The sequence below is a fragment of the Pinus tabuliformis genome, chromosome Q, assembly GCF_031772625.1.
Source record: "Pinus tabuliformis cultivar Carrire ecotype Pingquan chromosome Q, CPIR1, whole genome shotgun sequence".
NCBI classification, from domain to species: Eukaryota; Viridiplantae; Streptophyta; class Pinopsida; order Pinales; family Pinaceae; genus Pinus; species Pinus tabuliformis.
In genome coordinates this window covers 193642760-193786938 of record NC_142296.1, presented here as the reverse complement: position 1 = coordinate 193786938, position 144179 = coordinate 193642760, and positions in this window count along the sequence as shown.

Below are 144179 nucleotides of genomic sequence, written 5' to 3'. Positions count from 1 at the left end.
AGATGGGTTCATTCTTGGAAATGATCCAAACCTTGTATGCAGATTGAAAAAGGCACTCTATGGGCTCAAACAAGCTCCAAGGGCTTGGTACTATCGGTTGGACAAATATCTTCACCAACAAGGCTTTTCAAAAGGATCAGCAGATAGCAATCTCTATATAAAAGTTGAAAATAACAAATTGCTAATTCTTGTTGTTTATGTAGATGATATTATTTTTGGCAGCAATGAAGAGACCATGAGTCAAAACTTTGCCTTGGTTATGCAGAAAGAATTCGAAATGTCACTTCTTGGAGAATTGACATATTTTCTTGGATTGCAAATCCAACAAAATGAAGGAGGTATCTTCTTGTCTCAAACCAAATACCTCAAGCAGATCTTGAAGAAGTATGGCATGGAAGAGTCAAAGCCAGTATGTACACCCATGGTTACAGGATGCAGCCTCAGTGCAAATGATGAATCAGCAGCAGTTCACCAACCCACTTATAGATCCATGATTGGGAGTTTGCTTTATTTGACAGGTACTCGACCAGATATTACACATGCAGTAGGAATGGTTGGAAGATTTCAAGCCAACCCAAAGGAAACTCATCTTCAGGCAGTCAAAAGAATCTTCAAATATCTTCAAGGGACCCAAAACTATGGCTTATGGTATCCTAGAAATACTGATCTCACTCTTCATGCTTACACAGATGCAGATTGGGCTGGAAGTGTGGATGATAGGAAAAGCACAAGTGGAGGTGCTTTCTTCATGGGTTCCAGATTAGTATCTTGGTTCAGCAAGAAACAAAGTTCGATTGCCTTATCTACAGCTGAAGCAGAATATGTGGCTGCAGCATCTTGTTGCACACAACTTCTTTGGATGATGCAGACCTTGCAGGACTTTCAAATCACTTGCACTCCACCTGTCTCTATCTTATGTGATAATACAAGTGCAATCAGCATTTCAAAGAATCCAGTCATGCACTCAAAGACCAAGCACATACCAATCAAGTACCATTTTCTTCGGGAACAAGTGCTTGAGCAGAAGGTCAAGTTGGAGTATGTTCCTTCTAAGGAGCAAGTTGCTGATATTCTCACAAAACCACTGCCCAGGGAAACTTTTGAATATCTCAGACAAAAGCTGGGAGTAGTTGATGCTTCATCCTGTTGTTGAAGTTTGTTTGTTCTACAGAAAAGTTGGTATACGCAGGTTACGGAAGGGATATGAGCGTATACACGCGGATTCATGCTGGGTAAGTCGCGTGTATGCTGGACGCTTGTTGCAGAAAGAATATCCGCGTACATACGCTGTTTTATACAGGATAAAACGCGTATATGAAGTTCTGAACAGCAAGGGAAAACTCTGAAGTTCTGAACAGCAATAGGAATGTCAGAATTCTTCAGGCACAGTTTCAGGGAGTGCAACAGGCACAGGTTCAGGGGGAGCAGCTCAAAAGTCTCATAAAGCATTGTTGGCATTCAGATGTTTTGGTTGTTGGTTTCAGGAGAAGGAGCTCAGAAAGAAATTCTGGTTGCTGATCTAACAAGATGTTTATCAGATGCTGCTGGTGTCTTTCCTAAGTCTTGGTCTAGATCTGTTGTCTCTATGTCATGTATCTCTCTTGTCATATCTCTTTTATGGTGTCAAGGTCATGTAACGGCCTTTGTTGGTTTCCCCACTATGCCTGGGATGAATGCTGTAATATAATTGGTTGTTTCTGTTATGTCCCCTCTTGGTAGGGAGTATGGATGTATGTATTGAGTCTTTTGGTGATAGGAAGGTCCCTTATGGTGTATAAGTCTTGGTTCTTGTTGAAGAACATCTTTTGCAGATCTGGCCTTCGGTCAGGGGGAGCACAAGTCAGCACAGCCAAACAGAGATATCAGCATGTCCTCAGGGGGAGCACAGCCCTTTGCCCTTGATGTCAAAGGGGGAGAGTGACTTGGTGTGGTGGTTGCCATCAAGTCCAAAGGGGGAGATTGTTGGCATTATGATTCAAGTGTTGTCCTTGATGGCAACTCACTCAGAGGATGGTACAGGTGCTCAGAGGTTGGTACAGGTGATGGCAACTTAATCAGAAGACAGATCTCAGTACAGCATACCAAGGAAGCTCATACACGCCGTTTCGTTAAGCCCAAGTCGCGTGTACACGCAAGTTCGATTCATAAAAAGCGCGTGTATGTGGAAAGGTTCCTTTGGTCCATGGTGGTTAGTCCTTGGAAGTTGTGCCTATGATTTCGGACCATTGTGTCTCGACGGGCGTGTCGATCCCTAGTTTTGAAGTTGATGGTATTGTGTTACTATGGTTTTGGCTCTTGGTATTGAGTTAGGCCTAAGACTATATAAGGAGAAGAAGATCATTAGGCAAGATCATCTTTCGACAAGGCTTGAATATCTAAGAGAGAAAGAGATCTGATATGCAGGTTCTGGGTTGCTTGATCTAAGCCAAGGAGAGATCACATCGGTTGATGGAAGACTAGATCTAAGGATAGATCGGGATCTAATGGTTTGAAATGCACTATCATGATATGGTTGATTATGCGTATTTCTAGATCTGCATATTGTCGCAATGTTACGTTTTGGATCTAACTAATGTCTGGTACAGCTGCAAATTGAGAAAGTTTATTTTTAGATCTGTACGCAGGTTGGCTTCGGTAAAAGAGCGTGTATACGCGGGTTTTGCTCATTGAAGTAGCGTATATCTTTTGAAGCTTGATTTTGGGTTTACAGTGGGGTCTGACTGTTATTGCAGAGTTCTGTAGTCTGCTCTGTGTTCTGGTAACTGGTGATTGACAGGGTTCAGTGGTTCAGTGATTTAAAGTTTGGTTGTTTTATGCTTCAATGATCTGTTGTGGAAATTGAATGATTTGTGGTCTTCAGATTGTAATGTTGTGCTTCAGGAATATCCAAGTCTGAAAATGTATGAAAAGTGATATCTGAAAGAAGGAAGATTGTAGGTCAGCACCTACGTACTAGTATCTTGGCTAGTACAAGAGCAAAGGGGGTTGGAGCTCCCTTCCAAGGAAGTTTGGAGAACGAGAGAAGGTTGAAGCCTTCTGCAGGTTGTAGCCTGCGTACTGGTATAAGGCTGCACCAGTACAAAAGATTGTAAACTGAAGTTTCATATTAAAGAAAGATAGAGACAACTTGCAGCAGGTGGTTTTCACCCACATTGGGTTTCCACCTTATATCTTGGTGTTCATGTGTGTGGCTTTTTATCTGTTCTGTTTTACTGCACATGTTTACTGTTAATGTGATGAATAATGTCCTGATGCACTTAATTGAAGAATAAGCTAACTAAATTGTGAGTTTTCTTCCTATACGCTGTTTTACTTCGTCACAGTAGCGTGTACACGCTGGTTCACTTAACTGAAGTAGCGTATATGTTTCTGAGCATTTAAAAAGTTTGATTAATCAGATAATACTGATTCACCCCCCCTCTCAGTATTATTTCCAACAGATGCAAGCTTTATCCCTGCCCACTATGCCAGCCAGACTCGATGATCCACATAAAACTGCTTACAATGCCCTAGAACAAGCCAAACTGACTAAGATTGACCATCAAGAGGATGAGTTTGATGACCTGTTCAGAGCTGCCGATTCAATAGGCCAAACCAAGCAGCTTGCCAAGATGAGATATAATGATGAGAGTTTAACTGAGTTCAATAAACTTAGAGAGCAGAGGTTGCAAACTCTGCCTCTAGATTTATTTTCATTAACCTCAGCGTCCTCCTCAAGCGAACCTAGTCAGAAGCATACAACCCAATCTCCTGTTGTAAATAAAGAACAAAATAAACAACAGGAGGAAAGACAAGAGAAGCAGCAGGCAGAGAAGCAGAAAAAGGAGCAAATGGCTAAGCAGCAGAAAGAGCAGAAGGAACAAGAGCAGAGAAAGCAGAAGCAGATAGAGGAATAGCGGAAGAAGGAAGAGGAAGAAAAATAAAGGAAAGAACTGGTAGATAGGCAGAAAAAGGAATTAGCAGATAAGCAAAGAAGAGAGCAAGAAGAGAAACAGAGAAAGGAGTTAGAAAAACAGCAGCAGAAAGAGTTGGAGGAGCAAAAGAGGTTGGAACAAGAAAAGGAGAAGAGTAAACAGAGACCTCCATAGATCCTGAATTGCTGAAACAATGGAATCAATTCAATTCCATTATCAGTGGAAAGGAAGGCTCCAAAGACGCACCAAACACCACTTCTTCTCAGGTTCTATGCGGAACCAGCGGCCCACCCATTTCAAAGGATCTCGAGGTAATCACCAAAGACCCTTCCGATCAGATTGTGCTCCAGGTGGAAGATATTCCTCCCCTGGACGTTTTCTACAGCTCGAGGCTCAAAGCAGTTGTTAAGCGCTCAAGGAAGAGACGAAGGCTTGATCAACCTTCCATCTTTCCTGAGCAGACAGTCACAGGGAATGTAGTCTGGAAGGAAGAATTGGGCCCCTCTGATGATCTTACCAAGCTATCGCAGTATGCGGGAGCTTATTCTGCAGCAACTATAGATAAAGCATCAGAGGTAAGTCTTTTGTTAAAGACTAAGGACCAAGAGATTTGTACATTGCAAGCAGAAGTAGCCGAAGCACGAAACAAGACAGCACAGGTAGAAGAGCAGTTGCTGGCGCAACAGCAAGAAAACAATGTATTAACCCAGCAACTGCAGATTGAAAAACAGAGGATTGATCAGAGTGCAATCCAGAAGCAGAAAGAATTAACGGAGGCATTGGCACAATTGAGAGAGGTAAACGAGCTAATGACGAAGTCAAAGGATGAGCAAATCGCTCAATTATTAGCACAGCTCGAAGATATCAAGGGCACTAAGAAAGTCGAGAATTTCAGAGCAGAGGCAGCTCAAATAAATAATGCATTAATCTCTCAGGTTAGACTCTTGTGCCAACAATTAACTGAGGCTGAGCCATTATGTGAAGTGTCTACAGCAGTATGTCAGTAGATTGAAAAAGCCAGAAATGAGCTAGATCAGACCGAAGAAACCATAACTTTATATCTTGATTGGCAAGATACTGATATGGGGAAAGAAGCAAAATTGCCTAGGATCTATGAGCCATTCAAAGACATACTCTTCACGAAATGGAACACTCAGATGATGAAAGCGGAAAGGGCAGCTTCAAGGTGTAAAATGATTGCCAACAATATGATTGATTTGGTCAACAATACACTCTATTGGGCCAACATGATCTCTCAGTGTACACCTGGAAGCATAACCACGGCGAACATAATTGAACAAACAAATTATCATGGACTGGAAGAAAGGAGAAAGTTAATCGCTGGAGTAAATACTTTAACCTCCGACGCATATTGGCACTTTCTAATCAAGCCGCACACTCAAAGGTCGGCTCTTAAGTGTTTAACAGATGCTCTCAAGTGCCTAATCCCCGACTTTCAAGATGCCACATATGATGCCCAGCTCACGTCGCGTCTCAACACTCCACCGGAAGTACAACCAATGCTTACGATATGTCAGTTGAGGTTTAAAGGCAAAGAGCCCACCGAATGAAGCATTGTTGCCAACTGCCAGATCACCAAGAAAGATGGAAAAACATTTATTGATGCCAATTTCATAGTTGTTCAGTTTTTCTTAGATATTTAGATTAGATTAGTATTTATAGACCCTTTCATTGTTTTGGAAAGGGTCGTAAAATTTTGTAATAGACTTAAAGGCTGAAGTTTGCACTACTGTGCCTCAGCATATATTCTTTTGTGAAACTCGACCAATAGTCCTTTATTTGACAAGAAGGTTGTTTTATGCATTTGTGCACTATTGTCTCTTGTCTGGAATGCTTTCTAGTTTGAAGAAAGGACTGCGACATAGCGATTTATATAATGGATTGTTGAGCAGCTTACATGATACTTTTATCTGCATCTGTCCTCTTTCTTTTCATATGAATTGCTGTGTTATTATCTTTTGCTATTGTTGAATACGTGTATGCGCTGTAACAGAAAATCTTCATTTCATTCCACTATTGGATGTTTTGTGATATGCCTTTCTTTTAATCATGCATGTAGCAATGATATGAATGACAATGTGTAGTAATTCGCTATTATCGCTCTGCATAACTAATTATGCAGAGCAATCTTAAATGGTTTAAACATCTATGCTTTAGTGTTAGAGTCATCTATATGCCTGCCTTAAAGCACAGATTATCAAACGCTACGCTTTGAAAGATTGATAAGTCCCGGGATTAGATTATAGTTAATATATATTTCGCTGATAGTTTTAGTTGTTTATTCATCACTATCATACCTCACAAGTTATTCATCCATCCCACTTTTATCTATTATTGGGAAACTGGTCCCATTATCCCCAGTCGGAGCCACTATCCCAAACGGAAAAGGAGTTGCTTTCAAGGTCCAGACCGGGTGGTTTCCCCTTTGTTGTGGCATCGATTTTCGAGGCCTCAACAATACCTTGACATACCAACTTGTTGAAAAGTAAAAACACAATGGAAAACTAGAATGTAAAATTGTGGGTCTAAGAAAGGATCTTCAGAAAATAAAATTTCTCAATCTTATATTTGCTAAAGGATCAAAAAATTTAAATTAAATTATCAAAGTTTAGCATTCTCCTTTGATAAAGATAGGTCTTGGATATACTGGAGAAGCATATCAATCACAGAAGTCGTCAACCTCCACCAAAAGCTATCTTGATGCAGCAAAGACCAATGAACAATATGACAATCGTCAGCAAAGGCATAAAGCTGATCACCAGGAAAATCATACTCAATTTACTCCAGGGATGAATAGAAGCTACAACCAACCTCAGGCAAATCATACTCAAGTTTCTCCAACAATGAATATCAATAGAAACTACAATCACCAAGTTAACAGATTCGATAATCGTGAGAATTTCTTTAATGGGCAATGTTTTTCATGTCATAATATTGGGCACAAAGCTACTCAATGCATTGATTACAAAACCATCATGACTAGAGAAGCACGAAATCAAAGGAATATAACTGGGATCAAGGGAAGTTCCTATAATAAGTTTTCTGCTCTTGAAAATGAAAGAGAATGCTCAATTTATAACAACTTTGGTCATGAAGAATCTGAATGCAGGAGAAAATTTCGGCAAACTTCTCAAAAGGAGAAAACACCGTTAAATACCAAGATATGGAGAAGGAAAGAATCACAAATAGAAATATGTGGTATAGCCTTGTATGCAGAAGGACAATAAAATCAGTGGTACATTGACAGTTGATGCTCCAAACACATGACAGGTGACAAAGAAAAACTTCACTCATATAATTCCTTGGAAAAGGAAAAGAATGTCTCACTTGGAAATGACACTCTTTCTGTCATAAGAGGTAAAGGTTCTGTTTTCTTGAGCGAAAAGTTTAAAGTAGGAAATGTTATGTATGTAGATGGTTCAAAGCATAACCTATTGAGTGTCAGTCAAATGTGTGATCAAGGAAATGAAGTGGTGTTTCGATCAAACGAATGTGATTTTCATGAGCTTGATATAGGAGAGATCATGATCAAAGGTACAAGAACTCCAAACAAATTATACATACTCAAGGGAGGACAAAAACAATGCTATCTACGTAAAAATGATGAAAACTGGTTGTGGCATAGAATATTGGGACATCTAAGCTTTTCTCAAATAAGAAAAGCATGCAGACTCAAGCTTGTTCATGATCTTCCAGATATCAGCATCCCAGAAAATACAATATGCAAACCATCTCCAATGGGTAAGCAAACTAGAGTTCACTTCATGGAAAAAGAAGGGTCAACTAGTAAGCCTCTTGAACTTGTTCATACTGATTTATGTGGATCATCAAGGAAAAAGTCACCTCGTGGAGAAGAATAATTTATTTTGTTCATTGATGATTTTTCCAAAATGTGTGGGATAGGTCTTCTAAAGAATAAAGATGAAGCATTTTAAAAGCTCCAAGCCTTCAAAGACTTGGTTGAAAATGAATTTGATCAAAAAATCAAATACCTCGGATCTGATCAAGGAGGGGAATTTACATCGGATGAATTATTTGACTTTTGTAAACAACATGGAATAAAAAGGCAATTCTCCACCTCAGGGACCCCTCAGCAAAATGGTGTGGTAGAAAGAAGGAATAGAATAGTTCAACAAATGGCTTGAGCTATGCTAGACGAATCTAGAACTCCTACAACCTTCTGGGGTGAAGCTACATTTGCTACTGTGACTATTCTCAACAAAGCAAATGTTTCAAGTAAATAGCACTCAAACTCCACATGAACTTTGGTATGGTAAAACTCCAACTATAAAATACTTTAAATTTTTTGGAAGCAAATGTTTTATCAAAAGGACTGATGAAAAGCTTGGTACTTTTGAACCCAGAGCAGATGAAGGTATTCTTCTTGGTTATTCTTCCAAAATTAAAGGATATAAATGTCATAATAAAAGACTTGAAAAAATTGTTGAAAGAATTGATGTTGTAGTTGATGAAGCATGCAAAAATCCAAAATAGATTAAAATAGAATACTATGACAATGAAGAAGATGGCGACTATTTTCCCACATCAAATCAAAATGATATTGAAGAAGAAACCAATGAAGCACCAGAAGAAGAGATAATGGTAGAAGAAAAGACTCCGTCGAGGTATGTTCAAAAAAATCATCCAAAAACTCAAATTTTAGGGGAAAACGAGGCAGGTGTACAGACATGAAGAACTATTACAGGTACCTCAAGCTATCTAGCATTATTATCCTCCACTGAACCTCAAAATGGAAATGAATCATGCAAAGATGAATGTTGGGTCAAGGCAATGGATGAAGAACTTGAGAAAATTAAAAAGAATGATACTTGGAAATTAGTTCCTAGACCTCATGATAAAGATATTATAGAAACTTAATGGATATTCAAAAACAAGCTGAATGAAAATGGAGAAGTCATTAGAAACAAGGCCAGACTTGTTTGTAAAGGTATGCTCAACAAGAAGGTATAGATTTTGAAGAAACTTTTGCACCTGTTGCGAGACTTGAAGCCATAAGGATGTTTCTTGCTCTTTCTAGCTTTCAGAAATTCAATGTATACCAAATGGATGTAAAATCAGCTTTCCTTAATGGAGATTTAGAATAAGAAGTTTATATTGAACAACCAGAAGTATTTTTTCTTGGAAATGATGCAAAACTTGTATGCAGACTCAAAAAGGCTCTCTATGGTCTGAAATAGCCTCCAAGGGCCTAGTATTACCACCTTTACAAATATCTACATCAACAAGGTTTTACAAAAGATTCACGCTCCTCTTAGTATTATTTCCAACACCATTGATTTCTATGAGCATGCTATGACCGGTATGATGGTCTTAAGGCAGGGATATGCCTTGGTTTTTCAATCTTCCATTTTTAGGAAGCCTTGCTTAAGGATGGTCTGCACAAGATGGGGGTGCCAACAGAACTTTGAAGGTGTGTGAAGGGATAGATTTTCTTTTTGTAATTATCATTTCCAAATGGAATCAAATGCACATTGGGAGTGCACCCTATAAGAATGAGTGGGTGACTGTTCATTAAGAGGACAAGTGGCACATGATTGTATCACTCGATATTGGATTCAACTTTGACTTTGACAATGGATTTTGAACACCAAGGACGGTTTCACCCCATGGGGGAGGGTTCTGTAACAACCCTGGTTAAAAACACTTGTAAAATATATATAAGACCATGGCCATGGGACACATATTCCAAGATGAATAGTGGGAAAGACATCCTAGTGGGGTGTCACTTCAGTTATTATGGCTAAAAGAAATTGGAAAAGGCGTTGGAAAGGCATGAGGCATTATTTGGAATTTTATTTATGAAAATAAAGAAATTAGGAGAAAATAAGGTGAAAGCTCATAGGTTGCATGTGAGGAGGACAATGAAGGAAAATAATGGAAATTGAAGAATATAGAGGCCTCACTAATAAAAATGTTTCTCATGATCAGTTGGCAAGGCTTGGTCAGTGTAAGCTTCGTCAGTTTATTTTTGGTGCTCTCTCTCTCTATTCTCTCTTTCTCATACTCTTGGACACTTATGTTTTTCTTGGAGCACTCTTGGAAAGTATGGCATGCTTAGATTTTTGAAGCAAGAAAGCAAAGTAAGAGTAGGAAAGTGCAAGAGGACATCAAGATCAACAACTGCATTGGGTTTTTCTTGCAACTAATGAGTTTCATTTATCTTTTCCTCACTAGTTTTAGCATGCATGGCACATGCACATTGTTTCTTGTTTATGATCTGTCATTGGCATGGAGGATTTCTTGGATTGACAATGGATTTTCCTAGCCTTTCAATTTCCTAGATAGACATGTTGTTGTGGGTTTATTTCTTTGTTTTTCTCATTGGTTCTCATGTTTCCTTAGCTTGGGTTTAGTTACTATTTCCTGGAATCCCTGGTTGGACAAATGTTTTGGAATCCCTATAACAACTTGGGTTGAGTTACTAGTCCCGGAACCCTTGGTAGGAAAATTTCTTTGGAAAACCTTGGTCGGTTGAGTTACTAGTCCTTGAAGCCCTGGTTGGAGAAGTGCTATGGAAGCCCAACAACATTGTGGGTTGAGTTACTAATCCTAAAAGCCTTGGTTTGAACAAACGCTTTGGAGCCCTAGACTCCTTGGGTAGAGACCAACCTGATGATGGTTTTCTAATTTTCAACCATGAGGTGGAGCCATTGTTTGACGGGTTGAGGTGGTTTGGACTTTGGAAGCCCTTTATGGTTTTGATTGATGTGTTTTATGAGATCCCACATTCATGCTTGGAATATGGCACAACGATGATTGGTTGAAGAGAAATTTGGCTCATCAATGTCTATGTTCGGGTGGAATGTGGTATTCCCATATCGAGTTGGCTTTGCATAAAATATATGAGGTTATTTCTCCTTATTATCTCATGAGTATTATACTCGTTTTTATGTGGATTATATGGCTATTGTTTCCTTAGTATTTTTGTTGTTATTATGGTGGTTATGAATATGTATTATGACAGTGCCTATGTGTGGATCTCATCATGTTTCTACCTATAAATGAATGAAAAATGTTTCAATGGCCTAACGGATGAAACTGTAGCTAATGTGTTCAGGCATTAATGCTTCTTAGCGATTCCTAGATAAGTATGAGACTCATATTCTTAGATCTATTGTTTACACCTGTAAATTACATATTTGTGATATGTTTGAAAAAATTCATGTCATGGCTATTAGGGGTCCAGTCAAGGGCTTGTTTAATTGGTTGTATTTGTATCATCCTTACCTGGTTACCTTTCTGTTATGAAGGTTTCATTCCATTTTGGGCAATGATATGGGCTCTGGGCTTGAAAACGTGGCTCAAATGTTGGGGATGTTGGCACAACACTGAGAAAAATAGTCCTTAGATGCTGCTAGGCCTTGTCATGAGAGCGTCAAGAGCCTCCTCGATGTTATCAAAAACATAGCATGGGAACGTGAAGAGGTCAAGTTGCCTGAAACCTCAATGGGACCTAGGGGCTAGCTAAGTGAGTGGTTGGGATGGTTATTAGGAGTCATTTTATTGATTTTGAAAGTTTGTATGGTGTGTTTCTTTTGATTCCACTTCCTTAACATGACTTAGGTGGTTCAATCCAATCATAGTAGCCTTTCTTCACATGTTTACCCTGGTTGGCCGATTACTTGTGTAGATGTGGGAGGAGGCTATTACATCTAGTGCAAGAAAACAAATAAGGTTAGAAATAGACATGAAAATAAACTTAATGCATCTAGTAAAAGAAATCAAATAAGATTAGAAATCAACAAATACAATGAAATCAATGCATACAGTTCACACAAGCGAATAGGATTAGAAGTAAACATCTACACTGAAATCAATTCTTATGGTGCAAGCAATCAAATAGGATTAGAAATCAACTACACTGAAATCAATGCATCGAATGCAATAAATCAAATAGAATAAGGAATCAACATCTGTACTAAAATCAATGTATCTTTTTCAATGAATAACGTTGTATCACCCCCTCCCTCTCACCCCAATCTCTCTATCTCTCGCGCTCCCTTTATCCACGATCTCTATTTTCCTCTCCCTCACTCTCTCTTTCTCTCTCCTTCCCTCTCTCTCCCTACCATCTATATCCATATCTCCCTCCATCTCTCTGTATTTGTATCTCTATCTCACCCCCCCAAACACGCATGCTCTCTCTAACAATATATATCTACCTCTCCCTCCCTCCTTTTATTTGTCTCTCTCTTCTTCCCCCTCTCCCTCCCTCCTTTTATTTGTCTCTCTCTTCTTCCCCCTCTCCCCCCTCAATCTATATATCTATGGCCCTCAATATCTCCTTCTTTGTCTCTCTATCTCAGCTCCAAAACATACACACACTCTCTCCATATATATCTATCTATCTCTCCCTACCTCATCCTCTCCTTCTTTCTCTTTTCCCTTTCTCTCTCTCTCCCCTCCCCTTCTCTCCCTCTCTCTCCCATTCTCTCTTTCTTCCCTCCTGCTCTCCTCTCTCACTGACTATCTCTCCATCTTCCCATTCTCTCTCTCTCTCTCTCCACCTTTCTCTCTATATGTTTTTCTTCATCCCTCCCTCTCTACATTGAAATCAATGCATCTATTTCAGTGAATAAAATTGCATCTCTCTCTCTCCCCCTGCCATCTATATCTATATCTCACTCCACCTCTCCTTCTTTGTGTCTCTATCTCACCCCCACAAACACACATGATCTCTCTCCATATCTATTTATTTATCCCTCCTTCCCTCTCTATCTCTCTCTTTTTCCTCTCTCCCCCATCTATCTATATCTCTTTCTCCCTTTGTCCATCCTTCACTTTCTCTCTGTCTCACCCCAAAAACATACACACACTCTCTCCATAATTCTCTCTCTCTTTCTCTCTCTCACCATCTCTCCATTTCCACATTGTCACTCCTTCTCTCTCTCTCCACCTTTATCTCTCTATGTATTTCTTCTTCTCTCCCTCACTCTCCTCTTCCAACTCTCTCTCTCTCTCTCTCTCTCTCTCTCACACACTGTCTCTCCATTTCTCCATTGTCACTCCTTCTCTCTCTCTATGTATTTCTTCTTCTCTCCCTCACTCTCCTCCTCCAACTCCATATCTCTCTCTCTCTCTCTCTCTCATGTGTTCCCATGCCCCCCCCCCCCACTATCTACATCTATGTCTCCCTACATCTCTCCTTTGTTTCTCTATCTCAACCCTCCATCCCTCCCTCCCTCTCTCTGTCTCTCTCTTCTTCCCTCTTTCCCACTGCATATATATCTCCATCTCCCTCTATCTCCCCTCTATCTCTCTATCTTGCATCCATTTGGAAAAGAGGACAATCACAAGGTTATAGTTTAGTACTTCTAATTATATATATATATATATATATATATATATATATATATATATATATATATATATATATATATATATATATATATATATATATATATATAGATATATATATATATATATATATATATATATATATATATATATATATATATATATATATATATATATATATATATATATATATATATATATATATATATATATATATATATTTTTTGTATCTACTAACACTAATGAGCCTAAATCTGTGAAAGAGAAAATTAAGATGGAAGATAAGAAGTATTAGAGATTGGTCATGGATGAGGAAATGGATGTACTTGGAAAGAATGATACATGCAAATTTGTTCCATTTCCTGATGGATGGGAAACCATTATATGTAAATGGGTGTTTAAAAATAAGATAAATTTAAATGGAAATGTTGAAAGCCACAAGGAAAGGTTAGTTGAAATTTAAGGATATTCCTAGGTTGAGCGGATTGATTTTGGTGATATCTCACCCCTAGTTTCTAAGTTAAAATATATTAGGTGTCTATTGTTTATAGCATCATCCTTTGACTTGGATATAGAATAGATGAATGTACAAATTGCATTCCTAAATGGTGACTTGAAGGAGGAGATGAAAATGATTCAACCAAAGCATTTTGTTAGAAAAGGTAAATAATTATTGGTTTTCAAGTTAAAAAAGTATTTATATGGTCTCAAACAATCTCCCAAAGTGTGGTACCAAAATTTTGATTAATTTGTTTTGAGATTGAGCTCCAAATTAGATCATTGTGTATTACAAACAAGGTAGTGATCATTTTCTTATTATCACTCTATAGGTAAATGATATGTTATTATTTGATAATATTAATTATGATGTGACTTTTAATTTAAAGTTTTTTCTTTTATTCCAATTTCATTTGGCGGACTTGGTGGGTGAAAAATATATCTTAAGAATGGATATAAGGAGATATAGAGCAAATAAAAGACTTTTCCTAGGCTAGGGTTCACAGGTGTAGGGAGGGATGTCCTTGGCCCTAGTGGAAAAGTGGAAATATCATATTCCTAGGGGATAGGACATTGTATAAAAAATGAGGATGAAGCATACAATTTTTTGTTGGCATCATGATTCTGGTATGGCTCTATGTTACAGGTGTTGTACTTGATGGCAACTCTCTTAAGTGGCAATGCTCTGTTCAGGCTCTCAAAATGTTGGAAAATAAGAGGTACGTAGGTACACCGTACAAAAGCTGCGGACCCGCAGGAATATCATAGATAAAGTGCGTATGTACCCGCAGGTTACCCGTTCATGAGGTGCAGACCCCCAGTTCACTCACTTCAAGGCAGAGAAGCGCGCTCACGTGGGGTTTCTTATGTTTGGCATGTGGTATTTAGCCCGCCGTCCTTAATTCTATGGTTTTGGCCCGTGGTATAGGATCTAATTTAGCCCCGCTTCGGATCCCTTATATTGGTTATTGATGGTTTTGTCCCATGGTGTGAATAAGGGCTTGACTATGAATAGGGAAGGAGATCACTTGGCTAAGGTGTCTTTTGCAAATTGAATATCTTAAGACCTGAAATATTGGGTTATCGGTTTAAAAGCTTGATCTATATAAAAGTGAAGTTGAAAGTGAATCTATGAAGTGTGATCTCTCAGGCGCATGATTAGATCTGGACATCTGACTATCTGTGGCACACTGGTGGACTGCCAATTTGGCTCTAATTAGAGGTTTGTAGGTAATTAACTGTGCAAGTGCGGGGGTACGCACAGCAGAAGAAGGCGTAGTGCGTGGGTACACACAGCAGAAGAAGGCGCAATGTGTGGGTACGCAGCGCGATAGAGGTTCAGGTGCGGAGGCACAGAGAAAGTATGCTGCGCTACAGAAGCCGCAGGTGCATAGGTACGCAACGCGATAGAGGTTCAGGTGTGGAGGCACAGTGAAAGTACGCGGCGCTACAGAAACCGCAGGTGCATAGATACGCGGCGCGATAGCATCTGAGGGTGCGTGGCTACAGTAGCAGTACGCAGCGTGATTGAAGAAAGAGTGCATGGGTACGTGGTGCAGTGGAAGGCTCTCTGCGGGGATACACAAAGACGCAGAAGGTGAAGTGCGAGGCCACGCAGTACAGATAAAGTAAAAATTGTGTATCTGTCCTAAAACATTTGTAGATCATCTTATATTTATTGCTGCAGAGTTCTGGGTTTATATTTCTGGTACTATCTTTCTGTTTGCAGCATTCTGAGAAGTTGGGTAATTCTTGGTTGATTGTATAAGGAGTTTGGGTAATTTGCATGTACTTGATGTTTATTTGATATTCTTGGATCCAGTTTGAAAATTTATGAAAATTGGTCCTTGAAAGAAAAGAAGTAGGGGGTTGTAGCTCCCTTCCAGGAGAGACTAGAAAACGATAGAGAGTTGTAGCTCTTTGCAGGTTGTAGCCTGCGTACTGGTAAAGGACTGCACCAGTACAAAATCATTATAAAAGAATTTTCTAATTGAAAGAAGATATAGACATATTGCAGCAGGTGGTTTTCACGCACATTGGGTTTCCACCTTATATCTGGTGTTCTTTGGTGTGACTATCTATTTTTCTTGTTCATGCTCGTTGTTTTATGGTACTGACATACAAGAATAATTCAAAGTATAAATAAGGAAGATTTATTAAAAAGAACTTGATAATACTGATTCACCCCCCCCCCCCCCCTCTCAGTATTATTTCCAACAATTGGTATCAGAGCAGGTCCTTCAAAGAAGCTTGATCGCTTGAAGGAAGATCATTCATCATGAGCAACTACGAGAGGGAAGCATCAATCAGGCCACCAATTTTTGATGGGACAAACTTCAATTATTGGAAGGTAAGAGTTACTGCCTATCTTCAATCTCTTGGTACAGAAGTTTGGGATATCATAGATATAGGCTACACTTTTCCTTCAGCTACTCCTACAGATCTGGCCGAGAAGAAGAAATATGAAACAAATGCTAAAGCAGTCAATACTCTGCTGGGATGCTTATCTCAAACAAAATTCGTGAAGGTTATGCAATATAAATACGCAAAGGAAATATGGGACAAGATTGTCTTGAGCTACGAAGGAGATGAACAGGTAAAGCGTGCTAAACTTCAAACCCTCAGGATTCAGTATGAGAATCTCAGAATGTATAATGATGAAAGTGTGGCTAACTATTTCCTTCGGGTAGACGAGATTGTTAATTGCATGAAAAACTTGGGTGAAGAAATAAAAGAGGCTATTGTGGTTGAAAATTTTTTAAGATCACTGTCCCCCAAGTTTGAATCTAAAGTGTCTACAATAGAAGAAAAGGAAAATCTACGAACTCTTACTATGTCTCAACTACACGGAATTCTAACTGCTTATGAAATGAGAAAAGGAGGTCCATCAGATAGGAGAGAAGCTGCTTTCAAGGCTTCAAGCAAAGGAGACTACTATGAAGCAAGTCACGCGCCAGAAGAAGAAGAAGAATCAAATTTTGTCAGAAATCTTCAACGGGGTACTGGAAGGTTCAGAGGTAAGTTACCTTTTAAATGTTTTTCTTGTGGAAGAGTAGGTCATTATGCTGCGAAATGTCCTCATAAGGATAAGATTGACAAAGGAAAGGAACCTGCTAGATGGAGCAAGAAACAGAATGCAAATAAGAAAAGCTACTACACTCATGAAGATAGTGATGGTCTATCAAATAGTGATGAAGATGAATGAGGTAATGACTATAAACTTTTAATGGCATTTGAAGATGATGATTACATGGATGCTATAGATGTGGATAGCTTTCATGAAGAAATTTCTAGACTCAAGACATGTATAGAAGAAAAGAATATGATCATTGATACTCTACAATTTCAAATTGATGAAAAAGAAAAATATCTTGAAAATTTAGAAGGTGAAATTGTTGGTCTTAGAAAAGAGATTGGGAAAACAAAGGCTATTAATCTTAAGTTTGTCAAAGGATCTGAAACTCTGGATGAGATCATCAATGTACAACGTTCTCCACTAAACAAGACAGGTCTGGGGTATAATGGAGAAACTTCTCAAGCATCCACCTCAAAGAGTTATCTTGATGCTGCAAGAAGGAATGAGCAAAAACACAATGGAGATCACCAGGTAAAGAAGGGACGAATTACATCAAGAATAAACAAAGACTATCAGGTAAACCAGGGGCAATCCGTCTTAAGGATGAACAAAAGCTACAACCAGCCACAGGTAAAATCCTCTCAATTTGCTTCAAGAATGGATGACAATAGAAATTACAATCATTTGGCCGGAAGATTTGATAACCGCAGAAGTTTCTTCAATGGACAATGCTTCTCTTGCCATAACTTTGGTCACAAAGAAGCTCAATGTGTTGCATATAAAACAATCATGACTAGAGAAGCTCAAAAACAAAGAAGTATGACCGGGATTACAAAAAGGACCTATAACATCTTTTCGGCTCTTGAAAATGAAGTTGAATGTTCTATTTGCAATAACTTTGGTCATCAAGATTCTGAATGCAGGAACAGGTTTTAGCAGAAAATGGAACAAGCCTCAAGCACCAAAACATGGAGAATAAAGGAACCACAAACAGAAAGATGTGGGATAGCATTTTATGCAAAGGGACAGGAAAATCTATGGTACATTGACAGTGGATGTTCGAAGCATATGATAGGTGATAAAGAAAAACTTGAATCATATTCTGATTTAGAAAAGGGAAAGAAAGTTTCTTTTGGAAATGATACTCCTGCAGCTATAAAAGGAAAAGGCACTGCTCAGTTGAAGGAAAAGGTCAAAGCTGGAAATGTTTTGTATGTTGATGGATTGAAGCATAATCTTCTGAGTGTCAGCCAAATGTGTGATCAAGGAACCGAGGTAATATTTAGATCAAATGAATGTCGTGTTCATGATCTTGATACAGGTGAAACAGTGATCAAAGGTAGAAGAACTCCAAATAATCTGTACATATTTGAAGAAGGACAACAACAATGCTACTTGAGCAAGGATGATGAACACTGGTTATGGCACCGGAGGCTGGGGCATCTAGGCTTTTCACAAATAAGGAAAGCATGCAAATATCAGGCAGTTCGTGGTCTTCCAGATATCAAAATTCCAGACAACACCATATGCAAATCATGTCAGTTTGGAAAGCAAACCAGAACTAACTTTCCGGAGAAGGAAGGATCAGCTAGCATGCCTCTTGAGCTAGTACATACAGATACACGTGGTCCATTCAGGAAAAGGACACCTCGAGGAGAATAATACTTGATATTATTCATTGACGATTTCTCCAGGTTTTTCTGGTTAGGACTTATGAAGCACAAAGATGAAGCATTCAAAAAATTCAAATCCTTTAAGGCCTTGGTTGAAAATGAATCACGATACAAAATTAAGTGCCTCAGGTCCGACAGAGGTGGGGAGTTCACCTCAAATGAATTTTTCGATTTCTATGAAGAGCATGGGATAAGAAGAGAATTTTCTACAGCTAGAACTCCTCAGCAAAATGGAGTGGTGGAAAGAATGAATAGAACAGTCCAACAAATGGCTCGTGCTATGCTTGATGAGTCTGGAACTCCCGCAACTTTCTAGGGTCAAGCTGCATATGTTGCGGTTGTTATTCTCAACAAAAAAAATGTCCAGGTGAACAGCACTCAAACCCCTCATGAGCTCTGGTATTGTGAGACTCCTTTGGTAAAGCACTTCAAAATCTTTGGGAGCAAATGCTATATTAAGAATACTGATGAGCAACTTGGCAAACTTGAACCTAGAGCAGATGACGGCATTCTTCTTGGTTATTCTCCACACAGCAAAGCATACAAGTGCTACAATAAAAGACTTGGAAGAATTGTTGACAGCATTGATGTAGTGGTCGATGACAAGGGATACATTCCTAGGCAAGTAAATCATGACGATATCGAAGAAGATGAAGACTACCCTCAAAGACAGAATGATGAAGAAGAAGAACCTCAAGAAGAACCAGAGGAACAGATAAGGATAGAAGAGAAGACTCCATCCAGGTATGTTCAGAAGAATCATCCAGAATCTCAGATTTTGGGGCAGAAAGAAGCAGGTGTACAAACAAGAAGAACAATTGCAGAAGCTTCAAGCTATTTGACATTACTCTCTTCCACTGAACCACAAAATGTGAAAGAGGCATGCAAAGATGAATGTTGGGTCAAAGCAATGGATGAAGAACTTGAGCAGATCGAAAAGAACAACACTTGGGAGTTGGTTCCTAGACCAAAGGATAAGAATGTTATAGGGACAAAATGGGTCTTCAAGAATAAATTGAATGAAAATGGAGAAGTAATTAGAAACAAGGCGAGACTTGTTTGTAAAGGGTATGCGCAGCAAGAAGGAATAGATTTTGAAGAAACTTTTGCTCCTGTTGCAAGACTTGAGGCCATCCGAATGTTCCTTGCTCTCTCAAGCTTTCAAAACTTCAAAGTATTTCAAATGGACGTGAAATCAACCTTTCTGAATGGAGACTTGGAAGAAGAAGTATACATTGAGCAGCCAGATGGTTTCATTCTTGGAAATGATCCAAATCTTGTATGCAGATTGAAAAAGGCTCTCTATGGTCTCAAACAAGCTGCAAGGGATTGGTACTATCATTTGGACAAATATCTTCATCAACAAGGTTTTTCAAAAGGATCAGCAGATAGCAATCTTTATATAAAAGTTGAAAACGACAAATTGCTAATACTTGTTGTGTATGTAGATGACATTATCTTTGGCATCAATGAAGAAGATATGAGTCAAAGCTTTGCCTTGGTAATGCAGAAAGAATTCGAAACGTCCTTGCTGGGAGAACTGACATATTTTCTTGGTTTGCAAATCCAACAAAAAGAAGGAGGGATCTTTTTGTCTCAAACCAAGTATCTCAAGCAGATTTTGAAGAAATATAGCATGGAAGATGCAAAACCAGTATGTACACCCATGGTCACAAGATATAGCCTCAGTGCAAATGATGAATCAGCAGCAGCGCATCAACCAACCTACAGATCTATGATTGGAAGTCTACTTTATTTGACAGGTACCCAACCAAACATAATGCATGCAGTAGGAATAGTTGGAAGATTTCAGGTAAATCCAAAGGAAACTCATCTTCAGGCAGTAAAGAGAATCTTCAAATATCTTCAAGGAACTCAAAACTATTGCTTATGGTATCATAGAGATACAGATCTCACACTTCATGCTTATACAGATGTAGATTGGGCCAGAAGAGTGGATGACAGGAAGAGAACAAGTGGTGGTGCATTATTTATGGGTTCTAGATTAGTATCTTGGTTCAGCAAGAAACGGAGTTCGATTGCCTTGTCTACAGCTGAAGCGGAATATGTTGCTGCTGCATCTTGCTGCACTCAACTCCTTTGGATGATGCAGACCTTGCAGGATTTTCAAATCACTTGTATACCACCCATCTCCATCTTATGTGATAATACAAGTGCAATCAGCATTTCAAAGAACCCAGTCATGCATTCAAATACCAAGCACATATCGATCAAGTATCATTTTCTCCGGGAACAAGTACTCGAACAAAAGGTCAAGTTGGAGTATGTTCCTTCTAAGGAAAAAGTTGCTAATATACTCACCAAAACATTTCCCAGGGAGACCTTTGAATACCTCAGGCAAAAGCTGGGGGTTGTTGATGCATCATCTTGTTGTTGAAACTCTTCTGATGGTTGGCTGTATGCAAGGCTCATCTGGGGTATATTCGTACATGTGCTGGGTTGCAGATTGATTGAAGATCGAATGGCACAGGTTCAGGGGGAGCATATAATGCATTGTTGGAATTATGGAGGAAGTACAGAAGGAGATCATGGATGCTGGTCTGAATATTGCTGCAATATGTCTCTATCTCTTTCATGGTCATTTATGGTGTTTGGTGGATTATGGTTCTTCTTTGCAGATCTGGTTTATAGTCAGGGGGAGCATGTTCTGAGGGGGAGCATAACCCTTTGGCCTTGATGTCAAAGGGGGAGAATGACGTTGAAGATCTTGAGGTTGCCATCAAGTCCAAAGGGGGAGATTGTTGGCATTATGATTCTGGTATGGCTCTATGTTACAGGTGTTGTACTTGATGGAAACTCTTTTAAGTGGCAATGCTCTGTTTAGGCTCTCAAAATGTTGGAAAATAAGAGGTACGCAGGTACACCGTACAAAAGCTGCGGACCCGTAGGAATATCATAGATAAAGTGCGTACATACCCGCAGGTTACCCGTTCATGAGGTGTAGACCCCCAGTTCACTCACTTCAAGGCAGAGAAGCGCACTCACATGGGGTTTCTTATGTTTGGCCCATGGTATTTAGCCCTCCGTCCTTAATTCTATGGTTTTGGCCCGTGGTATAGGATCTAATTTAGCCCCGGTTCAGATCCCTTATATTGGTTATTGATGGTTTTGTCCCATGGTGTGAATAAGGGCTTGACTATAAATAGGGAAGGAGATCACTTGGCTAAGGTATCTTTTCCAAATTGAATATCTTAAGATCTGAAATATTGGGTTATCGGTTTAAAAGCTTGATCTATATAAAAGTGAAGTTGAAAGTGAATTTATGAAGTTTGATCTCTCGGGCGCATGATCAGATCTGGGCATCTAACTATCTGTGGCACACTGGTGGACTGCCAATTTGGCCCTAATCAGAGGTTCGCAGGTAATTAACTGTGCAAGTGCGGGGGTACGCACAACAGAAGAAGGCGCAGTGCGTGGGTACGCAGCGCGATAGACATTTAGGGCGGAGGCACAGAGAAAGTACGCGGCACTACAGAAGCCGCAGGTGCGTAGGAACGCAGCGCGATAGAGGTTCAGGTGCGGAGGCACAGTGAAAGTACGCGGCGCTACAGAAGCCGTAGGTGCATAGATACGCGACGCGATAGCATCTGAGGGTGCGTGGCTACAGTAGCAGTACGCAGCATGATTGAAGAAACATTGCGTGGGTACGCGGTGTAGTGGAAGGCTCTCTGCGGGGATACGCAGAGACGCAGAAGGTGAAGTGCGAGGCCACGCAGTCCAAATAAAGGAAAAATTGTGTATCTGTCCTAAAACATTTGTATATCATCTTCTATTTATTGCTGCGGAGTTCTGGGTTTATATTTCTGGTACTATCTTTATGTTTACAACATTCTGAGAAGTTGGGTAATTCTTGGTTGATTGTATAAGGAGTTTGGGTAATTTGCATGTACTTGATGTTTATTTGATATTCTTGGATCCAGTTTGAAAATTTATGAAAAGTGGTCCTTGAAAGAAAAGAAGTAGGGGGTTGTAGCTCCCTTCCATGAGAGACTGGAAAATGAGAGAGAGTTGTAGCTCTCTGCAGGTTGTAGCCTGCGTACTGGTAAAGGACTGCACCAGTACAAAATCATAAAGAAGTTTCTAATTGAAAGAAGATAGAGACATATTGCAGCAGGTGGTTTTCACCCACATTGGGTTTCCACCTTATATCTGGTGTTCTTTGGTGTGACTATCTATTTTTCTTGTTCATGCTCATTGTTTTATGGTACTGACATACAAGAGTAATTCAAAGTATAAATAAGGAAGATTTATTAAAAAGAACTTGATAATACTGATTCACCCCCCCCCCCTCTCAGTATTATTTCCAACATTTTTTTTCAAGGATTAATTAGGGCCTATGCTAATGACATAAATAATTCAACAATTATTGAAGATTCCAAATATATAACTTGTCATTTAGTCCTTGGAACTTACCCTATGGATATGAAACTTCAAAGCATCCTTAAGAGAATTAAACCTTTCTTAAATAATATCAATTCTTCCTCTGTGTATCATGTTCTTTGTTAGAACCATAAAAAAGTGAACAAAATGGTCAATAAAAGGTCATTTTTGGCCCGTGTAACTTTATGGACTAATGAGAAAGAGGAGTATATCCCTATTCCCTATAGAGGTTGATTAAACCATTAAGTTATTTTATCTATTGTGAAGGATGGATATAGGTGGCTAATCCTTAAGAAAAATGGCATGTATGTGACAAATTAAACCTCCCTTAGTTGATTTTTGTAGGAGATGGAATTCTCCTATCTGTTCTCCTATGACGATGATGTTTGGGAAGAAGTATGAACTGGTTCAAGTCTCTTGAGATATGAGGTCATTCATCTCCTTCCCAGAGGATGAAAATAGAAGGAAGAAGTATAAGAGCATACTTCATTCAGTTAGTTATGGAATTTAGACACAATTGAGGTTAGAGGGCATCATAAGAGTATGAAGGAGAATGAAATTGGTGAATCACCTAGTAGAAGTGTGGGATCTTAGTGGTAAATGTAGGGAGGTGTTAGGAATGGTGGTTATAGCTCACATTATCATGATGAATTTAGATAAAGTGGTATAACTTTTTGTTTAGATAGTGGTCATCTTCTTGGGTAATTGAAATGGTGGGAATACACATTTATAAATACCAAATGAGTATGTATGATGAGTCAAGTGAAACAATTTATTTAAATTTAGTTTTTTATGGAACATATCATGCAAGTTTTATATTTATAGAATTTGTTTAGGAATGGAAAGATTTGTTTTTCTCCTCACTCATAGTTTGGATTTCTTTTTTATACCATAGTTTTTTGGTTTGGAAATGAAAATTTGATTGGTTTCCTCTATTTTATGTTGTGAATTATATTGTAGTTGTAGAGTTGTAATGGCAAAGGCACAGAGCTATGATGGCATAAACCTAGGAAAACTTAAGGAAAAACTATAAGAGTTGTAGACAAGAATTCTTGAATTGCAACTAGAATATAACTAGATTCTATCTATCCTTGGTACATCCATGGATATGTTAGTTGATCAAAGTATGCTCATGTAGTTAACATAGGGTGATATTTCTAACTTGCATCAGAAGTGAAAGGAAGTTAAATCATTATCGATCTAGAAACAACTTGGTTTTCCTCCCACTGGAAGCTTCATAAATCATTAAAATCCTACCATTCTTGATCTCAATGTATCGATGTTAATCCAAGAGAATGATAAAAGTCATGAAGTTCTAGACACCCCTACCTTTGAGTCATAATATTTTTACTAAAGCCTATAAATTTCTAGGTGTTTTTGGAAAAATTATAGAACTACATACTATATAAATCCAACAAAATTAGGTTGGCTCCTTTTTAATTCAAATAAATAGAAACTAGTGTTGACCAAATTCTATTATTTCCAATATTGTAAAATTTTGATGTAATGATCCACCCCAAGCATATATATTATTATGAATGAATATAATATTTTTGTTATATATTCTTTTACATGCAAAATTTTAGACCAACGAGTTCACTAATTTATGTCTGAACTAATGTCTTAGTTTAGTAATTCCCTGCAATGCTATACATTGTCAAGGTAGTGGGAGTCTTAAGTTGGTTCATAACTAATCTTAGGCATAAACATTGGATAGTAGTGAAGGTGGTATTCAAGTATTTGTAAGGTATCTTTGAATATTTCATTTACTATCATACTGATGTTTCATGGGACACATACCCATTGGATATAAAAGGTTTTGTTGGTTATAATTGGGTAGGGATTGTAGATAGAAGGAGATATATAAGTAGTTATGTCTTTTGGTTATTTAGTTGAGTAATGCAGTGGATGAGCAAGAAACAAGTTGTGGTTGATTTTTCCACCACAAAGATAGAGTATATGAAAACTACTCATGCTTATAAGATGGCCATATGGCTTATGCAATAATATTCAAATGTAGGGGTAAGTCACAAAGCTATCACAATTTAATGTTATAGTAGAAATATCATTTACTTAGATAATAACGCAACCTTTCATGTAAAGAAAAAGCATATACATATCTAATACAATTTCATTAGGAATATATTGATGCAGGTTTAGCACACCCTAGTCAACAAGGGAGAAACGACCTAGACCAGAGCTCTTTAAATAGCCACAGTTGCTTGGTGTGGTCATTCTCGACACATTTTAAGGCTTCTCTATCCTAAATATTCCTCTTCACACAAAGAAGAACACTAGCGGGATAAACTAATCCTAACCTATACTACCTATGTGAAACTAAAACTAATGTTAGATATACCTAAATCTACTCGTTAATAATAAAATACAATTTACAAGTTAATAACTATTAAAAGCACAGTAAATATAAACTACTAATTATACAAGAAAAAAATTAGGTACAAGAATATTATATAGAAATCAAATAATCATTAGAAAAGAATATATTAATATCTATACAAATAAATAAATGTAACCAGTACAAAAAGGAATTGAAATATAATTATCTGTAGAAACAGTAAAAAAAAAATCATAATTTTAATTTATATATGAAATTATAAATTAAAATTAAAACAAAAAAAGTAATCCTTGATGTGAAAGAAAATAAAGACAACTACTAAACTGCAAGTCTCTTATATTTTGAACTAATGCAGGTGGAACTGTAGTTGTTCTCATGATTAGCATCAAGAATCAATGAAAAAGAGTATAATCAATGCAATCTACTTTCTATTACTCGGTTGAGATATAAAGGGTTACTGTGACAATCTCATAGAAGGGATAATCATCCAATTACTTATTTATGAATCAAACCAATAAGAAAATAATTGCAATGAATATATAAACTCCAAAATCGTTAAACCATAAATATCAATTCAATTCACATGAGAAATGTGACATTATCTTAGTTATAAATTTCAAGAATAAAACCATGGGAACCTAGACTAGATATATGCCCAGATCGATTGTCGATCTCAAGAGACAAATCATTGGAGAGTGATATTGATCGTATAATAACTTTTACAAATCAGATCAATGTAAGACAAGAAAGAAATGCAATGAATTGCTAATTGTTTATGGAATAAAATCACACAAACAGTAACCATTATCTACTATATTTTGATATTTCAAATTACACATAAGCCAAAAGATGATCAATTCCAATGATTATGGAACGATTGAAGGCACAATAAGTAATTGAATAAATAAATCCAAGTCTTAAAACTCATAGTGTAATATGAAGATATTCCATAGTCACAGACAGTTAAACAAAAACATTTATTTCCTCCAAAATTCCCCTTTGTGTTACTGTAGGTACCTCCTTATATAGATCCATCCTCCCATACTATAGAAAATTCATAGTTTTTATATAGGTCAAGAGACCTCATGGTACCCAAAAACTATTCCTAAAAAGTATCAAATGATTATATTACAAAAATAATTAAAATTGTATGCTTGGCCTATTGATTTAATTTTAAAAATTAAAGGATGAAAATGCATGAATGTCAAGGCATCCATGCACAACTCGCAATAGGTACAGACCCATCAAGCATATCCTCCTTCATAAGATCTGTTGGGCCTTAGTTTTGATCTTATTTTGCTTTGAGAAAATTACCTAACCATCTATTTATCATCCATTTTCACTCCATTCATCCCATTTTAATGAATATTTGATGTCCAATCAGGTATTTAGCTTTAATTTGTCAATTTCTAAAGTTTTTATAAAAGTTTGATTTTAAGTGCAATTTTGGCAATTTCAGAAATTCCCGTAATCACTTCAGGATTGATATGGATGCAGGCCACTTCAGCACGAATGGGATACATGAATGGAAAGCTTGGGAACTAGGACCAAGCCACCTATGCTTGGTTCCAACAGAACGAGCTTTATTATGCCTATTTGGAGCTAGTCAATCATGACTAGTCATCCAGAAATCCCATCTAAATAGGGCAGTTTTGAGATTCCATGATATTAGTCATATTTCTTGGGATGAGGGTAGTGAATTCGACTTGGATAGGTGGATTAGAGTAGCTTGGTTTGTTAGAGTGAATGTAGATCAGTTTGTTTCATGAGACTCCTTATTTAAGAGCCACAACTTTGATGGCTCATACATTGACTTATGATACTTTTATGCTGTAATACTTTTGGTTTGAAGACTTAATTTGAAGACTTGTGCTATTCTCATTTTTCTGCTCAATGATATGGATGTGTGACTGATCTAGGCTTCTGAAATCATCTTTCAGAGTGTGCAAGGCAAGGGTGGAGGGCCCCCACTCCAAGCTAAGTACACTTCCATGTTAACCTAGTTTTATTTCATTGCAATTTGGTTGATTGTAGCCTTAGTTTTTCAAAGTCTTATTTCAGATTGCTTTATGGATATGCATAGTGATTGATTTCATTTGTTAATGGCTTATTCATCAATTTATTGAGTTGGAAAACAGATGTTCAAGTTGGGCATCCCTTCTACTAAATGATGGATCAAAACTAGTTTCTTTTGTTCACATGCAAGTAGTTTTATTTCCATTTAGATTTGGATATTGAGATGAATGAATTATGATGGAATATCTTATGTGTCTCTTAAGTTAAGAGCTTCTTTCATTTATAATTTATGCATCTTGAGTTTTGGTTTCAATCTCTAATTCATTAAGTACTAATTGAGGTGAAGGTGGACTTCTTGAGTTCAAGAACCCTTTCAATGTTTTTCTCTTTTGAGCTCATTGAATTAGAGTTATAAGATGTATTTTCTTTATCTTTTAATAATTTATCTTTCAAGGTTTGGTTATATTAGATCTTCACAAATAGTGAACTTGCCTCAAAGAATAAACAACCTGGATTGATAATAAATAATTGTGTTAGTTTAGGAACATAAATTAGCCCAAAATTTTGGCGCCGTTGCCGGGGAGGCAAATATCGGCATAGTCAATAGAGAGATAAATTCCAAAACAAACAAAAACATTAGTTACGTTTCATTTCTTTAATTATGTTTCTTTATGCCTAGATTTAGAGATCCTCAAGGTAGATTTATCAAAAACCCCCCACAAGTAGAGATAGGATCATCACATACACCTGTTACTGGTAATCCAATAATTGAAGAGTTGATAGAAAAGCAAAGAACTGGCCAAAGATTAACCTTGATTGAAAGGCAAACTTTGTTAGCTTGGGAAGCAAAGCAAAAATTCTCCACTTCCGGAAAACAAAAAGAGAAGGGAAAACAAATTGTTTTTCCATCCATCGATCCTCCTATCTTCCCACAACTTGAAAGTCCACCTGAAATTGAAACAACTCAAACAATGGCAGAAGAGGGACATGGATCCATTCATCTTAATCCTGAACAACAAAGAGTTGAAAATGAAAGACAACAAAGAGAAGGGAGAAGGAAGAGAGAGGAAGAGATGAAACAAGAAAATGATAGGAAGCTAGAAAACGACCGGAAAAGACAAGAAGATGGACTTGACCAAGAATCTACTTTCGGTTTTCCGATAATAGATACAAGTGCAATACTAGGAGAAGAAGTAAAAATGAAAAACATTCCACCTTCTGTGTTGCCAAACTTCTATGGAATGTCTACAGAAGATCCTGATTCATTCATGTTTGAATTTGATATCTTATGTAGAACATATGGCTATACTGATGATGTTCATAAGCTTCGTCTTTTTCCTGCAACATTAAAAGCAGCAGCTTTAAAATGGTTTATGGGTTTAGGAGAACAAACAATAGCCTCCTGGGATGATATGCGAACCGTCTTCCTTAAGAAATATCAACCTTATTGTAGATCTAGAGATTCAAAGGAAGATGTGTTTAGAATGACACAACAAGAAGATGAAAATCTAGAAGAATATTTAGAGAGATTCGCATATAATCTTCAGAAGTCTAAACAACATTCTCTAAATCAAGAAATTGTTCACACAATCTTTCTCAAAGGAATAAGAGATGAATACCTCGACATTTTGAATGTGATGGGTAAAGGAGATATTTCAAACCTTCCATTCGATGAAATAGTCGAGTTATGTCAGAAATATTCTAGAGGAAGATAAAAAACCGGAAGAAGGGAAGTAAGTTCCAAAGCAGCCAAGTCAGCTGCAGGAGGGATAACAAGAGCTGAAATAGGAAGTCTATTGGAAAATTTTAAAATAGATCTTTTGAGTACATTAGGGACACAAGTAGATGTGCTAAAGGCAAACAAGAAGAAAGAAGAACAAGAACAAGCCTTAGCAATATTTTGTTCAAAATGTAAAAAGAAACATCCTTTGAGAGACTGTCCTTTAAATAGCATTCAAGTGTGTGGTCTTTGTACAGGCAATCATTCCACAGAAAATTGTGTAACATTGAAAGACTTACAAATGAATTCAATGGAAGAAGTGTCAGGAATAGAAGGTTTCTATTATGTTGCACCAAGAAGACCATGGCCACCTAGAATGCCTCAACCGAATCAGCCACAATTCCCTCAGCAAAATTGAGCCATTTGAGTAGTGGGCACTTGACTTTGTTGGACCCATTAATCCGCCATCAAATGGAAAAAGGTACATTCTAGTATGCACGGACTATGTAACCAAATGGGTGGAAGCCAAGGCAGTGAGCAGAGCAACAGAAGACACAGTGGTCACCTTCCTGTTTGAAAAAATTTTTGTGAGATATGGAGTACCTAGACAAATTGTAACAGATCAAGGAACACAGTTTACATCAAAGTTAGTACGGGATCTGACAGAGAAATACAAGATTAAACATAGGAAGTCTACTCCATATCACCCTCAAGCAAATGGTCAGGTAGAATCCACAAATAAGGTCTTAGAAAATATCATGACTAAGACGGTGCAGCTGAATAGAAAAGATTGGTCTGAAAAGTTAAAGGATGCATTATGGGCCTACAGAATCACATGGAAAAACACAACTGGTTTTAGTCCATACCAGTTGGTTTATGGGAAAGAAGCCTTATTGCCTATTGAATTTCAGATACAAACATATAGACTAGCAGCAGAATTGGGCATGGACCTGACTGAAGCACAACAACAGAGGATCATGGAACTGAATCAACTGGATGAGCATCGTCAACAAGCTATAGAACATACTACATTGGTGCAACAACAAAGAATGAAATGGCACGACAGATACATCAAAACAAAAACATTTCACAAGGGAGACTGGGCCTTGCTTTTTGACTCCAAATTCAAAGACTTCAAAGCAAAGTTTACAACACACTGGCTAGGCCCATATGAAATTGAAGAACTCTTTGACAATGGAGCAGTAAAGATCAAGACAATTGACCAGGACCCCACCTCATTTGTTGTAAACGGACATAGGCTGAAAGATTATCATCAACCTATCAGTAAAGAGGCATTCATGAAACAACTGGTAGAAGAAACAGGACTGGAAATCATGGCTCCGCCATCCTCCAGTTTGGAAAAAGAATAAAAATATAAAATATAATAAAATAAAAAATAAAAAAAAAATAAAAAAATAAAAAATATATGAAAAAAAACAAAAAATATAATAATTTGTTTGCTGGTGAAAACCAGGCAACTGGCACCATGCAAACACGAATTCATAGGGGAAAACCAGGGTGACCTAGACTCTATGAATTCTATATTCTTGTTCTACTGTTCTCACACAATTTCAATGCAGGACCTTTCCACAATTGACTTGAGGACAAGTCAAACCTTCAGCAAGGGAGAGTCTTGTAAGCAAGCTTTTAGCTGGAATAGCTAAGGTATTGTATTGTCTATAGAGGGACCTGAAGCAAACTTGTTACAGCAGAACCAGATCAAAGCCAACACAACATTCCAGAAGCATTGCAGAGGGACCTGAGATGAAACATTATTACAGAGAGACCTGAAGCAAACTTGTTGCAGCAGAACTAGATCAAAACCAACACAACATTCCAGAAGCATTGCAGAGGGACCTGAGATGAAAACATTATTACAAAGGGACCTGAACAATTCAAGAAATGGAGCATGGTGAACAAGGAGCAGTAATAAAAGTCTACTTTTCATCCATCTACAACATTTTGGATTCCATTCCACCTGTACAAACAACATTCAAGGGAGTATATTCATAGCCATTTTGTGCTTGAAATTCAATTTTTTTTTAGGAACTTTTAGTTTTGATCTAATTGAAGTTAGTATCTGCGGATATTCATTAATATTCATTCCCAATATATATCCCAAATTCCCTATCCATATTCCATTTCATTCACATACATTCCCTATACATCTTCTTATAACCCTAGGTATTTTCTTTAAAAGCAAAAAGATCAAGCTAGGACAACTCTTTTCACCTGCACATAAACTCAGAGCATTAGAAATGATTATAATTTTAAAAATGACCCCAATGGTCATTTTAAAATTATAAAACTATGTTATAAAAAGTATGCGCTATATAAGTCAAAAAGCATTAAACATATATATCATAATTTTATAAGAGCGCTAAAGTTATTTCCCAAATACGCATAAGCTATATGGTATAAGGTATATAAACAAATCAAATGCGCATATCTAAAGGAATATAACATAGTTATAAAAGGCCGAGGGTTATCATAACAACATTTATGGGTTGCAATGAAATGATACATGGTGGAGGCCGTAAGCATTCAAACATGATAGCGGGAGAGAATGGTATTCAAACAAACATTATGGCAACCAACGATCATTACACCATAAGCGGAGAATGGTTATACGATGGGTATAATGGTAACGCAATTGCATTGAGTCAAAATGGTAAACACCCTACAGCACACAGGTACGACTGCACACGGTGTCATGGCGGAATATTATCCATTGGTCGAAATATTATGCAGGGATCATGCGTACAAAACCACGACTTGGCCAATCCTTATGACAGTCGGGCGACTGGTCAATAGGACGGCCATGTAACCCACGTAATTCAAAAACAACTCAATGGCAATAGAAGGGTCTGTACAGCCGAAACGGTCATAAACTGACTGAGCCATTGCACTGATTAAAACAATAATTCCACCATTGTTCAACACATAATCCTCATTGCCCATAAGCTCAGAGAAATCAGGTTTGAAGCCGCAGCACAGTAAAAGGAGAGAGGAACGAATTGAGAGAAATTTAAAGAAGAAATCCGCGTCTAATGTGCAGAAAGCCAAGTTTCGGGATCTAGCAAGGTAAGACTGGAGTTTATTTCGCTCGGCGACTGCGGATATGTATAATTCCTTGTCATTAAACTGATCAATTTACTGCTTTGCCATCAGTTTAACTGACCGAAGAAATAGGGATTTGAAGTGCTCGGTTACATTCCACGCGCCCAGTGACAGTCAGGTAACACTACAAAACCGGGATAACTCCAAGTTCACAGCACTTATGGATAGATTAACAGATTTTTATGCATAGTCAACCAGGCAGCATTTAAATTTTATATTGCATGCATAACACGATAGAAGATTTCGATATAAATATGGAATATGATGCAGTAAATACGGAGAGTTAGTTTGAACAGGAGAGGCAGAGAGCGCCAAGGGTTGTTTATATAAGCGCTGATTGTTTAAACTGATTGTTTCATATTCCCTTTTGATGCACGCTATTAGTTGTGAGACATTGGTGGTCTCTGTCATGTGTTTGTGCATGTTAATATATGGTTTGACCAGAACAGAGGAACGAATTGTCATATGTGTTATTGGCTGTCAAAAGAAGTTGGATTGTTGAATGTTGAAGCAAGGGAATGCTGTAGAATGCGTCGATTTAAAACAAATGACATGCATTCATGCCTTTACTGCGCGCTTGTGCATTGAGATTTTAATTTATTTGTGCCATTTACATCAGAGCAGAGGATTGAAATGCGTAGGGATTGGTTGCATACATGCTGTATTGACTGCAAAATTTAGTTGAATGCCAACAATTGGTATTGTTTTGTGTCTTGAGGCCGAGAGCCTTTTTCAAAATTTTGAAGCCAAGAACTGAGAATTGTATTCTGTGTTTTTTAAAAAAATTTCATTTGTTTAATAGCAGTGAGTATAATGAGGCTGAGCGCATGTGAATAGCCCTCTAAGCTCATAGCTCTGTTGATTAAGGCTGTGTGCAATATTTTGCCACATTACACAGTCAAAATTTTTTTGTTGAAAAACGACAAAATGGGATTAGACCGAGAGTATTTTTGAATATCTGTCATTGAGGCCGAGAGCCAAATTCTTTGAGTTTTTGTTGTAAATACACAGTAACTCATGTTTTTTTGAGCTGAGTAAACATGGTTATTGCTGCATGTGTGTTTAATTTTCGAAACAAACAGAGATCAGTATATTGACAGAAGATATTCAGGTGTTGTTTGCATTAAACAGGGGTTTAACACAGTGCTTGTGCAAAGGGAATATAACAGAGGTTAAAGAAGGCAGAGTCAAACAGAGTTGAGTTGAGTCAGAGGAGGAAGGTAAGCCTCGTTGCTTCCAGAATTTCATTTTAAAAAAACAATAGTCATAATTTTTGTTGTTAAAATGAAGTTAGTAACAGCAGAAGCCTACATTGATTGGTTTACAGAAATTATGACAAACCGAGTAGAACCAAGATTTCAGATAGAAAGCTGGGGAAAAGAGACTGTAGAAAAATTTTATCAGTCAGGGATGATAGGTTTTTTACAGAAGTTTAATGGCCATTCTGAGCAGATAACTAAAGATTTTATAAATAATTTCGAGTAGGAGAAATCATTGTCCCAGTAACCGAAGAATACTTATCCAAAGCTTTAGATTTGCCACTGATAGGGGAGAAGTATCATAAAGGTTTACACTTCAAGGAGAAAGCGTGGACTTTCTTCCTTGAGAAAAACCGAAAGGGGACATTTGATAGGACAAGAGGGATACCCAGGGAGTGGTTTAATCAACCATGGGGGGAATTGGTCTTGGTCATCCAAAAGTTCTTGACTTGTGATCGTGGATACAGTATTGCTCACTTATATCATGTTAGATTACTACAGCATATCAAAGGGGATGATAGGATTAATCTACCATATTTCCTATATAAGAGTCTTGTGAAAATGATTGAAACAGTAAAACGTGAGCATAGGCCTAAGGCAGCACAGATATACCATCAGGGGTTAATCAAAATCCTAGTAGAACACCAGGTGAGATCACAGGGCATAATGTGGAAAGAATTCATGAATAAAAATCATTTTACTGAACAGATTATTGAGGTACAGGACAAAGTAGAACAGGAAAACAGGAGCTTGATGACTTCTCCCTTATATCCAAGAACAAGAGCTAGAAATATGGCCATGCATGAGACTGAAATATCTATCATGTCTATTCCTAGGAATAAGAATTCTATTGACTTGGAAAAAGAAGTAGAGGCATATTCTCCCAGAAAACCAGAAGAACATGATATTGCACAAGAAGTCTTTGAAATGGATTCCACATATGATAATGATGCAGCAGCATCATTAATGAAAACAACCCAGGACTTTGAAAAGGAAATCAATTTGGCCAAAATCAAAGACTTAACTGATCAAATGGAAATAAGCAAAATCTTGGAAAAGCAATTAAAAAGAGAGAATAAGGCACATAAAAAGGACAATGCTAAGCTGATCAAAACAAATGAAAAGTTAAAAGAAGAAGTAGGCAGATTGAAAAGAAGAAATGAATTACTTTCCAAGCAAGCATTCAAATGGTTAAAGGAAAAAAATATGTGGCAGGCCAAATATGAGAAACAAAAGGTTAAAGCAGCAATGTTCAGGGCAAAGCATGAATCAAGATTTGATTGTTTGGACAGGGGAACAGCTACAGGTACAACATCCACTTCAGAAGGCAGAGGATCCAAAAGGAGCAAGCAAGCATGGGGACATGCTTGAGAATAAGCAAGGGAGAGATGTTGGGCCTTAGTTTTGATCTTATTTTGCTTTGAGAAACTTACCTAAGCATCTATTTATCATCCATTTTCACTCCATTCATCCCATTTTAATGAATATTTTATGTCCAATCAGGTATTTAGCTTTAATTTGTCAATTTCTAAAGTTTTTATAAAAGTTTGATTTTAAGTGCAATTTTGGCAATTTCAGAAATTCCCGTAATCACTTCATGATTGATATGGATGCAGGCCACTTCAACACGAATGGGATACATGAATGGAAAGCTTGGGAACTAGGACCAAGCCACCTATGCTTGGTTCCAACAGAACGAGCTTTATTATGCCTATTTGGAGCTAGTCAATCATGACTAGTCATCCAGAAATCCCATCTAAATAGGGCAGTTTTGAGATTCCATGATATTAGTCATATTTCCTGGGATGAGGGTATTGAATTCGACTTGGATAGGTAGATTAGATTAGCTTGGTTTTTTAGAGTGGATGTAGATCAGTTTTTTTCATGAGACTCCTTTTTAAGAGCCACAACTGTGATGGCTCATACATTGACTTATGATACTTTTATGCTGTAATACTTTTGGTTTGAAGACTTAATTTCAAGACTTGTGCTATTCTCATTTTTCTTCTCAATGCTATGGATGTGTGACTGATCTAAGCTTTTGAAATCATCTTTCAAAGTGTGCAAGGCAAGGGTGGACGGCCCCCACTCCAAGCTAAGTACACTTCCATGTTAACCTAGTTTTATTTCATTGCAATTTGGTTGATTGTAGCCTTAGTTTTTCAAAGTCTTATTTCAGATTGCTTTATGGATATGCATAGTGATTGATTTCATTTGTTAATGGCTTATTCATCACTTTATTGAGTTGGAAAACAGATGTTCAAGTTGGGCATCCCTTCTACTAAATGATGGATCAAAACTAGTTTCTTTTGTTCACATGCAAGTAGTTTTATTTCCATTTAGATTTGGATATTGAGATGAATGAATTATGATGGAATATCTTACGTGTCTCTTAAGTTAAGAGCTTCTTTCATTTATAATTTATGCATCTTGAGTTTTGGTTTCAATCTCTAATTCATTAAGTACTAATTGAGGTGAAGGTGGACTTCTTGAGTTCAAGAACCCTTTCAATGTTTTTCTCTTTTGAGTTGATTGAATTAGAGTTATAAGATGTATTTTCTTTAGCTTTTAATCATTTATCTTTCAAGGTTTGGTTATATTAGATCTTCACAAATAGTGAACTTGCCTCAAAGAATAAACAATTTGGATTGGTAATAAATAATTGTGTTAGTTTAGGGACATAAATTAGCTCAACAAGATCCAAATGAAAAATTCCCCAAACACAAAGGACCTATTGCAATAAACAAACCACAATTAAACATTATGTCAACAACAAGATAAGGTTGCTTCGGAATCAAGGATTTTGTAGCAACCTTTTTTTAATTTAGTAAAAAAAAACAAATATACACATACCTCAAAAAATTCAAAAATACTTACCATAGATAATAACAAAATCATTACTTATGAGTACCAAAGTCATCTATATAATAAGATATAACTACTCTGACCTATGACTACTTGATGATAATGTGTGTACCTTTAGCCTGTGATTTATTTTCAATGTTGGAAGATTTTTGTTCACTATGTGTTTCCCCATCTTGACATGAAGCCCTGAGTTATTCATTCTGTTGCAGTAGTTGATTAAATCAACCATTCAACTATGGTATAGTAAATAAGAACTATTGAAGCTAGTATAGATCCAATATAGTAGGTTAGAATTAAAAAGATTGTGAGAATCTTAAGAGTAATGTTGTTGACATAACTCTCAAACCTATTGTGATCTATAGAATCGTCAACCTGAGGTTTTCTTTTCTTTGGTGAAGGAACGAGAAAAGCTTCTAGATCAACAAATACATCCTTTACAGGAGCATTCGTATGACTGTTTCTTCTTGTCGGATGATTTTGCTATGAATTTTTTGATTTTAACCTTAGATTGAGGAATTTGTTGTGCTTGACAGATCTCTTCTTCATGTGCAGGCTTTGTAGGTACATGTTCAGCTTGAAGACTGACTTTAGAGGGTTTCACCTACCTTTTACCTTTAAATTCATATTTTAATTCCGTATGATGGACAATGGTACCCTTGGCCATGCTTATGGTTAAACGAACAGTAGCAAGTTTGAGGGTTTCAACCCTACTATCATCTGAAATGCAAGGGTATGCTTCATCAAATGATTATTCATAATAATTTTGTAGCAATGATGATATAGTGATCAATCGAGACTATCCAAGGGAGGATTAGCTACAAAGAGACCTAGGGCTTCAAAGTCTTCAGGAATTTGGGTTTTATGAAAACTATTTTGATTTAGGAAATGGCCCCAATCATCCCATACCTTTAACCATTGGTGTCTAACTAGAATGCTAACAAGAGGGTGATGAAATATTGACTTTTCAAAGTTCTTGTGGCATGAATGGAATGTGCAAGACATTTTAGTTAAACTTTTATATAGATAAAAGGGAAAATTGGGTTGATGGCCAAAAAATCCCATTAACAAACTTATGTGATAGAGGAAAAAGATATTGTAATGCCCTTCACAAGTAACATACCTACGCAGAAATAGCACTAAATTAGGCCATTTAGGTTTCAAAAAGGAAATTGGCATACCTTTTACATGATATACACAATCTTTACTGATAAGAATTTTCTTCCATGGAATGTCACACACTTCACATATTTTGGACCATTTCTCTCCCTCGAAGGGTAGATGGGTAGCTTTTGTAATGAAATCAATGTCGACAAAAAAATCTATATCACACAGTTGGGTTGTCTTCAGATCAAAAGATGAGGAAAAATATTTGAAAACCCTATTACTGTAACCTTGAAACAATTGAATGAAATCCCACCAACAGACTTGGCGAAACAATTATACATATTCATCATATTCCTCTACCATTTTTGACCCAATGGCTTCCGACCAGATAAGGATATCCATGGCTAAATCAAAGAGGTTTTCAGCTGAGAGTCAAGTTGAAATAGAAACGGTGAACACAACAAGTGGGTGATCAAACCTTAGATCATAGACGAGTCTTAGAAAGATGAGGGAAACAATGAAACAACCAAGGGTTGGTGTCCTCAAAACCCTAAGATATTAACTCAGACATCAAAAAGTGGGAGGATAGTAGAAAGAGAATAAGGGTCACAAGGTACGAGCAAATGTGAGTGGTGAATTAGAAACAACTAGCACAAATTGAGATTAACATCCTTGACAAAAATGCCAAATGACCTAAAAAATACTTGATACAATTCTCCAAGAAATAACCCTTCGTCTGAGAACATCATTTCTCATAATTTCAGATATAGAACTTTCGAAATATCACCATATACATGAATGCAAGCTCATAATAATAAGTCGATCATCTAGCCAAAACATTAAACCAAGTCTCATATGTTCAAAGTCATGGTATAGTGCATATAAACATTAAACCATTTGTAATAACAATCGAGCACAAATTTAATACAAAGTTTATAATCCATAAAATGATAATCATTCATTAACCTAAACAGAATGTATATATTGATGCATAATATACATAATTCAACCAAAACATATGAAATGAAGTGTTAGAAAAATATTGTATTGCAAATTGAAATAAGGTAGGGTTGTTATAGAATCAGGATTTTGTAACAACCCTACCTCACTCTAACATTCATAAGAAATATAGAGTGATAAGCCTTCAATAACACATTGGAATAGTGCAAAGAGATAAGGTTTTGATATTAGTATTGATTGAATACCATTGCAATCATACAAAATCAAAGTGAAAGAAGAAAAAAAAACCCAATGATAAGTTTAAGGAGCAGCCCATATCATTTTCCAAAAATGAGAGGGGAGTCAGTATGGGTTTGCAACAATTACATTTGCCTATAGAAAGATGCCCTTTGGCCTGATTAATGTTGGGGAAACTTTTCAGTGAGAAATAGATATTGTTATTCGGGGATTAATTAATGAATCTATAGTCATTTACTTAGATGATGTTATTGTTTATTCAAAATAGAGATATGGTCATCTTTCCCATATCAAAACAATGTTTAAGCATTGCAAAAAAATTGGTATTTCATTAAACCCCAAAAAGTCCATTTTTGCAGTCACGGGAGGAAATTTTCTAGGTATTATAATATAAAATTAGGTATACTGATTTTCCTAGAAAGGACGCAAGCCATTGATAGTTTCTTGCCTCCTAACTTTAAAAACTCCATGCAATCACTTTTCATGGAAAAATAAAATTTGTTAGATAATTCATCCCAAGATTTTCCAAAATAGTTAAACCAATTCAGGATATTATAAGGAATAATGATGTTTATAAGTCATCTGACCCAGAAAAAAAAGGCTTTTGGCACCATCAAAGAAGCTATTTCTGAAGCTCATCTCCTTATGAGCATCGATTTTTATAAGGATATTATATTTTACAACTTTTCTTCCAATTTTTCTTATGTTGTTGTCCTTACACAGGCAATAGAACCTGATACTAAAATTCCCATTACATTTATGAGTTTTTCTTTTAAGGGAGTTGAATTAAAATACCCAGTGGTAGATAAACAAGCCTTTGCAGTCTTTAAGGTTGTGAAACATTTCATTTCTTACCTGCTTAAATTTAAAACAAGGTTAATAGTTCCCTACATAAAAATAAGAAATCTACTTGTGCAAAAAAAATTGGGAGAGAAGAGGTCCCATTGGATGACATCTCTCTAGGAATATGACTTGGAGATTAAGCCTGCTCAAATAGTGAAAGGAAAAGGTATCTGCAAACTTGTTGTTAAATATGTTAGCTCACCTAATCTAGATCCTTGTTTTGATAATGAAATAATTATGCTGCAAAATGAAGCTTTTTGTATTCCTAATAATCCTAATTCTTGATATAGTGACATTATATTTTATTTACAGAATGATACAACATTGTCACATCTTGAGTCTAAGAAGAAGAGAGAATTAAGATTGAAATTTCCCCCTTATCATTTGATTAATAATGTTCTATTTTGAAATAATTATGATGGTGTGTTTATTCATTGTCTAGAATAAGGTGATTCCCAACAAGTACTCCACAAACTCCATTCATATATTGTTGGCAGTCATTTTGGCGAGGATACTACTACACACAAAGTACTAAGGGTTGGGTATTATTGGTCCACATTATTTAAGTATGTGCATTCCCTAGTACATAAATGTGAAACTTTCCAAAACAATGTTGGTAGGGCTAAGAAACCATGTTTTTCCCTTCATCCTATTACTGTTGAAGATCCCTTTCAATAGTGGGGCCTTGACATTATTGGTCTTATGAACCCTTCATCCTCTGAACAACACAAATATATTTTAAAAACCACATTACTTTACGAGGTTGGTAGAGGTGATACGCTTATGAGTGGTCAATACCAAACAAGGGGATTTCACTTTTAGATTCTCATATTGTTACTCATTTTGGGGTTCTAGAATCATTAGTGTTTGATAATGCCTCTTACTTTGCTTCTCAGTAATTGGATTCGTATGATTCTGATAAAGGAATTTGTTATGAAACTAGCTCAAGAAAAGATAGAAAAGATAGATCAACCCCTTAGAATTCAGCCTCTTCGAGTGGGCAACCTCCTTCACATTACATAAATGAACAATTCTTGGATGATTCAAATGACAAAATGTCCTTTCTATATATAGGAGTCTAAGGAGTCACAATATAACCCAGCCAATCTAACAATAATAATATAAAGCCACAAAAATAGCAATAGAGGGATTCTATGGGGCACAGTAATAACAATATGGGGATAATAGGGGCACAACAATATTAATAAGGGATGCGACTACAATAGTAATGGGGTAATCAATAGTATTATAGGGACCCAACATGCCCCTCTCCTTCAAAAAATTGTTGTCCTCAATGCTTGAGTAGTCCTGGATGCTTCTGTATAAAATTCTCATCCTCCCATGTGGAATCTTCAGCGGATAAGTTCTTCCACTTGATAAGATACTCTGAAATTGATCGATTTCGTAGCTGTCAAGTTCTTGTTTCTATGACTACTTCCGGTTCCAATATAACTTTTCCTTCCTCGTCAATTTCTAGCAATATTGTTTGAACTGGGAGCTTGTCGCCTATAACCTTCTTTAAACATGAACATGGAAAACTGGGTGCAATTGAGAAGCTCCAAGAAGCTCCAATTTGTATGCCATAGTACCAATCTTTTGCAACACCTTGTACGAACCATAATAATTTGGTGATAATTTATTATGCTTCTTAGCTTGCTTGAGGGACATTTTCTTATATGGTTGTAGCCATAGGAATACACAATCACCTACATCAAAACTTCTTTCACTGTGATGTTGATCTACCTATTGTTTCATTCTATTATGTGCCAACACGAGGTTATCCTTTAAGAGTTGGAGGACTTGTTGTTGATGTTCGATGTGATGTTCCACTGCTTGAACCTTAGAATTTTCTCTTAAATATGATGTGATGGATGGTTGATGATATCCATAAAGTGCCATAAATGGGGTCATTTTTGTTGCTATATGGAAGGAAGTGTTATACCACCATTCAGCCAGAGGCAACCATTTGACCCATTGTGTCTGTTTATCAGATACAAAGCAACGAAGATATCCTTCCAAACATTTGTTTACTATCTCAGTTGGCCCATCAGATTGAGGATGATAAGATGATATATGAGCTAACTGAGTACCAAGACAAGAAAATAATTTTGTCCAAAAATTTCCAGTGAAAATGGGATCTTTGTCACTTACAATAATCTTTAGGTTTCCATGTAGCTTTTGAATTGTTTCCATAAATGCAGTAGAAACTGTACTGGATTTAAATGGATGTGATAATGCACAAAAGTGTGCATACTTGGTAAGTCTGTCAACTACCACCATGATGACACTCTTTCCCTCAAACTTGGGTAAACCTGTGATAAAATCCATTGAAACCTTCTCCCAACGTTGGCTTGGAATGGATAAAGGTTGTAATAGACCCAGTGTCTTAATTGTTTCAACTTTATTTTGTTGGAAAACCAAACATTCCGCCACAAGTTTTTGAATATCTGATTTAAGGCCATCCCAAAAAAATTCCTTCTTAACCCTGTGGTAAGTTTTTAAAAATCCTGAGTGCCTTCCTAAGGGAGAAGTGTGCAATTCCATAAGAATCTTTTGTTTTAGTTGGGAATTCTTACAGAGGTATAAGCGATCTTTGTACCATAAAGAATCATTTTTCCAGCTAAATGTATGAGACGTACTGGAATATTGTTGTAACTTTTGAATAAGTTCCCACACTTCTTCGTCATTCTTCCATTCCTCCCTTGCTTCATTTATCCAATCTGGTTGGATAATAGAAATGGCGCACAACAATGCTTCCACATCCGCATCCTTTCTTGAGAGTGCATCTGCCACCACATTTTGCTTCCCTTTTTTGCAGATGATTTCATAGTCATAACCCAATATCTTTGTGACCCACTTTTGTTGCTGTTCAGAGGATAATATTTTTTCTAAAAGGTATTTAAGGCTATGATGATCCGTTTTTACCTTGAAGTGTCTTCCCATTAGGTAGGGTCACCATTTCTTAAGTGAATTGAGTATTGCCAAAATTTCCTTCTCATAAATAGCTTTGTGTAAAAACTTTCCGTTCACTGGATGACTTTCAAAAGCAATGGGTCTTTCATCTTGCATTAAAACAACACCAATTCCATTTCCTAAAGCATCACATTCCACAATAAAGGTTTTTGTGAATTCTGGTGTAGCTAAGACTGGTGCTTGGCACATTGCCTCTTTAAGATGTTCGAAGGCCTTTGTTGCTATTGGAGTCCATGAGAATGCTTCTTTCTTCAATAATGTTGTTAGAGGTGCTGCTATTATCCCATAATTCTTAACAAACTTGCAATAATACCCTGTCAACCCAAGAAATCCTTGTAGATGCTTTACGGATGTGGGGATTTTCCATTCCTTAATGGCTTTAATTTTGCTAGGGTCTACCTTAACTCCTTCATGAGATACAATATGACCCAGATATTCCACCTCTTTTACTCCAAAGAAACATTTGGATCTTTTTACATATAATTGTTTCTCCTCCAATAGTTGTAGCACCCTATCAACATGTTCAACATGATCCTTCCAAGACTTTCTATAGATTAGTATATCATCAAAAAGTACTAACACAAATTTTCTAAGGAATGGTTTGAAAATGGAATTCATCAAACCTTGAAATGTTGAAGGTGCATTGGTAAGGCCAAAAGGCATGACCAAAAATTCATAATGACCCTCATGAGTTCTAAATGCTATTTTTGGAATGTCTTCAGTCTTCATTCTGATTTGATGATATCCTGAACGAAGATCTAACTTGGTGAAGTAAATTGATCCATGCAATTCATCCAGTAATTCATTAATTACGGGAATGGGAAACTTATCTTTAATAGTGAGCTTGTTGAGCTCCCTATAATCTAGACACATGTGCCATGATCCATCCTTCTTGTGCACTAATACTACTGGAGCAGAGAAAGAACTTTGACTCGGTTGAATTATACCAACCTCTAGCATTTCTTCAACCATATGTTCAATTTCACTCTTTTGGGCATAGGGATATCTGTAGGGCCTAATGTTTGGAGGAACACTTCTTGGAATCAGATGAATAGCATGATCATGATCATGAATAGGTGGAAGACCTTTGGGAGTCTCAAATACCTTGGAATGATCGTCCAAGACTTTTTGGAGATCTGGAGAAATAGATGATTTCAATGTGGAAACATCTAGCGAACATAATTATGCAATTACACCCCTTTGTTCCTTTTTTAGAAGCTTTGTCATACCGTTAGAGCTGATTATATTTCCTGGTTTCCCTGCAGTACCCCTTAATTCAACTTCCTTTCCTTCCACAGAAAATTTCATGAAAATTTCTTGAAAATTAAAAGCTATTGTACCCAAGGATTGTAGCCATGGGACTCCTAGTACAACATCAGCACCTCCCATTGGAATGGAAAGCATTGGGCTAGTCAATACATATTCTCCCATCGATAGCTTGATATTATGGCATTTTCCAGAGAAATTTATTGTTCCTCCATTTGCAACCATCACTTGACATTCTCGTTCTGGATATAAGAAGCAATTCCATTCTTTTGCTACCTTACAATGAATAAAATTGTGGGTACTTCCTGAATCAATCAACACTATTACCTTTTTCTTCTTGATCTGTCCTTCTATCTTGATGGTTTGAGGAGTGGTAATTCCCACCAATGCATTACAAGATATGGTTGGATTCATTTATTCATTATCTAGGTTTTGTTGCTCGAGTATATCCTCTTGTTCTGACCTTTCCTGCTCTTTTTCTACTTCCTCTTCGCAATCAATGTAGAATAATTTCTTCTCAGCACACTTATGACCTTTAGTGTACTTTCTATCACAACTGTAACAAAGCCATTTTTCTCTTTTTTCTTCCAATTTTTGTGGTGTCAACCTGATAGGTTGTGGAATATTAGGGGCAACAACACTTTCATCTTTATAGTTGTGACTGGTATGCTTCCTAGTTGCCATAATTTTTCTTTCTATTTTTCTTGCTAACCTGAATGCCTTCTCTAATGAATCAGGTTCCCAAAGGTGAAAATCATGTTGGATATTATCCTTTAAAGTCCCTATGAACACATCAATCTTATGCTCCTCCGGAATATTTTTTACACTTATGTTCAATTTTTGGAACTCCTCAATGTGCTCCATTATTGCACCCTTTTGTTTGAGACTTATCAATTGGCTAAAAAAAGTGTTACTTTTTGTATCCTCATAACGTGTTGTTAATTATTCTGTAAAAATTGCCCAAGTGATAATTTGTTTACGAGAGCAAAGCCATTGATACCATACAAAATTATTTGGTTCCAAATATAAATTTTCAATACGTACCTTTTGTGTGTTTTGCACATTATTGAGATAAAAAAATTGCTCCATCTTTAATATCCATGTTGCTGGATCCTTGCCATCAAACTTCCTCATATCGATTTTTGGAATATGGTGGGTCTTCAATCCCACATTAGAGTATAAGAAATCATGATTAACATTTCTTGTATTCACATCATGAGTTTCCTTTACTACCTTTTCACCATTAGTAAGTATTTCTTGTAGAAAATTTGTTAAATCTCTCTTCAAATCTGCCATGTCTGTCTTCAAATCTGTCTTCAAATCTACCATGTCTCTCTTCAAATCTGTCTTCAAATATGTCTTCAATTCTATCTTCAAATAATCCATCTTAGCTTCCATGCCCTTTATCTTAGATTCCACGCCATTTATCTTAGCTTCTGTTAGCTTTTGTGAGAGTGACATTTGTTGCACTTGTTCTTGTAATTTTGATATATCATATAGCATTTCTTCCTCTTCTTCATGAGTCATGCTAGAGATTTCAGGTTTCTTACTAGGTGTTTGCATTTTCTTTCCTCAGGGCATCAGTTACTGATAATAATGCTCTACTAAGCCCTTTGAATTCCTTCAAAATAAATTTTCAAACCAAGCTTAAGCAAAAATTTTAAAAAAATCTACACACCTTTTTTCACTTTGTAGGAACTTTATATTGCCTCTGATGTATCTCTGTACTTTCTGATCATCTAGTTCTAAAATTGTGACCTGTAGTAGCCCTATATGTCCTCTCTCCAATGCCACTAGTTTGACCCAAATTGGATTCTCCAAGGAAGAGTTATACAAAATCTCCCACAGTGACTTGATTATAGACTAGTTCAATAGAGCGAACTTGTACGATGTTCCACGAGTCACTGTTTTGACCTTTAGTTCTAAACAATATCTACAAGAAACTAAAGTCCATCCTCTTTTTTTAACTTATTACGAAATTTCAATCCGATGCTCAGAGATAAAGTTATGACAATTTTCCCCAGGTCACCTGTTGGAATGTAATTTAGGAGTTTGCAAAAATACCAACTTCCTCAGATCATATCTCAGCAAATATAGTGCGAAAAGCTCTGAAATTTAGCAGCGCGATGTCTTCTCAAATGTGTTTTTTTTTTTTTATCTTCTGAAATGTTGCAGAAGAAAACTTATAGCGAAAATGCCATGATGACCTATTTGGAGCAACGAAACCCTAGAATCCAAAGCTCTGATACCAAATGTTATGAAACCAGCTCAAGAAAAGATAGATCAACGCCTTAGAATTCAGCCTCTTCGAGGGGGAAACCTCCTCTACATTACATAAATGAACAATTCTTGGATGATTCAAATGACAAAACCTCCTTTCTACATATAGGAGTCTAAGGAGTCACAATACAACCTAGCTGACCTAACAATAATAATATAAAGCCACAAAAAGAACAATAGAGGGATTCTATGGGGCACAGTAATAACAATATGGGGATAATAGAAGCACAACAATATTAATAAGGGATGCAACTACAATAGTAATGGGGTAATCACAAGTATTATAGGGACCCAACAGAATTAAAATTAAATACTTAGCAAACTGTTACCCTCAGGGGAATGGTCTTACCGAGTCATCAAACAAAAATTTAATTAAAATCCTAGAAAGAATTGTTTCTAAGCACCATAAGAATTGGCATCATGCCCTTTTCAATGCATTTTGGGCTAATAGGGTGACCCCTAAATTTTCCATTGGTAAATTCCCATTTTTCTTGGTTTATGGTAGAGAAGCCATCTTACCCCCTAATACTTTCCTTCCTTCTCTGCAATTGTCCCAATAGATCCAAGAAGTTAAGTCTTCTACTATGTAGAACAGGATTGATGCCTTACTCAAATTATAAGAAAGATAATAGTCCAAACATAAACTACGTCATCACCAATATATTGTAATGTTGGGTTGTGTTATATTCTTTCCACGACTAGCCGACGTAGTTAACTAAGGGGTTAGAGGGGGGGAGGATTCCTCCCCTTTGTTGCGCCGATTACACATGGGGGGGTCACATGGGCTTTGAGGGGGCCGGGTAGCCCCCCTCTACGGGGTCTGGGGCAATGCCCGAGAAAGTTTTTTTTGGACCCTATATTAGGTTGGGTGGACCTACCTATGGTTTTGTGCATGGTTTTCACACACGGTTTTGGACACAATGGTTTTTGGTCCATGGTATTGGATGCTTCGGCATGTATAAATATGTATTGTAACATTCAAAGGAACATAATGAAAAATCAAGTTGGTAGTCTCGGTTTTGGGATCCAGGGCAAAATCTCTATGTATATGTGTTTTACGTGTTATTCTCTTGCATTGTTTATTTTATGTGTTTTAGAATTCGTATGGAGGTAATTTATGTACGGGGATAAAACCTACATTTCGTATTAGAGTTGTTTGGCTTGAAGGGGACGCCTTTATTGCTGAGGGGTTTCACTCGAGCCTGTGGTAGACCCTGTTCAATGGGAGATCTGTGGGATCGATTCTAGTGATGAAAGAAGATGGCGAGCAGTGGAAAGATAGAGATTGAGAAATTTAATGGTCAGAGTTTTGAGTCGGGAAGACTCAATATGGAAGATCTATTGGTGGATAAAGATCAGTCGGTCATAGTAGATCCAGGTACTAAACCAACAGGAGTGTCCAATGAAGAATGGAAGAAGTTGGATCGGAAGGCAAAGAGCATAATACAATTGTGTGTCTCAGATTCGGTATTGCTGAATGAATTAGGGGAAGCTACAGCTAAGGCTTTGTGGGACAAGTTAGGGACTTTGTACCAATCTAAGTCTCTGGTGAATAAAATGTTCCTACCGAAAAAGTTGTATAACATGAGGATGAAAGATGGAGACTCAGTGACAGAGCATCTGAACACATTTAATATTGTGGTAAGTTAGGTATTATTTGTTGCTATTAAAACTTTAGATGAAGATAAGTGCATCAGTTTGTTGTGTTCTCTACTAGATTCGTGGGATAATATGGTTATTGTAATAGGTAGCAATGCAACTACCTTACAATTTGATGAAATAGTCTCATCCTTGCTGACAGAGGAGATGAGACAGAAAAATATGGAGAGCTAGAATGGGGATGCCTTTTCTGTACGAGGACGGTCCCAGAACAGAAGCAAAAATAAGTCATCGAGTGCGATATCTAAATCTCCAAGAAACTTGTAAAGGTGGTGCGCTAGAAATTCGAAAAGGAAGGGCACTACAAAAGGGACTATAAATCTAAAGCTCTTGAGAAAGGAAAGGGACCTGATGATGCTCCTTTTGCAGAAGCGAAAACCACCACAGATGAAGGTCGGGATGTGTACTTAGCTTCTTCAAGTACACATGTAGATCATTAGGCATGGTTGATTAACTTAGGTGCATCCTTTCACTTCACTCCACATAGAGAGTGGTTCTGCAAGTATGACAAATACGATGGTGGTGATGTCTTCTTAGGGGATGATAGGAAGGCTAGAATTGTTAGTCGTGGAAAAGTAAAGTTGAAGTTGCAAGGTGGAAGGGTTAGAACACTTCCAGGTGTTCTGTATATTCCTACATTGGCCAGAAATCTGATTTATGTAAGCAAGTTGGATGGTTCAGGTGTAAAAACAATGTTTGGGAGAGATACCTACAAGACGGTTCGGGGAGCACTAGTATTGATGCAGGGAGTTCAGATTGGAATTCTGTACATGCTGCAAGGTAACATTTTTGTTGATGGGTGCAAAAATTCTGTGGTTCTTGAAAGTGGAGCAGAAAATCTAGTGGTCTCTTGAGAGAAGACCATGTTGTGGCATCAAAGGCTTGGACATATTGGAGAGAAGGGCCTTTGAATACTTCACGGTAAAGGTATGGTAGAAGGTATGAGTAATATCTCTCTAGATTTTGATTTCTGTGAAAATTTTGTATATCGGAAGCAGAATCGGGTGAGTTTCCCCTCTGGTGGTAAGTGGGTGAAACAGATATTAGAGCTTGTGCATAATCATGTGTTTGGACCTGTGAAGGTTCCATCACTAGGTATGTTTGTGTACTATGTATCATTTATAGATGAATTCTCAAGGAATACATGGATATATTTCCTTAAGAAGAAATCTGAATTCTTTGACAAGTTTAAAGAATTTAAGGCTCTGGTGGAAAACTAGAAAGAAAAGATGATAACAGTGTTGAGGGTAGATAATGGTGGAGAGTTTTTTAGCAAGGAATTTGAAGAATTCTATAAGAAGTGTGGTATAGCACGACAGAAGGCTACTCCATACACACCTTAGCAAAATGGAGTTGCAGAAAGGATGAACAAGATGTTAATGGAATGGGCAAGAAGCATGCTCAGTGGTGTCGGGATAGGACAGGAATTCTAGGTAGAGACAGTGGAGATAGCATGTTACCTGGTCAACAGATCACCTTCATCAGCATTGGAGGATAAGACTCCACAAGAGGCATGGACTAATAATAAACCGTATCTTTCACATCTGAGGTTATTTGGATGTGATGCATATGTACATGTTCCAAAGGAGAAAAGAACCAAGTTTGATAGTAAATCTGAAAAGTTCATCTTTATTGGGTATAAGGATGGTTTAAAGGGTTATAAGCTTTGGAACCCAATAACAAGGAAGGTTGTGTACAACCAAGATGTGGTGTTCAGAGAGATGAAAGATGTTATTAAACATGAAGTCCAATGAAAGGAACTTGAGAAGATAGAGTTTGAGCTCAAGGAAGAAGAATCAGACTCTACAGCCGAGGAGGAATTAGAAGATGAAGAGCCACAAAATCTAGATGTGAGAAGATCAGTTCGAGAAAGAAGGCAACCAGAAAGGTATAGTCCATTTTCTTTCTGTTAAAACTTTTCTTTATCTGTTACTAATGATGATCCCATAACTGTGAAGCAAGTAGTAGATTCAAAGGATGGAAAACTCTAGAAAGAGGCCATGGTTGATGAAATGGCATTTTTACACAAAAATGAAGCTTGGGATATGGTGGAGTTGTTGGCTGGAAGGAAACCCATTGGCAGCAAATGGGTTTTCAGGAAGAATACATATGTAGAAGGAAAGGTGGAGAAATACAAAGCTCAGTTAGTAGTAAAAGGTTATTCCTTGGTGCCGGGAATTGATTTTGGTGATATTCTTTCTCCTATTGCCAAGGTAGCTTCTATTAGATTACATTTATCTGTTGTTGCTGCTTTTGATTTTGAGGTAGAACAGATGGATGTGAAGACATCATTTCTTCATGGGGATCTGGAAGAGGAGATATACATGAAGCAACCTAAAGGCTTTGCGGTGAAGGGTAAGAAAGAACTGGTAGGAAATTTAAAGAAGTCTCTATATGTGTTAAAACAATCACCAAGGATGTGGTATTAGAAATTTGATACATTTATACGGGGACTTGGCTTCACCAGAAGCAAAGCAGATCACTGTGTGTATTTTAAATTAATTGGTGACGGTGTTATTTATGTAGTCCTGTATGTGGATGATATGTTTTTGGTTGGAAATGACAAAGAAATTGTCCACGATTTGAAGACCGAATTGTCCTCCAAATTTTACATTAAAGATCTTGGTGGTGCAACATATATTTTGGGCATGTAAATTAAAAGAGATCGGGCAAAGAGGAAGCTCTGGTTAAACCAGAGGAAGTATGTTGAGACAATATTACAGAGGTTTAATATGCAGGATAGTAAACCAGTGAAGGTTCCTATTCCTGTAGTTGTAAATTTATCTGCTGAACAATGTCCCAAGACACAAGAAGAGGAAGAGGACATGTCCGTGTTCCATATGAAAGTGCAGTTGGTAGCCTGGAATATGCAGTGGTCTATACTAGACCAGACATTGCACATGCAGTGGGAGTATTGAGCAGGTTTATGCCAAAACCATGGAAGGAGCACTCAACAACAGTGAAGCGGGTTTTGAGGTATTTGTGTGGCACTAGTCATTATGGCTTGTGCTAGCAAGGAAGACCAGGATTGGACGGAGTGTTGGATATTCATGGCTTTGTTGATGTAGACTGGGTTGGAGAGTTTGATCAGAGAAGATCTACAAGTGGGTATGTGTTTAACCTATTTGGAGGTGTAGTCAGTTGGATGAGTAAGAAATAATCTATAGTGGCACTACCAATTACAGAGGAAGAATACATGGTAGCCACTCATGTAAGCAAGGAAGCAATTTGGTTGCAGAGATTGTGTTCAAGTATGGGGTTAGTACAAGGAGCTATAAGGATAGATTGTGACAACCAAAGTTCAATTTTATTGGCAAAGAACCCTACTTATCATTCAAAGAGAAAGCACATTGACGTTCAGTATCACTTTTTGAGGGATATGATAGAAGACAAAAAGGTGTTGCTGGTAAAGGTGGACATTTTGAAGAACATTGTAGATTTATTGACAAAATCTATAGCTCTAAGAATTTCTCTTGGTGTAGAGAAACAATGAGTGTTGCAGGGCTAGATAAATGACTAAGCTCTCCTGTGGCCCCCTTGTGGAAAGAAAACAACGAGTGGGAGAATGTTGGGTTGTGTTGTATTCTTTCCATGATTAGCCGACGTAGTTAATCAAGGGGTTAGAGGGGGGGCAAAACCCCCCCTTTGTTGCGACGATTATGCAGTGGGGGGTGGCAGCCCCTAGTATCCATAGGGTTTGAGGGGGCTGAGTATCCCCCCTCTATGGGGTCTAGGGTAGTACCCTCAATTTTTTTTTTAGATCCTATACTAGGTTGGGCAGACCTACCTATGGTTTTGTGCATGGTTTTCACACATGATTTTGAACGCGATGGTTTTCGGTCCATGGTATTGAATTCTTTGACATGTATAAATATGTTTTGTAACATTGAAAGTAACATAATGAAAAATCAAGCTAGTAGTCCCAGTTTTGAGATTCAGGGGAAAATCTTTGTGTATATGTGTTTTATGTGTTATGCTCCCACATTGTTTATTTTCTACGTTTTAGAATTCGTATGCAGGTAATATCTGTACGGGGTTAGAATGTACATGTAAAATGTTGGTTTGATGACAGATATTCTTTTAAATAATGAAGTATGAGGCTTGGTTTTCAAAAGGGACAAATCCCGTGAAGATAGAGGGGAACATTCCAAGTTTTAGAGGCTACGGATGGGACCATTCATTGTTACAGAAAACATTGGTCCTAGTACATTTTGTCTGCAAAATCTGGAAAGGTTTAGTAGAACCTATTATAGTCAATGGTCAACTTTTGAATAATCATTTTTCTTGAGTCTTTCCTTGGATTCCATCTCTCTGCAAATATTATGTTTATTTTCCTTTCTCAGTGTGTTTTTTCTATTTTCCTTTGGATTGTTCGATTTATTCCACAACGTGAAAATCAATAATCTTGTATGAAATTTGTTTGAAGGAAATATTAAAACTGATGTTATTTATCTCATTTTCTTATTGTAGCATCAACTAAATGTTTTGTTCCAATTTTTTTATCATTTTAACTAGCATTACAGAAACACTTTGTGTAACTCAATCCTATTTTATTAAGAGATTCCTTGATATTGTCAACATATTTCTTTTATTGAAAGAGTGTAATTAATATGAAGTTGGTGATTTTTCAGACTCTCCATGCCATTCCATATCTTAAGGGGCTTTAAATCTACTTCCCCTTTGACTAGAGTATTTCAATAAGGAACAAAATGATATTACTCATGGTGTCAACCTTTCTTGTGATTTTTTTACTGGGATAAAAATGCTTAGGTAAAACTGGTGAAAAAGATGTCCCTGTCATGGCTATAGATGACTGCTAGTAGTAGTAGCTTTGTCTATGGCATCTAAGATTTTGTTGAAGCCCTGGAATTCCATTGCAACAACATGGGGAATAACCACCCAATCTAGACCTTGGAAGGAGATCCTTTTCAGTTTCGTATGGTGGCTCCAACTGGGGATAATGGGACAAGTTTCCCAGGAAGAATTGATATAATGATGGTGTTGGATTGATATAATATATAATGGGAAATGACTTAAATAAAAGAGATGTAATTTAAACAACAAACACATGCAACTATCTATTCTAATACTTATCTCTAATATATACTCGTGAATAACTTAAATCATGAGATCTGCAAAGATATCTTAGAGAAACAGGTAGTCAAGATCATTCAATTGCTATAAGAAATTAAATCGATAATGATAATTATTTTGACTAAACAGTAAGACAAAATAATTGTGGAAACTATATCAGATATATCAATTGCTCATATACTCGATAAGGAATAACAATTAAAACATTTTACAGAAGTTCAATAATGTCAAATTGTAGCTCAGATTTCATACATAAGATAATATAAGAATATTACTGCCAATTCACAAGTAAAACACAACCATAAATATAGAAGTACCAGATATGAAAGGTTGTACTCATGAAATCAACAATATTGATCTGCTTTCTTTCAACCAAATATACTCTATGAGTAAAAAAGTGAAAATTCACTAGAGTTTGCTTCAATCTTTGAGAAAAATCAAGATCCTGTTCCAATTATCTCATCAAAATAGTCATAAAAGTACATAAGTGCAATCCTTTACAAAGTGTTTTTCATAAAATTCTAGACCCTTCTCTAAATGCATGAGAGGGATTTAAATAATACAAATTATGTATCAAAAATAGATTATTACATAAAAAGTTGAGGAGGTTTCAAACAACGCTCCCCGGAATAAGTAAAATAGAAACTAAAATAGAAAGTAAAATGATGACAAGTTTCTTCATATTGAATGGTCATATTCAGCCATTCGGCCCTTAAGTTCGCGGATATCTACCATTGGCTTCACCTAGGGTGACTGGCCAATTCTAGATCTTAATTGTCCCATGAATACAACATTAGTGAGTGGTGGCACCATCTTTTGAGTAAAATAGGTTAAGCAAAGTAGAGTCATCCATTGATTGTAGGATTTCACTAGAAACTACTAGTATGCTTTTCACTCCAGCTTAGACAGTTGTTTGACTGCCTCAACTTGCATTTTGGCGATATTTTGGCAATATTTATCCAACTTTTTGATGTCTGGGAGAGCTTCCGGCCTGTATTCCTTGATGAGATTGGCAGTATGAAGGTTTTTCATTCATAGCCTCAATTATATTGTGTGTTGTATTAGCTGCTCTTGCTGTTGCCCTCTCTGCTTGCTCCAAATGTATGACCCAATCTGCGAATAAAATATCCTTGTGGGACTCATTGATCTTTGGAAGATCGACTTTTTTTCCTTCTTTAGATTCCTACCAAGAAATAAACTCTGAAATCCTCTTATATATCTCTTCATATTCTAATCTTTGACCAACCACTTGATTGGTTAATTTATCACTTTCTTCACAATACAGATTCATCAATGGTATTTTTTGGTAGAATATTTCCTATTACTGTGACAACAGAGGGTTTAGTTCAAGTGCCTTTTTAATGAATTCTTCTGTTTAAGGGTGGTCTTTGAGTTTATACATTATGGCTTGCATTTGTTGAATCTGTGAATCCCTTTCTTCAATGCGTGTCTGATACTGTAATTTCATTTTTTCAAATTCTTTTTGAAGTTGTACCATTTGCATCTCTCCTTGCCTATTGGTGCTCTATCTCTCTTGTTCAAGTTTTTGTTCTAATAGCAGAACTTCTTTTTCTTTAAGTAGAAGCTAAAATTTTGCTTCCTTATCAAATGTCGTAGTTGCATAGGTGCCTGCAAATTGTGATAGATTTGTAAGATATTCTGATGGATCAACGGGGGTGTCTTTCCATACTACCTCCATTGATTCACTTCCAAGAGTTGTTGTCACTGATGCATCTAACTTCCTTTTCTTCCTTTGCCTCTTTACTAGAGCCTTATGTCTTGGGTTGTAGAATATGTCCAGTGGGGGTATTTCCTCAACCTTTAAAACAATTTCTGAAGTTGGGTGTGTCAGGATGATTTCAATATCTTGAGTAGTTATCACTCCTTGTATTGTTGTTTCTGGGTTTATAACCTGTTCATTGTGTTGTGCGGTCTAAAATTTAGAAGTTCCTTAAAGATTGGTCTCTATTTGGATATTTTTATTAAATTGCTCCCATTACTAATCCAAATCAATGATTGTGATCTTTTCTGTTTGAACTTGTGTGGAACGAGTCTCTATGTGTTCTTCACCGGAGGCTTTTTCAGTCGTTTCCTCAAAAAAAAAATTGTGTCCTTCTCAGGATCTTTCTTGGGGCTTTCTTCATCATTCTGAGATTGATGTTCAGAGCCTTCTGAACCTTAAACTGAATTCCCTTGAGATTCCTCATCAGAATTTTTCTTAGAACTTCTCTCCAGGCTTACGCTGGGAGTAGGTTCTCTTATTTCTTCAATGTATAATAGGTCCAAACGGACCTTTGTTACCCTTCTATTTCTATAGAGGTGGAAGTAGTTGAGGTTCTGGGTCCAGTTTTATTGATGCTAAATGTAATAGATGTGGAAATGTCTTAGATCCCTCAAAGAGATCATCAAACTCATTGTCTTCATGAATAAATTACCTAATTTTGACCATAGTAGTGAAGTTCTTGGTGACCTTTTTAGGGTCATACTATCTTCCTGACACAATAGCCAGATTTAGGGATTTGATGTTCTATATATCTTTTACCACGTGCCCATAGTCATGTAATGCAAAAGAACCACATTGCACTAGGAAGGTCGGCCAGATGCATTTCTTATGTTCTTTGATGGTTTTGGTTATTCCATTCCCCACTGTTTGGTAGGAAATCTCTCTTGCCAATAATTTATCCAAAACATAATATGGAAGAACATGCAGATCTGTAATACTCCCAAAAAATCTGATATAAGTAAATAATTCCTCACCAAACCATCTTTTCACCAGAAAGATGTATGTATTTTCTTCCTCTGATAGCCTCGAGGCTTTCTTATAAAAAATGGTCTAGCAAATTGGAAACATAATGCCATGACAGATTTTATAAAAATGGGAGATAAATTGTGATTCCCACAAAACCTTATGATAAGCATGGATGGGAGTAGGATCCTATAGAGTCCATTTCCAACGCATGTTTGGAAAATGTAAACAAAAACATATATCTTCTATGACATGAGAACTAATGTAAAAGGTAGGGATAACCTGAGTGGAGATAATTCTATTGCATATGTATTATCTAGTGGTCATAGCCAAATTTTCCAACAAAGTATTTGTCGAGTTCATAATTATGGCATTAACAACCGCATCAATCAATGGAACCCATTCAATAGAAAAATTGGTAGTATCAACTTTTCCAAATATCCTACACAACATCGTAGCTACAAAATTATGCAGGGCTAACAGAGGTGCAATTAGGGACATACTGGTTTTCTCCCACCTAAAATTGTTTTAGCCAAACCTCCAACTCTACGTGACATTCAGCAGGTCCTATTTTTCTTTTTCAAACTGCTCAATAAAGGCTTTCTCATAAAGCTTTTGTGGCTCTAGTAGATGGTACATTCGGTGTAAATTGTCTGGTTTAAATGACCCCATGACTTCATGCCTATAATTTTTGAATGTTCTATATGAAATGTCCACATTATCAATAATCCATATTATGATATCCATGTATGGTAATATTTTTGGCCTTGCAACTATTTTGTTCAGGAAAGAGCATGTTGCTTCAAAATAAGAAACCTCAGATGAGTCCTTGGCGTCTATTATTTCTTTGGTTTCCAGGACCTTTGGGTTTTCTTCCTCCAGTAAATTATACATTGCCTCCCATGTTGTAGTCCCGCCATCTTTATAGCATTAGAAGAGTGGAAGAATGTCTGAATGCTCAGATGCAATAAACTCTACAATCTTCCTTCATTTCTTAACCATTTTTTCGCACGCTATTTCCTTCGGGAATTTCCTGCTATTCGGGAAATGGAGAAAACAAGATAAAACGTAGAGTGAAAATGAAGTGGAAATACAATAACACAGTAAATTCTGAAAGAATGTAAGGATGAAGATTTTATTTCAAATATAGGTAAAAAGATATAAATCTTCTCAATCCATTAAAAATTAAATGCAATTAAACTTTAATAATTAGTCATTAAGGCCTACATGTGCCCTCTTTTATGTCTCATCAAAATCTCGCATCGCAAGTTTCTAAATGATATTTCAAATTGGTATGCATTATGTGCGATGTCGATCCTGCGATTGCGACGAATCACAATATCGAAAAATTGCAGAATCGCAATATCGCAAATTGAAATATCAGTGATCATGAACAGAGCAATTCAAAGTTGCTTTGGTGTTTTTTGATTTGCGATGAGTGGCATACCTTTCACTTTTTCAAGCGTGTTCCCTTTATGCAAGGATTATCCCATTTAAAATAGATATTTATGATATGTTGGACGTGATTGTAGTTTATAACAATTTTATTATTCGTCGGGTCTGGACTACATTGCAACTCACAGTTTCTTATGGTTTACATGTTTGTGCCCTTATAAAAGCTGTGATGCAATTGAGATAAATACTTTAAGGAATACCTTAAGCCTTAAGTTTTATAAAAAGTGCAATGCTACCTTGGGTCTTTTAAGGGGATTCTTTTATCACATTTCGCAGATTCCGACTCATGACTAACCTTTTTTACCTCGGATCCTATGATCTGCGATAAAGCGAGAATGCCTATTAACAAAGTAACTTGGTTTGATATCTTATGTTAATCCAAGGTTTTATTCTGTATGGTTTTCAAAAGGCAAGCTTTTATTTGTTATTTTTTTTTTGAATTTTTTTTAAAGGGTCCCCATTTATCATACAATTCTAACTATTAATATAACAACTTAGGGGGGTTGTTGAACAATACAACAATTGGTGTTTTACTGGAAGAACCAGTTATCTCTGATAATTTTGAAATTTCTAAAAATTTCAAAAGAAAGATAGTTCAGGAAATAGGAATTGCATAAAATTTAAGATAAGTAACATCTCTCTTAATAAAAAATCAAACTCACCTAATTATAATTCATTTGATATCCTGTTAAAAATGAAATTTCCTAAGTTGTTTATGTCAGTGTTTACTTATTTTTAAAGATAAAGTAGGGGGCTTTTGCAGATCAGCTTTTAGATGTACTCATTTCTCATAGGTAGAGCCTCTTCTACAAGCATATGTCCATAGCCTTGATAGGGTTACCTTTGAACAAACAATGATGCAGTGTCCCATCTAGATAAGAGTGTAGTTTTTAGCGATAAATTCAAAATAATATACTTATTCTCTTTTTTTCCTTTTTAAACAATTTTTTTTATAATTTATATATATTACCTAAAAGTCATTGTCTTTCCTTGGTGGCCAAATAGTGACAATGCCATTCACCAATTGTAATTCAATTGAACAAGTTGGCTCATGATGAGACCCCTTGTCTTTTGATTAAAATAATCTCAAGCCATTACCTTGTTTTGGTATGCAATGTTGATAATCTCAGTCTATTATTTCCCTATGAACATGGTAAGAAGGTTCCTGATGAGACCTCTTATCTTTTAAGTTTTAGTATATTTTAGAATTACACTCTAAAGAGAGAAAAGTTTACTAGATGGGGAGAATTATTGGCTCCTTAAGCGTTCTGGATGACAATTATAGAGTTGAAGATGCTTATCTGCAAAGAGTCTTTACTTTGTTAAAGATAATTTTCTTGACTGATAGTAGAGAAAAAGTTTTTATAGAGTTGGAGGTTTATCAAAAAATAAATAATTTTGGTGGAAACAAGAAAATTTTAGAGAGATAGAACCTAGTTAATTTTCAAATGTTATAATTATTTCCTTAACAATCTCTACTTATAAAAGAGAAAAATCAAAATATTTCAAGAGTATTTTATTGTAAGGCCAATAGTTATACTATTTAACTTTTATTTTCCTAGGAAAAGTAAAGGCAATAATGTATAGGGGATAGAAGAGGTTATCTCCTATGAAAAATATTTTTTCAAAATCTGCCCATTCATAGGCAGAGAATCCCTCTTTCCTGATAAATCTTGCAATATAAATGTTGATTGGTTGATTTGTTCTGTAATCTGAAATGGTCCAAGCCACATTCTTTGGAATTTGGTATGTTTACCTTTTTCCTCATGTGCTTTATCCCACTTCAATACAAGGTCTCCAAGTTGAAATGATTTTGTTCTTACAAAATTTGCATCAAAGGAAGATTTTACTAGCTTTTGATGATGGGCATGTACTTTTTTAGCCTTCTATCTTTCTTCTTCAAGTTTGAGGATTTGTGATTTCCTTAATTGCAAAGAATACGAAGTAGTTTCTTCAATAAATTGAACTAGGGCTAGAGAGGGAATAGATAAATTTGTAGGAAGAACAACTTCTTTCCCATACACCAGATTAAATGGAGAAGTGCCTATTAAGGCCTTCGGTGTTATCTGATCTTCCGATAGAGAAAATGTTAGAGATTTATGCTAGTTTCTTTCTCTGATCAATACTTCGTTCAATGATCCTGATAAGGTTTTTAATGGTTGACTCTAATAAACCATTTCCTTGATGATAATAGTTAGCATAATACTTGAGTTTAAAACCTCTTTTGAGAGAAAATTCTTTCTTAGGGTTGCCTATGAAATAAGATGCATTCTCAAACATCAGGGCAGTTGGTAGGCAAAATCTGGTAATGATAAATTGATCAATGAATTTTATGATGTTCTCGGAATTGGCTTCCTTTAGTGGATTTGCTTCCACCCATTTATTAAAGTAATTAGTTGTTGTAAGGATGTATCTATGTTTCTTTGAAGAGTAAGGAATGATCTCACCTATTATGTCCAATCCACATTGCTCAAATGGTTTCTCAATGTTGATTGGTTGTAATGGTAATGAAGGTTTCCTTTGTCTTCTAGTAGTAATCTGACAGGTTTTGCACTTCCTTACATATTCATGTGCATCTTTGAACAAGGTTGGTCAATAATAGCCAACATGCAGGATTTTATATACCGTTGTGTCTCCTCCAAAATGTCCACCATCTAGTCCATCATGAAGTTCTCGCAAAACCTTTTCTGCCTCATATTTGTCAAGGCGCCTTAGTAAAATAGAATCATAATTTTTTATAAGAAAAACATCATTAACGATTTCATATTTCCTTTCTTTTAATCTAAAAGCCCTTTTTCTTTTGTAACTGAGTTGCATAGGGGCATATCCATTTCTTAAATAAAAGATGAGATCAACATATTGAGATTCAGTATCATTGAGGCTTATCTCTGATATTTGTATATCGTCACCTCAATCTTCTTCTGCTGGTAAGTTGGATGCTCTAGCTAACATTCTGCAAAAACCTTGACTCGCAACAATTTTAGCTGCTCTAATTTCAACATCATATTCTTGCAGTGTAGTTACCGAGTTGGCCCTTTTTTCTCCTACTTACCCTTGCACCAGTAATTTCCTTATTGTTGGGAATTGAACTATGATTTTTGTGTGAGTTTTAAGGGGAAATGGTCTGAAATGATTTATTGACTTAAAAATAGCAAAGGTATGCTTTTTCATAGCTCAGTAATTTAATTCAGTAGCTTATAAATTTGAGTTAAAAACATGAGATTGGTGCTTCTATTTGTTGATCATTGAGCCATGTTAAAATGACAAAATATGATGTTTCTGATTCAAATGTGTATAAAACAAACTGATTGGAAAAATTGGGAGTTTTCAAGGAGGTAGCGTTGATAATAGCTTGTTTGATTAGATAAAATGCTTCTATTTCGTTGTGACCCCACTTGAAAACTAAATTTTTCTTAATCATAGACTCTAAAGGTAAAAATATTTGTGAAAATTCAGTGACAAATCTTTTTACCAAATTTATTTGACCAAAGAAAGACTGCATGTATTTCTTATTATGGGGTAAGGAGATTTTCTCAATTTCCTTAATCATTTTTGGATCAATATAAATACTTTTTTTGATACGACAAATCCTGAAAGCTTACTTCGCTTAAGGAAAACTAAGAATTCTTTGGATTAAGAAAGATCCCATATTTTTTAGATCATTCAAAGATCTACTTGAGGTCGTTTAAATGGTTGCTTCTCTTCTTGGAATAGACGGTGATACCATCCAAGTAAATAAAAACTAATTTGTTAATGAGCCCTTTAAAGGCTATATCCATAGCTCTTTGAAATGTGGCACTAGCATTAATCAAACAAAATGGAATTTTTTGATAAGCATATGTTCCCCATTTAGTTTTTAACATGGTTTTCAATCTATCTTCTGGATGGACAAGGATTTGGTTATATCCTAAAAATCCATCAAGGAATGGCATGAGCTTAGAATCAGCGACTAACTATAGCACTTGTTCCATGGTTGGCAGTGGAAAGTTTTCTTTCTAACATGCTTTATTCAAATTTTTGAAATCTATACACATATGAATGTCACCATTCTTTTTTCTAACAAGCACAAAATTGGACACCCATTTCGAATTCCTAATAGGAAATATGATTTTGACCTTAAGGAGTTTATTCAGCTCTGATTCGATTTGACTTTCGAGGTTCGGGTGAATTTTCATTAGTTTGTGTTGCACTGGTTTCACATTAGAGATGATGGGAATGGTGTGTTGTATGAACGAGGTATCATAATTTTTTAGATCAAAATAATCCCAGGAAAAGATACCTTTATGTCTCTTTAAAAATTGAATGAATGATGATATTTCATCAGAGGATAGACCAAGAACTAGATTAAAGTTCTGAGGCTTGTCATCAGTTCCAAGGTTCAGTAATTTAGATCTCTGGGTTGAGCATTCAATTTTGGCTTTAGTTACCTTCTTAAATTTTTCTTTGAGATCATAAAGATATTCTAATTTGACTACAGATTTGGGTATTGGATTTTCATCAGCATTCTGCTTTAACTGAAGGTCATGCTCATTTTCATCTACGGTTTGGTCATCATATGATCCCTCTAATGTTAGAAAATTTACAATATCATAATCATCATTGAAGACTCGCCAATTAGTGACAATATCAGGAATAGATGGTCTAAAAGGAAATTTAATGGAAAATATATCAGGACTAATATGCTCAGATGGTGTGATTTTTTATGCAGCATTAGCTAACGGATCAGTACTAGCATTTTTCAGATTAGGTACAGGAGAAATATTAAATGCCAAAATGTGCGATGTAAGATCTTGGACCAATGATTGATAATGCTTAAGATGTCTAGAAATGTAGTGAATAGTATTTCTTACCTATTTAATGACAATTTCTGAGCCTCCAAAAACCTGCAGATATTTGATGTCGAGGCAAGTTTATTTATATAATCCTTGAACTAATTCCTCTTACTTTTCAGTGTTATTTGTACATTTGAATTCTAATATGAAAAATAACATTGTCTTTTCTCCTTCTGGGTGATTAAAATGTAACTAGCTCCTACACCATCATTAGATTTGGAACCATCAAAGTATAAAGTCCAAAATAAAGTGTTAACTACAGGTTTATTTACAAAATTTTTACACTTGGAAGCATTTTTCTATGAGAAATTTTCAATCTGTGAGGTGACAACATTATCCAAAAAGGTAGAATCATGTGCTTTAAATTTCCCTAAAAATGACTCCGCCAAAATAATTCCCAATAATGTTATTATTGAATGCTACCAGCTCATTATCACCTTCAAATTCAGTCACTATATGTTTAAGGTGTTTCCCTCAGTCAACTAGAATTTGATTTGGGTTTCCATTGTAGGGAAGCTACATGTGAAACTAGTCTATAGAAAAATATCCATGGAGTTTCTCGGATGAGTCTCTACTTGGAATTAGACCAGAGAATTCAGGAATGTCAACGACCAATATATCAATTATTTGATATACTTTGGGATTTGAAGAAAGTCAAATGTTAAATGAATTTATTTCCCTTAATACCTCTCCCTTGGCTCTATCAAGTTGTACTATGTGAACAACTGACTTTTGAGGAGTGACGTTTAACTTAGCACAGACTGCTATTGGTATTATATTAGAGGAGGCTCTTGATTCAATCAAACTTTTGTGAAGGTTCCTATTGAAAATTTCATAAGTTAAGATGAAAGGAGGTGTTTGTGAGAGAGATCTGTCACCGATTAGGATGACATCCGTAGGATTGACTTTGTTTGAACAAGTGGGGGGTTTACCCATTTCTTTAGAAGCTTGAGATACAAGAGCAGCAGGTAGGGGTGAAGTAGGAACCACATTTAGTTCTCTATGTAGTATTTTCAGTTGTTGTTTCAACTTGCTAAGTTCATGTAGTGAAATATTGGCCCTAGTCTTCTTCATGTATCCCACAATGTTATACTCCATGGTATCAATAACTACCAAGTTATATTATGTAGATGGAAGATTTGATGGATTTGGTTATGAAGCCTTAGGAGAAGATTTTTTGCTAATTTCTTTCTCCTTAGTAGCAAGAGTTGGAGTTTTCTGCTTTTGATTTGATTGAGTCATATCAACAGGCCCTTTTCTTCTAGTGCTAATGGGAAAACCTTTTTGTTCTTCTTCGTTTGGAAGGATAAAGTCTCACATCCCATTTAATTCAACTAATTCTTCTTCTTTAGTTTCTTCATCGATCATTTTGTTTTGTTCTTCCTCTTATTCTAATTCTGACTCAACATTATATATGGTATTTGGTGGCTAAGAACTAGAATACTGATTCGTCATAAAAGATCTAAAAGGTTTTTTATCAGAAGAGGATTCAAAAACTTGTTTCTTAATTTCAACCATTTCATTAGACATGGTTTTCAGTACTTTCTGAAGGCCTTCAAGATCAAAAGGATCTTTTGGGGCTTTATTTTTATATTCATCTCTGAAAGTAACTTTTTTAGATTTTATGTCTTCCTAAGAGGTCTTCTTTTCAAGAGAAATTATATGTTTCTCTACAAACATGGCTTCCCTCATCTTCTCGGCTAATGTAGCCAAATTCGCTCTATCTACAAAAAGGGCTATATTGGAAGGAATGGAAGATATTTACCACTCAATTTGAACATCAAAACCAGGGGTTGACGTAGTTGGAATTTTATTGAGTAGTTTGTTGAATCTGGAGTTGAAACCTTTGACCTTTTCTTCTATTTTAGCCATTAGATTAGACAATTCATTGATGAGTGATGCAGTGGTTCTATCATCTAAAAACTTAGCTAGGAATTGTTCTTTGAACATATCCCAGCTAGTTATGGAGTGAGGAGGCAACGAAAAGTACCAGCATCATGCGGATCCTATAAGAGTATATGGAAATAATCTGACTACACAATCTTCTTCATCGACTCCATTTAAATTTATGGCCAACATATAGTTATGGAGATGTTCCTTAAATGGTAATCCATCATTAGGGTTAAATTTGGGCAACCATCTTTCAAGATGCTTAGGAAGAGGGTGAAGAGGAGATACCATTGTTATAGCACTCAGATTATTCCATGGGTGTACTCGCAGTTGTTGTCATTCCATTGGACATTGAGTGAATGAGATGATAAGAGGGGTTTGAGTGGATGACGTTATGAGTGGAGTTTGAGTTGAAGAAGAGGTAGATTGGGTGCTTGGACTCGAAGAATTAGCACCGGTAGTTGGAATGGAAGCTGTTGGAATGAGTGGATGGAATGAAGGGGTTTGAGGTGGAGAATGGGATAAAACCTCGCCAGTGGATGTCTGTGATTCGGATTTCTTGGTTTTCTTTCAGAAAGAAGAAATGGGAAATTAAAAAGGAGGAATTCCAGTCTTCTCACTTTGATAGCATGTCAAGATTCGTCTTGGTTGTAGAATAGAGGAAACACATCCTTCAAATGACTAAGATGTTGCGGGATTTTCAGTTGAAATATAGATCTGCTCTAACTTCTCTATCAAAGTCTAAACTTCTAGGGATTTAGGATTGTAGTCTGAAGAAGGTATCCTCTTTGATTCACTAGGAGATTTTGGAGAGGTTTGCTCAACTTCTGATCTTAAGATGGCCGTTCTAGATGGGGATATAGAAGTTGGGGGAGATCTAGAGGGAGAGTGACTCTGAGGATGTGTTTTTGATTTATGATTAGTTATGTTTGCCATTCACAGTCATGGTCGTCCTTCTAGCGCCAAAATGTTGAATCCCAGAAATTTCGTTGCAACAACATGGGGGATAACCACCCTGTCCAGACCTTGGAAGTAGCTCCGTTTCTGTTTGGTATGGTGGCTATGACTAGGATAATGGGACCAGTTTCCCAGTAAGAATTGAGATGATGATGGTGTTGGATTGATATAAGATATAATGGGAAATGACGCAACTAAAATTATCTAATTTAAACAGCAAACACATGCAACTATCTATTCTAACACTTATCTTTAATATATACCTGGGAATAGCTTAAATCATGTGATCGACAAAGATATCCTAGAGTAACAGGTAATAAAGATCATTCAATTTCCATAAGAGATGAAATAGATAATGATAATTTTTTTTTTCTCAGTAAGACTATGCTACTAAATTATATTATATACAAAGAAACATTACAGACAAAGAAACATGTTGCCCAAGGCCGACTGTGGCACTGTGGGCTTCCTTCCAGGGGCGACCTTTCCTTCCGATTTGCATCCAGTACATCAAAACACATGATAGTTTTCATTCTAGACCTTGAACACCCACGCAGGGGCTATGAAGCCAAAAATTACCCTCGCAGGGGCGACCAACTGACTGAAACAAAGCGTGCAGAAACCTGGACCCAGACCTAAAAAACTCAGACATAAACATGTGACTAATCCCATACTCAGACACAGATATCAGACGAGACAGAGGACTTAAACATAACCTGAACAAAAAGATGGTTGACGCAGCCTGCTGCTGAGTGCTACTCCTCAGGCTCCTCCTCAACAATTGGAACCCATCCATACTCCTTAGAGACGCCTTCCCCTTCTTCCTCTGCGGCTTTCCTGGAGGACGACGCTTCCGGCTTCTGAGCTTGGGCGGGAGCCTGCTCTGGAGCTCCTCCCGGTCCCTCCTCAGCAATTGCCTGATGCTCTGAGAGTGGCAGAGCCCCGCTGCCCTCCCCATCTTCATAGTTCTTGTTTTCCTTAACAAAGAGGACGGAGAGGTGAGCACTAATGCTCCCCAGAGTAAAGACAGCAGTGCCAAATTTTGGAAGGGAGGGTGGTTCTGAATTGGGGCTGCCCGCATCCATGAATTAGGAAGCCTCCATGTTATAGACATTTTTGTGCCTTGCATCACTCAGCATGAAATGTCGATAATCAAGGGATGCAAAGTCCCTAAACATGTTGTTCCTATCCCTAGAGGAACAAGGCCGACTAACCACAACAATTCACTGAAGTTCTCCACCTGAAAACACTCAAAAACAAGGCAATTTTGGATCATGTCAACTGCTCCACTGAGCATCTGCGCTGAATGTCAACTGCTCCACTGTCTACCTGCGTTGAATGTCAACTGCAAAGAAGGCTACCTACGATGAGCGAGTTTGGACAAGTGGCAGAGTCATTTCTCAAGGTGTCAATGCCCAGGAAGCTTCCAAAATGACACTTGGATCAGGGAATTCGACTGGTGATGAGTAAGAGGTTCCAAATCTCCAAGTGGAAGCAAGAACCTCCAAGTGGACTCAAGAACTATGAGAGGGAGAGGACACTAGTCAGTTTCATACCAGTCCCAAGCTGACTCATCCTCTCTCCAATATCCCTATATATAGATCTCTCCTACAAGAGGTCTGGGAGGCTGGAATTTTGTGAATGTAAAGAATTGTTGTTGGTTTGTGGTTGGATACATTAGGTGTTTATGCTTTGAAGGGAGCTGAAGAGGGAATTCCATTCTGCTGGGAAGGAGATGCTGGACTGGAGCCCTATGGGTTGTATCTCTTCCTGAACCCTGTTACTTTCAATAAAGCTATCTTGATTCTTTCCTATATGCTGGTGTATTTTGTATGATTGCATTAGTGTATTTGATTTACTTCTAATCCTGAATCATTTATGAATATGTATATTTGCCTTTGTATTGTGTTCTTCTCTTGTCGCAAGTAGCTGTTCTCTTGTCACAGGTGGTTGTTCTCTTGTGACCTCGTGGGATTCAAGTAGCTGTTCTCTTGAGCAAGCGAGGGGGCGAGTAGCTGTAGACACACAAAGGGAAAGAGGATATAGATCGAGGGACAACCGGAAGACAACAGTAAGTCTGCCAATCTCCCCTCTTTCACATTTCATAAAGGAAGAAATCATAATAGCTGTATTCGTTTGTTGCTAAGGCGCTATCACACCTTAGGTGGATAGGATCGTCCTAAATAGGCATTTTTCCCCACAACAAATTGGTGACTCCACTGGGGAAGAACTTGTTTATTCATTTCATTTGTGTTTCCGTCATTTGTTTACTTCATAGACTTGACAGCAACTTTGAACTGCAAAGTAAAAGTTGCTGCTTTGATCCACTGGTTGGACTTGTCTATGATCTAAACTAGATCCACAAATGATTTGATTGATCCTTGTGATAGTCTTTAGTACCCTATCAAAGCATCCCTCTATTTATACCTTGCTTGTGTTTCTGATTTGGCCTGAAACAGTTGATTTTTGAGCATTTTGTGACCCAGAAACCAAGGGAAACGAGAGTTTTCCCTTTCAGCGCAGACACTGTGAAGGCAGTCTCCATTTCAACGCAGGTCCCGAAGGGGCTACCTGCACTGAATGTCAAACTGACAGTGTTGCACCTGCGCTGAACTAGTGTGGCCTTGTGCAGCTGGGGTTCTTTGTCCTTTATTGCCCTGTTTTGATCTCTGTTTTTGCAGCCTTTGACCAGCATAGGTACCAGTCTCATAAGCTTTTCTTTGCTTGATTCCGCCTCATTTTTTGTACAAAAAGATTGTGAATGTTTTTATGTGTTTGTGGCGTCATTTACAGTCTTCCTTTGCATGAGTAAAGAAGTCATCCTGTAGCCTTTGATTCAGATTTGATTATAATCTTAGAAGAGAGATTTGTTGGCTGTATGCAGTCTGATTATTGATTTACTTTTGCTTATTGGTTTGAATTTGTGTCTTTTAAGTGTCAAAACAAGTCTTTATTTCGAAAAGAAGCAAAGTGATTATAATCTCTTCTACCCTTGTTGTTTTCGAAAAAGTGAACTTGTTTATATTGATCATTTTAAAAGCAAATTCAGATTTGTGCAAAAAGGCTTTCTTTGTAGGCATTTATACTAAGAAAGTGAAAACAAACACCTGAATTGTGCATTTTTCATTTGATAAGTTTGCATGTTGGATTTAGGGAAAGTGCATTAGAGTGTGCTGATTGCTCTTTGAGAAAAGATATTGTTATTCTTTTCCCTTAGTAGCTAGGATTTTCAAAGTTGAAAGATAATAAAGCTTGCTTATCATCTTAGACTGCATTTAGGAATTTGTATCATACATCTCGTGGTGAACCTTGAAAGGAAAACTTTAAAAAGATCAACCTAAAATAAACTGAATGAACCTAACAACGCTTTGTAACATAACGCACAACATAGAGGTCTAGGCTAGAGACGTGCTCCGGCGTCGTTAAACATAGTGACTGTCGATCTCGAAGAAGGTGGGTGATTCCTCCTGAGAGTCGGTGGCGCTAATACGGATTTGTGCTCCCATGTACCATCACGTATATATTGGGAGACCCCTATAGGCATATATCTTTTATCCTTAGGAAGTCGTGTCGGCCGCCCTACTAATCGCAATGCAGTAAACACAGCATTCACGAAGATCGACCACCCGTACCGTAAAAAGTATTCTGTGGTTTTGCGAAAAGTTTGGCACACCCTCTGCCTAGATCTCCAGAGCAGTTTCTTTTGGCCTTTTTCAGACTCTATAACAGAAAAATTCCATCCGAGCATTTGTCACTTCGGGCTCGTTAAAACATCGAAGGAGACTAGAGTCATCTTTAGCTTTTTCTCGACTCTTTAAAACTGAAAAAGCAAGTTGTGTCTAAAAAGCGTCATTAGCAATTTATTTTAAACAGAACAATCACCATTTAATCCTGCGTTGATCTTTAGGTTGAAAAGATGGAGCACACCAACCAAGGAGTTCCCTTGGGTGGGAATCCTAGTCCCTTCTCCTCTTGGGGAGATGTTGGTGCGCCCCACATGGCCACATTGTCGCTTCCAGGACTGACAATTGGCCTACCAGTTTGGCTCTTTTCGACCAATGTCATTCAGAATACCACCACTCCTGAACAGTCGAGTCAACAGTTAGATCAGACAAGAGTTGCCTCCCAGCCTTCCACTTCATCTTCCTCTCCTCCTTCCTCTTCGCTTGACGGAACTGGTCGATCAAAAAATCGGGTTCCTAAGGAGAAGAAAGAGAAGAAGAAGAGAGAAAAGAAGAAGAAGGAGCCTAAGGCGAACGGGGGCAAACAAATGTCATCTAACAAAAATCCACACACCGCACTTGTAAGGCCTAAATCGCCATGCATCATATGCAGGGGAGACCACTTCCATAGAGATTGTCCCTGTATCCCACAAATACTAAGAGACTGGTCCCCCCGTTTGCACAATTCGGGAGCATCGACCTCTGATAGCCATGTCGACTGCTCGCCGTCAACTAGTGGGAGTGAAGATCCAGGACAGAATGGGAAAGTTAAATTTCCCTGCAGACTGTGTGAAGGCAATCACGCCATCCACCGTTGTCCCTTCTTAGACGAGGCAAAAAGAGTTCTGGAAGATCGTCCGATTTTACGAGCGAATCTTCCTCCTGGATATCAAAGACTCCTGCCAAGTCCCTCACTAGTTGAGAATCCGGCTGAGCCACTTAGATGGTCAGTCGAAGCACCTGTCATTGAAGAAGAACCGTCTGGATCCATGCGTGACGAAAGTCAAAAGGTTGATACGGCAGTTGACCCGGTTTTGCCTTCAGAGGCTCCATCTTCGAATGACACCATCACAGAGGAGAATCAAGACAACATCGTCCAGATTCTCTTCATCAGCACTGACTCTGATGATCAAGGGGGCAATGCTACCATTCCTTTGTCGCAGGAAGGAAGTTCATCAGAGCGCTATCCGGCCGTATATTCGGTCCCACCACCAAGCAACCTGGTTGTGTCCTTTGATTGGAACCAACTAGGCAGGCCCCGGTTGCCAGCCAGTGTGCCATTTAGAATTATTTGTCAAATATACAGAATGGTAATGGCTGGCACTATCATTGATGAGGGGGCATCTGTAAGTATCCTTTCCTCTATTGCTTGGAAAGCGCTTGGTTCACCAGCGCTTTTACCTGAGATGAGAAATCTATCAGGTTTTGATAAAGGAACCAGTCGACCTTTAGGGATCCTCCCCAATGTGCCTATAACATTGAAAGGGAAGACCGTTCAAATGAACGTGATGGTCGTTCAAGGACCCTTGGATTATAACCTACTCCTTGGACGAGACTATATATATTGCATAGGAGCTATAGTCTCCTCACTCTTTAGAGTAATGTGTTTTCTGCATGAAGGAAGAATGGTCAAGCTCGTGGACCAACTTTCGTTTCCCGGATCACACATCGCAAATAGTCATGTGCCATCCCTAAATGGTTTATTCATGCAAGAAGTGTCTCAACCCACGGTCCGTCCTCCTGAGGAGCACGAGTAATCCGGGAGGATATGACCGGAACCCAGGGGGCATGCATCCTGGCCTGCTTCAGCAGGAAAACTTTGGGTATAGAGTAGGTTTCCGCGGGAGAATATGACTGGTCCGTACCCCGTCCGTGGATGGAAGAGGGGTTGTTCTGGAATAGGATTCTTTTGTCAAAGTTACGTGTTTGGCACCAGTCATTCACCCTTGTCTATTTCGGTAGACATTGCCAGGGAAATGTTTTGTTTGAAAGATTAACGAGACAATCTTTGGGTAACCTGAAAGAGGTACCTCTCCCAGTGAAATGAAAGTTTCGATGGCAGAAAAGTAGAGGTAACCTTGAAACGTTGTTTTATACCTGGGGGCATGCAACCTTTTGGAGTGCAAGCAAGGGGTGACTATTTATTTTTTAAATTTTTAGGTCCTCCCTTTAAACCTGTAGGTCTAACCCTTTAAACTCGTAGGATTAGTCGTTTCCGAACTTGCATAAAAAAAGGAGAGTGAGCATAGCTTTGGTAAGGCGCAAGCTCTATAAAAAATGGGATCTTTCATGAGACACTCTTATCTTATGACTGGGTAATCGAGCAGTTTTAGCATAAAGTTCATGCTCGTTAAAAAATAAACGCAAGATCTGAGCAGTTTTAACGCGGTCTTCATGCTCGTTAAAAAATAAATAAAAGCAGTGAGCAAAGTTTCCTCCAGTGTTTAAGCTCACTTTTAACTAAAAAATGAACCTATCCCGGTAAATAACCATTGTGATCGTAAAATTATCAGCCATAAAACCTTGGTCGTATGTGCACCTACCACCTTCACTTTTCATTTGGCCGATCGTTCGTCCCGATATGATTGTTTACCCATTTTGAGGAATAGCTGCGAAGAGTGATTTCACCTAGCCATCCTTGTGACACTGCCGTGATTGGAAAATTCCAACCTGTACATGGAATCAGTTGCTATCCCTGTTCATCACTCGTTCCTCAAAAGACGAGTCTTCTTTAAGCTCTTTTCAACTGACTCATAAAATATGAAAAGATTGCTGAGTTTTGGCCTTCCAGCTCGTTAAAGTGTCTGGAAGAGCTATCCCTCCTCTAGATTTTAATCTTTTTGGACTTGAGGGATTATTGCACAAAAAGGTCGAGCGCTTGTTTTGTTCTGCTCGTTAAAGTTATCGAAAACTCATCCCTTCTGTATTGTTTTATACTTTTTCGGACTTAAGGGATTAGATGACGAAAAAGGAATTTTGGAGTTGACTTTATGTATCTTTTCAGACTCTCTAAAAATGAAAAGGACCAAGTTATCCTTGTCGTTAGACTCGTTAAAATGATTAAATAGCGACAAACTTGTCTTTAGACGAGAACGAGTTTCCCTATCGTTAGGCTCGTTAAAACATAGCGATGGGCTTGCCCGAAGGGCAGGTTATAGAACAAGCGTATGCTATCCTCCTCAAGCTTGACAAAAATAAAGAGGTACTGGTCAGTAATGACTGGAGAAAAATTGGGAAAAATCAAGAAAACTTTGATGGTAGCAGGTCGCTCTTGAACATGACACTTTTCCTCCGTACCACATTCGGGTTGGGTTATTTCATTCACCGGTCACACCACCATGGTCTCGCCATACCATCCATATTTGGGGTAATGCTGCCAATCCATCGCATCAGTGTCGCCATATGTTCAAGAGAAGTCGTTCAGAAAGAGTCAACCGGGTCCCATCCACTACCATACATTATCCTTCATCCATTCATGACCGCCACCCTGAATCATATGTCACAGATCGTTTTCACCTCCATTAAAGTCATTAGCTCCGTTCCGTGTCACTGATGTGGGATTCATTAAGGCCCTCCTGTGACGGATCGCTTCTTGTCGACATCAGCTCATTATCCAGGAAGTTGATCTAGGAACACCCCCCTTCAGTACTTTGAAGCTTGCATGCCTCAATGGCAAGTTTCTCACTTCCGGCGACAGGTATACATCAATGACCTTCGACCAGAAGATTTTGCATGGTGTTCGACGCCAAGTCCTTTATTCACACCACGTGAATTGTACTGCAGTACCTTGAGGGTCATTATCATTATCGGTGATTCCTCTCGCTCTTGTTAACGGTTTGCATTATTGACCGGTAATCAAGCGATGTCTTTCCATGTTCGACTTCAGCGCAATTCTCACATGGATCGACTTGTACTTAGAGTGAAGATCGAACGAGTTTGAAGACCCTGGATCTAGTTTCATCCATCCGGACTGCGATATATATTCAGGAAAAATAAAGACATTTGATATGTACATCATTGCAGCAGATGATCATCCTACTCAAAGGATGATAGTTTCGCTAGAATTATCAGTCTACCACCAGATGATCGTCTGTTCTATGTACCAAAATGTATTTATAAAGCTGAGCATGGGAATGCCCGCCTCAGCTAGATCATGAAAGAAGAATGAATCATAATGTATTGTATTGTATTTTATTACAGGTCTCCTCCCAGCAGATGGATGAACTTCAGACCCTCCTGGATAAAGCATTTCACCCGATAAACGGCCTCATACTTTAGGGGGCAACTGTTATAGACATTTTTGTGCCTTGCATCACTGAGCATGAAATGTCGATAATCAAGGGATGAAAAGTCCCTAAACATGTTGTTCCTACCCCTAGAGGAATAAGGCCGACTAACCACAACAATTCACTAAAGTTCTCCACATGAAAACACTCAAAAACAAGGCAATTCTGGATCATGTCAACTCCTCCACTGAGCATCTGCGCTGAATGTCAACTGCTCCACTATCTACCTACGTTGAATGTCAACTGCAAAGAAGGCTACCTGCGCTGAGCGAGTTTGGACAAGTGGCAGAGTCATTTCTCAAGGTGTCAATGCCCATGAAGCTTCCAAAATGACACTTGGATCAGGGAATTCGACTGGTGATGAGTAAGAGGTTCCAAATCTCTAAGTGGAAGCAAGAACCTCCAAGTGGACTCAAGAACTATGAGAGGGAGAGGACACTAGTCAGTTTCATACCAGTCTCAAGCTGACTCATCCTCTCTCCAATATCCCTATATATAGATCTCTCCTACAAGAGGTCTGGGAGGCTGGAATTTTGTGAATGTAAAGAATTGCTGTTGGTTTGTGGCTGGATACATTGGGTGTTTATGCTTTGAAGGGAGCTGAAGAGGGAATTCCATTCTGCTGGGAAGGAGATGCTGGATTGGAGCCCTATGGGTTGTATCTCTTCCTGAACCCTGTTACTTTCAATAAAGCTATCTTGATTCTTTCCTATATGCTGGTGTATTTTGTATGATTGCATTAGTGTATTTGATTTACTTCTAATCCTGAATCATTTATGAATATGTATATTTGCCTTTGTATTGTGTTCTTCTCTTGTCGCAAGTAGTTGTTCTCTTGTCATAGGTGGCTGTTCTCTTGTGACCTCGTGGGATTCAAGTAGCTGTTCTCTTGAGCAAGCGAGGGGGCGAGTAGCTGTAGACACACAAAGGGAAAGAGGATCTAGATCGAGGGGCAACCGGAAGACAACGGTAAGTCTGCCAATCTCCCCTCTTTCACATTTCATAAAGGAAGAAATCATAATAGCTGTATTCGTTTGTTGCTAAGGCGCTGTCACACCTTAGGTGGATAGGATCGTCCTAAATAGGCATTTTTCCCCACAACAATCCATGTGGGGTGCCCCGGATCTTCTATGACAGTAGCAGCAGCAGCAATGGTGGTGGGTGTCTGCTGCTGGATAGCGTGAGGAGCTCCCTCGACCCGAGCCTCGTCTACATGGCATCCTCTCCCATAGCTTGACCATTTTGGTTGAAGAGTTGACGGCGAAAAACAGAGATTCTGTTGCTGGAAGCTCTTGCTTGAGTCTCCTCCCAACGCAACATAGTAATCCTTCCTCGTCTCTTGACAATAATACCATACAACCCACACCTCGGAGGACAGGCGCGAAGAATTTATTGGCTGCCACAACACCTGTAGCATCCACAGGGTCGCCCAGAAGAAAGAAATTACCCAAACCAGCCTGCACAGCGAGCCTCTCACTCTGAGGATGGTTCACCCCCCTTCCCATCTCAGATATAACCCATTCGACATTCTCTTGAGCCTTGAGCGCCGTAAATGCGCTCTGAAACCGCACCAGTTCACCTTAGGATTCATTGATAACGTGGAGCAGATGCCTCGGTATTTAATACCTCGGCGGCGTTCTGAATGTCCGTTCTGATATTCTCACAAGGTGGCACATGTTGGCCATGTGGCCTCCTTACCTTTGCCGCGTGAACACCTGCATCCGGGGATAATGATAATTATTTTTACTAAATAGTTAGAAAAAATAATTATGGAAACTATATAGCATATATCAATTTCTCATATACTCAATAAGGAATCACAATTAAAACATTTTACAAAAGTTCAATAATGTCAAATTGTAGCTTATATTTCATACATAAGACAATATAAGAAAGATCACTGCCAATTCACAAACAAAACACAACCATAAAGATAGGAGTACCAAATATAAAAGGTTCTACTCATGAAGTCAATAATATTGATCCGCTTTATTTCAACCAAATATACTCTAAGAGTACAAAAGTGTAAGTTCAGTGGATTATGTTTCAATCGCTGAGAAAATCAAGATCTTGTTCCAATTATCTCATCAAAACAGTCACAAAAGTACAGAGGTGCAATCCTTTGCAAAATGTTTTTGATAAAATTTCGGACCCTTCTCTAAATGCATGAGAGGGGTTTAAATAATATAAATTATGTATCAAAAATATATTATTACATAAAAAGCTGAGGAGGTTTCAAACAAACTTCCTCAGAATAAGTAAAATAAAAACTAAAATAGAAAATAAAATGATGGCAAGATTCCTAAAATTGAATGGTCATATTCAACCATTCGGTCCTTGAGTTCACAGATATCTATTATTGGCTTCACCTGGGGTGGCTGGCCAATTCTAGAACTTAATTGTCTTGTGAATACAACAACAGTGAGTGGTGGCACCATATTTTGAGTATAATTTATTAAACAAGGTAGAGTCTTCCATTGACAATGTGGTTTCACTAGAAACTGTGAGTAGGTTTCCTAGTCAAATGTAGAAAGTTGTTTGATTGCCTCAACTTGGATTTTGGCAGTCTCTTTCCATTGTTTCTCCAACTGTTTGATGTTTGGGAGAGCTTCTAGCCTACATTCCATGACAAGATTGGCAGTATGAAGGTTTTCGTTCACATCCTTAATTAATTATATTGTTTGTTGTACTAGTTACTCTTGTTGCTGCCCTCTCTACTTTCTTTATTTGTATGTCCCAATTTGCGAATAAAATATCCTTGTGGGACTCCTCAATCTTTAGAAAATCGGATTTTATTCCTTCTTCAGATTCCTGCCAAGAAATAAACTCTGAAATCCTCTTTTAGATTGCTTCATATTCTAATCTTTGATCAACCACTTGATTGGTTAATATATCACTTGTTTCACAATCTAGATCAGTCAATGACTTTTTTTGGTAGAATAATTTTTGTTGCTATGATAATAGAGAGTTTAGTTTGAGTGTCTCTTTAATGAATTCTTCTGTTTGAGGGTGGTATTTGAGTTTATCCATTATGGCTTACATTTGTTGAACCTTTGAATCCATTTCTATAATCTTTATCTGATATTGTAATTTCAATTGTTCAAATTATTTCTGAAGTTGTACCATTTGCATCTCTGCTTTCCTATTGGTGCTCTACCTCGCTTGTTCAAGTTGTTGTTCTAACAGCTGAAATATTTCTTGCTTTTATTTAATCAGAAGCTAAACTTCTGCTTCCTTATCAATTTTTGCAGTTGCATAGGCGCCTGCAAATTGTGATAGCTTTGTAATATTTTCTCATGGATCAATGGGGGTGTCTTTCCATACTATCTCCATTGATTCACTTCCAAGAGTTGCTACTGCTGATGCATCTAGATTCATTTTCCTCCTTTGCCTCTTTACTACAACCTTATGTGTTGGGTTGTAGAATATGTCCAGTGGGGGTATTTCCTCAACCTTTAAAAAAATTTCTGAAGTTGGGTGTGCCAAGATGATTTCAATATCTTGAGTAGTTATAACTCCTTGTATTGTTGTTTCTGGGTTTATAACCTGTTGAGTGTGTTGTGGAGTCTAAAATCTAGAATTTCCTTCAATATTGGTCTTTGTTTGGAGATTTTTATTAAATTTCTCCCATTCCTCATCTAGATCAATGATTGTGATCTTTTCTGTTTGAACCTGTGTGGAACTAGTCTCTATGTTCTTTTCAGCATAGGCTTTCTTAGCAGTTTCTTCAACATTTTTTAGTGTCCTTCTCAGGGTCTTTCTCGGGGCTTTCTTCATCATTGTGAGATTGATGTTCAAAGTCTTCTGAACCTTGAACTCACTTCTCTTGAGATTAATCATCAAAATTTTGCTTGGAACTTTCCTCTAGGCTTACAATCGGAGTAGGTTCTCTTATTTCTTTAATCTATAAATGGTCCAAAGGGATCTTTGTTAGCCTTCTATTTCTATAAAGGTGGAGGCAGTTGAGGTCCGCTGGGTCCAATTTTATTGATGCTAAATGTAAGACCTATGAAAATGTCTTATCTTCCTCAAAAAGATCATCAAACTCATCGTCTTCATGAATAAATTGTCTGCTTTTGACCATAGTAGTGATGTTTTTGGTGACCTTATTAGGGTCATGCTATCTACCTGACACAGTATCTAGATTTAGGGATGTGATGTTTTATATCTCTTTTATCGCGTTCCCATAATCATGTAATTCGAAAGAACCACATTACACTGGGAAGGTCAGCCAGCTGGATTTATTTTGTTCTTTGAGGGTTTTGGTTATACCATCCCCCACTATTTGGTAGGCAATCTCTCTTGCAAATAATTTATCTGTAACATAATATGAAAGAACATGTGGATCTATAATACTCGCAAAAACTCTGATATAAGTAAATAATTCCTCACCAAACTGTCTTGTGACCGACAAGATGTCTATCTTTGCTTCCTCTAATAGCCTAGGGGCTTTGATATCAAAAATGGTCTGGTAATTTGGCAACATAACGCCATGACAAATTTTATAAAAATGGGAGCTAAACTGTGATTCCCACAAAACTTTATGATAAACATGGATGGGAGTAGGAGCCTATAGAGTCCATTTCCAACCCATGTTTGGAAAATATGAATAAAAACATATAGCATCCATGACATAAGCACTCATGTAAGAGGTAGGGATAACCCAAGTGGAAATAATTTTGTCATGCATGTATTCTCTAATGGCCATATCCAAATTGTCTGAAAAAATATTGCTCCATTTCATAATTATGGAATTAACAATCGCATCAATCAATGAAACCCATTCAATAGAAAATTTGGTAGTATCAGCTTTTCCAAATAGCCTACACAACATTGCAGCTTCAAAATTATGCGGGCCTGATAGAGGTGCAATTGGGTACATACTAGTTTTCTCCTAATTGAACTTGTTGGAGTGAGACCTTCAACTCTGCATGACGTTCATTAGGTCTTCATTTTCTTTTGCAAACTACTCAATAAAGGCTTTATCATATAGCTTCTGTGGCTCTGGTAGATGGTACATTCAGAGTAAATTTTCTAGCTTAAATGACCATATGACTTCATGCCTAGAATTTATGAATGTTCTATCTGAAATGTCCACATTATCAATAATCCATCTTACCATATCTTTGTATGGTAAGATTTTCGGCCTTGCAGATATCTTGTACCGGAAAGAGCGTGTTGCTTCAAAATAAGAAGCCTCTAATGAGTCTTAGGTGTATGTCGTTGCTTTGTTTTCCAAGACCTTTGGGTTTTCTTCCTCCAGTAAATTATACATTTCCTCCCATGTTGTAGTCCTGCCATATTTATTGCATGTGGTATCATAGAAGAGTACAAGCACATCTCAATCCTCAGATGCATTAGCCTCTGCAATCTTCTTTACTTTCTTAAATATTTTTCAAGTGTTGTTTCCTTCAGGAATTTCCTGCAATTCAGGCAATGGAGAAAGCAGGATAAAACATAGAGTGGTAATGAATTGGAAATACAATAAGACAATAAATTATGAAAGAATGTAAGGATGAAGTTTTTCTTTCAAATACGGGTAAAAAAATATAAATTTTCTCGAGCCATTAAAAAGTAAATGCAAATAAAATTTATTAATTACTCATTAAGGCCTATGTGTGCCTTCCTTTATGACTCATCAAAACCTCGCATCGCAAGTTTCTAAATGATATTTCAAATTGATATGTGTTATGTGCGATGTTGATCATGTGATTGTGATGAATCACAATATCGGTGATCATGAATAGAGAAATTCAAAGTTTCTATGGTGTTTTGCGATTTGTGATGAGAGTCACACTTTTTACATTTTTTAACATGCTTCCTTTATGCGAGGATTATCCCATTTAAAATAGATATTTATGATACGTTGGACCTAATTGAAGTTTATAATAATTTTATTATTCTGTTGGGTTTGGACTACATCACAACTCGCCACTTCTTATGGTTTACATGATTTCACCCTTATAAAAGCCATGATGCGATTGCGATAAATACTTTAAGGAATACCTTAAGCCTTAAGTTTTATAAAAATTTCAATGCTACCTTGGGTCTTTTAAGGGGTTTCTTTTATCACATTTCATAGATTCCGACTCGTGACTAAGATTTGTTACCTCGGATCCTATAATTTGTGATAAATAGAGAATTCCTAGTCACAAAGTAACTTGTTTTGATATATTAAGTTTATCCAAGGTTTTATTCCATATGGTTTTTGAAAGACAAGCTTTTATTTGCTAATTTTTATTTTTTAAAGGGTCCCCATTTATCATACAATACTAACTATTAATATAACAAATGGGGAGGTTGTTGAACAGTACAACAGATTCTAAATTTAAATTGTTATTGAAAATGTGATCAAATTATTCAGGATCTACATGACATCCATGCCTTTAAGGGGTTGTTGTGTCTGCTTACCTAGCCATTCAAAATTAGAAAGTTGAACAAATAATTTATAATCGGCATGTTGTGATCCTAACATCTAAATCATATTAAAGGGTATCCTTGTTGAGGCTATGGAAGGCCACGAGTAGCAGCGTCAATTATCATGGTATTAAAGTCAAAGCTATGTCACAAGCTTGGTTACCCACTCAATCTTTTACATGTTGGTTATATGGATTCTTTGAAAATTCATATGGGTTTTGTTTCCAAAGTTTATGTTTACTATCATTATTTTAATATGTTTTTATGAATAGATTCAGTGTATTCAAGCAAGGATATAAAAACCATTATCATATTATTGTGGGCATTCACCTTCTTAATTATTTCATCTTTATCATTATCTAATTTATTTCAGTACAAAGATAACTAGTTCATCCAATGAGTCACCAATTCTTGGCATCCCCAATAAACTCTCCTCTCATTTTTGGAAAATTATATGGTCCCCTTCTTCAATTTATCTTTGGGTTTTTATTTTAATTCTTAAACTTTGATTTTATATGATTGTAATGGTTTTTGTGTACAAATTTCTTTTCCTAAATGACGATATGACATATCCTTGGTTTCTTTGACAAGTGTGTTATTGATCTTTGATTTATTTGCAAGATTTTCTTTTATTGTTTGCTTGACGGACTCATTTCTCATTCAATACTATTATAAAAACCTTGTCTCTTTGTGTTATTCCAATGTGTTATTGAAGGCTTATGACTCTATATTTCATATGAATGTTAGAGTGAAAAGGACCGCTACAAAATCCTAATTCTATAGCAACTCTATGTTATTTTAATTTTCATATTATAATATTTTTCTAACACTTCATTTCATATGTTTGTTTGAACTATGTATATGCCTCAATATATACATTTGGTTTAGGTTAATGGATGGTTATCATTTCATGGATTATATACTTTGTATTAAATTTTCACTCAATTGCTATTAGAGATAGTTTAATATTTATATGCATTACACCATGACTTTGAACATATGGGACTTGTTTATTGTATTAGTTGGATGACTGAATTATGATTATGTCCCCAAGTTAATGTATATAGTGATATTTTGAAAGTTCTGGATCTACAATTATGATAAATGATGTTCTCAGGCTAAGGGTTATTTCTTGGAGATTTGTATCAGGGCTTATTAAGTGATTTGGCATTTCTGTCAGGGATATTAATCCCGATTTGCACCAGTTGTTTCAAACCCACCACTCATTATTTCCCATACTTTTTTACATTATTCTCGAGGTACTATCCTACCGCTTGTCGATGTCTGAGTTAATTTCCTAGGGTTTCAAAGACACCAACTCTTGGTTATTTCATTGTTTCCTTCATCCTTCTCAGACTCCTCTGCAAGCTCAGGTTTGGTCACTCACTTGTTGTGTTCACCTTATCTATTTTCACTTGACTACCAACTAAAACCGTCTTAGATTTTAGCCATGCCTCGCCTTACCCAGTCAGAAGCCGTTGGGTCATAAATGGTAGAGGCATACAATGAACGTGAAAACTAGTCTCACCAAGTCGACTCGTGGGATTTCCTTCAGTTGTTTCAAGGTTATAGTAATGGGTTTTCAAATATTTTGCCTCATATTTTAACAATAAGACAACCCAAGTGAGTGATCTAGAGTTTTTTGTTGATGTTGATTTCATCACAGAAGTTACCCATCTCCTCATTAAGGGAGAGAAATGGTCCAAAAGCTGTGAAGTGTGTGACATTGTATGGAAGAAACTTCTTAGTAGTAAATATTGTGTATATCATGTCAAATGTATGCCAATTTCCTCTTTCAACCCTAAATGGTAGAATTTAGTGCTTTTGTTGCATCGTTATGTTACTTGTGAAGGGTGTTGCAGTTTGGTTTTCATCTATCACATAAGTTTGTTAATGGTATTTCTTGTTCATAAACTAATTTTTCCCTTTTATTTGTATAAAAGCTTAATTCAAAAGCCCCACACATACCAATCACACTGCAAGAACTTTGAAAGGTCACTCTTTCATTGCAGTCTTATATGCATTCTAGTTAGACACCCATTGACAAAAGTAGGGGATGATTGGGACCATTTCCTAAATCAAAGTGGTTTCAATAAAACCCAACTTCTCGAAGAGTCTAAAACCCCAAGTCTCTTTGTTCCTAAAACTCCCTTGGACAATGTTGATCGATCAGCATCTCATTATTCATTATAGAATGATTATGAAGAATCATTTCATGAAGCAAAGGATTATGTTTTGAATGATAGTAGAGTTGAAACCCTTGAACCTACTACTGTTCATTTATCCAAAAACATGGCAAAGGTACCATTTTCCATCATAAGGAATTAAAACAAGAATTTAAGGATAAAAGAGAGTTGAAACCCTCCAAATTCAATATTCAACCCAAAATCGTACCTACAAAAAATACACATGAAGAAGAGATTAGTCGAGCACAACAAAATCCTCAATCTAAGGTTAAAATTAAACAAATTCAGAGAATTTCCTCAGCAAGTAGAAACAAGCGTACTAACACTCCTATAAAGGAAGTTTTTTTCAATTTGGAAGCTCTGTTGGAGCCTTTAACAGATAAAATAAAAACTTGGGTGTAAAATTTTGTAGGGCATACTAAGTTTGAGCCTGATGTCAATAGAAATACTCAGAAAAATTCTCAGTCCTTCTAGTTTTGACCCTACTCTATTTAACCTATATTGGCATCAGCAGTTCTTATTTATAGTACCATGCTTGAATGGTCGTATTAATCAGCTAATGTAAGAGAATGAAAAACTTAGGGCTTCTTGTCAAGCTAGGGAAGCACATAGGGAACAAAAATATTCCAGCATTGAAAATAAATCATTGGCTAAAGATACACACATTAGCATCAAGTCGTTGAAGGTCAAATTAGTCATATCTTATGATACAAATGACTTTGGTCCTGATAAGTAATGATTTTGTTATTATCTATGATCAATATTTAGAGTTGTTTGATGTATGTGTCTATTTGAGTTATTTTACTAAATTTTAAAAATATAGTTGCTACATAATCCTTAATTTTGTGGCAACCCTATCTTATTTTCAATATAATATTTAACTACTGTTTGTTTATTGCAACAAGTACTTTGTGGTTGATGAATGTTTTCTTTGGATCCTATGAAGGAGGATATGCTCGATAGGCATGTACCTATTATGATTTGTGCATGGATGCCTTGCCAATCACGTGTCTTTTTCTTTTACTTTTTACAATTCAGACAGCAAACTGAGAATACAATTTCAATTATTTTTGTCACAAAATAGTTTCAGAGATTTTAGCATTATTTTTTGGATACCATGAGATCTCTCGACCTGTATAAAAACTCTGAATTTTCTATAGTATATGAGGAGGGATTTGTAAAAGGAGGTACCAATGGTACTATAGAGGGAAATTTTAGAGGAAAGAAATGATTTTTTAAAATGTATGTGACTATGGAATATTTTTGAATTACAATCTGGGTTTCAAGGCTTGGTTTTATTTAGTAAATTACTTATTGTGCCTTCAAACATTCCATAGTCATTTACATTTATCGTCTTTTTTCTTCTGTGTAATTTGATTTCTCATAATACATTAGAAAATGGTTACTATTTGTGTGATATTATTCCATAATAGTTAGCAATCCATTTCATTTATTTCTTGTCTTACGTTGATTCTATTTGTAAAATTTATTATATGATCAATGTCACTCTCCAGTGACTTGTGTCCTAAGATCAATAATATATTTGTGCATATATTTAGTCTAGGTTCCTATGGTTTTATTCCAAAAATTTAGAACTTAGATAATGTCATATTTCTCATACAAATTGAATTCATGTTTATGTTGTAGAAATTTCTAAGTTTATATATTCATTTCAATTATTTTCTTATTGGTTTGATTCATAAATAAGTAATTGGATGACTATCCCTTCGATGATGTTATTATAGTAACTCTTTATATCTCGGTGGATTAATAGAAAGTAGATTGCATTGATTAGACTCTTCTACATTTATTCTTGATTCTCATCATGAGAACACGTACATTTTGACTTTCATTCATTCAAAAAATAAGAGACTTTCATTTTGTCAGTTGTTTGTCTTTTCTTTCGCATTAAGGATAATTTTTTTTTTTATTTTAATTTATAATTTCGAATATAAATATATATTTTTATTGTCTCTCTAAATAATTATATTTCAATTCATTTTTGTACCATTTACATTGACTTCTGGTCTTTACTTGTTTTGATATTATTTGTACATATCTTAATATATTCTTTTCCTAATGATTATTTGATTTCTGTATAATATCCTTGTAACTGTTATTTTTCTTGTATAATTAATAGTTTATATTTACTATGCTTTTAATAGTTATTAACTTGTAAATTTTATTTTATTATTTAACCAATAGCTTTAGGGGTATCTAATAGTAGTGTTAGGTTCACATAGGTAGTATAGGTTAGGATTAGTTTTTCCCTTTGGTATTCTTCTTCATGAGAAGAGGAATATGAAGGCTAACAAATCTTTAAAACATATCGAGAACAATTGCATCAAACAACCATGGTTATTTAAAGAGCTATGTTATAGTTCTTTTCACTTTTTTTGACTAGGGTGCGTTAAACCTATGTCAATAGGACATTGTAGAAGATGGAAAATTGATATGATTAGAGAAAATTGAGAGTTTGTAAAATGTTGTAAATGCATTGACAAAACCATTGAGCACAAGAAAATTCAAGTGGTGTTGTCAATCTATGGGCCTTATGGGCCCTAACAATTAACTTTTTTTTATGCATTCTCTCTTGTACCATTGTAAGGTATATGACAAGTTGTAAAATGTTAAGAGGTGTGTCATAAATGTCACATCCAGAGTTAGAGCAAGATTAAATCCAAAACTTCAACAAGAATGTAGAGTAGTGATAGAGAAGTAGCAAAGAATATATGAAAAGTAGGAATAGGAATAAATCAAGACATGGAGCAAGAATAATCCAGAGATACTAAGTGGAAAGTTGTAGTAGAGCAGTGGTAGGGAATATATGCAAGAATATATGCAAAGTAAGTGCTTTCCATTTTTATCCCTAGGTGACTTTGATGGATTAGATGCCCTTGGATCGCGGCTCCTCAAGTCACTGGTCAAGCTTGGAGGATCACAGACAACTTGACAAGAAAAATGAAAAAAAGTGGTTTCCACTTATGATTTTACTATGCCTAATTATTAGTTAAGTCTTATGGATAGAGAAAATGATAGAGAGTAATTTTAAACTTACCATTATGATGATGATTTTTTTCTAAATCGCTAAACACTCTTATTTAGAGTATATTAGCTTTATATTATAACCATTTCATTACTAAATAATACATTGAATGTGCTAGAAAGTGTCGATTTTTTTATATTTTCACCAAAATACAATTGTGTTAATAGTTCCTTATTCATTTCATGTATTTGCAACTATTATGTTTTTTTTTTTTTTATTTATATGCATTCTTATCCCATAAATTAACTTTAAAATGTATTCTACACTTTTACTTATTATGTTTTTCTAATTTTTTTATATTCTTTTTTCTCTCACAAATTAACTTTAAAATGTATTCTACACTATTAGTTATTTTTAAAATAAAAATTATTGAAAATGATAATAAAACATAAAAAGATAATTATATCACTAATGATGATGACTAATGATAATGATGTTATAAAATTAAAATATCCAAAAGGAATAACATTGGTAGATCTTTCAAGAACAGGGTTATCCTCATAAATTGAATACTAACTTCAAGGAAACAATACAAAATAGCAATCACCCAACTGTTAAGATTGGTACATTACAATAGAGTTTACAATCTAACAACAAGTAACATGTTAAGAACTAGAAAACCAAATGACAACCATAGACTGCCAAACCAAAATACCAGAACCAAATCAAAGATGCAGTTATTCGTCCAAGATGATCATCGGGTAATATGGAGAGGAGTTTTTATTAGCCATGTTGAGGGGTGGAATGTTGATAACCACTTCCTTGTTTTGATGAGTATTTGAGTCAATATATGAATATGAGACTATGTAGCACTCAACTCTATTCAGTCTAACCACTATATCATCCATATCATAATGGATGTCCCTCAAAATCCTCTTCAACTCCTTCTAGTTTGCAAATAGTTTATAGTTATCAAACTTTTTGTCATGAAGCACCATATTAAGAAGAGTCTCCAATTGTTTGTGTGTTGATATAGAATGTAGAAAATTAGTATTATCTTTCTCATCTTTCCTAGATATGGAAGCAATTTGGTGTTACCATTGAACAATTTCATATATTAGTGACACATTCGATCCCCAAACTCATTTTCTTCCAGAGTGCATATTTCCTTTCTCCATTTCATAGCAGCAACATCAAATAAATTTTCAACTGACTCCCACCCAAACAGTGGATGGTGTTTGGAAGAAGACACCCTTGGAGCACCTCCCCTATGACTAGTAAGTCTTTGGTGAGGCTCCATAAGAACCCAAAACCTGTAAACGACCCAAACAAGAATAGTTTTGAAATATTGACTGCTACAACGAACTAGAGAATGGATCCCTTTTAAGACACACAATTCTTATTTGAAGGTGACATACAATTAAAATTACCCACTATTACTGCTAACCACAAGTCATCAAGAAACCTTCAAAAGAGTGGTTTCTAACAAAATGATACATAGAGATTGTTACTAAGCAGAACCTGAGACTGACACACAACATTGGAAATCATTAATGCTTGAGGAGGTTGTATGTCACCTGTTAATATCATAAGTGACCCATTGATCTAATTAACGAAATTAGTTTTGCTGTGCTAAAATTCATTTTTAAATTTTAATAAATATTCTTGAGGATTCATGAGACTGTTTGCAAGTTTAAACATGTGTTTTTGAGTGTTTTTATGTATTTTTTATGTGCAAATTAACATAAACAAATGATTGAACATCAGCAAATCACAGACATAAACATCACCATAAAAAAATATCACAGCAACACATGATGAATGAGTTCACCCCTCCTGGGCTACGTCTCCTTGGTCTAGCTTCCAATGGATTAGCCCTCTCCATTATTCTAAAAAGTTTGAATACATCAATTTACAATGTTTAGAATGCTCTGAAACCAATTCCAATGGCTCCAAAATGCGCAAAAATTCTTGTGTATCCTCTTTCAACTTGATTTGGTCAAAAACTCTAGAAGTTATGGCTTTTCTAAATCTTTTTCTAATCACACAACAAATTTAGCATCATCCTACAATGTCGCCATAGAAACACGCTCATGAAGCGAAAATTTCGTCAAAAGATGGGCGAAAATATGTCAGACAATTTAAATGTCCGCTGACGCCTATGTATCAAAAAGTGTGGCCATGTGGGGGGCCACATGCCAAGGCCTAAGGACAACGGCCCACACCCACTGTCCGCACCCCCGCTCCTCCTCTTCCTATGGTCTTGTGTGCAGTCATGTAACCAAGGGTCGGCCCCATGGGCTAGCCCTACCGCTATACCTGACATTTAAATAAAACCTGAATTCCATACATGTTAAGTACTTCTGCCTTGGATTAATGGTAAAGGTTGTCTACTAGTCTTGGGAGATTGTAGGTTCAACCCCTGCTGCCATTGCCTGGACTATAACGAAATTTTTGGTGGCCTCTTAAGCTGCCATGTGGCAGCCTCTAGCTGGGCCACGTGTGAGCCCATGGTTTCCCACCACTTCAACCAATCACAAATGCATAAATTCGACAAATAATACCATGGAACTTGTCCGCACCCAATTTGCCAAAGGATTCCATTGACTAAGTCAAACTTCCTCACATGCTGCCCAGTCAATGCCATGTCAGTAGTATGGACTGCTCACTAAGCTATCAATTTTTTTTAAAATTCGCATGTAGGAAAATGAACAAACTCATTTCTAGATTGATACAGAGTCTATTTCATGTGAAATGAATTGTGTCAGATTCAGGGCGATGAGCACTACATGTTCATCAAAATTCAACACCAATCTGACAACTTTGAATTTTGAACTATTTTTTTATCACCTAATCATTCCTCCCCACTGGAAGCCTTTTAGACACCAAAATATCACTATCAGTTGTCCAACAAGTGAGGGTATAGCTCCCTCACCTTTCAAATTTCAATCCATTTGGCCTAAGAAGGATTTTTCCCCTTGAGCCCCACTCGAACGTAATCCATATTCCCTCATTTTGAAGACCTTGTTATTCTGTCAAGAATGGTGTCTTGTGGTATTTTAGCAAGGTATTCAAGAGAAAAATCCTCTATGGAAGAAATTTGGACATTTTCTCTTTTATCCTCAATCAACAACGACTCATACCACCTTAAGTTCTCAACATTAACAACAACATAAATTTTCATATATGAAGGAAAATCCTACCTGAAGGCATCGCTACCATTCTTTTCCAAAATTCTGAAAGGACCATATCTAATTGGTTTTTATTTTTTCCTTATCCTTGGAGCCTCTCTCTACTAATGTGAATCCAAACCTCATCACCGACTTGGCACTTGCAATATACATGATGCTTGTTATGCCTTGCTTTGTGTTGGCTTGTATGGGCCTGAGCCAGGTTCAGAGGTGATTTAGCCAAGAAAATCCCAGTACTAATGGCCCTTTTGGCAACAGTCTGCGGGGTCCAGACTGAGGTCTCACCCGATGTAGTATGGGAGGGTGTTAGAACTAGGTTTCTGCACCCTGTGGATGTCTGATCAGCTTTTGGAGGTCCATGGATTGACCCTGCACGCACATCGTTATGTGCATTTGCTATTCCTTCACAGCCAGCGATGTTGCGCCTGTGCAGCCCTACTCGGGGTGCAACCCATATAATACCCAAGTTCCTTGCTATTAAATCTGTTAGTACCTGATTACTTAATTTATCTTTGTAAGACTAATGATTATTACAGTATATTTAGCAATAATATCAGTGCACGCGATAAATAAAACAATATAAATGTAAAGAAGGAAATGCACAAGCAGATACAAAGAAATAGGAATCAAATTCTCTTTATTATTCTTTGATAAAGATTATAGACTCAACACCACCCTACGCACTCAGTTGCAGGGGTATGTGCACTCAGCTATGGACTCTACTAGGCCTCTGCACACTTAGCTATAGATCCTCTTCCTACTACTATGACCTAATACACTTAGACTCTTACTCTATGCTTGAACCATTTGTATTCTTCTCTCCAATTACTCTTCACCATCCTTACAATTTAAAGCCTCACTCTATTTATACAATCCCATGGTCCACGGACCATGGGTAAGCCGACAAGACTTTACATTACATTACAATACTATAGGGTGGACTTGCGGAGTCTTACAAAACCTTTGACAAAAACTTGGGCTTTGAGCCCCAAAACATGTTGTGGGGGGATTCCATGCCCAACAAGCCCCCAACACAATCATCATGACTCATTCCGAATCACTCTGTTGGTGCGGTGATCTTGGCGCAGAGCCCCTCCAACTGGTCCTATACTAATCGGAGGTCCGTGATGCACTGTTCTGCACTTTGTTGGACCTATTGCATTCTTGGTTCTAAATCATCCACGTCTGAATCATTTCCTTACCTTGCTACTGATATCTAGTGCATGTGTTTATAGTCCTGTGCCCTTGTCTAACTCCTCGAGTCGTGAAGACTATGCTTCGGCCGGTTAGTCAGAGAGCCATCCCGCCTATGTAGGGTTTCAAGTGGTTGCCGTTTACATTGCCGGGAAAGGGTTCTCCATTTAGTTTCACTAGCTGTACCATGCCTCTGTCTATGACCTCTTTTACCACATATGGTCCCAGCCAGTGCATTCTGAATTTTCCCTCAAATTTTTCAAACTTACTATCATACAATCATACTGATTCATCTACCTTGAAGGTGCGCTACTTGATATGGCAGTCGTGCTAGACCTTTTCAGGTTGCCTGTGTACCTACTGATGAAGGCTAGCCAAAAAGATTTCTTCCTCGAGTTCTTCTAATTGTTCGAGCCTTTCTTCCAGATCTTTGTTGTCCATCACGCCTATGAGCGCTGCTATTCACAGACTAGGTATGATGTACTCCATCGGTAGGACAGTGTCTGTGCCATAGACTAACTGAAAAGGTGTCTGTCTCTTCAATTTCTTGTACGTTGTCCTGTATGCCCATAAAATGGCAAGTACGTGATGGTCCCAGTCATTTCATTATGCGTTACATACTTTGTTCAGCATAGTCTCCAGTATTTTATTAAATGCCTCTACTGTCCCGTTAGCCTGTGGGTGGTACGGTTTACTTTTATGATAATACACTTGAAACTCTTCTGTGAGCACGCTAATGGTTTCATTTAGGAAATGTGTTTCGCGATCACTCATTAATATTTTTGGACAGCTAAATTGTTTCAACGCATTTTCGAGCAAAAACTTCGCAGTCGCAGTGGCCATGCAGTCCTTGACTGACTGCGCTTCTGCCCATCGTGTCAGGTACTCCATCGTGGTGATGATGTAGCATGCACTCGTCTTTCCCTGAGGTTTTATCGGACCCACAAAGTTGATTACCCATTTTTCAAATGGCTGCAGTGTCATTTGGGGTGTTTGCGGCATCCCGTCCCTTCGTGATGGTTTTCCTGTCCTTTGACATATTTCCCAGGCCTTATAATGCGCCTTCAAATCCTAGTGCAGGGTTGGCCACCATAACCCTGCGTGAAGAATCTTTTGTGCGATCATGCGTCCTACATAGTGTCCTCCTGTAGCACCCCCAATGTGCTTTCGAGAGGATCTAACCTCATTCAAATTCAAGTATGTATATTTGCAATATCTCATCATTGCCCATTTTGTAGAGGTGCCCCGTGATGACGAAAACATCCACTGCGCGCACCACCAATTCCTTCTTCTGTTAGATTTAGTATTCGTTCTGCACAATCCCTATTGTTAGAAAATGGATTATATCTTTGAAGTGTCCATCCACGATGTGCACTGTAAAGAGTTGTGCATCAGGTAGTCCGTCCTCCAAATTTGTTTGTTCCTCGCCTGTCTCAATTCGGGACAAGTGGTCTAGTCTTTCGTTTAAGCGTCCCGGCTTGACTATGACTTCAAAATCATATTCTTGGACTAGTAAAAGCCATCTGCATATTCGCCCCCCCAACACAGGCTTGTTCACGAAGTATTTCAACGCAGAATGGTCAGTATACATCTTGAAATGTCCTCCAAGTAAATAGTGTCAGTATTTTTGGAGCACGTACACCATTGCCAACCCCTCACTCTCGGTGGTAGAGTAGTTATTTTCTTCTTTGGACAATCTTCGAATCGTAAACTTGATCAGGTTATCCACACACTCCGTGCCCTCCTGTGTGAGTACGGCTCCCAACGTGATACATGACGCATCCACATGTACATGAAATTCCACATCCCATTTTGGGAGGACCAGGATTGGAGCGGAGGCTAGTTTCCCCTTCAGGACATCCAAACTCTTCATGCAATCATCATTCCAGCAATATGTAACATATTTTTTCAATAGATTTTCCATCAGCGCGGTTATTTGGGCATAAATTTTGATGAACTTCCGATAGTATCCAGTGTGTCCAAATTTAGTGTGCAGTTGTTTAACACTTCGCAGTGCTTCCAAACTTAGGATAATGACAATCTTCACAGGGTCCACCATCAGACCTTTTTTGCAGACCACATGTGCCAACAGGTTTCCAAAGGGAACGAGGAATGTGCACTTCTTAAGGTTCAATGCAATCTGGTGTCTGCGACAAGTATCCAACATCAAGAGTAAGCTTGCTACATGATGCTTAACTAATCCAAAGATAGTACAATCATCAAGATAGACCTCCAAAAGCTTATGGATGTATTCTTTGAACGTGGCTACCACGATGTATGAAAATATAGCTGGCACATTCCTTAGTCCAAACAACATAATGGTGTATTGAAAGCAGCTCCATTATGTTGCAAAGGTCATTTTGCTCCTATCCTTTGGCGCGATCTTGATCTTATGGTACCCTAGGAACCCATCCGTGAATGAGTATGCTTCCTGACCACCAACATTCTCCAGTACTTCATCTATGAAAGGTGTTGGGAATCGATCGTGTACACAGGCGTCGTTCAACTTCCTGAGGTCTATGAATATTCTTATTTCGCCCTTCTATTTTTTCTCCTATACTACCAGTGGACTCACCCAGTTGGATTCTTCCACTGCTTCAATAATCCAAGCTACGAGCATTTTGTCTAACGTGTCACAAACATTTTCTTTATACTTTGGATTCAAGTGATAAGGCCACTTCTTAACTAGCTTCACGTCGAGTTTCAGGGTGATCTTCATCATCCCTAAATCGCCAACGATCCCCTTTAAGTTTGTAATTTTGGTCAGGAACAAGTCTTGGTATTTTCGGAGTAACTCATCAACCTTATCCACCATGGCATCCTCCAAATAGTCCCCAAGCGTTGCGTACTTCGGCTCTGCCTTTGTTCCAATGTTGACCTGCTTTGTTTTTAGTGACGTGATGATGTCGGCATATTCAAGTGATGGTCGGAAAATCTCGCGACAACCTTCTGTTTCTGAAATGTTAATGTTTCATGGGTCCTCATCATCCTCCTCCACATGTACATTATAACACTCTAGTGCGCTGCTAAACTGTGTCACCCATTCTGGCTGAAGTACTCCCATTGGCTCCTGTGGTATTTTGAAGATAGTGGCTTTTATTGCATGTAGCGCACAGTCAACAATACCTGACCAATGATCTTCAAACGTGAAGGTTAAAAAAAATCCCTCGCACAAGACATCCCATTCGCTCATACCATGGCAGAACTCCATTTCAGTATACCAATTCATGGGTATGACATCCAGGGTATGGTAGAATAAATGTACCCATTCAGGTTGTGGCTCTTCCCCATAGACCTTAGTCTATTTTGCAAGGTGCGTGTGTGGATCATCTCATCCATCATATTTTCTACTATCCATATTTTTGGTTTCCCAAATCATAGGCGCGTCATTCTTCTGCAGTTGCGCCAATCCTTAAAACTTCCTTTATGTGTACCCTACCATCGTGTGTGTGTTGCGCGCAATGCCCACTTTAGCGCATTGAACCACTGCTATCTAGTAATATTCTTTCAAATTTTCTCAGGAATTCATCCACTGTTGATAATCCATCATATGTTGGCAGCTCCCTTTCCTCTATTATCATGTAACATAGTGATCTAATCATCATGTTGCAATTAAGCATTGTTACTTCGTGCAACCGATTCTACCATCGTTCTACTTCTTCGTCTGAATCCGAAGTGCAGGAGCTTTTGCTCTCCCACGAAATCCTTCCATCTGCAGTTAGATTCACACAATCCTGTTCTTGCATAGTTATCTTGTAAATACAATCAAGATTTCCATCACTATCATCGTCGTGCACCGGTTTAGTGTATCACGCTCCTTCAGCTGGAACTACCAGTACTACTACACGTAGTGATTTTTTTTCAAATATCATTTTGCGGTTCTTCAGATTTATGACTCCATTCATATCGGTGGCCCAGTCTACTCCTAGTAGTGTAGGATAGGGATTATTGTCAACGATAATCTCTATCACTTCAAAATCCGCCTATGTGCTTGCGCCTTCAATATCTACAATTACCCCTTGCAATCTCCCCATGGGAAAAATCATCTGTTGGTTCGCCATTTGTAACTGAATAAGGGACCATTGTAACGTAGGTTTGCCCATGTGTTCTGATGTTTTATTTGGTAGTACACTAGCGTCTGAACCCAGATCCAGGATTACCTGATCCATTTCATATTCACCGATTTGCACAGTCAACCTTATTTCCCTTCTTGTGCGTAATGCATGCTTTCCAAGTTTCCAAACTATGCACGGTTCTCCTGACCCTCTGCATCTAGTGATAAGTTCCTATAGTCCTTTGACTGCCTTGTTGTCGTGTAGCAGTTTCATGTGTGTCTCCAAAAGGTAGTGATCATTGAACGATCCATTCTTGGTTCCAGTTGATCCTTACTACGTGAACTGGAGGCCTTCGTGAAGCTCTTCTTAGCTTCCACAAATGTCTCCTTCACGTGTTCTAGACTAAATTCGGGTTCCTCTTAGGAGCTTTGCGAACCCATGCACTTTCTTTTGGCTGCTTCCCTTTATCATCTCCCATGGTCATACCGCTCCTGAGCATCATGTTTACATTCGGGCCTTCGTCGGGAGGCTCAGACCTCATCATCTACAAATTCTGAGTTGAAGGAGGCTGGAGTACCCCCTTTTCACACATCCTCGCTATCATTAGAGGACAATCTTCTGCCTCATGATCAAACTGAGAACAATGCCAACATGATGTCCTTGTCGGGTTTGTACAATCGCGAGCATAGTGCCCTGGCCCTCCGCAATTGTAACAAATTAGTTTTCCACTACCCCTTCCTAGTCCCCTTCCTCCTCGACCTCGACCGTGCCCCTGAAATACGCCGTGCCCCATCATTGCATTTGCATTGAGGGCTTGCGTTTCAGTCTACACCTTGTAGGCAGGTGTCCAATCCATCATTAGTTCGTATCTTCGGCAAGTCTGTTCACCATGGCCTACCAACCTGTAGAAATTACAAAAAAATTGTTGGGACGTCTGCGTATACTTCTGCAAGAAATGACAATTATCCGTAGTGTGTTTTCCTCCTATATGACAGATCGTGCACCACAATGTAGACGTTGCACTCGTCCCTTCCGGTGCCTTCGGTCTTAACGACATCGGCCCTCTTCCTATCAAGTAGTTCGCAAACACTGGACAATGGTCCTTATCTTGCCCTTGGCCCTTGCATTTTATGCACCATACCTCCTCACGTGTCTCCAGCTGAGGTGTGCTATCCTATTTCAACTTTGCATTTCCAGACACAGATTATACAATTGTGCATGGATTTGCTAGACTCCAAAACAAGGATCTTGTAAAGGGGTCTCATGTAATCTCATTGCCATCTCCAATGCTTCGGCCTGGGTGGAAAGTTTTTGTTATGACAACTCCATCCTTAAGTGTGGCGTAAGTGATGCCACAAACCATGTGCGATATTGTCCATCCGTCAAAGTCATATTAGATTGCGAATCATACTCTTCAAGCTTTGGTTCAGATCCTAGGGGGTCTCGCCCGGGAGCATCACGATCTCCTTAAACCTGATGATTGATTATGTTTATCGTTTTGGCCTGGTAAATTCCTTGTTTAGTGCGGCCTGGATCTCTGTGATTCCTGTGTTTGGGTGGTCATTAGAATGCTTGATATACCATGTTAATGCGCGATCCCGCAACATACTCACCAGTGTAGAATTTTTAATATTGTCATCCACAACACCTTGTGCTTCCCGTACTGCACTTACCACGAAATAGAATCAATCTGGGTCTTGATTCTCCACTCCTCTGAATACCGGTACTTTGATTGCACTCGTGATATTGAACTATGGTGGTGGTGGAGGTGGGGTGGTTGGAGATGGAGGTTAGGACAGTGAGACGGGTGGTAGTGTGGGTGGAGGTGGTGAATGTGGAATACGTTGTCTTATCAAACTAACCGCGCTTCTCGGAGAAACTTTCGTGAGCTCTTCCTCGCTTTCTCGCGAGGGTGAAATTAAGGGGCTGGTTTCCAATTCTTCACTACTTTTGCTTCTATAGATCTTCCCACTTCGCATATTCCCAAAGATTATTTTATTCGCATAACCCACCTTTCACACAATAACATCTTAATCCAATTGTTCAAAGATTTAATAGACTTACCTCGCAGTCCCTTGAGGAAACGTTGCTCCACCTCACTGTATGGTCAACAGCTCGTGCGATGTTCTCCCCTAATGCTTCTAGTTTGTGCACTAATTCCGGAGTCCACACTATTGTTTTTTCAATCCTACACCTTCCTTGGCTTTCTATTAACTTCACGATCCACTCATATAACTCAGAAGGAAAGGATGCAAAGAAAATTTCGTTGATTTTCGTATACAAGTAGCACTCTAGGCACTATTCTTTAGATACTCGCGGATTTCTATTTTCATGCCCCACGAACTTGTGAATATTCTTATCCAACCACTCTTCAATTTCTTACTTTGTTGGATTCTTGTGGCACGACATCAGACATCATTTATGCAGATCTGGGTCCCAACAACGGAACAATTTTTTGGCTTGTATGGGCCTAACCGAGGTTCAGAAGTGATTTGGCCAAGCAAATCCGAGTACTACTAGTCCTTTCGGAAACAGTCCATGGAGTTCAGACTGAGGTTTCATCCGAAGTAGTATGGGAGGGTGCTAGAATGAGGTTTCCACACCCTAGGGATGTCTGATGAGCTTCTGGAGGTCCGCGGTTTGACCCTGCGAGAATGTTTCTACACGCACTTGCTATTCCTTTGTAGCTTGCGATGTTGCTTCCACGCAGCCCTACTCAGGGCGCAACCCATATAATAGCCAAGTTCCTTTCTATTCAATCTATTATAACCTGATTACTTAACTTATCTATGTAAGACTAATGATTATTACAGTATATTCAACAATCATATTAGTGCACGCGATAAATAAAACATTATAAATTAAAGAAGTCAATGCACAAGTAGATACACAAAAATTGGAATCAACTTCTCTTTATTATTCTTTGATCAAAATTACAAACTTGACACCGCCCTGTGAACTCAACTGCAAGGGTCCACGCACTCAGTTGCAGACTCTACTAGGCCTCTACACACTCAGCTGTAGAGCCTCTTCCTACTACTACGACCCAATACACTTGGACTCTTACTCTATGCTTGAACCATTCATATTCTTCTCTCCAATTCCTCTTCACCATCATTACAACTTAGAGCCTTGCTCTATTTATACAATCCCATCGTCCGCAGACCATGGGTAGGCTTACATGACTTTACATTACATTACAATACTTTAGGGCAGACAACGCTATGACTTAACCTATACTTCACGCTCCGCACCTGCAATTCACAGAGTCTTACAAAACCTTTGACCAAAACTTGGGCTTTGAGCCCCAAAACATGCTATGGGGGGATTCCATGCCCAACACTTTGTACTTTTCTTGGCTCTTTTCAAGATGTTCTTGAACTCTTTGGTGTACCTTCTTGCTTTTTCTATGTCACTATGACCATCAATAGAAACATCTTTCCCAAAAATAAAATCCAAAGGAGACTTAGGCAAGTATCCAAAACATGCCTCAAATGGTGATGTTTGAGTTAAAGAGTGCTTTGCCTAGTTGTAAGCATGTTGAATATAATGCAAATGTTCATCCCACAACTTAGGATGCTTGCTGCAATACCCATGAAGAATATGTATCGCTCTCATATTAACCACCTCTATTTGACCATCTGTTTGGAGATGAAATATTGTACTATTTTTCAATTTGGTGTCCATGAATCCGCATAAGCTCGACCAAAAATTCCCAACAAATGAAGAGTCTCAATCACTAATAATCGATGTGGGAAATCCAAAAAGCACCCATACATTCTGAAAGAATGACTGAGTAGTTTGTTCAGCAGTAACTTTCTTTTTACATGGCATCAAAATGCACATTTTTCTAAACCTATCAACAACTACATGCAAATAATCATGACCTATTTTTGACAATGGAAGACCTCCTACAAAATCCATAGAAAAACTCTCCCATGGTTATGAAGGAACTGGAAGTGTTGTCTATAATCCTAACTTCCTATTGCTAGGCTTACTGACTGCACATAATGAACATCCTTTAATAAAACATGACACACTTTCAAGCATATGAGGCCAATAACAATACCTCTATAGATGTGCCACCATCTCACTTACACTGAAATGAACAACAATAAGAGAAGTATCTACCTGTCTTATGATTTTGACTCTTTGTCCCTGTGGAATACACATCTTGCCAAGATGGTACAAAAATTTATCATGCAAATGATAATCCAATTCCTCTACTTGGTTACCTCGACTCAAGCTTGCATAAACATCCTGAAAGTCATTGCCTATGCATATTGCTCAATACAAATTTCATGCAAAACAAAATTATGCTTGAGTAAAGTAGTTGCACTAATAATAGGCCTAGGAAGCGTATCAACAACTTTATTGTAGATATATTTCTTATACCTTATTACCAAGTGGAATTGTTGAAGAAAACCCATCCATCAGGAGTGCCTTGATTGTTGCAACTTTGATTGAGATTTCAAGTATTGCAATGGTTGATAATTAGTGTGAATGATTGTTTCCTTACCCATCAAGTAGTGTTTCCATTTTTTCACACTTTACACCAATCCATACAATTCCTTGTCATGTGCAGGATAATTAATCACTGCACCATTGAAAGATTTTGAATGAAAACAGATACGCTTACCATGTTGCATGAGGACTGCACCCATGGCGTAGTCACTATCATTATTCTGAATCTCAAATGACTGTCTCAAGTATAGAAGTGCAAGCACTGGAGCTGAACTGATATTTTCCTTCAATGCATCAAAGGCCTTTTGCTATTTGCCTCCCCACTGAAAAACTTTTTCACACTTGTCAATGCATGAAAAGGAGCTGCTATAGAAGAAAAATTACCAACGAATTTCCCCCAATAATGGGTTGCTCCCAAAAAACTTCTTACCGCAGTAATAATCTTGGGCCTTGGATAATTCAAAATGACATCAAGCTTGGATGAATCTACTTTCAACTCACCTCCTCCAACAATAGGTCCCAAGTAAACTAAAGAAGTTTTTCCAAACTTGCACTTTGACATCTTTATATACAACTATTCTTTCTTTAAGACATCAAGTACTTTTCTCACATGCATGACATGTTCATCACAAGATTTACTGAAAATTAAGATGTCATCTAAGTATACTAAAACAAACTCATAAAGAAATGGCCTTAGAACATCATTCATCACATGCATGAAGGTAGCAGAAGCATTACATAAACCAAAAGGCATAACTAGCCATTCAAACAAAGCTTGTTTTTTTTTTAATGTTGTCTTCCAAATGTCCCCTTCAACAATTCTAATTTGATGGTAGCTAATCCTTAAGTCCAACATAGTAAAATACTTTGCATATTTCAATTGATAAAGTAAATAATATATTCTAGGCAATGGATAATGGTTATTTACCGTAATCTTGTTAAATGCATGGAAGTCCACACACATGCACCATGTTCCATCCTTCTTTGGCACCAAAACAATAGGTGAACCACATGGAAAATAAGATGGCCTAATGATCCCTTTATCGAATAACTCTTGTATTTTCTTTTTGTTTTATGCACTTTCCATCACTGACATCCTGTACATATCAATGTTAGGAGAGGACTATCTTGCTGCAATTGTTTCTCATGTTGGATTCCTTTCTTGGGAGGAAATCTTTTGGTTCCTGAAAAATCTCATCATATTGGTTAACTAAATCAACCAATTCATATTTCAATCTTGAATCACAACTTTTAAAAGCTTCATTCTCAATACCATTCTTGGCTTTGATCATTAGAAGCACAAAATTCTTGCTCAAATTCACTAGTCTTTTCATCTACCCCACATTAACAAGTGAAAGATTTAGTTTCTTGCTTTGAGCTCTCACAATATATTCTGCTCCATGTTTGAACAAATGGTATTTGTTTCCATGTCTATGGAAGATATCTTCTCTGTCATAGAGATATGGGCTGCCTAAAATTATACCACATGTGTCTAATGGCACAATGTCAAGCTCCACTTCATCTATGAAATTTGCAGTAATGGCGAATTTCAGTTTACACTTTCTAGTTACCTACAATTGTGTATTGTCACAGACCCATCCAAGTGGATATTGTTTATGATGTGGAATGGTTTCCAAGTTTAAAATTTTGAAAATATTTTTAGACATAAGATTGGCTTGAGAGCCACTATCGAAAAGTGTATCAATTTTTCTATGTTTTGAGATTACCCTTATGAGAAAAAGTTCTATCCTCTTATTTTTATTTGGAATTTCATTGTGTGAATTTTAAGTAATTGTTGGGCACCAAATCTGCTTATCTTTTCCTCACATTTCCACCCATCCTTTCATCCTTTTTGCACTAATTGACATACATTTATGATGATAAATCTATGAGGTAACCCTCCTTTCCCATGTCTCCTGGAATATTTAATTGATGAAGTAAAGTCATGAGGGTTTTAGCTATATGAACTACTAAAACCTGTTATGTCCACAGATTCTAGTGAAAATGTATCGCTTTCAGAGTATGTAGTAGCAGTTCCACAATTTAGAGTAGTTGTTCGGCAACACTGAGACAACATAACCAACTCACAACTCTTTTCAAGCCTATTTTGGATCTTTTATGTTCTCGCTCTCTCGGCAACTAGTGTTGTTCTAAACTGTTGTATATTTTGGGCATTTAGTTGCCAGGTTTTGGGGAATATGTTATTACCCATGTATTGTATAAAATGGGTTTTATTCCTGTGCGAAGGGTTAGCCACGTGGAGATATGTATTGTAACAACTTCTTTACACCTTAATAAAATACAAGCAATTTTGTTGTTCTATCTCTAGCTATAAATTAATGCAGCCCTAATCAAAGAGATGGACCCACTCTTTCGATTAGGTGCTGCGTATTCCTTTTATGTATGTTGTTTTACTTGTTGTGTTTATTTCTTTATTGTTGTTACAGATCTCTATAGATTGTTGTGAATGCCTTTTAAGTTTTGTAATTTAATTTCTATTATTGTTACAATGATGTTCTAATTTCCTAATCACGAATCCTTAGTTGATGTAAGGTTGTAACCTTTCCCCTACATATACCTTGCGCGTTACCTTGAAAATTGGATGCACCCGCATTTGTGAATTAATGTAGGAAAGGGTTCAATAGTTTATTCACACTTCAACACCAACATTTTGGCGTCGTTGTCGGGGAAGGCTAACAAGGTGCAATACACGATCTACATCAACCAGAGGATCAATCTCTCATATTAGGGAGGGAAGTACTACCCTACTCTAAGTCTTGAGCGTAGTATTTTAATTTTCATTGCTTTTATTGTTTTTGGGCCGAGTTGTTTGCTTCGGTTAGCTGTTTTGAATTTTTTTGCATTAATATAACCTAATCTCTCATCCTGGGGAGGGAATGGACCTTTGATGCCCTACTCCAAGTCCTAGTCTCTCGTCTTGGGGAGGGAAGGTTCTTTTGACACCTTGTTCTAGGCCTTCAACCCTAGATCTCTTTTTATTTGTTTTCCTTTCTTGTTTTCTAAAATTCGATCTCTCGTCCTGGGAAGGGAATGGTCCTTTGACACCCTACTCTAGGTCCTAAGCATAGTGACTTAATTTAGACATTTTCCTCTCACCAACATGCATGAATAGAGATTTGATTAAAAGGGGCAGAGGAAGAGCCCCAAAGAAGGGAGGATAGGATTTGGGAAAGAATATTTATATCCAACAAATCATCAGAAAAGCTGAATCAAAGGAATCTTCTCATGTTGTTGTAAGGCTAGGTACTCTAACAAGATTTGAGGGACAATCTGTAGAAGAACTAGTGCTATCCATAGTACCCCCTGTTGATTCAACACAGCAGACCCTTACAGTAGCAAAAGAGGTATGCAGCAATCTAACTGATTAAGGAGTACCACAGTTAGTCACATAGGAATAAGAAGTTGTAAGCAGAAGATCTAAGGGACCAGCCCATTCGAATAGGAAAGGAGAAGTTCTAGAGAAGGGGTCTGAAAATTTAAGCCATTGTGATAGAGAGGAAGAAGTTGTAGGGGTACTAATATCACCAAGGGATAAAGGGAGTGTTGTTAAATAAAATCAAACTCATGTGATAAGAAACCTTCCATCACTTCCTACAGAACCTGTTGAAATCCCCAACGATTATTGGAGGATATTCATGGCACCTACAACCTCTACTATTGACTTCCCAATTGGGGATTTTGGGACTGGCGCACCAACAAAGCCCATTCCTTTAACAACTTTACCAAGCTTTCATGGGCTGACTTTAGAAGATCCCAACACGATCCTGTTTGAATTTCATATTGTATGTTGGGGATATGGCTATATAATGGATTCTCATAAATTGAAAATATTCCCTACTACACGAAAAGGGACAGCCCTGCGATGGTTTATGGGTCTACGAGGAAAGACTATCTCCTTATGGGATGAGATGAAAGCCTATTTCATGGAGAAGTATCAGGACTACTGTAAATCTTGGGATATTAAGGAAGAACTTTTAAGTTCATGCATAAAGAAGACGAGAACATGGAGGATTGTGTGGAACAGTTTAAGTACACGCTACAAAGATCAGGTCATTCTACCTTGGATAAGGACATTTTAAAAATTATCCTTCTCCGAGCCTTTCGAGAAGACTCTCTAGAGCTGTTAAACATAGTGGGGAAGGGAGACATATCAAAAGAGGACTTCAATACCATCTGTGAGTTGTGCATTCAATGCTCAAGGGGAGTTGCAAGGAATAAACAAGGAATTCGGTCAACAAAAGTATCTGGTGGAGGTGTCACAAAAGCAGAAATTAGAAATTTGTTGGATAACTTGAGGACTAATATCCTGAGTACCCTGTCTGCACAGATGGACACACTACAAGTAAAATAGAAATAGATGGAATTGGAAAGGACTACGGCTATATTTTGCCCAAAGTGTAGAAAGAAGAATCCATAGAGAGAATGCCCATTGAACTTTGTCGAGGAATGTGCAATCTGTGAGCTGAATCATGCAACAAGTTCATGCCCCTCCTTGCCAAGATTGAAAGTGGTTTTTCAAGGGACAAGCAAAGAGATGGAGCAGCTGTACTTTATGGGATCCAAAAAGCCATGGCAACCTTGGCCACCAACTAGAAATCAAGGTATGTTTCTGGATCCATCTCAGTATTTCAATAATTTTAATATGGTTCCTCAGTCCATGCCTTATCCACCTATGTGGCCCCAATATCAGCTTCCACCCTGGTAGCAATGGGCTCCTCAAGCTAGTTCAAGTTCTTTGTGGGCTTCGAACTAGCATGGATCCTCTCCTCCTGGGTAGTTTTCCCAGTCAATGCCACAACAAAAACTCCAGTTGCCCTCTAATATGCCTCCTAGTAACCAACCTATTCATCCTCAACTTCCTATCCAACCCAATCTGAATCCTAACAATAAAGAGGCTCAACAAGCTGACACCCTCAACCTACCTTCATACAGCATCTCCACTGCAGAACTTTATGAGATGAATTTGAGATCTAGGTGGGTAGTAGATGCTCAACCCTCACCTGTTATCATTACACAAGTTGGCAGTGAGGCAAAAGAATCAGAAACAGTTGAGGGGGAATCAAACCAAGTTAGTAAAAATCAGACATCTCCTCAGTCGCTAATTACTCAAGAACACTGAGTTGAACCACCCTATCCAAAAAAATTGGCCTTGAGTAAGTAGATCCCTCAAGCTAAGTTTGACTTGTTAGGGGAGTTAAAAAATTTGTTTGTTAATATCCCCCTGTTACAAGCTATGAGGGGCATACCTATATATGCAAAAACTCTCAGGGAATATTGTGCCAAGAAGCCTAAAAGGAAATCAAGGGACCCACTCACCATTCATGTGATGGGAAATGACATGCCTATGAAATATGCAGATCCCAAGAACCCAATTCTAACTGTGCAAATTAATGGACTAGAAATTCCAAATGTGCAGGTAGATTTGCATGCTGCCATAAATTCCATTACCGCTAAAACTATGCATGCATTGGGTCTTCGAAACCTGAAACAAAGACCTACTGTGTTAGAGTTGGTAGATCGATCTACAGTCAAGCCGGTAGGAAAGTTGGAGGATATCACAATCTCAGTCGATTCATGGCATTACCCTGTGGATTTCCTAATGCTACAAACTTAGTTCCCAGCTAGTAGCCATCCCCTAATTCTGCAAAGACCATGGTTGGCAACCGCAGATGCTTATATTGGGTGTCTTTCTGGGCACATGGTTATCTAAAATGGGCAGGCTACTAAAAATATTCTGTTATACCCTCCTACAAAACCTAGACCATCAGTGATGCCAGCTGGCCGCAAGAAACCTTTACTAGAGGAAGAGTCTGAATCTGATAATGAGGAATTAAGACCAGTCCTTACTATTGTGCAGACCCTTCACTTGAAAATGGAAACAAAAGATAACACAATTACCACTTTTATTAATGATCCTTGTTCTACTTTAGATTCAAGTCAACGAATTCTAGAGTCTATCTTGAGCTGCGAAATGAAAGAAAATATTAAAACAACAGATGTATTCGAAGAGCTACCCACAATTGTGTCCCATGACATCACTTCTATGGAGATAGATCCAGGGAAGACCCTAAATATTAATCCAAATATGTCAGAATCCCAAACGAAACAACTCCTGGATGTTCTTCGGAAACACAAAGAAGCCTTCGCTTGGGACTACACAGACATGAAATGGATTCTTGCCAATCTATGTACCCATCATATATACATCAAAGAGGATTTTTGTCCTATGAGACAGCCCCAGAGGAGGATGAACCCTGCTCTAAAAAACATTGTCAAGGAAGAACTTCAAAAGTTGTTGGATGTAGGATTTACTTACCCCATTTCGGACAGCCAATGGGTTTCCCCATTGGTGGTTGTCCCCAAGAAAAATGGTAAATGGCGGAAATGTGTGGATTACAGAGAATTAAATAAGGCAACACAAAAAGGCCATTTTCCATTATTGTTCATTGATCCACTCTTGGATACTTTGGCTGTGAAGAAGTTCTTCTCCTTCCTAGATGGATTTAATGGGTACAACCAAATCCAGATAGCTCCCGAAGATCATGATAAAACCACTTTCACCTGCCCTTAGGGAACCTTCACATACTGAGTCCTTCCATTTGGTCTCTATAATGTACCTGCAATGTTCCAAAGGGAAATTTTGGAGATTTTCTCTGATCTGGTAGATGACAGTGTTGAGATTTATATGGAATATTTCACTCCATACAAGGACTCATTCGAAGAGGGGTTGGAGAATCTAGAAAAAGTTCATGAAAGATGTAAACGGGCACATGTCTCCTTGAGTACAATAAAATGCCACATGATGATGGAGGAAGGAATAGTCTTGGGGCATTTACTTTTAGCTGTTGGAATTCGAATGGATCCAGCTAAGATAAAGGTAATATTTCACTTCCCAATACCTAAAAAACCTAGATAGGTATGTAGCTTTGTTGGTTGTGCTGGTTATTATAGGAGTTTTATAGAATTTTTTCCTAAAATAGCACATCCACTTTTTCAATTGCTGACAAACGATGCAGATTTTGTGTGGGCAGATGACTGTGATGCAGCCTTTGTGAAGATCAAGGAACTTGTCTATAGTACTCCGATCCTTCGAGGGCCGGACTAGACATTACCATTCCATATTCATGCTGATGCCTCTTAGACAGTAGTTGGAGCAGTTTTGGGACAACAAGTGGACAAGGTACCATATGGAGTTTACTATGTTAGTAAGAACTTCGCTCCTGCTGAGTTAAACTACAAAGTGACTGAAAAAGAATTCCTTGTTGTCATCTACATCATCAACAAGTTCTGGCATTATATTACTGGGTATCCCACCTTTATACATACTCATCGTGTAGTAATCAAGTATCCGATGAATAAACCCATTACTCCTAGTCTTATTACAAGATGGATTTTCTTACTTCAAGAATTTGACATTACCATAGTAGATAAACCAACAAAGGACAATTTGGTTGTTGATTTTCTTTCTAGACTAGAAAATAATGTTGAAGGTACACCCATCGAAGATAGTTTTCCAGATGAGCATCTCTTCGCAATTTTTGCTAACACTCTGTGGTGTGTAGATATTGCTAAATATCTTGCTACACAAAAGATACCTCATCACTTGTCATATAGGGAACAAAAAAAATTATTGATCATAGTACCTGATACTTATGGATGGCAGCATACCTCTTTCACACAAGGATTGATCAACAAATTTGACGATGTGTATCTGAGAATGACATCTATGAGATAGTGGAGGTTGCCCATGATGGCCCTTGTGGAGAACATTTTGTAGATAAAAGAACAGGCCACAAGGTGCTGCAAATGGGATATTATTGGCCTTGTATCTTTTGTGATGCCCAAGACTATGTCCGAAGATGTGACAGTTGTCAATGCATGGGACAGCCTGGAAAATCAAATGAGATGCCACTATAGCCCTAAGTAGTCCTCGAACCTTTGAGAAGTGGGTCACTTGATTTTGTTGGATCTTTCAACCCATCTTCTCATCAAAAGGTTCACATTCTAGTATGCACTCATTATGTGACTAAGTGGGTAGAAGCCAGAGCAGTTGCGAAAGCAACAAAACAGGTGGTTGCAGATTTTCTTTTTGAAGGGATTTTTTCTCGATACAGTACTCCAAGGGAGATTGTTTCAGATGGATGGGCATATTTCACATCCCACATGACAGCAAGGCTTATGCAGAAATATGGGGTTAAGCATAGAGTGACAACTCCTCACCACTCCCAAGCAAATGGACAAGTAGAAAGTACAAACTAGGTATTGGAAGATATCTTGAAATAAACTGTAGCAATCCATCACTGGGATTGGTTTGAGAAATTTCCAGAAGCTCTCTAGGCATATATAGGACAACATGGTGAAATACAACCACATTTTCACCATTTAAGTTAGTCTATGAGCAATTCCCCTTGTTTCTGATAGAATTTGAGATCAGCATGCTCATAACAGCTTTGGAAGTAGTATTAGACTTATCAGAGGCCTAGAAACATCAGCTGGAACAACTCAACGAATTAGATGAAATCCGTTCAGTGGTTGTCTAGAAAACTACTACTATTCAACATCAGAGAATGAAGTGGCATGATAAATTTATCAAGAACAAGGTGTTTCATACAGGAGATTGGGCATTGCTCTATGACTCCCGTTTTAAATATTTTAAAGGAAAGCTTCACACTTGCTGGATGGGACCCTATGAAGTGGACGCTGTGTTTGACAATGGAACAGTCAGATTAGTTACAATAGATGATACTCGTACTTATTTCTTAGTGAATGGACACCATCTGAAATCATACCATCATCCAACTTCTAAGGATGCCTTCATCAAACATGTCTATGATAAATCTGGTTTGACGGTCGTTAAGGTAGAGAATGCTCTCTCTACCTCCTAAAAATAAAAAAAATAAAATAAAAATAAAAATTATACATACATACATACATATATCTATATATATATACATATATATATATATATATATATATATATATATATATATATATATATATATATATATATATATGTATATATATATATATATATATATGTATATATATATATATATATATATGTATATATATATATATATATATATATATATATATATATATATACATACATATATATATATATATATATATATTATTTTGTTACTACTTACTTGTTTGTCTTTTGTAGGGATAATGATCAAAATATAACAAGGAGGAGCTGAAAGAAAATTTTCCAAGTAATAGTTGATGTTGTTACTCTATCGGTGTTGTTACTCCACCACTTCTGTTACTCTACCAATGTTGTTACCCTGTCGATGTTGTTACTCTGTCAATGCTTTTACTCCACCAATGTTGTTACTTCGCCACTGTTGTTACTCTGCCACTGTTGTTACTCCGACGTTTTTGTTACTCTACTGGTTACTTTGTTGTTACTCCAACGCCAGGTAGGCCGCCAGTTACACCTTTGTTGACATTTACAGATTCACTTAAAATATTCCATTAGTGAGACATATACATGCCTCAGATGACCACGTTTAAGTTGGGGGGGTTCCTGTCATGAATAAGCGATGGCGTAATTAAACTATAACAATGATACATCATTACTAAATCCGATAAGAAGGGTAATCCAAAATACCATGATTTTGTAATAATGGCCACGATGCATTGGAATTTGAATTATGTACACCAATAACCTATCAGTCTTTTCCCAATGCATTGAAATTAATTAATGTATTTATTCCATCGTACTGTCATAATTTGCTATCATTCTTTGCATTTTTCAAAATATATCAGCCATTTTCACTACCCTTTTACCTCACGCCCCCACCATGCTGTTACCATTGCCAATGTTAGTGTGGATTGCTGCTACTCTCTCCCCAATAGGCGACTGCGTCCACCGTGTTGTTATTGTTTCTACAACGATGGGTGGGTTGGTTATGCATCACGAGCCGAAGGATACCACATTGGTCCACAACAACAAGGAAGTGTGGCAGATCTTCGTCAATGCAGGTTGGGATGTTTATCTCGACAGGCTGCAGGGGTTCGATGAAGGAATTGCAGTAGAATTTGCACTTAACTTGGGCGAAGAGAGCTCACGGGTTAGAGGGATAGAAATCCTTGTCACAGAGGAATCCATCACAGAAGTTAGTGGATTACCCCAGCAAGGACAGAGCTGGCTTTCATGAAGAACCTCCCTCTCGGAGTTCCCTGAAGCATTTCTACAAGCTAGTGAGAGCGTCGTCCAAAAAGGCTAGGGGTATGATTGGAATTCATTACCACATCCATGGGGCGATGTAGCAAGTTTTGTAATGAAATACATAACTTGTGAAGGGAGGTACACCACTATATTCAAGTATCACTTTAGGGTGTTAGCTCGCCTATGATTTCCACAGTCGGAGGCCTTCTCATTGAAGATGCGTTTCTTTTTGTTAAAGAGCCTCCAACTGATGGCAATCTTGTCAACGCTCACGACAAGTTGTAGTAGTCATTACCAACCATGGACTGGTTCGACCACTGGGCATGCATGCACTAGCCTAGTTTCAAATTCCATGGGAAACATTCTGGGAATTGATAGAAGAAGAGATAGCAGCTATTATAGCTGCTAGGGAAGAGGAGCCGGAAGGAATGGAGGAGGAACTAGCAGCAGAGGATGAATACATAGACCAAGAAGAGCTGGAAGAGATGGAAATGGAGGTCGAGAATCAGAGCTAGGAAGGGAACTTGAAGTGGAAGAAACACTCGAGGTTGTCCCATAAGAAGAAGCCTAAACTATGGAACTGACGACAGAAGAGGTTTCGGAGCAAGGAAGGTCAAATATGGAAGAAATTGTTAGTATCAGAGTCAAAGCTGTCCCACAAGAACCAACCTTGACTATGGAGCCGATGGAGGAAATCATTAGCACCACAGCCGAGGCTGCTCCACAAGAAGCAGCCTCGACCGTGGGGCCAATGGAGGAAGACAGACCATGGGAGGAAAGAATTGAAACAAAAGAATTTGTTAGTGTTGTAGCCAAGGCCATTCCACAAGAACCAACCTCAACCATGGGGCCAATGGAAGAAGATGGACCAGGGCAAGAGAGGCCCAAGGCAGAAGAGACTGTGGAGCTGATAGAGGAAGGAATTATGGACACAATGGATGGGGTTGACATGGTGATACAAGAGTCCACCTTTATTAATGGCATGCTAGAGGAAATAGTGTCAACATCATCTGCTCACAAAATGTTGGATATGGGTGGTGTTGTCACACAAGAATAACCAGAACCCCATTCGGCTCTGGAAAATGTGGAAGAATTGAATCTGGGACTAGTATAGACCAGGCATAAAACATTTTTTAGTTTTCTTTTTGTGCCTCCATTCCGAGAGGAGTGAGGGTGTCTCATTCTCCCTGACGCTCAGAGGAGGAGGTTGTTGTTCCTCCTATTCTAAAGTTTGATGGGTCGATTAAAGGTCTGATTGTTGCTAGTCTATTGGCTATGGACTCCCAGCAAGATCGTCCCGAAGGGCAGAAGGAAGAAGCTGGTGCTTCTGAAACAGGGGAACTAGGAAGGGATATTTTGGTCGAAATGTTGGTGGATACTCCTCTGGTCAACCCACCACCTGTCGAAATAGCTCCAGAGCAGGTCGAGGTAATTTTTAAGAAGGATGAAGTTGCTCTCGAGGAAGGGGGACCAAGCAAGATGGTCTTAACATATGAAGCTCTAGATACTCTCTTAAGTAATCCACCACTTGATTAACCAGTTGCAAGGGCAGTTGAGGTGGTTATCAAGTAAGAAGTAATGGAGGGAGAGGAACCGAGGGAGGAGAACCTGGCAAAAGGCCCAGAAGATATTCTTCCAAGTAATCCACTACTTGCTGAATTAGTTGTAGAGCCAGACGAAGTGGTTGTTGAGTAGGAGTGGATAGAACTATGTGAAGCAATGGAGGCCACCCCTTAAAAAGAAATACCAGTTACAATTCAAGGATATGATGTGGTTGAAAACAGAGGTTTGGAGGCTGAGAAGGCAAGTGCATCAACTCAAGAAATAGGTAAGGAAGTATAAGCAGCAGGCTAAGAAGCCCAAAGCTATGGTGGCTGAGGCAGAAACACAAGTAGACAATGTGCCGAAAACCTCTGTTGCTACTCAAACAAACCCTGTCGAGCACTCATTTGAAGGCCGTGAATTCTCCTTAATAGCTGAGATTCGAACTTGGAAATCCAGTGTGGCTCGGTACAAAAATGAGGTAAAACGATTCCAGGAGCAGGTGTCTAAGGCTATTTTCAAATATGTAGAGTGCATGGACATATTACAGCTAAGGTATGCGAAGTAGTAGCTCAAGGTAGAAGGGCTGGAAGAACAAGTGAAGGAATTGAAGGCTTACAAAGAACAAATGTTCAGCCTAGCACAAGACATTGCATGTCGCCCTCTTGCTTCTAGCTATGCCTTGTTCTTGCATGAGCAATTTCTTTTCTTCTGTTTGGAAAGCATTAAGAAGGAGATTAGTCATGAGATCAAGGACGGTGTACAGTTCCTTCGTATATTGAGAATCCATGACTTAGCAACCCAACACTTGATGTGTGAGCTCTATCTGCATGGATACCTCCTGCGTGCGGACAAAGAATTTAATCTGATCCCATATGTGGGGGACATTCATTTAAGGGCTCTTACCTCCTACACTCTCAATCAGATAAACTGGCAGAAGGCTTCTAATACATTTGAGTCAAATCAAAACATGAAGCCTCTTATGATGAGAGGAGAGCACGAACGGTCAGTAACTATGTACAATAAGCACACCACCTTTTTAGAGATCAAGGGAAATAGAGAATGGATGTTGAGGACACAGAGGTGGTGCATTGATCTTTGTGTCAAACAAATAGTCATGTTTCAAGATGAGGCCCTTGACAGTTGTCCGAAAAGGTGGATGATGTCACCCACATCTGTCTGGAATAGGGCACCTTTTGGAGCACCAAATTTTACATGGGCACTAAGTCAGGTGCCATGATATGTGGCATGCATCCAAACATGTGGGGTATGGTGGTTGGGAATTCGGTTCAGGTTCCCCATCATTTTGTTGCTAGCGGAGCACTATACCCCAACATATAATGTACAAAATGATTGGTGGAAGGAATTCCTTCTCTGAAATGGGTACAAGGCCAGAGGAACAGATATGGAAGAATAATATGATCTCCCCAGCTCCACGAGGATCACAGCTGATCTAACCCAGACTTGTGGAGGCAGCGAGTTGCATGAGGGCATGCAGAAGGGTAGTTCGGGGGAGATGTTGGGCACCAAATCTGCTTATATTTTCCTCACATTTCCACCCATCCTTTCATCCTTTTTTCACTAATTGAAATGCATTTATTATGATAAATCTATGAGGTAACCCTCCTTTCTCAGGTCTCTTGGAATATTTAATTGATGAAGTAAAGTCACGAGGGTTTTTCCTATGCAAACAACTAAAACTTGTTCTGTCCACATATTCTCATGAATAGGTATCGCTTTCATAACATGTAGTAGTAGCTTCGTGATTCACAACAGCTGTTCAGCAATGCTAAGACAACATAACCAACTCATAGCTGTTTTCAATCCTATTTTGGATTATTTCTGTTCTCACTCTCTTGGCGACTAGTGCTATTCTAAACTGTTGTATATTTTGGGCATTTAGTTGTCAGGTTTTGGGGAATATGTTATTACCCATGTATTGTATAAAAGGGGTTTTATTCCTGTGCAAAGGGTTAGCCCGCAGAGATATGTATTGTAACGACTTCTTTACAGATTAATAAAATACAAGCATTTTTTTTGTTCTATCTCTAGCTGTAAATTAACGTAGCACTGATCAGAGAGTTGGGCCTGCTCTTCTGATCAGGTGCTGCGTATTTCCTTTTATGTATGTTTTTTTACCTGTCATGTTTATTTCTATATTTTTGTTACAGATCTGTATAGATTGTTTTGAATGCCTTTTAAGGTCTATGATTTAATTTCTATTACTGTTACAATGATGTTCTAATTTCTTAATCATGAGTCCTTGGTTGATGTAAGGTTGTAACCTTGCCCCTACATATACCCTGTGCGTTACCTTGAAAATTGTATGCACTTGGATTGATGAATTAATGTAGGAAGGGTTGAATAGTTTATTCACACTCCTACACCAACAGTAATAGTGCTCGCAATGGATTCTTTTCCCTTCATACCCATGGTTGTAATTTTAGTTTCAACACCTCAATCAGATCCCAAATTCTGTTGAGTGTTTGAAATTGTCTTTTGTTTTCCCTTGTTGTTGAATTCATTTGGTTTCATTTCGGGATGAAGCTTCCAACAATGAGCTTCATCATGATGCTATTTGGAACAATGCTTTCATGTTAATTTCTCTCCTTCCTTCTTGATAGATGCATTTTTATTTCCCTTCACTCTGAAACTGTTTTCTTTTCCTTTACCCTTAAATGGTTTTTTACTACCCTCTTCTGGAGTGTTTTTCCCTCTTGCCTCAAGATGAGTGGCTTACACACACACCTCATCTAGATTATTGGGATTAAACATTAGGATATTATGTCTAAGGTAACTGTGTAAACACTCTACGTACTTCACCAATGTGTCTTGTGATTGCAAGTATACACCTAACATTAGAGACCTATTTTTGAATTATTGGGTGTAATCTTGGACATTTTGACCTTTAAGTTGTCTAAAGTTCTACAAATTTATGATGGATTTATGCATATAAGCTAGAGGGTATAATTGTCTTTTAATTGCAGCAATGAAATCAGACCAATAAATTGAGATCTTACCGTGTTTTTTAATCTCCTCTTGTGCCTTTCATTCCCACCATACTAGTGTTGCACCCTCCATCCTCAAGGAAGCTAACTACATCTTTATGTCATCGTTTTGAAGGTTTTGAATTTTGCAATAGACCTCCAACTAATGAACCCAATTGTCAAGATTCTCTCCATTCACTTCACCATTATACATGGGTAGTTCAAATTTAACATTAAGTTTTAATAAGGGTGATTTACTAGCTCCTTTTGAGGTATGTTGATGAGTATGAGTAAGGGTTGTGTTAGTGGAAGAGCATGAAGATGCTTGTGAAGAAGAAGATGAAGAAGATGGTGGAGAGGATGGAGATTTACATCCATTTCCATTACCTCCTCCTCCTAAATAACCTTCTCCTATGGTAGGTTTGGAGCTTTCAACCTATAGTCTGGTATTCCTATCTTCATAGAGGACCTTCACCGTCTCTGTCATATCAAAGAAAGCCTTCCTGAATAATTTCTCATCTTCTGTCATGTTCGTAGGTTCTCCTTCATGATACATGCACGCTAGAGTCTCAGCTGCAACTTCAGGAAGAACTTGTGGTGGACATTCACACAATCTTTCCCTCCTTCCCCTTGACCCAACTTCATGGCTTTCAACTAGCTTCCCTTCTCCTCTCCTAAGTTTTAACCTTATAAGCATGACATTAACTTGCAAATAGTTAAATCCTTCTTGATAAAATAAAAACCAAGAGCTCTGATACCAAACTTGATCTGATTAAGAAAATTAGTTTTCTTGTGCTAAAATTCCTTTTCATATTTTATTAAATATGTTAGAGGATTCATGAGATTTATTACAAGTTTAAACATGGGTTTTTGAGTGTTTTTATGTAATTTTTATGTGCAAATTAACATAAACAAATGACTGAACAACAACAAATGACAGATATAAACATCACCATAAATGGTATAATAGCAACACATGATGAAGGAGTTCACACCTCTTGGGATACGTCTCCTTGGTCCAACTTCCAATGGCTCAACCCTCTCTATTATGCTCAAAAGTGTGAATACATTAGCTTACAATGCTTAGAATGCTCTAAAACCTATTCCAATGGCTCTAGAATGCCCAAAAATTCTTGTGTACCCTCTTTCTTCCTGATTTTATCAAAACTCCGGAAGTTATGGAATTTCCCAATATTCTGCTAATCGCACCGCAAATTCCCCAAATTTTTGCATCATCCTACAATTTTTCCCCAGAAATGCGCTAAAAAAGTGACAATTTCCCCAAAAACCAGGAAAAATTGGTGGAGAGTTTAATTGTCTGCTAACACCTATGTACCGAAAATTGTGGCCACATTGGGGGCCACATACCTGGGGCTAAGGCTAATGGCCTACCTGCGCCGGCAAGGCCCCCATTCCTCCTCCACCGGTGGTCACGTACATAGTCATGTAACCAAGGGTTGGGTCCATGGGCTGGCCCTACCTCCAAACAACGCATACATGACATTTAAATAGAATCCAAATTCCATACATGTTAGGTACTTTCATTGTGGCTTATTGGTAAAGGTTCTGTATTAGTGTTAGGAGGTCGCGGGTTTGACCTTCGCTTCCTCCGCCTGGACTATAACTAAATTTTTGGTGGCCTCCCGGGCTGCCACGTGGTGGCCTCTAGCTAGGCGACGTGTCAGCCCATCGTTGGCCACCACTCCAACCAATCACAAACATGGAAATTTGACCAATAATACCATGCCACTTTTCAACACCCATCCACTGAAGGATCCCATTAACTAAGTCAAACTACCACATACCATGCCCAGTCAGCACCACGTCAGTAGTCTAGACTAATGACTGGGCTGTTAATTTTTTGAAAATTCACCTATTTGGGAAAGTGAACAGAACTCGTTTCCGGAGTCATACAGAGTCTCTTTTACATGAAACAAGTTGCACTGGATTCAAGATGACGAGCAGTACGCAGTCGTCCAGGTTCCACATCAAACCAACAACTTTGAATTTTGAGCATTCTTTTAGCACCTGATCACCCACGGAACACAAAATGGTAGACAAATTTAAATCAAATGGAAAAAGATCCACTATACCATACTCCATTGATCCAGGTGACTCCAGAGACACACACAGGGCAAAAAGGGATTATGGAAGCTCAAAAATCAAAGTCATCAAAATACTCTCGAACTAAGACTGGAACATAGATCTTGTTGTCCTGATCACAACGGTGTGAACGGTTTGTCAATCCGAGCTCATATGAGGGAGAACGAGCCAGTCAAAGTTTTGGTCAAAGTTGGGATGTGGGCTAGGTATAATGGTCCTACAAATTCCCCTTCAATTGGAATTGGAACCTAGCTCCCAAAAATAGGTGAAATTGTGGCCTCCTTAAATTTCCCAATCTCCCTTATATTCGAAAAATTTGAAAATGATCATTGAATAATAAAAAATAAAAACAATATATGTAAATGAGGTGGCGGGCCACCACCCCCGCCACCCCAAACTATATTAAAAAAGAAGCTCATAACAATTTTTTTTAAATATTTAAAAATGGGCTGGTGACCATGACCCTGCCGACCCTCCAAACCATATTACATATTAAATATGGTGGGGCAGGCCACCTCTGGTGGACCCGGCCCATGCCCCACCCTCATTACCAGGTATGAACCGAGAGTGGTGGGGCTTGAACCCCACCGACTGGTGTGGTCGGCCCGCCTCCTAGGCACCCTCACACGCAACCAACAAACCATACAACACAACACCACCATTAAATGTGCCCAACGACACAAACCAAACAACGCCACGTCTAAACTTAAAACAAACAAAAAAATCCTCTCATTTTTATGATGCAACAACTCCATGCTAGTGGTAAAATGTGCCACAATTAATCAAACTAATATGTGTAAATTTGATGGAGGCGGGGTTGGAACACCCGACCTCCTACCTTTGATGCCAATGCCCAACCGTTCCACCACATGAGCTTGTTGGTAAATCCATCACACAATTTTTATATAAACCCTCATTGCATCAATGTGCCCAGGCATGGAAAAGCAGAAAAGGGTGGCACGGAAATCAAGGCATGAATTTTTTTAATTAGTTATTGCAAGTGGAACCATGAGCCCAGAGAAAAGGTAGTAGGAACCATGATTGGGTGAAACTCTCAAGAGGGTGAAATTTTTGTAGTGTCCAAATTGGACAAATTTTATTTCGATCTTACACCTCTCAGCAACACAAACCTGATGGCGTAGTCAGAATTTTGATCTGAGCAGCATATTTTCAGAGGACCCAAAGGAGGGAATCTTTGAGGAATCTAGGGGGAATCTAAAAGATTCCTTAAGCCCTAGATTTTCACTTTCTCAGAATTCAAAAATTTGACAGTCTCTTTTACACTATTCGACACCACAAATCTGATGGTGCAATCAAATTATCCATTTGATCATTCTATTTTTAGGTCACTTTTCAAAGTGGAGTGTAGGTGTTAGCATTAAACATGTGAGTAGTCCTTCCATCAGGTTCGATACCGTGAGATTGATGGTATGACCAGCTTCAGCAGTTTGACATCCTCTTCTTCAGATGGCCCTAGGATGTGAGGTATACGAAGTGTGTTCATGTACTTCTTTTTTCTATGCATTGTGCTGCATAGATCGTTGTTTAATGTTTGATGTGGGATATTTTTTCTTACATGTCTCATGATTCCTTCTTGATGAGATGCGGAATCATTAGTGGAATGTACTTTTTGTCATGATTCGTCATGTTTTAATTGAGATCCCTTTGTCGTTATGTTGATGGGATACCCATGTGTCGCCATGTATGATTGCATTGAGATCCCTTTTATGCCATGTTGGCAAGATGTTCATTATCATCATGCATGAGTTTGTATCATAATGATAGGAGTCCTTTTTGACTGAGAGTTCTTGTAGTGTGCCACTCCTACGTGAGGGAATTTTCCTTGTATGATAGTGACATTACCACCTATGTACATCATCACTATTGGCAGCACTTAATGCAGCAGCCTACACCATCTTGACACAGGGCCCGGAGACGTAGTCCCTCTTGGAAAAACTCCATTATCAACGTCTTGTAATTTTATGTTGCTAATGATTGTCATGTTCCTTCTCCTTTACATCATGCATTTATGTTCCTTTATGCTATTTTAATTCCAATTCTAAAAAAATCACGAAAGTAAAATATCTTGGTTAAATCCGGGAGTCGAGTCAACTCGAATCAAGTTTGGTATCAGAGCGGTCCTTGCATGGATATGAATTGCAAGCATTAACAATGGAAAATGTAGCGACAGAGGATGAAAAAGCGATGTACGATATCATGCTCAAAATTTCCCAAAGGGTGGGAATAATGTATAAATCTCTACAAAAAGAGATAGATGAAAAGGAGTGATTGCAACTTCAGTTGCAAGCCATGGAAGAGGCCATGCAAGCACTGAAGCACAACAACCAGAATCTCCAAACAAAGAACATTGAATTGAAGATGCTTCTACATGAAGAGAAAGAGGAGAAACATAGTTTGGTATGACAGTTGCAAGAAAAGGATGACACCTTGGAAAAGTTGCAACATGACCACTGTAAGGTGAAAAGTAATTCTCCATCTTCATGTATGTTTCTTGATGATGATTTCACTGTTTTTGAAAATCATACCACAAGAATTGGCTCCAAACTATAGAGGAAAATGGGAAATGAAGGAAGAGGCTTGGGCATTAATAGCCAAGGGATTGCCAACCCCATCAAAGTAGAAGAATTACCTTGTCAGGCAGGACTTGGGTATGCTAGAGAGGATGTTGGGTAATGTGCCAAGACAGCTAGTGAACCAACAACAACGGATAATGAGAAGTCCTCATTAGTTATTTCTAAATTGACATAGGAGGTAAAAGATGTTGATTTCCTTTTGGTTATGTCTTCACATAGTATGATTTCTATTGGATATTTGGAGATCCCAATTACAGCAAAAGACATGAGGCTCCTTACTAGGACGAGGTACGAGGAGAAAAAAAACTTGGTGTTAATAACCAAGGCATAACTCAACCATTGGAGGTTGTGCAGAGACCTTAATTTATAGGCTTGAGATATACTAAGGGAGAATTCTCGAAGATGTCATATGCTTCCGAGACATTGTCGAAATCGTCGAGGAAAGAGAATGATGGGAACACCTCACCATCATTCCCTGGTAGTGGCCATGGTAGGGAAAGAGCTGAGGCAAGCTCTTATCACCATAATGACACCAGAGACGGTAAGGAAAAGTATAACCAATTTTGATGTTCGAATGTTCATTTCCATTATACTCATGTTGTTAATGATGAACATAAAACATGGCATCGAAAGACATTTACAGTTTGTGGATTACATAACCATACATTTTCTAAGTATTGGAAAAGAATAGCAACACACAAAAGGATGAGGCATCAGAGGCCCTCTCAACAACAAGTAAAGAAACATGTTAAGAAGATATGGAGGAAGAAGGCCTATTGCAGTCATTGCAACAAAAGTGGCCATCAAAGAGCCACTTGTTGGAGGCTCCATCCAAAGCAATGCCTTAAAAACAAAGTGTCAATGCATGAATTAGATAAAATGATTGTTAGATAAGCAAAACCACCATAAGGAGGTGATCCATTCACAAAGATAAGTGAAAAATGGTTTCTAGATATGTTAGCTTGTCATGGTCCTACTTTTGTAAATCATTTGTTGCATTTGAAACTGTAAAAGTGATGATGTGTTTCCATCACTTGTTAAGCAACAATGATGTCTGCTCTTATTTTGAGTTGCATGATAAAACTATGAAAGTGATATCATGTTTCCATCACTTGTAAAAGAAAAAATAGTGTTTGGACTTATCTTTATAAATCATGTGTTGTAGTGATGATGTTTTTTCCATCACTTGTTGAAGCAACAATGATATGTTGGCCTTGTTTTCATAGCTGGGGTATTGTTCCTATTTTGATGTAAACTTGACCATCCAATACGTGTTATAACCTTGTGGCAAGTATAGGATGCTTGGGTCATTAGTTGGCCATGAAATTTAAGCATGTATTTTGCAAAAATAATGTACTACAGGTTGCAGAGGTTGCAGGTGTCGTCTCATCGCTGAAGGCTCCGAAGAACAAAGGTGAAGGATATGGAAGTGAGACCTTTTCAGGATGCTTGTGATGAAGACAAGGTACATAGAAGTTGAAGAATATTTTTCATGCTTTTGGAGGACCAAAAGCTCCTCAATGGGGAGGATTGGTCCAGGTGTCTCCAGAGACACACACATGGCAAAGAGGGCTTATGGAAGCTCGAAAATCAAAGTGATCAAAATTCTTTCGAACCATGACCAGAATGTTGATCTTGTCATCCTGATCACAATGGTGTGAATGATTCATCAATTCGAGTTCGTATGAGGGAGAACGAGTCAATCAAATTTTTTGTCAAGGTTAGGCTATGGGTCAGGTTTAATGGTCCTACAAATTCACTGTCAATCGGCGTGGGAACCTGGCCCCCGAAAACAGGTGAAATTGTGGCCTCGTTAAATTGCCCAATGTCCCTTATATTCGAAAAAATTGAAAATAACCATTGATTAATAAAAGATGAAAAAAAATATATATCAATGAGGTAGTAGGACACCATCCCCGCCACCCGAAACTATATTACAAAACAAACTTATCAAAAATTTTTAAAAATATTTAAAAATGAGCCGGCGTCCATGACCCCGCCAACCCTCCAAACCATATAGCATATTAAATATGGTGGGGTCAGACACCTTCGGTGGACTCGGCCCATGCCCCACCCTCATTACCATGTATGAACTGAGGGTGCTGGGGCTTGAACCCACCCGGCTAGTGTGGCAAGCCCGCCTCCCGAGCATCCTCACACACAACCAACAAACGATACAACACAACACCACCATTAAAAGTGCCCAACGAACTAGACCAAACATCGCCACGTTTAAACTTAAAGAAAAAAAAATCATGACAGTTCTATGATGCGACAACTCCGCAATGGTGGTAAAACGCACCACAATTAATTAAATTTTTGTGTGCAAATTTGGCAGAGGTGGGGTTGGAACACCTGATCTCCCACCTTTGATTCCAACGGTCAACCGTTCCACCACGTGGGCTCGTTGGTAAATCCACTAGGCAATTTTTATATAAACCCTCATTTCATAAGTGCACCTAAGCATGGAGGAGCAAAAGAGGGTGGCACAAGAATCGAGTCATGATTTTTTTAATTAATTACTACAGGTGGAACCATGAGCCCAAAGAAAAGGTAGGCAGAACCATGATTGGGTGAAATTCTTAGGAGGGTGAAATTTTTGCAGTGTCCAAATTAGACAAATTTTATGTTGATCTTACACCTCTGAACAACACGAACCTAATGGCACAGTCAGAATTTTGATTTGAGCAGCAGATTTTTAGAGCACCCAGAGGAGGAAATCTAAAGGGAATCTATAACATTCCTTAAGCCCCAGATTTTCACTTTCTGAGAGTTCAGAAATTTGATAGTCAATTTTGCACTATTCGATGCCACAAATGTGATGGTGCAATCAGATTCTCCATTTGATCATTCTATTTTTCAGCCAGTTTTCAAAGTGGAGTGCAAGTGTCAGCATTCAACATGTGAGCAGTCCTTCCATGAGATTCGACACTGCAAGATTGATGGTACAACCAGCTTCAATAGTTTAACATCCTCTTCTTTAGATGGCCCCAAGATGTGACGTATATGCAGTGTGTTCATGTAATTCTTTTTTCTATGCATTGTGTTGCACAGATCTCTATTTGATGTTTGATGTGGGATCTTGTTTCTTACGTGTTGCATGATTCCTGCTTGATGTGATCCAGAATCATTTTTGGGATGTACTTGTTGTTATGACTCGTCATGTTCTATTTGAGATCCCTTTGTTGTTATGTTGATGGGATACTCATGTGTGGCCATGTATGATTGCATTAAGATCCCTTTTATGCCATGTTGGCAGGATGTTCATTATCATCATACATGAGTTTGTATCATACTAATAGGAGTCCTTTTTGACTGAGAGTTCCTGTAGTGGAACATCTGTTGGTGTCACTCATGCTTGAGGGCATTTTCCTTGTATGATAGTGACATCGCCACCTATGTACATCATCACTATTGACAACACTTAATGCAACGACATACACCATCTTGACACTGGGGCCTGGAGACATAGTCCCTCCTGCACGAATTCTATTATCAACATCTTGTTATTTTATGTTGTTGATGATTATCATGTTCCTTCTGTTATCACTCAGGTTGTTCCCTGCCTCCTGGAGGGAATACGGCCGAGGTAACCACCAACCAACCTTTTAGTTGCAGGTCCTAGCCTACCTGCAACTAGAGAGGGCTCTCTCAAGTTTGTAATTTAGCTTTGTTTTGTAATATGTTAGGCTAGTTATGATGTACAGGTTTTAGTTTGAATTTGTTGGATGGTGATTTCAAGCAGAGCTGGGATGCAAGTCCAAGACAGTCTGTTTCATTGGGCAATCGAGTCGATGATGGTGCACAGTTGAAAGTGTTTCTTGGGTAAATGGAAATGCTACAGAGCAAGGTAGGCAGTCTGGGAACAATTATTAAAACAGGAATTGATGGAATGAAGTCAGGGAATGAAAGGTAGTCAAGAACCTTTCATTATGCTGGCAGAGGGAAAGTGTATGAATATTATCCAGGAGCAATTAAGAATTCATAAACAGTATTTAAAATGAAGGAATTAGTGCAAACATGAGCAGTTAGGAATTCATATCTATGACTAATTCTAAGGAAAACACAAGTAAAGCAGGAATTGGGCACAGGGTGTTAATTAAACAAATCCTGAGCTATTCTTTCACCCCGTTATCAAGATTATGAAACATATGTGAAATTTGTAAACACAGAAAACATAAAACACAGTTTAGAATAACTTATTGTTCCATGGAATGACTCAGGAATTCAGTAGCAGGTCCTAGACATCCTCTACACATTCAGACAGCACAGAAACCATGAACTTCAATAGCCATTTGTATTAGAGAGTCTCAGAAATTACAACATAGCTTAGAGAGAAAACCACCAACCCCAAATACATATTATGGGGAGGTATTTATACAAAAGGGAGATAAAAAATATCATGAAGATAAGTCTTTGAACTCATAACTTCTTTTACCAACTCTCAAGAAGCAGTAAATGAGGGAATAAATGTTGTAGTAATTATGAATATGTTAGCTGTCCAATTTTGTCAGAGGTATTTTGACTTTCTAGGCTGAGTAAGTCAGTTGGTCACTGCGCATTGATTCTGCGTTTGTTGCTTTGATGTTGCTATGTTGTTTGTCACTGTCTTGGCCTTTATCATTAGTGCTCGGTTTTCTTTGCATTTCATGAGTTGTAATCACCCTTCCATTTATTCTTTATGCTGCTTTTAATCTTTTGACAAGTGGACCGTGTTTCTATTTTTTGCTGACCTGTAGCTAACAAAAAAGAATCAATAAATAAAATTTACTTGAGCAATGTCTCCATCATTCCTTTCCACCAATCCTCTATAGGTAGTTGATGTCTTTGTATCTTTATCAGTGTTTCATCAGCTTCAGTGTATTTGTAAAAGTTGGGCTGGACTTCAAATAGGTGATTTATCTCATGCTCAATATAGAACAGATCTTCTAGTTTGTCATAGATACTTTGTCCACATGGAGGCTCATTTCTTCTGATGTGCTTGAGGACACTGTGATTTGACTAGAGGCATAGTTGTTTACCCTGTTGGCATAATGACCATGTGACAGCAGTCTTCCAGCGCTAGTTACTAAACTTGGTAGCCCTCTGCTCTGTAATGCTATAAACTTTATTTTGAATTCATTTACCTCTGCTTGCATTTCTTGGCAGTTTCTTTCTAGAGTTTGCACAAAATTCCTTAAGGTCAGCACCATTTTTACTAGTAAGATGGTATCAGTCATGTTCCTGATACCTATTGTTGCCAGTTGCTCTTTGGTATGAGTGTTTGGAAATTGAATCATCCTATTGGCTTGCTCAGCCATATTCCCTAATGATGCTCTAGCCTTTTGATTTTCAACTTGAGCTAAGCCTATAAAGTCCATTTTCTCATGTATGGTTTCAATCGATTGCCACTGGTCAGTAATGGATTGGCCAATCTTGGCCCACAAAATTTTGTTGACCTCAGCTAAGGTCCTATCAAGAGTAAGTTCTTTCTCTGGCTCCTTTATTCTTTTTTTCCAGGGTTTTCACTTCCCTTGTCTTCTCAGCTACATCCTGCTTTGACTTGTCATATCTTTCCTCAATTTTAGCCAGCTTTTCTTTGGCCTCTTTCAATTCTGCCATCTGTACTTCCAGGGCTTTTATTTCTTTCATCATCCCCTCCATACTCAAACTGGTCTCTTGCTCTGATGTTGCTGTAGTTGCTGCTGAAACTGGTGTTGAACTTGAGGTACCTGCTGTGGATGTTGGATCAATGGGGGGGACTGTTGTGGTGGCCATAGGAGGAGTAGCTGTAAGAATTTGAGCTATTTGAATTGGCTGGGAGGACAACTCTCCCTTTCTTCCTTGCAATGATGCCTCCAAGGCACTCTATGTTTCTATCAACCTTTTATGCAAGCTCATAAGTAAAGTTACCACATCCTGCTCTTCTTTTTGTTTTGCTATCTCTGTGGCTTGAGGATGTAGTGTGGTTGGCAGCTTGAGTTGTCTTTTGAGGGCTGCTATGTCCTCCTCTTTCTTTTTGATCAATGCCTGAATGCCTTTTGGATCCTGGGGATCATGTTCCAACTCTATAATAATCTCCTCCAAGGACCTCATTCTATTGTCCTTGGCCTGTGATGAAGCTTTCTCCAATTCTAGTTGGGCAGAAGTATTGTGCAGGGATTTTTGCAATCTATGGGCCAACAATGTTTTTCCTGCCAAGGTAGAATATATCATTTCCCCGTTCTTCTTGTGCAATTAAATCTGTTCCATCGGATAGATGTCTTTGGAGAGCACTTCCAAATTGGTTCTGATATAGTCGGCAGCTGTTTGTGGTTGCTCCATTATAGGTCTGAAATGACTGAGAGTCATTTTGCCTTCTTGGATGTCATAGGTTGCCATTAGCCTTTTCTGATTAGTGGGAGCCATCCTTAGCAACTGGTCATAGAGTTGGTACCTCATTGGATCATTTCTAGCCTTAATATTGGTGAATGCCTTCTTAATATCCGAGCCCTGTCTGCTTTGTTGTCTGGTAGATGTTACCTCCACCCCCTGTTGTCCTTCCTTCTCTGGTTGGAAGGAGTTGGCTGACGTTTCCATGCTTGGGGGAACTTGTTGTTCAGTTGGCCCCTCTGGCATTTCCTCTTTTGAATAAGGATTCAATCGTTGTCTTTTTTCTCCTTGCTGGTCGGCAGATGTCCCTGTAGGAGTCTATTCGTGTCTATCTCTTTTCTTGGCCCTTTCCTCATTAAGAGGAGTTTGTAATACAGGAATTTCAGTTTCCTTTGCTTGAGTTGAAGGGTGTAGCCCTTGACTTTTTTCATCCATAGAGACCGGTCGGTCTGTCATTGCTTCTTGTTGTTCCAAATTGTGCACTTGTTGTTCTAAATCCTGCACCTCCTTACCTTTAGATGTTCCTGCTAGTGGATTGCTTTCTCTGGCAGGTTGTTGGGAAGTCATGGCAGATGAGGTGCCCTCTCCAAGGTGCCGAGGAGCTGTGAAAAACACCTGTCCAAAAGACTCCAAGTCAACTGATTTTTCAAGATTCTTGATTGCTTTTTCTGTTATCTCTTCTTTAGTAAGCTCTTCCACAAGTGTTCCCTCTACCGATTCTTGTTGGTTGGCATATTGTTCAATTTCAGGGATTCTGTGGTGGGGATACCCTATGAGCTTGTTCTTAACTCTTCTAAAGCTTATGAAGTGTTCAGGGTCATATGGTGACCAATAGAAACTTAGTTTGAGCTTAAGCTTCTCCCTCAGAATCTCATCAGCATCCTTCCATGCTTCTTCCCTTTTATTAAAGATAAAGGGGCCCAATTGATGTCTAATTTTGAGCTATGCCTTTTTTCTAGCACCATAGAAGTGCTTTAAGTCTGCACTGTTGAACTTCCTGTAGTACTCCAAGGCAAAGAGTCTCATGGGGACATATTTTCGTAGTCTGCATGGGGCTAATTCACAGCCATAGATCCTTATTACAGTGTGGTTTTGGTAGTAATACTAGTCACCAATGTTGTATCCCTTTGAGAGATGCAGAATTCTCTGCATTTCAGCAGTGAGCCTAAGAGGAGGATCTGCTGATAAAAGGCAATTGGATGGGTAGATAAAGAGGTCAATCAACTCACAATATGTGTAGGGGGGGAGATTAACATGATGGAACACTGAGGACCAAAATATGACAGACCTTCGCTCCCCCTTAGTATCCAATTTCTTAAGGAAAACCGGGAAACTTTTAGACTGATAGTATAGCAGCAAACATTAGATATATGAGGTGCATTTGAATGCCATTTCCCTCTCTAAGTTCATGAACTGCTCATGGATCTTGTTGGCTATGAAGGTGGCATAGTCATACTTGACAACAGGGGGTTGTCCTGGAGTGAAGATAGAAATCAAGGCAAAGACAATTTCATCTACAATTTCACTTGTTCTGAATCCCAGGATGTAGGAGATCATATCTATGAGAAATTTTCCCTCCTCAGTAAACCAAGCATGGTGATAGGGAATTGTGAATCTCGAGTAACAGTTTGGTGGCATAAACAGTTTGGTAACTCGGTCAATTTCTGCAGAGGACAACTTTGAGGCCTGATCCAGTAATTGTTTCATGGAAAGGGAGACCAGAGGCTGAGTTGGCTTGAATTACAGCATCTCATTTATGGACTGAGGAGTAATGTAAAAGAGGATATTTCTAGCAGGGTCCATCACTACCCTTTGAGGAGGCTCATAATTTGCACAACATTGATGGATGAGGTCAGGGAAGACATTTACTGAGGGCAAGTAGTACATTGGCATGTTGGATTCCCATATTCCCAGTAGGTCATCCTTGTTTCTGAATTTATTCCTTATCTCATAGAAAGCCTAAAGGTGAGGCTTGATTCCCTCCATATCAGCAATTTGATAGTCTCTGTCTGCCAGAGGTATCCATTCTAACTCTCTATGGGGTGCATTTAATGGTGCAATATTTAAGGCTACAGGGGCCTCCATGATTTTACTGGGATTATAATTGGATTTGGTGTATACCTCAAACAGGAAAACAGAGTCGTGACCGTGGTTTTTTAGCAAGGAACTTAGAGTTTTGAGTTTTGTGCAAATATGACCCCGCCAGGTAGAATTCGAGGGAAATAAAGAGTATGCAGGACTCCGCAACAAGTGAGTTTGAAAACAGTGGAGAAAGTGGGATTTTGTTGGTTTTCTTTAGTGGTTTTGCAGGTGACCAGGGGCCAGATTTTGAGCTTTAATGGAAATTTAATGAGAGGGTGACAGAGTTGCCAGGTTTTCGTCACAAATCAGGTTATATAGTAGGGCAGAGAGGAGAAGCTCGTGGGTGCCAATGTCTTCAAATTGAATTTAGGTGTATTGGCAATTTTTGTAGAGAAACTTAGGAAAAATAGGGTTATGGGCATTTCCTAGGTAAATACCTGTTTTTGGAGGTTGTGGTATGAAATTCGGTTGCAGGCAGAGCCAAGGAGGTCAGATTGCAGGTTGACTACGCGCGGGTATCAGACTGGAACATCAAAGGCAGATTGAACATGATTTGCATGCAGAGACTTTCGCTATTGGTCGCGTAAAAACAAACAAAACATCACTTTCATTCGTTTTTAATGAAAATTTGTGATTTTGCGGGCTTTCTGTGCTTTTTCATGCTGACGTTAGCATGACGTCACATGGCACTGTAGCAGGGTACGGTGGGTAACGTGGTGCTTGACGTGGATGGGTGACAGGGTAGCCAGGGAGAACTGCACAGTAGCAGGGGTGCTGACGAAAAGGCTGACGCGAAGCTCACGTGGGCGGCGGGGAGGACAGGAAGTAAGCGGTTTGCTATCAGACTGCCTTTGGTACGGGGGCGGTATGTATCAGCGCGGGCCCGATGCAATCAGAATGGGCCACGCATCCCCGCGTACGGCGACAAAACCGCCTTCTATCGGGAGCCAACCCTTGTACAGCGAGGTCGCTCCGATATCGGCGAGGGCCGTTGGATCAGGAAGGGTCGATCGGAGGGTTGACAGGATGCATATATGTGGGCGGGATATGGCATGGACCCACCCGTATATTAATGTTATAAAATAATGTGGGGGTTAACTTTAGGTTAATGGGTTTTGTGGGTTCGACGCAGATGGTCACGGTTATTCATTTAATCCAATATTAAATGAAACTGAAAATATATGAGCGCGGTGGGTAATGCAGTAAGGTTTATGCATGAGGGGTCAATGGTTATTACTTTAACCAAATGTTAAATTAATCCCAAGGTATATACGCGTAAGGGCTAATATAAGTAACAAATGAACTTTACATTTCCCAAACTTTGTATTATATGGCTATAGTGCCAAGGGGTGGGGATACTTAGTAGTTTTTGGGTTTTTATATACTTTTTTGTAGAATAGGAATAGGAAAATGATTTAGGGAGCTAAATAATAGAGTTAGGTGTTAATATGTGTTTATGGAATGAAATTGCATACACACATGCTAAGTTTGTAAAGTGAGAAATTAGGCATAAGAAAGTGTAATGAGTATGAAATGATTATTCTTTAGACAAGAAATATGGCTTCTTACAACCAAGTAAACTCAGTGTTCAACTTAACATTTCTCCTAGAATGAAGTGAAACAGGACTTACTCAGCAGATCCCAAAGTCCTTGAGGGGATGTTAGCATATGATTTCTGGGGAATGAAAGGGAAATTAGTCATGCTTCCATTGTTCTGCAACCAACCAACTGCCAAGGTACCAATGTCACTGATGATATGAATCTTTCTTGACAAAGCAAGAGATCATAACCTCGTTTTTGCAACCTAAAACTACCTACCCAGCCTAATACACCTAACATTTTTTCTTCCTTTGGATTGGGTGAATTTGGACTAGCAAACCCTGAAGTTCCTCTTTTCTTTTAACTGCCCTCCCATCTAAATCTACCCTTATCTCTTCCAAGGGCCCAGATTAAGCGGTTCGGATCCTTAATTTCTCTACCTATCTATCCATCTGCCAAGGTTAAACTATTTGGACAGATATTCATTCTCTATTCTACAGCAGGAAATTTAAACATGGCATGGTCCAGATTGAACTGTTGGGCCATCCATTAAGTGTCATAAGCATAAATATTTGCACATTGTAAACTTGCAAATGAGATAGCAGTGGCATTTTGACTGGCCACTTTCCTGGTCTTTTGATTTAGGGTTCATTTCCATCATTTTTTCTGATCAATTTATTCTTTCTGTCCTTTGATTATTCTTTTAAGGCATACCCTCTTTACATTTTTTAAATATATATATATATATATATATATATATATATATATATATATATATATATATATATATATATATATTTATTTAATTTTTTTTTTTTTCTGTATACAAAATATGGAACCTTTGCAGCATGAAAAGATGAACATATTTGGCACTTCCTTGGTCAATCATGAAAAATGAAACCTATTGGTATAGGAACCTAACAGTGGCTCCACTTGGGGATGGCTTTTCCTTGTGAAAGGCCAAGAACAACAGGTCAGATTGCCTTATTCTCAGTTGGCTGCTGTAATTTCAAAACTTCCTTTTCCTGGGAACCAATGATCTAAACCTTGGTAGCCTGTATGCAGTCCTTACGAGCTGATCTGTGCAAAATTACAGCTCTGTTTTTGCTGGTTTTTCTGAGTGCTTATCATCATATTTATACTTCCCAAGTCTTCTTCCTAATCCTTTGTTGTAATTTCAAAATATACACCAAAAGTGGTGTAATTCCTTGACTTTGTTCCTTATCTAATTGCTGTAAATGAAAACTGGTGGAAATACAATTATTTATGTACAATATACAGTGGTGTTGTGCTGATCAAAGGGAATCAAAATAGTTCTTGAGCATTCGTCCATTGACTGGACCTTCCTCAGTATCTGTGCCATCCAAACTCTTCAAAAAATAAGTGTTGTTACCTTGTACAGCATGAATAACATATGGTCCTTTCCAAAGAAAATAAAATTTTCCATGTTTCCCTTCATCTTCCCTCCTAGAGTCCCATCTCAGCACTTTATTTCCTATGAAGCAATCTTCAGCTTTTGTTCTTTTATCAAAGATCTTCTTGAGTTTATCTTGTAGAACCTGGGTTCTCTGATATATTTCCTCTCTTGTTTGCTGCAAGTGAATAGTTTGATTGATCCTTCTCTGAATATCATTAGGTTCTGCTTGTATTTCTTGCAGTAATTTGATTACAGGGATCCCCAAAGATGAAGGGAATCTTGCCTCCATTCCATAAACCAATTCATATGGACTAGTACCAATAGATCTTTTGGTGGTCAATTTGTCTGCCCATAGTGCATTCACAAGTTTTTTATGCCAATTCTTTTTGTTCTCCTCCAAGACCTTGATGATGTTGATGATGCTTTTGTTGGAAGACTGAGCTAAGTCATTACCTTGAGGATAATAGGTTGTGGAGTGGCCCAAGCTAATGTGGTATTTATGGCAAAAGTTGATCATTCTTTTGGATTTGAAAGCAGCAGCATTGTCTGTAATAATTTTTTCTAGACAGCCAAATCTAGACAAGATGTTGGTTTCTACAAATTACATAATAATTGAGTCATTGGCTTGCCTACAAGGGATGGCTTCTATCCATTTGGTAAAATAGTCTGTGGCAGTCAAAATCCACCTATGTTGGCCAGAGGATGAAGGGTGGATTTCACCAATGAAGTCTAAAACCCATTATTGAAATGGTCTTTCAGTGAAAACAGGTTTGAGAGGTAAAGGTAGCAGCTTTCTCTTGCCTTCAAAGATCTAGCATTTATGGCAAAGGCATTACAAATTTTTTCACATCAGCAAACAGGGAGGGCCAATAAAATCCAGCCCTTAGGATTTTATCAGCTGTTGATTTCCAATACAAGTGCCCTCCACAGTCCCCTGCATGAAATTCCTTGAGTACTTTGTCAGTTTCATCTAATGTTAGGCAATTAAGTAAAATACCTTCATGATTTTTCCAAAACAACACATTATCTATAATGCAAAACTTTGATGCTTTCATTTTCAAGAATCTCTTTTTAGTCTTGGACAACACTAGAGGAGCTTGCAGGTTTCATAATACAAAACATATGTCAGCATACCAAGGTGATTGTAAAAAGGCTTGATTGATCTGTGGAGTCGCCATCTCCTGTTCGCTGTCCAGTTCATTGATGTCAAGGGCTTGAAAATTGGTTTCAATCATCAATTTGGCTAATCCTTGTCCTTTTATCAGTTTTTTAGGCTTTATTTCAATGTCATATTCTAGAATATTGGCTGTCCATATGCCCCTTTTTCCTTCAATTCCTTCTTGAGTTAAGATGTCTTTTACCACAACATTTAGGACATAGGCTATCACATTAGAGTATAAGATATAAACTCTGAAATCCTTGATGGCTTTTACAAGGGCATAAGCTTATTTTTCCATGATCTGGTATTTTAGTGGAGCATCTCTAAGGGATTTTCTTAAGAAAGCAATAGGCTTCTCACATCCTTGGTTGTCCTTTTGTAATAGGACAACAGTAATAGTATGTTGAGATGCAAAGGAAAAAATGATGAAATCTCTATCAAACTTGGGACTTGTGAGGACTGGTGTTTTTGTTAGGGATGTTTTGATGTCCTCAAAGGCTTGTTTTTCTTTCATCGTCCATTTGACTTTAGAATCTTTCTTCACCATATTATTTAACAGTCTTATAAGCTCAGCCAAATTGGGAATGAACCTTCTTAAGAAATTGATCTTTCCTAAAAAAGCTTGCAGTTCTTTGCTGTTTCTTGGATGAGGCACTTGAAGGATAGCTTGAATTCTGTCCGGATCAATCCTAATGCCATCTTTTGAAATTATGTGACCTAGGAGTTTTCCTTCTTCTAGGCCAAATAGTAATTTCTTTGGGTTCAATGATATGCCATATTTTCTGGAAATTAGGAACACTTTCCTTAAGTGTTCTAAATGTTCTTGGTCTAATTTTGAAAAAGCAGTGAGGTCATCAAGGTATATGACTAGGAAATCATGGATCTCTTTGGAAAATACTATGTCCATTGCTCTTTCAAAAGTGGCCCCTACATTCTTGAGTCCGAAAGGCATTTTGACATATTTGAAGGTTCCCCAAGATGTTGTAAAGGCAATTTTGTCTTGATCATCTGGGTGTACTAAGATCTCATTGAATCCTGAGAATCCATCTAGCAATGAGATCCTAGAGGCTCCCACTACCCTTTGTATGATATGATCCATTTTTGGTAAGGGGTAATAGTCTTTAAGGGAGACTTTGTTCAAATTTCTCAAGTCAACACACAGTCTTATCTCTTCCGTTTCTTCCTAGTAGGCACTATATTTGAAATCCATTCTGAGAACCTGATAGGGGCAATGATACCAGCTTCATACATACGCTTAACTTCTTTTTCAATTAAGGGAAGGAGGAAAAGATTCACTCTTCTAAGATTTTGTTTAAAATGATTTTGATTGTCTTTCAAAGGTATAGTATGTTGGATGACTGAAATATCGTAGGATTTGAGGTCCTCATAACTCCAGGAAAACACATCTTGGAATTCTTTAAACAAATCAATGTATTTCAACTTCTGATCAACAGGCAAGGATTTTGATAGTTTTACCATTTTGGGGTTTTCTGTGGTTCCAATATTGCAGTCCTCAATTTCTGCATTCAGTGGTTGCATTTTTGGCTTCCTTGAAATACCATTTGAATCAAATAAATCCTCCAAAGGAGTTAAACCTGTGGGCAGAAAATTGTCTTTTAGTTCAATTACTTCAGCTTCTGCCTCAGCTATTTCATTAAGGCCTATTTTCTTTAGCTCTTGCAAATTCTTGTCATCAAAGGTTGTAGGATGCAATATCAGATTTGATGTTTCAGCAGATATGCTTTGCTCAATTTGATCTATCTGTTGTTGATCATCTATGGTACTTGTATCAATGTTTATACTTGAGAATTCCTCCTCCAAAGTTAGGAAATTATTTATCTGTGTATCATTTTCAAATACCTGCTAGTTTTTGACATTATCTGGGACAACATGCCTATGTTTGATTTCAGCAGTGAAGTGGTGGTTGGGTCCAAAAGGTAGCTTGCAAGTGCTGGAAAAAGTTGCCAAGCTATGGCCATGTAAATTGTGCTTTCCAGGAATCTTGGTGAGTTGAGATTCTGAGAAGGTGTTAAGTATTTCAATGGCTGCCCCTCTGTAAGCTCTCAACCTAAGATCATTTGTGACAAAATTTCCCTCCATCTGTTGTATGATTAGATTTGAATCCCCTAGAATTGAAACCTTGGTTTCCCCTAGAGCTCTGATCAGTTTGAGTCCTAGCAGCAGGGCTTCGTACTCAGCCATATTGTTTGTGCATCTGAAATTTAACCTATATGCATGACCTTGAGCATGGTCATTTTGCATGTTGTGGATCCAAACCCCTGCCCCTGCTCCTAATTTGTTTACCGAGCCATCAAACTCTAAGTACCATAAGACCTCTTGGTTATGACTTGTCTTAAGAGTTTTGGAAGTTTGTTCAGAGGGAAGATTTGGCTCTTGTATGTCACATGATATATCATTTCCCTTTGTTGCATCAATCATAACTATAGTTTTTTGATCTTGAGTATTAGACTGTTCATCTGTGCTTTGTGTTTGTGTTGCTTCTAGGAGTTTGACATCAGTTTTGGAACACATCCTAGCATTATATAAAATGAATGAATCCATATCGGAATGCATAGAATAGATGGGGAAGTTTTGGGGTTTTTCTTGACTGCTAACCACATATTTCATTAGTGTTTCCCGGTATAATCTCTTTGGCTGGCCAAAGACTTAAACAGTGGCATAGGACATGTCTAGTTGCAAAGATCCTTGGAGTTTTTCACCCCAAGATCTTGAGAAAAGAATACCATACTTGGGTGGAATATCAACTACCACCACATCCATCAAGATTGTCTTAGCTGGATATTGGACTAAGGATACACAAAGGTCTTTGATTAGGCCTAGACATCTGACCTGGCTGGAATCAATTGAGAATAAATCCTTGTAGGGTCTTGTGATGTCTAGGTCTAGTCTTTCCATCACATATTTTGGCATTAGGTTATGAGAAGCTCCTGAATCAAACATAGCATTATGTAGCACTTTGTCATGAATGTTCATGCTCACATAGAATGGAGGAACTCCTCCATCTACTGTTTTACAATTGACTTCAAGACCGAAAATCAACTCTGGTTGATCATCAAGAACATTGACTGCATCCTTGTTCTCTGCTATTTGTAGTGTCCTATTGATTTGCTCTCTGTACACTTCATGTTTGACCAATTTAGAGAGGGGAATAGTTATTTCTAGCTTGCCTATCTCTGTTTCCAAGTTAAAAGGTTTTTCTATCTGACTCTTTCTATTAAGGACGACAAGCTTTTCCTTTTCAACCAGATTTTTAGTGATATTCTCTTGATTATGAGTGTTATTTTGAGGTACATCTATTTGAAATTATTTTGGAGAGAACAGTTTAGACTTTCTTTTAAAGAATGAGATGTATATGGTTGATCCTTTAAAGATCGTGAGTCTAATACATCTTCCATAGTGACTTCCTTTGGATCTTTTTTATTAAAGGGTTCTATCAGGACAACTTTATCCTTAGTCTTCTTCGGCTGTTTGGTATCCTTCAGCTTGGTAGGTTCAGGCACGTCTATGGCTCTACTTCTTAATTTGTACTGTTTATGAACCTTGTAGACTGTTGCATCATAGTCCTCCCTAAAATAAAATGACTCTCTGGATTTGGTTTGAATTGATTAAAATTATGAGCTTCTTGGTCATCTTGGGTCAAGAATATTTGTTGCTCAGTGTTCAATCCCATTAGGTTGATTTGGGTTTCCTCAGTTGGTTCACTAGATGTTGAGGCTTCAGCATAGTTCTCTTGGAATGGAGGTCTGATGTTCTGATCAGGGCTAGCCCTTCCAACATTAGGATTTTGATTTTTTCTAAAGTTTGGGTTTCTTGTATTGTTACTTGGTTGACCTTCCCATGATGATTTCCTTTCAATAGTTTCCACCCTATCCCCAAGTCTGTCCATGCCTTTGATGATTGCATCAAGTTTTTGTTCAAATGCTGAAGGTTCTTCTTTGAAAGTTGTTCTTCTTTCAGCTCTTGCTCGATTTCGTTTAGCAATTAGGTTTGCCTCCACACTAACAACTATATTCTGCATGTCTGCTAAGCTTGGAGGGGCTCTTTCCCTCAATTGGTATGCCATGTCAGAATCAAATCCATCAGGGAATTTGATCAAAGCTAAATCAGGTGGAGGTCTAAGGTTTTGAGGAATGGCATTATAAACATTGTTGAACCTAGCACAATAGTCTTGGATGGTTTCGTGTGGGCCTCGTTTTAAATTGTCATATTCTATTAAGATGTGTAAAGGATCTTTCTTCTTTTCCCATCTATTTAAGAAGGATTTGTAAAGAGCTTCTGAATCAACTATAGAATTCGCAGGAAGTGCTCTAAACCAAATCCTCACATCACTAGTTAAACTTTGGACAAAAATCTTCATTCTCACATCATCATCATCTATTTCATAATTCTCAAAGTAATCTTGCATTTTCTTAGTGTGTTTTTGGGCTGTATAAGAGCCAGTACCATCAAAATATGTGATTTTACTTTAATAATCCTGAGGCATAGCCCCTGGATTTGCAGGTAATTGAAGAGGAGCATAACGGTTTACCATATTTACAGGGATAAATGGGGCAACTAGAAGAAATGGGACAGCTTGAATAACATGGATAGTGGTAGAAATAGGTGTGGTCGATGGAGGTGTGGAGAAGGTGCTTTGAGAGGTGGATGAAGAACTGGGAGAAGTGGCAGTAATGTGAAGACAGATTGAGGGTTTAGCAGGAGTTGGGATATAGTTTTACTGAATAGCTTCAAGGTCTAAACCAGCAGAACTTTCTTGAGCTTCTTGTCTCCTAAAGGTCTTAGGAATCACGTTGAGATTTTCAAAAACAGCTGGAGGATCTGGGTCAGGGTTTGAACTGGTGTAACGAGTTTTCTTCTTTGGAGCCAACTTCTAAATTTTCTTTTGGTTTTTTCTAAGAATGTTTTAAGATCACATTTTTTAACAATTTTCTATAAGAGTTTCTTTGGAATATATAGGAGGCATTGAGTTTTTCCTTTTGAATATGTTGAAATAAGGAGACTGATCAAATCTTTGGAACAACTGTCTAAAGCCTAGAGCTATACTGGAGATTGAATGAAGCATCTTTTATCTACTCTTGTCAATGCAGAGCAAAGACAGTTTCAAAGGCTACCTAGCTAACTTCAGGCTCCATCTGTAGCTTTAGAAAATAGATAGCAGTTATAGACAAACATTCAGTCCCCAGTGAAGTCGCCAATTATGATATCACTCAGGTTGTTCCCTGCCTCCTAGAGGGAATATGGCCGAGGTAACTACTAACCAATATTTTAGTTGCAGGTCCTAGCCTACCTCCAACCAGAGAGGGCTCTCTCTTTGTAATCTAGCTTTGTTTTGTAATATTTTAGGCTAGTTATGATGTACAGGTTTTTGTTTGAATTTGTTGGATGGTGATTTCAAGCAGAGCTGGGATGCAAGTCCAAGACAGTCTATTTCATTGGGCAATGGAGTCGATGATGGTGCATAGTTGAAAGTGTTTCTTAGGTAAATGGAAATGCTATAGAGCAAGGTAGGCAGTCTAGGAACAATTATTAAAACAAGAATTGATGGAATGAAGTCAGGGAATGAAAGGCAATCAAGAATCTTTCATTATGCTGCCAGAGGGAAAGTGTATGAATATTATCTAGGAGCAATTAAGAATTCCTAAATAGTATTCAAAATGAAGGAATTAGTGGAAACATGAGCAGTTAAGAATTCATATCTATGACTAATTCTGAGGAAAACACAAGTAATAGCAGAAATTGGGCATAGGGTGTTAATTAAACAAATCCTGGGCTATTCTTTCTCCCCGTTATCAAGATTATGAGTCATATGTGAAATTTTTAAACACAGAAAACATAAAACACAGTTTAGAATAGCTTATTGTTCCATGGAATGACTCAAGAATTCAGTAGCAGGTCCCAGAACATCATCTACACATTCAAACAGCGCAGAAACCATGAACTTCTACAACCATTTGTATTAGAGTCTCAGAAATTACATCGTAGCTTAGAGAGAAAACCACCAACCCCAAATACATATTATGGGGAGGTATTTATACAGAAGGGAGATACAAAATATCATGAAGATAAGTCTTTGAACTGATAACTTCTTTTACCAACTCTCAAGAAGCGGTAAATGAGGGAATAAATGCTGTAGTAAATATGAATATGCTAGCTCTCCAATTTTGTCAGAGGTATTTTGACTTTCTGGGCTGAGAGAGTCCGTTGGTCACTGCGCATTGATTATACATTTGCTGCCTTGATGTTGCTATGTTGTTTGTCGTTGTCTTGGAATTTATCATTAGTGCTCGGTTTCCTTTGCATTTGATGAGCTGTAATCACCCTTCCATTTCTGCTTTATGCTGCTTTTAATCTTTTGACAAGTGGACCGTGTTTCTGTTTTTCGCTAACCTGTAGCTGACCAAAAAGAATCAATAAATAAAATTTACCTAAGCAATGTATCCATCATTCCTTTCCACCAATCCTTTGTAGGCAGCTGATGTCTTTGTATCTTTATCAGTGTTTCATCAGCTTCAGTGTATCTGTAAAAGTTGGGCTGGAATTCAAATAGGTGGTTTATCTCATGCTCAATATAGAACAGATTTTCTAGTTTGTCATAGAGACTTTGTCCAGATGGAGGCCCTGTTTCTTCTGATGTGCTTGAGGATGTTGTGATTTGATTGGAGGCATAGTTGTTTAACCTGTTTGCATAATGCTCATGTGACAGTATTCTTCCAGTGCTAGTTACTAAACTTGGTAGCCCTCTGCTCTTTAATGCTGTAAACTTTATTATGAATTCATTTACCTCTGCTTGCATTTCTTGGCATTTTCTTTCTAGAGTTTGCACAAAATTCCTTAGGGTTAGCACCCTTTTTACTAGTAAGATGGTATCAGTCCTGTTCGTGATACCTATTGCTGCCAGTTGCCCTTTGGTATGAGTGTTTAGAAATTGAATCATCCTATTGGCTTGCTAAGGCATATTCCCTAATGATGCTCTAGCCTTTTGATTTTCAAATTGAGCTAAGCCTATCAAGTCCATTTGCTGATGTATGGTCTCAATCGATTGCCACTGGTCAGTAATGGATTGGCCAATATTGGCCCACAAAATTTTCTTGACCTCAGCTAAGGTCCTATCAAGAGTAAGTTCTTTCTCTAGCTCCTTTATTCTTTTTTTCAGGGTTTTCACTTCCCTTGTCTTCTCAGCTACATCCTGCTTTGACTTGTCATATCTTTCGTAAATTTTAGCCAGATTTTCTTTGGCCTCTTTCAATTCTTCCATTTGTACTTCTAGGGCTTTTATTTCTTTCATCATCCCCTCCATATTGAAACTGGTCTCTTGCTCTGATGTTGCTATAGTCGTTGCTGAAACTGGTGTTGAACTTGAGGTACCTGCTGTGGATGTTGGATTAATGGGGGGGACTGTTGTGGTGGCCATAGGAGGAGCAGCTGTAAGAATATGAGCTGTTTGAATTGGTTGGGAGGCCAACTCTCCCTGTCTTCCTTGCAATGATGCCTCCAAGTCACTCTCTGTTTCTATCAACCTTTTATGCAAGCTCATAAGCAAAGTTACCACATCCTGCTCTTCTTTTTGTTGTGCTATCTCTGTGGCTTGAGGATGTAGTGTGGCTCGCAGCATGAGTTTTCTTTTGAGGGATGCTATGCCCTCTTTCTTTTTGATCAAGGCCTGAATGCCTTTCAGATCCTGGGGATCATGTCCCAACTCTATAATAATCTCCTCCAAGGACCTCATTCTATTGTCCTTGTCCTGTGATGAAGCTTTCTCCAATTCTAGTTGGGCAGAAGTATTGTGTAGGGAGTTTTGCAATCTCTGGGCCAATAATGTTTTGTCTGCGAAGGTAGAATATAGCATTTCCCCGGTCTGCTTGTGCAATTCAATCTGGTCCATCGGATGGATGCCTTTGGAGAGCACTTCGAGATTGGTTCTGATATAGTCAGCAGCTGATTGTGGTTGCTGCATTATAGGTCTGAAATGACTGAGAGTCATTATTCCTTCTTGGATGTCATAGGCTACCATTAGCCTTTGCTGATTAGTGGGAGCCATCCTTAGCAACTGGTTGTAGAGCTGGTACCTCACTGGCTCATTTCTAGCATTAATATCAGTGAATTCCTTCTTAATATCTGAGCCCTGTCTGCTTTGTTGTCTGGTAGATGTTACCTCCACCCCCTGTTGTCTTTATTTCTCTGGTTGGAAGGAGCTAGCTGACGTTTCCATGCTTGGGGGAACATGCTGTTTAGTTGGCCCCTCTGGTAGTTGGCCCCTTCTGGGAACTTTACTAATGTGTGCCTAATTTGAAATAGTTTTTTCTATAGTTTTTTCTATTGTAATTTACTAGTTAATTTAATTAATAGATAAAGGATTTTTTAAAAATATTTTTTCTAGTTAATTTTTCTTAAAATCAGTAGAAATGTTTAAGAGTCATATGTTTAAGTTATTTAATTTGTGAAGTTCAATTGCTTTAAGGATTTTTGGAAGATATGCATTTTAAATAAGAATAAGTCACAATCTTGCTAAAATTTTAATTAATTGAAAGAAAATAGGTTAGTAATCAATTTGGATGGCTACTTTTTCTTTTTAATTTTGTTTTTCTTTATAATTAATTTAACAATTATTTTTTCTTTTTTAGCAATTTTTCTATAATTTTTGGGTCTTAAATTTTTCATGTGAGGTTTTCCTAACATACCCAATCAAAAATTTTAACTCTTTTCCAATTGCCTATTATTCACACCAAACATAACTTGTATTAAAAAATTCAGCCTTGTAGAAGTGTACCAACTAACAACTTCCAAGTCCACAAATTTTTTGGCATTTCACATTCTAAAATTAGACTTTTTACTTCTAGGATTTTTTATTAATATTAAAAACAAACTCCTTAAAAATAACTACCATTATTCTATCCATTTAAATTACATTATAACATCTTTAAAAAAAAATTATTATAAGTAAACAACTTTAGTAATTGTGAATATACATAATAAAATGAAATTATTTAGTAACTTGATTTAAAATAACTACCATTATTCTATCTATTTGAGTTACACTATAACATCCATAAAAAAAAATGAAATTATCCTATGTGTTATAGACATTTTTGGGCCCTACAACCCCAAGCATGAAATGTCCATAAACCAAGGGCTCCTAAGTCCCTAAAAGTGTTGTTATAAACCCTAAAAGAACAAGGTCAAACGATTATAGCTTCTCCCAGAAGTTCTCCATGAGAAACTGCTCAGAATTGGTCAAAACAAGATCATTGCAGCTGCTCCACTCGCTAAGTGCGTTGCATCTCACCCAAATACACTGTAAGGGTGCGTTGCATTTCAAAAGTCCCTTTTGTGGGGTGTGATGGGCGAGAAATGACAAATGGCAGTGTCATTCCGCGAGGTGGAGAGGCAATGGAAGCTTCCAGAATCTTCTCCTGTGACACTTGCCTCACTGAATTCGACCAGGGATGAGTAAGAGGCCATCAGTCTCCAAGTGGAAGCAAGAACTATCAGAGAGAAGAGACTAATCAAATCAAAAGCTGACTCATCCCCCTTACAGATATCTATATATAGATCCCTCATCCCAAAGATCCAGAGGCTGAAATTTTGGATATTGTAAGGAATTGCTGTTGGTTTCTTGAGACAAACATCAGATTGTTGGGTGATCTAAGCTTTGTTTGAGGTGAAGAGGGGCTTCTTTGCTGGGAGGTTGATGCTGGGTTAGAACAACTGGTTGTAACTCCTCCTGGCTCTTTTCTTGTTTATCAATAAAAGCTATTTGAGTTTTCCTCCATGCTTTTGTGTCATTGATGCTTGTTACATTTGTATGGTCAATTTACATCTGATCCTAGATTGTTTATGATTATAAATCCATGTCTTTGTATAGTGCTATGCTTCTGTGATCTTACAGGTACTTTGTGAAGCTGGGCGTGCAAGGGAGCAGGTACGTGAGGACTATCAAAGAAGAGAGGGATCAAATCAGGAGATTGGTGCAAGACAGAGATTGGTCTTTCTGTTCCTCTCTATCTATAATTCATAAAGGAAAAACAAAAGTAAATTTTCTCTGTTTGTTTCTAAGGCAGCTGTCACACCTTAGTGGGATAGAGCAGTTCTAAATAGACACTTTTCCCTGTAACAAAATGGCGACTCCACTGGGGACTTAATTAGTTTGTTTGTTTATCATTCTTTGTTGTTTGTTTCATAAACTTACAAGTAGCATTCGAACTGCATTTTCCATAACAAATGCAAAGTAGACAACTGCTACCTTAATCCATCTACTGGATCTGTTTATGATTTAAACGACTGATTCACAAACTATCTGATTGCCCTTGTGATAGCTCTTAGATCCTCCTTAGATCTACCCCTGATTGTTGCGTTACTGATTGCTTTTTGCTCGGCCAAAACCCAAGAATTGAACTGCAAACTATGACCCGCAACCCGAACAGAGTCTCATTTCTGGCCCAGCGCAGGTATTGTTCAGAGATTCTGAATTTCAGCGCACTTCCTGAGTGGACAACCTGCGCTGCATTTCAGATTCTCTGTGTTACAGATGCGCTGATCAGACTAGCTATGTGCAGTTGTGGCTTCTGTGGTTCATTCTTTCCAGTTCTATTCTTGAATTTTGCTGCCTGTGATCAGTATATGTCTGTTTGAAACCCCTTTTCCTTGGTGTTATTCTGCCTCCTTTGTACAAAAGAACTGTAGATGTTTTTGTGTGTTTGTTGAGTCATTTACAGTTCTCCTTTGCAAAAGTAGCGTAATCATACTGTCGCCCTTTGATTTGAAACTGTCGCAAGTGTCGATTTCAATCATAGGAAAAAGTTTAATTGTTGTTGATGGTCGATTATCCTGTTACTATTGCTTTTGGTCTGAATTTGTAATTTTCTAGTGTCAAGGACAAGTATTCATTTCAAAATTGTAAGGTGTTGTAATCGTCTCCATTTTTTGATTTTGAAAAGAAACTTGTTGATATTTGTCACTTGAAAAGAAATTCAGATTTGTGCATCAACTTTATTTTTAGCATTTATATACTAAGAAAGTCGAAAATAAATACATGCATGTGCATTTGCATATAGACAGTCTGATTGGCTTGATTTAGGAAAGTGCATTTAGAGTGTGCTCTTTGCTCTTTGTGAAAAGATTCTGTCTTTCTTTTCCCTAGTAGCTAGGATTTTCATTGCATAAAGGAGATAAAAAGTTTTTTTATCATCTTAGATAGCATTTTAGGAATTACATCTACATCTCGTGGTGAACCCGAAAGGCAAACTTCATAAACAAGATCAACTTAAAATAAATTCAATGAATCTAACAACGCTTTGGAACTTAACGCACAACATTTAGAAGTCTAGGCTAGAGACGTATTCCGGCATCGTAAAGCCTGGTAACTGTTGTTCTCACTGATGGTTGGGTGATTCCTCCACTTTGAGACGATAAGTGCCAGTACGGACTTGTGCTCCCACGTACCGTCGAGTATATTTTGGGAGACCCCATTAGGCTTAATCCTTTATCCATAGGAAGCCGTGTCTGCCGCCCTATTGATCGCAATGCACTGAACACAACATTCGGGAAGATTGACTTCCATACCATAAAAAGTATTTTGCAGTTTTGCGATTGGTTTGGTAATCCCTCTACCTAGATTTCCAGAGCAGTCCCTTTCATTCCTTTTCAGACTCCTTAATAGAAAAGGTCCAGCTGAGCACTTGTCACTTCAGGCTCATTAAAAATCGAAGGAGACTAGAGTCATCTTTTGTTTTTTCTCGACTCTTAAAAACTGAAGAAACAAGCTGTGTCAAAGTGTCTAAAATTTATTTTAAATGGAATATTCATTACCCTTTCCTGCGTTGATCTTGGGTTGAGAAAATGGAGTCCACCAACCAAGGAATTCCCCTTGGAGGAAATCCTAGTCCCTTCTCCTCTTGGGGGGATGTTGGTGCACCCCATATGGCCACATTGTCGCTTCGAGGACTGACAATTGGTTTACCTGTATGGCTTTTCTCAACCTTTGTCGTTCAGAACACCACAACTCCTGAACAATCGAATCAACAATTAGACGAGTCCAGAGTTACCCACCAACCTTCTACTTCCTCTAATTCTTCCTCTCCTCCTTCCTCTTCGCTTGATGGGGCTGGTAAAGCCAAAAGTCAAGTACCTAAGGAGAAGAAAGAAAAAAAGAAGAAAGAGAAGAAGAAGAAGGAGCCAAAAGCGAATGGGGGCAAACGAGTGTCGTCTAGCGAAAACCCAAACACCGCACCGACCAGGCCTAAATCACCATGTGTCATTTGCAAAGGAGACCACTATCACAGAGATTGTCCTTGCATCCCTCGGATCTTAAGGGACTGGTCTCCTCGTTTGCACAACCCGGTGTCGTCAACCTCTGATGATCATGTTGAAAACACACCGTCAACTAGTGAAAGTGAAGCCCCAGGAAAGAAAGGAAAATATAGATTTCCTTGTAAACTGTGCTAAGGCGATCATGCCGTCCACCATTGTCCCTTCTTAGATGAAGCTAAAAGAGTTTTGGATGATCGTTTGGTTTCACCGTTACGACTTCCTCCTGGATATAAAAAACTCTTGCCGAGTCCGTCACTAGTTGAAAATCCGGCTGGCCCGCTCAGGTGGTTGGCCGAAGCATCTATCATTGAAGATAAACCATATGAATCCATACCAGACGAAAGTCAAAAGTTCGAGGCAGCAGTTGACCCGGTCTTTCCTTCAGAGGTTCCATCTTCAGATGATACAGTCACTGAAGAGAACAAGGATGACACCGTCCAAATTCTTTTCATAAGCACAGACTCCAACGAACATGGGGGCAATTTACCCATTCCTTTACCGCAGGAAGGAAGTTCGTCAGAGTCGTACCCGGCCGTCTATTCGGTCCCACCTCCAAGCAACCTAGTTGTCTCCTTCGACTGGAATCAACTAGGCAGACCCCGTTTACCAGCTAGTATACCATTCCGAATCATTGTTCAAATATATAGAATGATTATGGCTGGTACCATTATAGATGAAGGGGCTTCTGTGAGTATCCTTTCCTCAACTGCTTGGAAAGCGCTTGGTTCGCCATCGCTTTTGCCTGTGATGAGAAATCTAACAGGATTTGATAAAGGAACCAGTCGACCGTTAGGGATCCTTCCCATTGTGCCCATAACATTGAGAGGGAAAACCGTTCACATGAACGTAATGGTAGTCCAAGGACCCCTGGATTACAATTTACTCCTTGGACGAGATTATATTTATTGCATGGGAGCAATTGTCTCCTCACTCTTTAGAGTAATGTGTTTTCCGCATGAAGGAAGAGTGGTCAAGCTCGTAGACCAGCTTTCATTTCCTGGATCATACAGACCAAATAGTCATATACCATCCCTGAATGGTCTTTTCACGCAAGAAATGTCCCAATCTCCAGTCCGTCCTCCCAATGAGCGCGAGTGATTCAGGGGGACATGACTGAAACCCAAGGGGCATGCACCCTGGTCTACTTCGGCAGGAAAAATTCGGGTATAGGGTAGGTTTCCGCGAGAGAATATGACTAGTCTATACACCCGTCCGTGATTGGAAGAGGGGGTTATTCTAGAGCAAGATTCTCTTGTCAAAGTTATGTGAGTGGAGTAGCCTCCTTCACTTACCTTTGTCTATTTTGGTAGACATCGCCCAAGAAGTGTTTTGTTTTGGCTGTAAATGGAACAATATTTGGTAACCTATAAGAGGTAGGCCTCTCTCGGTAAAACAAATGTTTTAACGGACTAAAGAAGGGGTAACCTTGAAAATCTGTTTTATACCTAGGGGCATGCAAGCCTTTTGGTGTGCAAGCGAAGAGCGACTATTTATTTTCTAAATTTGTAGGACCTCTAACCCTTTAAACTCGTAGGATTGGTCATCTCCTAACTTGCATAAATAAAGGATGTGGGGAAAAACGCTAAAAGTTGTCGTTTTATATGAGACATTCTTATCACACGACTGGATTAATCGAGCAGTTTTAGCACATAGTTCAAGATCGTTAAAAAAAAAACATAAGACATGAGAAAATGTTTCCCCCCGTGTTTAAGCTTGATAAAAAATGAACTATTCCCCGGTAAATAACCATCATGAATGTAATACTTCAGCCGTTAAAGCCTTGGTCGTGTTTGCACTATAACCTCCACTTTTTCATTGGCCGATCATTCACCTCCATTTGATTGTTTACCCATTTTGAGGAACAGCTGCGAAGAGTGATTTCACTAGCCATCCTTGTGACACTGCCGTGATTGGAAAATTCCAACCCTTACCTAGAATCAGTTGCTACCCATTTTATCACTCGTTCCTCAAAAGACGAGTCTCCTTTAAGCTCTTTTCAACTGACTCGTAAAATATGAAAAGATTGTCGAGCCATTGGCCTCTCTAGCTCGTTAAAGGGACAGGAAGTGCCATCCCTCCTCTAGATTTTAATCTTTTTGGACTTGAGGGATTATTACACAAAAAGATTGAGCGCTTGTTTTGTTCAGCTCGTTAAAAGATCGAAAATCCATCCCTTTTGTATTGTTTTATACTTTTTCGGACTTAAGGGATTAGATGACGAAAAAGGAATTTTGGAGTTACCTTTACATTCCTTTTCAGACTCTCTAAAATTGAAAAGGACCGAGTTATCTTTGTTGTTAGACTCGTTAAAAAGATTAATAGCGACAAACTTGTCTATAGACGAGAACGAGTTTCACTATCGCTAGGCTCATTAAAACATAGCGATGGGTTTTCCCGAAGGGAAAATTATAGAACAAGCATATGTTATCCTCCTCAAGCTTGACAAAAATAAAGAGGTACTGGTCAGCAATGACTGGGGAAAATTGGGAAGAAAACTTGAAGAAACTTTGTTGGTAGCAAGTCGCTCTTGAACATGACACTTCCACTCCGTGTCCGAGTCGGGTTGGGTTGTTTCATTCACCGGTCACATCACCATGGTCACGCCATACCATCCACATTTGGGGTTAATGCTACCAATCCATCACATCAGTGTCGCCAATATGTTCAAGAGAAGTCATTCAGAGAATTCACCTGTGTCTCACCCACTACCATACATTATACTCCATTCTTTCATGACCGCCACCCTGAACCTTATATCACCAGATCGTTTTCACCTCCATTAAAATCATTTGCTCCGTTTCGTGTCATTGATGTGGGATTCATTAAGGCCCTCCTGTGATGGATCA